We start from the raw sequence: 134634 nt of genomic DNA, 5'->3' as shown, positions 1-134634 counted from the left end.
TGTCTTTGATCTGTTGAGAAGGTTCTGTTCTACTTCTAGTCTCCTGATAGCTTTTACCATGCACAGCTGTAGAATTTAGTCCAATACTTTTTCTCCAACTAGTGACAGGATCATATGGCTTTTTCCTTTCCTCTGTTAAAATGATGACTTTTAGGGGTGGATCTTCCAATGCTGAACCAACACTGTCATCCCTATAACAAAACCACTTTCTACATCCTGCCAGATCTGACTTCTAAGAGTTTGTTTTGTTAAACAAATTTCTATCTATGTTCATACTTTTTTCTTCTATTATCTTTATCCAGTTTTAGGATTAGCACAATGTTGATTTCCTAAAATGAATGGAGAAGTGTTGCCTCGTTTTTTCTGCTTTAATTGTTTGATATAATTTATCAGTTAAAATGTATATGAGCCTGCTGTTGTCGTATAGGTAGGTTTTCAAGCTAGGAATATACTTTCTTTAATAGGTGCTATTTAAATTTTATATTTCCTCCAGAGTCAGTTGCATTAATTTGTCTTCCAAGGTACTTCTGAGAAGTTGTCAAATTTATTCCAAAAAAGATTTTTGTAATATGCTTTCTATATCCTTTTAAGTTCTGTAAAATCTGTGGTAATGTCTCCTAGATATTGATATTGTAATTTAAAAAATGTATAATTGATATTGTGTAATAGGAAGAAAGGACTAAAGGAGCAGGGGAAATGGGAGGGGTAGGGGAAAGGAAAAAGGGGAAAAGAAAAAAATATGAGAAAAGGAAAAAAATGGAAACAAAATCTTTGCAAATAGGGAAGGGTGGAAGGGGTGAAGGGAGGGCAGGGTAATGGGGAAAAAAATAAGAAACAAGATACTCATGTAATGGTACAAGATCCCAATGATGAATGTAACTGTATTTTATACCTAAAATGTACCAATAAACTTAATGGGAAAAAACCCAACTTCTTCTTCCCCTTCTCAGGAAGGAAAAGCTTTCATGGATATCAATATATTTAAATGAAGAGAGTGTGGGAAAGGGAATTGGAGCCATCTGTAGCGACATCATCTTGGTGCTAGATGAGGGTCAACTCGACCCTAAAAAGGACTCTCCTAGTCTTCCCCATTCATCTGGGTGCAACACTGCACAGCTTTAGTTTAAGCCAAGAAAAAGTTACGTCAAGGTGCTGAAGAATCTAGCAGGAAGTTCTGAGTTGGCTCCAATACCTCCTTACTCCCATCTCAAGTTCTTTCTTTTCAACAAACAAGGATGCAGGGCAAGTTTCTCTTTATCAATTCTTTATGGCAAAGAGGGAGCATTTATTCTGTGATCCACTTAAACTCCTTTTTCTTAAACCCCCAAATTTTCTGTTTTTAGTACTAATATTTCCACATAGCATAGTTTGTATAATGGGTGATACTTGCATATTTACACTATTTTTATATAAAGACCCATTAAACTGTATTCTTAGAAAAATGATTTCAACTTATTTTGGATTGAGGAGAGTTAAAACAATCTGCCAAAATTTACAGATATACACTTGGGTCTTGAAACTGTATTTAGAGTTTTCATTTCCACATGCTTCTACACTGAGCCCATAAGGCAGAAATGTCACATAGATAACTGCAAAGAGAGAAAGCTGTAAGAGAAAAGATGCAGGACCTAAAGTACATTGTACCAGATTGCCACTACCATGTAGCTGTTGTGCAGAGAACGGGAATATGCAAAAATAATAATTTATTGGGATGCAGAAAGAATAATAGTAGAAATTTATTTTTATTGTTTTATTAAAAATAAACTACATTATACTGCTAAGTGGATTATTATTAGTAGTGCATGGATATAAACCATGAGTAAATATATTTCAAGGAAAAGTATATATTATAATATATATTTTAATTTTTAAGTGGTAGGGATCCATGATAAAACAACCTAAAACCCACTGTTCTACATGGGAGACTGCAATACTGATTATGCCCAAAGCAGGCTGTAAGCATTGTAGGCTGTGAAGAGTCATTCCCACAACTGGCTTATTTTGAGAAATGAGTCCAGCTGAAGCCTATGTGCTAAGGTCAGAGTAACTCTCACCCAAATTCCATTCCCACAACTAAAACCTTATTACTAGAAGGACAATGTTCTATTTACAACCATGTATTTTGTCTGTTCTGTTCCTAATTTGAGAATGCTTTGTCTTTTCCTTTATGAGACTTGTCTCCATTAGTTTCCATAGAAACTGCATGATTGCACATCCTCATCCATAGTTCGTCTTTACCTGAATTGATGACAAATAAAAATCAGTGGTTTGGACAGACCAGTACATTTTGCTAAAGCAGCCTTGGCCATCCTAGCACCCTGATTTCTGTCTCTTTTAGTTCTGTCTTTTAGTTTTTTTCCCCTCAGGCTTGTGTCATACACTAAACATGAGAATGGAGCCTACTGAAGAGGTTTCTGCTAACATTACAGGGGTTCCCAGCAGTTCTAGAAGACTGTTCCAGCAATAACAATATTCTTTCTCATAAGCTTTCTATGTTAATACTAACATGGCCCTTGGTTTAGGAAAGTTTCTTGATGAAATGTTGTGATTTAGAAAGGGGAATGAATTCCTCAAACTAGCCTAATGGGGGAGTTGGAAGTAGCCAGTATGTGGATATTGCCTTTGGTAGCTTCAGAAGAGACTCAGACTCAGAGAAAAGAAGAACTAGAGAAGTGTTGAGGAGGAAGAAAGGGTACCTGAAACATTTTTAAAGACATAACCTCAGGATTTGACACCTGTAAGGCCAGAATGATCAATGACATGTGGGATGTCAAATATTTATTTGATGTCATATATTTGATTTATGCATGGATAAGTTTTTTGGCTCATAGAAAAACTGAGCAGAAAGTTTTAGGTTTACAGGAAGATTGAGCAGAGTGTTCCCGTGCACCTACTATCCCTACTTATTTACGACCTTCCCTCTGTCAACATCTCACACTGAAGCGGTACATTTATTACAATCAGTGAACCTATGTAGACACATTATTATAATTAGCCAGAGTCCACAGTTTACATAGGGTTCGCTATTGGTATTTACATTATCTACAAGTTTTAAGAAATGCATTGTGACATATATTCACCATGAAGGCTTCATACGATACAGTTTCAATGCTCTAAAAATCCTCTCACTCCACCTATTCATTCTTTTTTCCCTCTAACTGTGGGCAACTGCTGATCTCTTATACTGGCTATATATTTTGGCCTTTTCAGAACATCATATAGTTGAAATCATAGAGTATGCAGCATTTTTCAAATTGGCCTTTTTCACTTAGTAAAATGCATTTAAATTTATGTCATGTCTTTTTATGGCTTGACACCATTTACTTTTTATATAGAATAATATTTCACTGCCTGGATATATGATAGTTTATCTATTTTCCTATGGAAGAACATCTGGATTGCTTCCAAGGCTGGGCAGTTTTGATTAGATCTACTGTAAACATCCACACACAGGTTTTTGTTATTAACTGAGATGGGTAAATTTCAAGAAGGAGTTGCTGGATCATATGATTACACTATGTTTTATTTTGTAAGAATCCATCAAACTATCTTCCAAAGTATCCTTTTGCATTTTCATTGGTAATGAATGGGCTTCCTGTTATCAGGGCTCTGGGTTTAGCCATCCTAATAGGTGTGCGGTGATAGCTCAATTATTTTTAAATTGGTATTTCCCCGATAATATATGCTGAGATACATCTTTACACATCTTATTTGCCATATAAAAATAAATATATGAATAAATAAGTATATTTATATATTTACAAGTGAATTAATATTAAATATATTTTAGTGAGGTGTCTGTTAATGTCATTGCTCTATTTTTAAATTGAATTGTTTTCTCATTGTTGAGTGTTAAACATTCTTTGTATATTTCAGATAATGATCCTTTAGGAGATCTATATCTTGTATAAATATTTTCCCCAAGTCTTTACTTGTCTTTTGATTCTCTCACAGGTATCCTTCACAATACAGAAAAATGTGATTTTAATGAAATCTAGCTTATCCATTATTTTATCACTCATTCCTTTCCTATTGTGTTTTAAAAGTAATCACAAAAGCAAAGGTCCTCTAAGTTTTCTTTTGGGGTTTATAGCTAGGGGCTTTATAGGGTTTTGGTTGTTTTTGGCTTTTTGGTACTGGGGATCGAACTCAGCACCTTGCGCTTGTGAGGCAGGTGGTGGAGCCACTGGACTAAATCCTCAGCCCAGGGGCTTTATAGTTTTATGTTTCACACTAAGCTTGTAATCTATTTTGAGTTAGTGTTTGTGAAGATTATCTGATATGAATCTAGAGTTAGCAATTTAATGTATTTTGTATGTGGATGTCCACTTGTTCCACAATCATTTGTTGAGGATATCTTCAAATTCAAAGATTATTTCCTCAACTATGCTTTGTCACTTCAAACTATGTTTTTTCTACCTAGTATGTTTTGTAATTTTGTCTTGGTAGCTGCACATGATGCACTAAATAAAAGAAGCTGCTATAAATCGACCTTTAGGAACTGAATGGTAAGGTAGGGGTTAGGGGGAGTGTTCTCTTATCCTATATTTAGGACCCAGTCTCTCAGGGACCTGTGCCCTGGACTGTGAACTTCACAATGCTCCCTAGTGGGTTTTCCTCCACCCCTGGGTGGAACAGGATGGGGAAAACTTACTCAAGCTCACTGCAACTAGAGCAGGCAGAAGTTGAGTATCTTTTTCAAGTTAGTAAGACTCTGAAATCCCAGCACACTGGGCTCTGGTTAAATAATTTCTCTTGAAGACAAATTTTGGTAAGAAGAATAGAATGCTCCAATGTATTTCTAAATGGTTTCCCCAAGGCAATGTGTTTTTGTTTTTTTTTTTTTGTCTGATACTATACTGTGAGAAGTTTTCCCAGCTCCTGGAGGCAAAACTCAGGGAAGTATGGGAACAACCTAGACCTGAGGACACCTGGAGTTTTTACTCTTGGACTTGTCCACATTGATCCTCCACTGATTTGTCTACCACTGTTCATACTTTTCTCTGGTTTCCTGCGGGGATTTCCTGTGGAGGCTTCTGAAAGCTTCTGCTTGAGTAAGTTGTGATTCCCCATACCTACCTGCCTGTGTGCCTCCCTCATTGGATGGGCAGTGGTTTGCTCTGCGATCTCACTTCTCACACAGAACTAAGAAGAGTTGTTAATTTTTTTTCCATTTTGCTCAGCTTTGTATTTGTTGTTAGAACAGAGTGGCAGCTTCTGAGCTCCTTACCTGTGGAACCAGAAACCAGAGGTCTTCACACATTTTATTTTGATCTATTTTCTGTTCTGTACGATGCTGTGTTTGCCTCTTTATTAACATTAAAACTTTGGCATAGCATTTTGTATAGCGACCTTGGTGTTTCCTGTAGTTTTAAAAAAGTGATGTTTATTTCCATACAAATAGATTCTTCTGTTTTCAGACCACACAGAGAGGAGCACAAAACAAATCTCACACAACACATTTGATAGACAAGGTGCATTAAGCACAGAGTGAGTAAGTTCCAGTTTCTTTGTAGGCCAACAATTAAAGTCTAGTTGCTTAATGCAGATGGAAGAGGGCCTCTGTGGATATGGAGACCAATTGAAGTTTGAGACAGATGTTAGAAACCAACATGAGGACCAACATGAGGAGACCCTCAAAGACAAGTAAGGTCCCTCCACCCTCTCCACTGCTGCCCATCTTAACACACAGGGCTTCTGAGTAGCCTGCCTTGGCCTGAGTTATCAGTGTGTCTGTCTACATTGTGTATCTGTGTTTGGGAGTCCAGTGGTTGAGGCCAATGACATTATCTGTTTTGCTAAGGTGTGATATAATATTTTTACAAGGAGGAGAGTTACACTCTGTATTCTTATCACAGGAATGTATATGTCATTCACACAGCAAATTATGTAGGTGTCTGGAATCATTTTAAAGTTACATAACTCTTGGGTCACTGGTACTTTGGCTGCCTGAATACAATAGAAGAAAGTTGAATGGATAAATGACAGGAGACATACACAGATATGAGAATTCTGCTGAATCTGGAGTTTCAAGTATAAGATCCTCAGGAAATTATACATTTTGGAGAATTTAGGGGAATGTCTGAGGAAGTCCAGAATTACCTCATGCTGTACCTAGAAAAATGGTTAGAACCATTTTATTTGGTTATGAAATAAAAGCATGACACTAGAAAGCCAGGACACTTGGGTCTCATCCTGTTACGCATTAAACAGGAGATGGCAACAATGATATTAACAGAAATGATATTGCCCCAAATGGAAAATACTGGTTTGAAATGTATGAATTTCCTTTCTTATCTTGGCTTCTCTTTTTTATCACAGCTGGAATACATCATAGAGATTCTATCTCCTGTATCTGGACCTCCATGTACCTTCTTAAAGATTTTCCCTCAGTAGTTTTTGATTTTTGCCGAAGGATTTCTCACTGCCAATTTCTCTTTCTGCTTTTATTCTCCTTACCCTCCCTACCCAAGTCCCAGCTTTGGAAAGAGTAGCATGTCAGCAGCTATACTTAAGGTCAGATACGGGGCAGCCACCACTGAAAGAATCTAGTGAGGAAATGCTGTGGATACAGACAAGATTCTGTGTAAGAGTCTCTACTATAAAGAATAGCTGGCATTCTGTTTGCTGATAACTTATCAGTAGAGGGCAAATCAGGTTAAAAACAGGAAATATTTTATTAATTATCAGCTCTTCAATAAATGCAGACTTCCTTGGCTCATTTAACTTCTTGTTTTATCAAGGCCTCTGTTCCCTTTCCCATGTACTATCTGTAATTTCATTCCTTTTGTATGAATCTTTTCTGTATTTCTCTTTGAATTTTTTCAATTCCAAAACTTTTAGCAAATAATAAAACTAAAAGCCAGTGATCATCAAGATAATATAGAAACACATATCAGACAATACCATCGGATACTTTGTAAACATATTAATAGAGATCCTTTATCACTGCACTTGTCAAACTGTCTTATAATTGTTACATGTAATTCTTACATATTCCAATCCCAATGCCACAAGATACTTGAGAATAAGGAATGCCTTATCTGATTGTATGTATTTAACTTTGTCTAGAAAGCACAACACTTTTTTAATGATTTTCCTTATTATTATTTTTTTAATTTTCCTCATTATTGACATACAATACCCAACACCAACAAATATAAGGAGGAGAGGTTTGTTTTGGCTCACAATTGTAGAGGTTTCAGTCCATCGTCGCTTGACCCCCAATGCAGGATAACAAAGCAGAAGGGCATGGCAGAGAAGTGGCTCTGAGCACAGAGAGTGTGGGAAGCCAAGAAAGAGTAAAGGGAAGAACAGGTTTCAGAGGCAGATCAGTCCTCCAATCTTCCTAGAGAAGGGTGTGGTGAGAAATAAAGAAAGACAAAGAGACATACCTTCAAAGTACTTGGGGAGCTGGGAGGTCGATGCAGGACTGGGCAAAGACCAAGCACAACATTTTTTTAAGCTGGCACAAGATGAAACCTAATACTGTGGTTTAATTTTGTGAAATCTGGAATTTTCTCCTCAAATATCAGTTATCTGTCATGAGCCCTCTACTTTGATGGAAGCTGCTCATAGGAGAATAGCCAGGGGCAGATGAGGCTCTCCTTCTGGAAGATGAAAATAAAAATCAGTATTATTGAATTGGAGAGGAGAATTGAACTCAGACATTATCCATATTGAAGACATAACTTTTGATCTACAGATCCTAATTCTTTTCCCCCCAACCCTTAATTTTGTCACTTGGATGTAAATAAATATTTTTAATAAAATTCTGTGCACTAAAGTCGCTATCAGAATCTTCCTTTGCAAGGCATTATGAGGAGAATCAACTATTTACCAACTTTATTAACAATCTGGAGTTGTTAGTACTTCAGGCTTAGAAAGGGGACATAAGCCAGATTAACACTCTCCACTACTGTACGTGAATCAGAAAACAGACAGGTCACACAAACAGTATCATTGAAGGATAAGAGGCCAGTGGTAAAGCTGTGCGTAGTGAAGAGAAACCATAAACACAAGGGAAATACTCTAGGACTGCAAAGAGCAGCACTGTTACCATCCCCAGGGCTAAAATGGCAAAGGGAGGGACAGGTTACAGAAGTTGGGAAAAGAGGAGAAATTGGAGAGGCTGCTTTGAAAGAAGGTGTAACCTTACACTGAAAAGCACAGCCATTCCCAGCAGTACTGCAGAAAATAAACCAGTGGGAGAAATACCATACTCTGGATCTCTTCCATCCCTTTCATCTTTAGGTGTTGTGAAGGACTTACAAGCATTAAACCCGGAAGCCAGGGAGTCAGATGAAAAGCAGTTCCTCCAGGTCAGCTTTTCTGGGGCAAGAAGGAGAGACAGAGAGAGAAAGGTGTTGACATATTCCCCTGTTTAAAAAGTTGCTCACTGAAATAATTTCTTCTAAGATAAAAACAAAAAGATAAGACAAAACCTCTCAGTTTTCTGTAATAAGAAAATGGAAGGCAATAAATTATATAAGCTGGCCCAACTCAAAGGTTAAGCATTTGAAAAAAATCTCTTAAGAAATGAAGACTATATTGAAAACTTCATTTAAAAGAAAATTAAAATTTCTAAAAACATACCCAAGGATATGGAGATCGGGACTGATAAAGGCAAACTTAATTAGATAAACATAAACAGAGAATGAGCAAGAAAATGGTAGTGTGCAGCACAGAATAAAAGATCCATCTTCAACACCCCACTGTCACAAATAGATAGATCAACTAGACAAAAAATAAGTAACAAAATACTAGAACTCAATGGAACTCTTGAACAAATGAACTTAACAGATGTTTATAGAGTTGTCCAACCCACAAAATCAGAATACACATTCTTCTCAGCTGCACATGGGTCATTCTCAAAAATAGACCACATACCCACACATAGAACATGTTTAAGTAAGTGCAAAGGAATTGAAGTTATCCCCTGTATATTATCAGACCATAGTGAGATGAAATTGGAGATCCATAGCAAAAGAAACTCAAAAAATTTCATAAACACATGGAAATTGAACAACACACTTCTGAATAACCAATGGGTCACAGAGGAAATTAAAGAAGAAATCAGACAGTTCCTTCAATTAAATGACAATGACAATACAACATATTGGAATCTATGGGACACAATGAAAACAGTCTTATGAGGGAAATTCATAGCAGTGAATATGCATATTAGGAAAACAGAGCAAGCCCCATTAAACAACCTGAAGCTGAACCTCAAGCTTCTAGAAAAAGAAGAGCAGGACAACCCCAGAGCTCATAGAAGGGAGGAAATTATAAAGATCAGAGGAGAAATCAATGCAATGGAGACTAAGAGATCGATACAAAAAATCAATGAAGCCAAGAGTTGGCTCCTCAAAGAATCAACAAAATTGACAAACCCTTAGCCAACCTTATCAGAAAAAGGAAAGAAAAGGCCCAAATCCATGCAATTAGGAATGAAAAGGGTAAAATTACAACAGACCTAGCAGAAATCTAGAGGATCATCAATACCTACTTCCAAAACCTATACGCCAATAAGATGGAAAACACAGAAGAAATGGACAGATTCCTAGATATATATGAATTGCCAAAGTTGAATGAAGAAGACCTAAAAATTCTAAACAACCCAATATCAACCAATGAAATTGAAAATGTAATTAAAAACTTATCAACTAAGAAAAGCCCTGGTCCTGATGGCTTCACTGCTGAATTCTACAAGACATTTAGAGAGGAACTGCTGCCACTAATGTTTAAACTCTTCAATGAAATTTAAAGGGAAGCAATACTCTCAAATTCATTTCTGGCAGCAAGCATCACCTTGATCCCCAAAACAGAGAAAGACTCAACTGAAAAGGAGAACTATAGGTCCATCTCACTAATGAACATAGATGCAAAAATCCTTAATAAGATACTGGCAAATAGAATGCAGAAGATCATCAAGAAGATCATACACCCTGATCAAGTGGGATTCATCCCAGGGATGCAGGGATGGTTCAACATATGTAAATCAATCACTATATCAATAGAGCCAAGGACAAAAACCATATGATTATCTCCATAGATGCAGAAAAAGCATTTGACAAAATCCAACATGCATCTATGATAAAAACCCTACAAAAAATGGGACTAGATGGTCTCTACCTCAAACTGATAAGAGCCATCTGTGAAAAACCAACAGCCAATATCATACTAAATGTTCAAAAACTGAATAATCAGGAAAAAGACAAGGAAGTCCACTATCACCACTCTTGTTCAATATAGTTCTGGAAACATTAGCTATGGCAATTAGACAAGAGAAAGAAATAAAAGGAATAAAGATAGGAAATGAAGAAGTCAAATTGTCATTATTTGCAGATGACATGATACTCTATATAGAAGACCCCAAGAATTCCACCAAAAGTCTTCTAGACTTAATAACCAAATTCAGTCAAGTAGCTGGTTACAAGGTCAACACACAAAAATCAATAGCTTTCCTCTACACGAATGACAGACTCATTGAAAGAGAAATATGGCAAATAATTCCTTTTCACAATAGCATCCAAAAAACTGAAATACCTAGGAATCAACGTAATGAAAGAAATCAAAGACCTCTTCTCTGAAAACTATGGCACTCTGAAAAGAGAGATTGAAGATGATATCAGAAAATGGACAGACATGCCCTGCTCCTGGGTAGGAAGGATTAATATAGTGAAAATGGCCATACTTCCAAAACTGCTATATAGATTTAATGCAATTCCAATTGAGATCCCAGCAGCATACTTCATGGACCTTGAGAAAACAATCCAAAAATTCATTGGGAACAAGCAGAGACCCAGAATAGCAAAAGCAATTCTAGGTAACAGAGACATGGCAGCGGGTATCACAATCCCCAACCTGCAACTCTGCTACAAAGCTACTGTGATAAAAACAGCATGGTACTGGCAAAGAAACAGACCTGAGGACCAGTGGAACAGATTAGAAGATGCAGAAACAATGCCAGACACACTCAGCCATCTCATCTTCAATAAAGGAGCCAAACACCCTCCCTGGAGGAAAGATAGCCTCTTTAATAAACGGTGCTGGAAAAATTGGGCTTCAACTTGCCAAAGATTAAAACTAGACCTATATCTCTCGCCATGCACTAAACTAAAATCAAAATGGATTAAAGATCTAAATATTAAAATAGAACCTCTGAACCAATTGGAACAGAGGATAGGTAGAACCCTTAAAGACATAGGTGTAGGAAAAGATTTTATGAACAAAACCTCAGTTGCCCATGAACTAGCACAAACAATCAACAAGTGGGATCTCTTCTTATTAAAAGGCTTCTGCACAGCAAGAGAAACCACCAGCAGTGTGAAGAGACAACCCACAATGTGGGAAAAAATCTTCACCTGCTCTTCCTCAGACAAAGGTCTACTATCTAGAATCTATAAAGAACTGAAAAAGATCAGACCTCCCAAATTTAAAGACCCAATCCAAAAATGGGCATCTGAAATGAACAGACATTTCTCAGACAAAGAAGTAGAAATAGCAAATAAATACATGAAAAAATGTTCAACATCACTGGTCATTCAAGAGATGCAAATGAAAACAATGCTGAGATTCCACCTTACTCCAGAAAGAATGGCTGCTATCATGAAATCAACCAATAACAAATGCTGGCTGGAGGGGCTGTGGGGAAAGAGGAACCCTGCTCCACTGCTGGTGGGAGTGTAGACTGGTGCAACCACTATGGAAATCAGTATGGAGATACCCCAAAGAACTAGGACTCGAAGTCCCATTTGACCCCACTATTCCACTTCTGGGGATCTTCTCCAAGGAATTAAAAGAATCATACCACAGTGATATATGTGCGCCCATGTTCATAGCAGCAGAATTTGTGATAGCTAAAACTTGGAAACAGCCCAAATGCCCATCAACTGGAGACTGGATAAAGAAAATGTGGGGTTTTTATAAAATGGAGTACTACTTAGCCATAAAAAATGAGAAATTAGAGACATTTATAGCTAAGTGGATGCACATTGAGGCCATACTCTTAGGTGAAATAAATAGGACACACATGTATAAATACCGAATAGTTTCTCTGGTGTGAGAAACTGAAAGTGTAAATAAGGACTAAAATGTATAATAGGTCATGTGAAATAGGAAGAAAAGGGGCAAAGGGGAAGGAAGTGGGAGGGGTAGGGGAAAGGAAAGAAGGGAATGGAATTAATATGAGAAAATGGAAAAATAGGAACAGAATCTTTGTAAATAGGGAGGAATGGAGTGTTTGAAGGGAGGGCTGGGCAAGGGTGAAAAATAAAAACCAAGAGAGATTACATAAAGGTGCAAATTTCCAATGATGAATGTCATTATATTGTATACCTAAAATGTACCAATGATTAGAATGAATAATCGATAATGCAAAATAGGAAGAAAAGGTCCAAAGGGGTAGGGGTAGTGGGCGGGACAGGGGAAAGGAAAGAAGGGAAAGGAAAAATGCTGAGAAATGGAAAAAATGGAAATAAAGTCTTTGTAAATAGGGAAGGGTGGAGGCGGTGAAGGGAGGGCTAGGAATGGGGAAAAAATAAGAACCAAGATGCATCATGTAAAGGTACAATTCCCAATGAGAAATGTAATTGTGTTGTATACATACAATGTACCAATAAAAGAATTTAACAGAAAAAAAAAAAGATCCATCTTGCGTACTGATATCCTCTAAGAATTTGTTACTTAAGGTTCACTGTGAGATTGTAGCTAATGAAATTATATTGTGTATTAGATCTTTGTTAAATCAGTAGATTTTTAACTATTTTGTCACCAAAAATAAGTAACTGGGTGACATGATAGATAAGTTCATCTGTTTCACTGTAGTAATCACTTTCCTATCTTATAACATCAGGTTGTAAACTTCATATACACAAAATAAAATTTATTTTAAGAAAACAATGAAGATAACAAAAACATAATTTTAGGTTGAGAATTCTTTTACCTTTGTGCTTTAATGATGTTGCTCCATTATTCTTTCCCTAGCATTCTCTTTTTTTCCCTCCCCCCCTTCCTTCCTCCTTTTTATCCTTTTTTTCATCCTTTTTTTCCACCACAGGAATCAAACCCAAGGCCTCATGCATGCTAGGCACACTCTCTACCAACACTTTGCTTCTGATAAGTCTCTTGGTATCCTTATCTTTGTTCTCTGTACAAAATATTTCTTTCTCTGGATACTTTCAAAATTGTACCTTTATCTCTGCTTTCAAGGAATTTGATTATAATGTGGTTTAGTGTGGTTTTGTTCATATTTTTTGTGTTTGGAATCCATTGAGCCTCTGGGATCTGCATGTTTATACTTGTCATCATGTTCAGAAAAATTAGGTCACTCTTTCTGCCCCAAAAAGTTCTGATTCCTGCCCCCACTTTGAGGTTTCCTATTACATGTGTCCTAGCACCTCTGGCATAGTGGTAAGCATAGCTGCCTTCCTATTACATGTATCCTAGGCTAGTTGAAGATTTTCCACAAGTCAATTATATGCTTTGCTTTGCTTTGCTTTTTAAAAATTGTAGTGAAATATAAACAACATAAAATATTCCATTCAAATGACTTTATTAAGTATACATTTCCGTGGCATTCATTATATTCACAATGAGGTGCAACCAAAGCCATTATCTATTTGAAAAAATTTTCATCATTCCAGTCAGAAACTGAAACCATTAAATAATAACTCCCAATCTTCCTTCTCTCCATAGCCCCTGATATCATTTAATTTATTTTCTATCTCCATGCATCTGCTTATTCTAGATATTTCTTTTGAGTAATATAATAATGTTTTTGTGTCTGGCTCATTTTACTTAGCAAACTGTTCCTAAGATTTCTCCATGTTTTGGCATGCATTAGAACATCATTCATTTTCAGAGCTGAATATTGCATCGTGTAGACATACCATATATTGGTTAGCCAACCAACTGTTGATGGACCTGAGTTATTTCCATCTTTGGACTATTGTGAATTATGCTACAATGAAAATTTGAATCCAAATGCCTGGTTGAGTCCCCGCTTTCTTTTTTTTTAAATTCTATAACTCACAAATAGAATTTAGATATATCTATCATTTAGAAAATGTTGTTTTAAAATAGTCTCCATTAGGCATTTTTTTGAAGAATATACCTAGGAACCAACCTGGACCACATAGTAATCCTCTTTAGTCTTTTTCTCCCTCAGTGCTAAGGACTGAACTGTGACCTTCACACTGAGCTGCATCCCCAGCCTGTTTTTATAGTTTATTTTTAGACAGGATCTTGCTGAGTTACTAAGTTGTCCAGACTGGGATCAAACTTGCAATCCTGCCTCAACCTTCCAGAGTGCTGGGATTATAGTTATATGTTTCCATGCTTGGCTCTGTTTAGCTTTTTGAGAAACTTCCAAACTGTTGTTTATAGAGGCTGTGCTACTCTGCTTTCTTGTCAGCAATGTTAGGGGAGTAAAATTTCTCCACATATTTATCAACACTTGGTATCATCTATGCATAGTTGTTGTTTTTAATGGCCATCCTAGTAAATGTGAAGTGGTTTCTCATTCTGGTCTGTTTGTATTTCCTAAATGATTAGCGAAGCCTAATATATTTTTATGTGCTTATTGTTCACTTACATATTTTCTTTGGGAAAAATGTCTGTTCATATATTTTGTTTTGAAAATGTACTTTGATGTCTAAAAGTTTTTAATGTTTATGAAATCCAATCCATTTACTTCTTTTGATGCTCATGCTTATGTTTTCATATTTGAGAATCTATTGTAAAATCCACAGTCATAAAGATTTACTGCTATGTTTTTGTCTAAGAATTTTGTTTTTACCTCTTGCATTTAAACCTTTGATCCACTTTGAGTTACTCCTTGTATGTAGTAGGAGGTAAGTATCTAATTTCATTCTTTTGCATGTGAAAATCCAGTTGCACCAGCACTATTTGTTGAAGAAACTGTTCTTTTCTTCACTGAAAGGATTTAAACCCTTTGCAAAAAAAAAAAAAAAAATCGATCATAGATATATGGATTTGTTTCTAGACTCAATTGTATTGCATTGGTCTAAATGTCTTTCCTTATGCTAGTACTACACCATTTTGGTTGCTGTAATAACTTTCAAAATCCAGAAGTGTGAGTCTTCCAACTTTTTTTTTTCATAGTTTATTTAGCTATATGGAACCCCTTACAATTCATATGAATGTAAGGACAGGCTTTTGCCTTTCTGCAGAAGGGACTTAGGATTTTGATAGGGATTGTGATCAATCCATAGATTTCTTTGGGTAATAAAGACATCTCAACAATATTACTTTTCTTACATATGAATATAGGATGTCTTTTCATTTATTTATGGCATCTTTAATTTCTTGAAGCAATATTTTACAGTGTTTAGTGCACACACTTTTCACCTTCTTGGCTAAATTTATTCCTAGATTTATTTACTTACATATTTAACATGTATTTTAATGCAACTATAAATGGGATTACCTTTTAAATTTCATTTTCAATTAAATTGCATGTGTATAGAAATATAACTGACTTTTTAATGTTGATGTTATAAACTCCAACTTTGCTGAATCAATCAATCTTAAAACTTGTCTGTGGATAATTATTTTATATAGATACATACAGATATAGATGTATAATTATATCTTCAGATGAAGATAGTTTTACTTCTCCTTTCCAAATTTGGATGTGTTTTATTTCTTTTTCTTGTTTGTTTGTTCTGACTAGCACTTCCAGTACCACGTTCAATTGCAGTGTGAATTATGGTATGTTTTTCTCCTTCTTAATTTATGCTCAAAGCTTTCACTCTTTTACTACTGAACATGATGTTAGCTCTTGTGTTTCATAAATGTCCTTTATCACATTGAAGAAGTTCTGTTCATTCTTTTAAAGTACTTTTTTAATTATGAAAGGATATTTGCTTTTATCAAATATCTTTCTGTGCCATTTGAGTTGGCCATATAGTTTTATTTCCCTTCATTCTGTTAGTGTGGTGTATTACATTGATTAATTGTCTTATATTGAACCACATTGGCATTCCTGAGATAAATCTCACTTGGTCATGGTCAGTAATCCTTTTACTATATTATTTGATTTGGTTTGCTAGCATTTTGTTGAAGATTTTTGCATTAATGTGCATAGGAGCTATTCTCCATAAATACAATTTCTTGTAGTTTGTCTGGTTTGGTATTGGGGAAGCAGAGAACTCAAAATGAAGTTGAAGTGCTTCCTCCTTTTTTTATTCTGGAAGAGTTTGAGAATGATTGACATTAATTCTTCTTTAAATGTTTGGTAAAATTCACTGAAACTATCTTGTCCTGAGCTCTTTTTTCCAAGGGTTTTGATTACTAATTCCATGTCTTCTTGCTACAATTCTGTTAAGATTTTTTCTTTCACTATGATTCACATAAAGTAATTTATGCCTATGGATTTGAGCTTTTTATTGGGGTTATTCAATTACTGGTAAATCCCTAGTCATGGTATTCTCTTATAATCTTCTGTATTTCTGTAAGGTCAGTAATGATTTTCTCAAGTCTCTTCCTGATTTTAGTGCTTTGTGCCTTCCCTCTTAATTTCATTGTCAGTATCACTAAAGGCTTGTCTGTTTCAAAAAATCTTCATTTTTTTATTTATGTTCACTGAAGTGTTTATTATTTCTTTCCTTCTAGTGTTGAGTTTAGCTTGCTCTTCATATATAGTTTTTCAAGGTTTAAATTTGGGCTGTTGATAATAGATCTTTCCCTTTTTAAGAGTACTTAGGGCTATGAATTTCCTTTGGAGCCCTGTCTTTGCTGAATTGACATACTTTCCAGTTTTTAAAAGTTAATTTGTCTTTGTCATTAATTTGGCATGGTTTTCTTTGTTATGTCCTCGACTTTACTAATCATTATTATTGCAGTGTCTAATCTGTGAATACTCCCGTCCTATTTTTTCTGTCTCAGAGTACTCATTTCAAGACCTTCAATGTGATCTTTTTCTGTATCTCTGATATCGCTTCCTTACCCTTTGAATAATATGGGAATTTATGATTTCCATTTTAATATTCATCTTGGCCGGAATCACAGGAATTTAATGGATAACAGCATCCCTTAGGTATTCATGACATTCTTTCTTATCCTGAAGACTGAGCAATTTGTCTTAGATGATGTAATGATATTTGTTTTACTTAGTACTCAATCAATAAATCATTAGTTCCCATGTCTTTGCCTTTCTCCCAGCATTCTTTCTTTCCCATCCCATTCTATTCTTACTTGATGGTAATAGAAATTTTTGTGAAAAAATGCTTTTAAGATAGAAGTTTCAGATAGAATGCAATTTCACCTAGAGATATTAATGAAAATATTGTAAAATACTATCTTTGGATAACAATAAATAATAATTATTAAGTGTTATCATATGCTAGAGATTTATCTAGATCTTTTACATAGTGTAAACCATCAAATATTTACAGAAGTTAGTAAATAAGTTTTATTATAATCCCTAGCAAAGACAATGGAGTTCTGGGAGGATAGGAAACTTTTCCACAGTTCAAAGACCACTATTACTCAATATTGCTTCTTGAGGTTACATAGAAAATGTGCCTGGGCCAGGGATGTAGATTAGCTAGAAAGAGCTCCAAAGTAATGAACTTTGCTTACAAATTACTAAACAGGTAAGATAAATATCAATCTAACTCTAATCATGGAAAGGACTTTTGCCCAATTATGGTTTCTTCTCTAAGGAATCATAATATCAGAGTATCTGTTCATCATAATAATCCAGATTTAACTGCCAGTTGTGGAAATGAGTTTTTTCCTTCTATCTCATCTTACAAGTCCTGAACTAAAAAAAAAAAAATTCTGAACTCATGATATCCCCACCATATTTGATCTGCCTAATTTCTGCTCATTCATGTTGTTCATGACAAAAATTATTCAATTACATCCATTAAAGATAGAGAGGAAGATCCTGTTTAAGGGCAGGACTGTCGCTATAGGTAGAGGTATTATGGAGACCTGCAGTGAGAGAAGACTGGGTCCAACTTCAACTCCAACAATGACACATGGGGGGTTTTTTCCAAGGAGAGAAAAGGATGAAAAATTACTCTGAATAAACATCAAGGGCAAGGGTAATGCTCTGATTGGACTGATGCAACAGAATTCTTGCTAAAGGCATGCCAGGATAAAACATTCAGAGTACACAGATGACAAGGATGGAAGCTTCTGACTAGATGGACTTAACTGGACTCTTGCTCAAATTGGATTTTAGGAGGACAGAGGGAGAAGAAGCCCAAGGTTAATCCTGGTGGAGCAGAGGGCCCAGAGGAGTCCAACTGAAGGCTGGCCTAATGAGAATCTTTATCATTATTAAAAGCATCGTTTACTCACTGAACCCAGACACTTGGAGCTTTCTCGGTTTTTCCCCTCTTGATTCACCCCTTCAGAGAGACATTCCTCAAGTCCCCTTGATATTAACTCCCAAATATATCATAAGTCTGTCCCTTTTGCCCCTTACCCAGAATCTGTGCTGTATCTTAAGTCCTTTGCCCAGCCTCCTGGATTGCTGCAGGTTTCGATCTCTGTACCTATTGTGTCACTTCCCCAATTCCATTTACTTCAATTGACACAGATGTCACAGTGCCTCTCCTAGAACTGCTACTTTTTATGTCATCCATCTGTCATAAAACTTCCCACTTTAAATTTTGATAAGTGTTACACTGTTTTCTTATAAAGCAAAAATTTATTATCATACAAACTTGCCTTTCCAGACTCTTCACGATTTCACATGGGTCCTTTATTCATCATGCTCACAATTCCCGGAATATGTCAGCTCTTCTGTTCCTCTATGACTTTGCACATATTACTTTCTCCATCTTTAGGTTCTTCTCTCCTGGTCTTCCTTTATCTCCAACCACCTCACTCTGTGCTGGATGCTCATCTTTACCTTATCATCTTCTAGTCTTAACTACAGTCCTTTATGGAGAGGGAAGGAATTAATTAATTACCCCTATTTATCTGTTGCAAAAGCTCTTGGGCCAGAATTCTATGACATTCTCTTCCCATGCACAGATAGATTTATGGACCGCATCCTTAATCAGCTCCTTGTTATCCTACCTATGCCTCCATCATAATGCCTTTCATATTGCTTGCTGTGACACAGGACCAAACAGAGAGATTATATTAGTCGCTTTTCCATCAGTGGGACATAATACCCAGCACCCACAACTTAGAGGAGAGGTTTATTTTGGCTCACTGTATCAGAGGGTTGAGTCCATGTACAGATGGCTGGCTCTAAGGCAGAAAGGGCAAAAGGGGTAGAAGGATCTGGTGGAGGAAAGCTGCTCAACTCATAGCTGGCAGGAAGCAAAGAGAGACGCAAGGAGCCTGGAACAAGAGTACACCCTCTCAGGTCCTTCCCCACTGACTACCTCCAACCAGGCTCCACTTCCTAAACAGCAGATTCAGCTATGAATTTATCAGTGGATTAATCCACCAATGATTATAGCTCCTATATAATTCAATCACTTTCCGAAAGCCTCACTTCTGAACCCGTGAGTCTTCCGGGGAACAGTTTAGATGTAAACCAAAACAGAGATCAAGCAGAGAAGGAATTAAATGGCATTTTCTTCTGTATCTTCAGGGACTAAAATAATGCCTGCTACTCCACAAATATTCAACTATATGCAAATGACTGAAAAAATAGGTTGACCAATTTATTAACATTTCCTCATATGGACATGCTAGAAGAATCACTTTCTCCCATCTGAGTCTGTTCCCTTCACCCTCTCTCACTCATCTCTCATTTCTTCTATCCCTGCTCTTCTGACTATTAAATCAACATTCAAATACAGAAAGGCCAAACTTCTTCCATGTTTTTAAAAAACAACAGACAAGCCCTCCACCACCCTCATCCCTTTGCAACCATCCCTCCCCTTCCAGCAATCCTTCACTCAGAGTGTCTAGGAGGAGTTCTCGATTCTCTGGGTTGGCTTCCTGTCTTACCTCTTTTCAGGGACTCTCCAGGACGCCTGCACTGAAGTCACTCTAATTATATGGTCAACTCTGACATGTTTGGTGCTCGGTCCACATGAGTAACATTTAATTTGCTCATACCATGTTTCTCTTGACTCTTTATAGCACGTGGCCATTATCCTAACATTGCTTCATTTTTTGATCTCTGACATATCGCTTTTTCTTAGAGTTTCTTTTGATTTTTTTTGTTTTGTTTTGTTTTTCTTTCTTGAGCTTCACTTTCTCCATTTGTTAATGTTCTAGTCCTCTGCCCTGGATCCTCACATTCTCAAACCACATATTTTCCATAGCCATATTCTCTACTGCTGTGTTCCTATAGGCTGACTAGATGCAAATTTATCTCTAGTTCACATATATTTCCTGGATATCTCAATTTTATATCCAGGAGTCTCTTATCTATAACTTTCCTGGATATATAAAACTAATCTATGAAGTTACAGGAAGAAAAACTTAGATCTTTCTAAATTTTGTTAGATTATCCAAAGCATGAGAAATACATGATTCTTTACTAATGTTCACTGTATACCTCTACATAATGACCTCAATGGCTTCTTTGTTCTCACATTTCCAGGTCACAGGTGATGTATGTTGTCTCTAGCTCCTCAATACCACATTGATACAAAAGTGCGATGAAGCCAAAGTCCATGGGTCCCGTATCTGGAACTGGTCAAACAGGCTCATTCCGGGGAGTGTAGCTACCCACTGGCCTTGACCCCTGTATCCTTCTTCATCCTTGGCTCTACAAAAGCCAGGAGGTGCAAATCCTAAATCCAATTATTCCAGAATGATGCTAACAGAGAGGTGCGTCCCCTCTACAGCAACTCACAGACTCATAGTTGCAGAGTTTAACTTATTTTCTTTAATGCATGCCACAGTATTGGCCCAGAGTCATTCATTATATAATTCAAGACTGTTTGGGAAAGAAGCTTGCCATCAATTCAGTCCAGTTGAGAGGAACCTATGCTATGTGTATGTCTCATCACATCTAAGCTGTTAATTTAATTTAAAAACCCAGGATCTTAACATAGAATCTTTGGAATGTTTTGTATGAGATGAAGAGTGACTGTTTCCATTTTTTGTTGCAATAATTGGATATCTGGGACTGGAAAAGTTACAAAGTATGGAGGTTTATTTGATTCTGGAGGCTGGGAGATCCAGGAGCGTGATTCTAGCATGTGGTGGGGAGATTCCTGCTGCATCATAAGGTGGCTGAGGGGATTCCATGGTGACACTATGAAAGTGTACTAGTTTGGGCTTCTCTTCCTCTTCTTATAAAGTCACTAATGCCATTAGGAGGGGTCTCGTCCTCATTAATTATATTTCTAATTATCTAATTATCTTTCATAGGCCCCAACTCCACAAACCATTATCACACATTTTTAGAGATTAAGTTTCAATATGAGTTCAGAAGGGGAAAATCACCCAGACCATAGCAGAAAACAACTGCAAAAATATTTTGTTTCACATAGAGTTTTATTATTTATCTCAAGGTTTATTTTTATTTTTCAAAAAAAGAATAATTTTAAATTAGAGGACATATGATTGCCAGTATTTTGCTATCTAAGAGATATGTTTGAAAAAATAATCATCATTTTCTGTCCCTTCAAAATTGGAGTGCTGTTTTAAAACACTGCAAAAATTACTGCTTTTTGAAACAACTCGTAGCAAGGAGAGAGACTTGTGTGAAAAATGATATTTAGAAATGTTTCCATAACTACTATGACTTTAATAGAGAAAATAAGCATCACATACACAATGCTTGAATGTTCCCAGAGTTGATGTGTTGGGATGTGAATTCCCAAAACAATGGCGTAGACAGGTGGGGCTTTTAAGAGGTGATGACGTGGACGCTGGTCCAGTGTGAGTGAGCTATCACAGGAATGGGCTCCTTACAGAAGGATATGTTCAACTCCCCCACCCCAATATTCTTGTGCAGACAGGTGAGCTTGTACCCTCTCCTTAGCTTTCTACCATGTGATATCACCACAAGGCTCCAGCATATGGCAGCACCTTAATATTAAACTTGGCCTCCAGAACTGTGGGAAGTAGATTTACTTTCTGATAAATTACCCAGTTTGTAGGGATTTTTTTATTGCAATATAATACAGGCTATAAAACATATAAACTATCTCAAACTCACACACTTAAATAAATACTGTTGTAGTTTATATCTGAAATGTTCCCCAAAGCCTCCTGCACTTCCAGATGGGGCTTTTGGAAGTGATGGGATGATGGGTGTGGGATAACTGGATTAGACCATTGATTGGATTAGCATAATCCAGGATGTGGCTGGATGGATTTCCTGAAAACAAAAGACCCACTCTGGGTGTGAGTGGCCCAATCGATAGGCTTGTAGCCTGAATGGAATGAAAAGGGAAAGGGAGGCTCACTGCTCTGCATTTTTCTCATGCCCTGCCATGATCTGTTTCTTCTTTGCCATGTCCCTCTGCCATGCCACCCTGCCTTGGAGTGAGCTGATTATGGACTAAAACATCTACAAACTATGAGCTAAAATAAACATTTCCTTCTTTAACTGGTGAGTGTCACATATTTTATCCCAGCAATGAGGAAGTAAGTAGGATATATTAGAATTATAAATTTTCTTATTTTGTTTACGAATTTCCCCAAAAGTTTTATTTTTTTAATGTCATTTGTTAAATGTAAACTTTTTTCATTAATTTGATAGGAAAACCAACTGAGATTTTTGGGGATGTGAAACATTACAGACTAACAGTAACAAAATATTTGCATAATTTCTTGATAATATCCAGTGACTTGTGTATTATGTTACAGTAAGTTCAGTGAATCAGGAAATTCTTTTGTTTTAATTTCTTGGGAGGAAGTAGTTTGAGGACTGAAATAAATTTAAAACTTAGAACCAGATGTTTGAATCACCCTATCACAGAACATTAAACAAATATTTCAAAAATAATACAACCAATCATATGTCTCACTAAAAGTTGAGTATATATTACATAGTAACTCAAAAATTCTGAACCAATAGATAAATAACATAAAATAGTTAAAGTATATTATTCATTTAATCAGGTCATAACTTAGTTCAACATTTCTGGTTTTGATTAAGCTTTATTATGTAGAGAAATTATGGATCTTTTGGAAAATGGAAGGAGTTGAAGAGATTAGGGAAAGGGTAGTGGAAAGGGAAGTAAAAAGAATTTAGACATGTTCTGTACGTGTACTAGCTCACCATGATGAATGTAATCGTTACGTACTGCAAACACTACTAAAATAAAAATTTTAAAAAGGAATTACCAGTAATGGGTGACTACATGTATATAATTTATTAATGCATGGAACATTTAACTTGACGTGTAAGCTTATATCATTTTACTGATGCACAAGTAGCGCTCTTGTTATTGCACTGTACATTGTTATGCTTCATAGATACTGCCTTTTTTAACAAATTAAAGGTCTGTGGCAAACCTGAGCCTGTCCAAACATACAGTGAGTGTTTAAATTAAAGATATATATAGAGATATATATATAATAATAGAAGGTACAGTGCCATGAATCCCCCTTAAAATCCTCCCCCTCATTTTAAACACACTTGTCCCATCATTCTTGCCACTTTCTGAAGCTGTTCTGGAGTCCTCTTTCACAAGTCTTTAGTTGTTCTGTCTTGGCTGCCTCAATGTCCTGAATCCAGTAAAAATTTTTTCTCTCATGGTCATTCTAGCTTTGGGGAAGAACCAGAAGCCTCATGGTGTGAGATCTGGTGAATAAGGTGGATGAGGACACATAATAATGTTTTCATTTGACAGAAGTTGCCATAAATGTTTTAAAGTGATTCATGACATCAAGGCAGCCACATGAAAAGACACCCATGAAAGAGGACTTCCCAAACTGCTTCAGAAAGTGGCAAGAATGATGGGATAAGTGTATTTGAAGCTAAGGAGCATATTTTGAGCGAGATTTATGGCAATGTATCTTTTACTACATTTTTATTTAAACATTCACCATATCTTTTGATTGCTTCTCCTAGGTCTATTATTTACATTTTTCTTAAAGCTCAGATAATCAATATCATTTCTTAGCAATAACGTATTTTTAAATTAAGGTACATACATTGATTTTTTTTAAGACCTAATACTATTGCACATCTACTATAGTGTAAACATAACTTTTGTAGGCATTGGAAACCAAAAATATTTCTGTAACTGCTTTAGTCCAGTGGCCTGGCAGCCCCCAGGAGGCCCTCAGTATCTCTAAGTTATGCTGAGAAAATGTGTCACGTGCTTCCCAAGCCTCTTGTAGTACCATATGCTTTTTGCTGCCTCCCCTGGGCATCTCCTGACAGTCCATCATTCTCACATGGGGTGTCCAATGCTCAACCTTGGCTTCCAGGTTTTTAATCTTCTTTTCCTCCAATCCATTCTGCAGTCCCTAGATGAAGAGGTAATTCTAAGAGTCATAAATGATCAGGTCATTTTCCTCTGTGGAATTCTTCAGTTTTCCCTTGCTGTCCAGATATCTTTCAACCCCATCATAGGAGCTCCAGGCAACTGCAGACCTAGCCCTGCTACCCAGTCATGCCCTCACCACCGTTGGTGTCCCACACACTTCATTAACCATCACTTGCTCAAGATCCTCTCATGCACCTCTATCCCCCAAGCACCTGCTGTCACTGTGTGTCCCAGGGCTCCTCTTTCTGGACAATCAAAGGTAGAGCCACTGAAATTAAGGAACCCCAGGGAGCAAAGGGAGTTAAGTACCCAGGATTTGAGTGATATTTTGTGGGTGATACACTATTCCTGAGCTGGCTATGTCTTCATTTTTCTTTACCCCGAGAAAACAAACCACTATACTTTTAAACTATTGTTATTTGAGTTCCCATGCAGCTGAGTAAAATTTTATATGCAACTAAGTGAAATCATTGCAGATATAATGTGCTCAGATTTTTACATATCCACATACAAAAATGTGTGAGGGCATACTACACAGCAATATATTGATTTTTTTTCCTCATTTGGATTTGTGATTTTGAACAAGAATTTACCTTTATGCATGCATTAGTTGGAACAGACTGGAAGATACAGTATTGAGGTAACAAATAAGATGCTAAATATCAATGACATATCATAGGTTTATTTGCCCCTCACAGTAAAGCCAAGGCAGCTGCCATCCAGCCATTGACTCAAGAACCCACGCTCCTCTGTCTTGTGATTCAAGGGAGAAAAGAAGAGAGAGAGTGTGGAGGGAACATGTCAACATCAAAATGTCCCCAGCCTAGAAGCTAAACATGTCACAGCCAGCATCAGCATGTGACCTAGTATCATTACTTCCCAAGGGACCATGAAAGCCACACTTGGAAGAGCAATAGTCATCTGTCACATTTGACAAAAATAGGAAGCGAAAGTTCAAAAACTTAAGTACTCTTTGGAAAGGTTCTGCATTGTCCTGCTGTCTGTTGTCCAACTAAAGGCAGGAGAAAGAAGAGAAGGAGAGGTGTGTGTCTTTCTCAGGCGATGCAGGGATAAGATGGGTACTGACCTATGTCAGTGAGCAAAGGAAAGAGCATAGTTTCAAGCTTCACAAAAAATGTGGAAGTCACTGACATCTTTTTTTCTTTTTATATTATAAATCTGGGGAAAGCTAAGTTCCAAATTCGCTTTAACTTTCAGATACATTTTCCACATTGAAGCTCTATTCTGTGTTCTGTATTCTTACCATTTCTGGGCCAGAGTTTCCACATCTGAAAGATCAGAATTCTTTTCCAGCTCTAAGAGCAATGAATGTGTATGGCTTTGACAAGATTAATCATTGTGCATTCCAAAAATGCACTCTGGATTGTATGCAGTGACTAATTCATCTCCACCAGACCTATATGTCCCCAATGCTTAGGCGACTATGGTTCTGGGAAACCGAGGAATTCATTGAGCCTAATGTCCTCTTGTGAGCGCTCAACAGAAGTCACCTTTGGCTACCTAAAGTGAATGGGATTTTTTAGAAATTGTGAGTGACAAAGTGAACCTATGTGTAGCTATTCCTGCCTACAGGAGTTTATAGTCTAGTGAAGGAAGAGGAGACAAGAGCAGCTTAAATGATTAGGAAGAAACAATTCTAAGTAAACCAGTGTGTACACCAGTGTAACTACATGTTGAATTGGGCAGTTCAATTACCTAACTTGAGAATAAGAGAAAAGATGCAGAACACTATGCTCACATGAAATCAGAAATAAGATAGAATCTCTATAGTAATAAGGTTCCAAGATTTCTATGTACCTGATCTATGTATGTCTATTCCTAAAGCACAGAAACTGGACGTAACAGAACCAGAGTCATGGGCTTTGATACTTTTAAAATATGGGTGTTACAAAGTTTTCTAGTGAATTTAAATGAATATTTGGGTTTAATTTGCTCACCAAGTACCAGATGAAAAGGATTGCAACAATTAAGAGTATTCTGAGAAAGCACAAATATAATTGTTAAAAGAATCTCATGTTGTGAGGCATGGCGGCCTGTAATTCCTGAACTCTGGGAAGCTGAGGTAGGAGAAACAAGTTTCAGCCCAGCCTGGGCAATTGTTGTGACTTAGGGAGACATATATAAAATAACAAGTAAATAAAGGGTTAAAGATTAGCTCAGTCAAATGTCCTAGTAACACAAAACAACAAAACAAAACAAAAACAGGTCAGTCATATAAGTAAGATATTTTTCAGGTTAAAGATTGCAGGATTTAGAAATAATGCATGAGACACTACCTTCTGCTTATCACTGTTTCCACTTTGGAGTTTTCACCATTATATCTCAGGAAGAACAATATCTTTCCTGCACTCCTCATAGAAACATGTTATAAATATCATTCTTCTCCATAAAATTAAATTCACACCAAATGGATATCTTCAGGGCCAAAATAGGAAAATTTGGCAGGATCTTACAGAGCCTTTTCCAGCCAGACTTCCCTTCCGGGGACTTCCTATGTGGCACCCACTTCCTTAGCAGAAGGTGGGGCCTTTGCAGCCCTCCTGCACCTCAGACTCTCTTGAGCTGAGTCAGGCTGCTCTCCCACTGAATACCCCTTTGCTGCTCACGTGGAGATAGGGCTATTTTTACTCACTGCTTCCCCTGGCAGCTCCTGATATTGGCACTGCAATCACTTTGCCCCTGGAGGAGCTCACTGCTGCTGCTATGGCCATTCCCTATACCACCCCAGGACAAAGTCTGGGCTGTCTTTCTCAGCCTTGTCTCCTTGGTTAGGGAATGTTCATCCTAAATCTACAAGCTCTTCTAGACCCAAGAATACGAGGTATGAACAAGAAATACTGCATGGTGTGTGTTTAAATTCTTAAAAATTACAATACAAGATACGTTGCTACTAATCCCCTTCAAAATCCTGCCCCCTTTCTTCTGACACACTTACCCCATTCTTCTCCCCGCTTTCTGAAGGTGTTCTAGAAGGCCTCTTTCATGAACGTGTTTAGTCGCACAGTCCTGGCTCCCCCATGTCCTGAATTGATTCAAAACGTTTCCTTTTCCTGGTCATTTTGACTTTGGGAAAAAGCCAGAAGTCACACAGTGCCAGATCTGGTGAAATAAGGTGGATGAGGACACAGTATCATGTTTTTATTTGACAGATTTTGCTGTAGACAGTTCATCAATGGAGTGTGACTGAAAAGCACAGTAAATATTTAAAGAAAATATAGAAATACAGAATTTTGCTTTCCTTCGTGAACTCTGCATCAGGTGATGAACAGGACCTCGCCATCTTCCCCACACGAATGTGCCCATCTTCCCCAGAATCATGGAACAAATTAAGTTCATGAACCGAGGCACCACTGTAATTTATTACAGTAAAAGACACATTGCTCTCTGTGTCCCTCCAAGTACTCCTCCTTGTTTCAAACACACTTAGCCAGTCATTCTTGGTAGCTTATCTTTTTCCATGGAAGTGTTCTGTTCTACATTTTTAAACATTCACAGCAGATCCCAATCATTCTTTGTATAAAACTAAAGGCCTCCATTTAATGCAGGCACCTTAGAACCCCAGGGACTGTCAGACTCCCTTCCTGCCTTGTCCCTACCACCTTGAAGGCCCTTCCTCTCGGGTCACTTCCCTACTCTGGCCCACAGCTACCTCTCCTCCAAGAATCTTTCATCATGAGCCCACAATCTGATTCCTCCAGGAGTTCCAGTTTGGGATCCTGGCTCAAATCAAATTCCACATTCACTTCTGGTGAGTTAAAATTCTGATCCATAAGAGGATTTTTCTTTTTGATTACTGTGCTATTACAGATGAGAATGGAATTGGAAAGACATCCTGGGAAGAAGGAAAGCTGGTTATGCTATAAAGACGCCCACGGAATCACAGCAGATTTGTCTGAAAACACAAAATACTCCCTGGAATGCTTGGGGCACAGAGTGAAGGTCAGAGAAGAGAAGAGGTGTCTGCCTGCAGGTCTCACCTGGGACAGGCTGTCCTGTTCCTCGGTTTGGGGACAGCACCATCTGGCTCATGTTGGAACCTGGACTCTCTGCCTCCCAGGCCTGGGGAGCTCCTGTAGTGCTGCTTCTGGGGCTCTTCAAGGCAGGGCAGGCATTTGATGGGAGCAAGATCAGGATGGATTAGAGAGGTTGGCTCCTCAGCCTCCCTGGTGGCCTGACCATGGCCACCTTTCTGGCTGCACTGTCAGGCTACCTGGGAGCCCTTCTCTGTCTGGACTGAGATCCCCTAAAACTGAGAAGGGCTGAACTAGGGCAGCTTGGGGAGGTGTAAGTCCCAGAGCATCATGTACTTCTCAGACAGGGTTGCCATTTTAGTACTGTCAGTTTAGTGGATATGTGTGTGTGTGTATCTGAATGAACCCAGGACACTGCACTGAGCAACATCCTTAGGGTTATTTTATATTTTGCAACAGCGTCTTGCTAAGATTCTAAGTTGCTCAGGCTGGGCTTGAACTTGCCATCTTTCTGCCTCAAGCCTCCCAGAGTACTGGACTCACCTCCTCCGGCTTCTTCTTTTTATCCCTCATGCTCCAGGTTTGGATCTAACGGGTAGGCAGAGGAGGGTTTCAGATCCTCGGGGCAGAATATGCTCAGAAATGGTCAGGTTTTCTACCTTGCTGCTTCTCTGAGGCTGTCAAAGGAGTGCACACTGCCACCTGCTGAACATCTGGAGGAGTGTCACATAAATGTGTTTAATTATAAAACTCAAATAGTATGAGACAATAAACAGTCATGGACCAATTTTCTAAATATGCGCAAATGAAAAATTCATATAAGGGCTTCAAGAAGAATATATCAAAGTGGAGAGGCTGGGGTTGATATTTCACTGAAGAAATAACAATAGCAAGAGGGAAAGCTCTCAAAGCTCTTAAGAATTTCAGCATTGTAGGAATTAGGAATTATTTTCGTGGTGCTGGAGACTGAACCCACTGAGCTATATCATCAGACCCTTCATTTATTTATTTAGAAATAAGGTCTTGCTAAGTTGAGCTTTTGTTGCTTACCTCCTGCCTCAGCCTCCCAGAGTGCCTTACTGTACTCTGTAAGGGACTTTTTAAAATGTAGACTCCAGTTACTTCCATGAAATTCTTGTTAGGAAATTTACTTTCAGTTATCATACTAGTTGGGGCATCTTACATCTTAAAATTCTATAGTTATCTCAGAAGGAAACAAAGTCAGGAGAGAAGTAAATCCATGGGTCAACATCATATAACACCCTTCCTAGTCACTGTTCGCCATTTTATTACCAGTTTCACAAACATGCTACCGCAAGCCCCCTTGCTGGGAGGAATCCAAAGCTGCGACAGGTATATAGGACTTCTCGCAGGTCAGGGTAAGGGAAAAGGCAAAGCCGAGGGTCAAGCCCACAAAGTAGGCTCAGAAGTCTGTGACCTTTCTTTTCAAAGACAGGGAGAAAGTATCTTTGGATGACCACAGAGTTACCTACTAAAGAAAATACAGCCTAGTGCCACAGCGTTTCTGAAAACCTGCCCAAGGGCTTAGAGAAAACCCAAAAACGTAATATGTACTTAGAAAAAAGGTGAGATGTAGGGCCGGGGACTTAGCTCAGTGGTGCCATCACCTGCCTCAAAAGTGCAAGGTCCCGAGTTTGATCCCCAGTGCCGAAAAAAAAAGTGAGATATCATGTTCAAGCAGGAAGAAAAAGCAAGCAGCTAAGATGATAGTTAATCTTTATTTTCTGTATTGTTTAAGAGTATTTAAGAAAGAACCCAAGGCCATCAAAGAAAATTTCTGTAAGAATATCAAGGAAAATGGATTTTAAAATATATATTGCTTTTTGTATGTCAGCTTTACATATCTATCTGTGTGCTTTTTGTAAAATAAATATAATAGCACAAAATATGGAAAATACAAAGTATGCAAATAAAATACAGATTACAAATAATTGCCACGACTCAAGGATGAACACTATATTTTTAATGCATATGTCATATTAATATTCATTAAAATTAATATAATATTTTCAATACTAACATCCTTTAATATAATCCCATTCTTTTCTAGGTCACTTATTTCATATTCAGTTTTAATCCTACTAAGTAATGTTGCTCACGCGTCATTAATTATTTCTTTAGACTTAATATATTTTTATACTACAAGTAGCATTTGACAATTTCCAGCATTAGTATCCAAATACTGCAGATATAACTAATGTCTCATTTGATCCATAAATTAGCCTGGGCACCACCTCAGATAAAACCACTGTTACCTCCTATGTCTGTATTTTGTGGCTTTCATACAGATTTAAACATATCTTTACATTTCATATTACGTTTTAGAGGTGTTTGGCACATGGGATGCACTTTACAACTGAGTGAAAAAACACCCTCCCCCACACTGGGGATTGAATTTAAAACCTTGCACTTGTGAGGCAGGTGTGGCACCACTGAGCTAAATCCCCAGCCCTAAGTATGTATATTTTTAGAGAACTATAAGATTTGGGAACATATAGGTAAATTTCCTCTTAAATTAAATCATATTACTCATAAAACACTACCACCCACTTTTTTCATTCAAAAATATAACTTGATGGTATTTCCATCCCGTACCTACAGATCTTTTCGCAGCATGCAGTAACACATAGACATTGACATAGTATTCACTAACTGTTAGTTATTTTTCTCTCCATGCTGAGACAAAATACCCGACACCCAGAGTTAGAAGGGAAGGTGTGTATTTAGCTCACAGTTTGTTGGGGTTTCAGTCTATCATTGGCTGGCTCCAAGGCAGAGTGGATAGCAGACAGGCATCATAGAGGAGAAACAACATGGGGTGCACAAGGTAGCAAAAGCAGCAAGGGGTCTTAACAGTGTCTTTCTGCTCCTTTTCTCTTATTCAGACTACTGGGACTAGGGCAGTGCCAAACCAATCACTCACATGTAGCCGTTTAGTAATCACATGCCCTTAATCCTAGCATCATACATTCCAGATTTAGCTACCTTCAAAAACGACTGCATGAGGCTTTGGGGGCGACATCTGGACACAAACCACAACAATAACATAAATATACTATGTTTTATGTAATTGTATCTCTACTGTTGATATTGGGTTGGTTTTCATGGTTTTACTTTGATAAACAATGCTGGAATAAATGGTCCTATACATCCTTCTTCGAGCATACAGGTAAGAGTGACTTTTAGGTGAAGATCAAGAAATGGTGTTGTTCTTTGAATTTATTCTCACAACAGCTGTGTATTAAAATCCCCTTACCATACTTGAGATGCTACTGAACTCCTTCATTTTTACAGATTTGATTACTGACAGTATTTCCTGTTGCTTTAATCAGAATGTCTATGATTTCTAGTAACTGCAAGTACATATTAATATTTTATCACATATTTTACATTTCTATTTCTCTAAAATTCTTTTGTGTACTTTGTCTATTGTGCTGTTGATTATTTATATTCTAAATATTAGTGTTTGTCTGATAACTAGTGATAAACATTTTTCTGTAGTCTCTCACTTGCCAACAAAAATAATAAATGCTCAAAACTTGTCACTTCCTTGGGACTTTATTACATTTTACTGTTTTCCATGCTTTTGAGGTTATTTGCATTATCATACATTTAGGTGAAATGTATGACGTGGTAAGGGACATCCTTTTGTTCAGTGACGTAACGCTGGAACTTGAAATTTATTCTCTTGAGAGTACTCAACACCATAAAAATCTGGAAATCCTATAAACAAACCTTGGTTTGTTGTTTTATTATTATCACAGATTAAAATTAAAAATATGTCATGTCTGTTGTTGTTCCATTCTAAATAACACTCACCAACTGAGAAATATTCTTTGGGATTTGTAAACTATTATTTGATTCAGCAAGAAGTTGTCCATGTCTTTAACCAACAAGTGAAATTAAAACACATGCCTTCATCATTAACAGATATGAAAATATTAACCTGTATTCACATTGGAACTACACATACTCATGATAATACTGGCAATTTATTTGCTGACTCAGATCATAAACAAGCATTTATTCATATAGTACATCTGGCAAGTTTTGAATAAACCGTAACCATAAACCATACTGTGGATATAGGGTTTGGGATCAATCAATGAAAATATTCTATAAAAATCAATTGGCTGTATAGAATTTACAGTGAAGTATGTTGTATATTTTATGATTGTTTGCCATTTTTGTGTGATGCTCCATTGATATCAATTAAATGTGTGATCCTTTACTATATCCATTTTTTTCAGGAGAGCTGGTTGTCATTTACCAGCAGTCCAGTGATTCTGAGTCTACGGCTCTCGTAAGCTAGTTCTTCCACTCTTCCACACACTTGGCTTCCTTGTTTAGTAAGAATTGTGATCTTCAATAAATATAGCAAGAAATGTAGTAGTGGATAGAAAATAAATATTACAATTGCCTTACAAATCAGTGCCTGAACTGGAGAAAAACGGTGACTGTCTTGGTGTATTTCTAGTTTCTGAATTGCTGACCCAGGAGGTTAGACAGGAGTGTTCGAAGCTGCCTCCTGATTCATTTCAGGCCAGCAGGTCTGCTTAGATTCAGAGACTGATCGGAATTATTTCCCAGTCCACACCAATTGATCTTCCCATTCCCAGTAGGTTGCAGTAGTAATAGGTTCTTTCAGTTTGAAAATTTTAATATTATGAGTTTTCATTATTCTCAGTGTCCTTATTTTTGTATTTAGTGGGAGAGAAGAAAATATATGTTCAGAATTATTACCCAGGTGAATTTTTAAATTGTATTTAGAATCTGGCACTTTTATCTAAAGAAATTAGGAAAATTGAACAAAAAGTTGCACAATACTGTCAAACAAAAATTTTTTTTTCTTGTATTTCTAAACTAAGTGGTGAATTTAAACTCCTTAAAAAATTTATTTTCCTTAAAATGTAACTAATTATCTGGAAAAGATTGGTGAATCTAAACAGAACATTTATCCCCAATAAAGAGTTCATAGGCTCACCAAGAATATCTGCTATTTCCAAATGCACTAATTTGCTAACTAACTTTTGAGTGTTTAGGTACAAATGGTGGAAGTAGGTGCCAAAGAGAAGAACTTTAAGAGAAATACAGTAAATAATTCTGCAATCCAGTTCCTATTCTCTGGGCCTCCACACCTGTCATGGTTACTTTTCTCATTCCTGGGACAAAATACCCAACACTCACAAGTTAAGGATAAATGGTTTATTTTATCTCACAGTTTGTAGAGGTTTCAGTCCATAGTCAGGTCTCTCCAAGGTAGGGTAGCATAGCAGAGGGGCAAGGCAGAGGAGAAACAGTCCACGGCAGGGCAAGCAGTGACCTGGCCTTCTTTCTGTCCTTGTATATTCCATCCATACTACAAGCCTACTGATTGGTGCTACCCACACCTAAGGTGGGGATTTTATTATCCAGACCCAGAACTTTGCTAAATCAATTTAGTTATCACACACCCTTAATCCTAGTATCACACATCCAAATCTAGCATCACACATCAATGATCCTCAAAAGCCCCAGGTATGCCTGCATGAGGCTTTGGAGGGACATCTAGATACAAGGCATAACAACACCTATTAAGAGTGCTTGGGCACACATAGACAAAACAATTAAGTGCCAACAAATTTATTCCTCAAGAGTAAAGTTGAGTACAATACACAGTGCTGTATGAGGTCAGAACAAGGACAGTTCATCAAGGGAAAGATCATCTTTAATGAATCTGGAGAGATAATGTTGAATATATGCAAGGAGTAAAACAATAAGATTCCGCTAGGATTAATATTCTCAGAGGCCATTTGGCACATATCCTCTCTTATAATAAAATATAAACACAGTTTCTTATAGTTGACATTTTCAGAATGCGTTTGTCCTTGAAGTCAATTCCAGTAAGATTCAAATCAAAATCTCATGAGGCTTATGTTTCAAAGTCTTTTGCTATTATAGAAAAATGATGTTAAAAAATAACTTCACATATTGCCTTCTGTATTTGTCATTGTTAAGTGTGTTATTTAGTTTTCTGTCACTATAACAAAAAGAGAAAAGGTTTAACTTGTTCATAGTCTTGAAAGTTCCAGCCCAACACTGGGAGGGCCCATTGCTTGGGCCTTTTGCTAGTGACACCAATGGTATGGCAGGGATCACACAGCAAAGCAAACTTCTCACTTCATGGCCATGAAGCAAAAGAGAAAAATGAAGGGATACCTCCAACCCAAAGGCATGTCTCCCAAAGACTTAAAAGCCTCCCCCTAGACCACACCTCCTAAAGACTCCACCCCTTCCTAATAGCACCAACCCAGAAACCAAACATTCAACATAGGCATCTTTGAGGACATTCACCATCCAACTGATATTTGTTCTTATTTAAGAATAAATGGGAATTTCTTTTTGTTGCAATGATGCTTCCACTTAAAAACCAAAAATACATGAAAATTTTGTCTGAAATATTTGCATGCACATTTGTGGCACTTGCTAAACTCTTCTTGTAGGCACCTATGCAATTGCATCTTTTTAGGGTAACAAGAAACGTTTTGTTTTGGCTTTGTTTTTTGGTACTGGGGATCAAACTCAGGACCTTGTGCTTCCGAGGCAGATGGCAGCACCACTGAGCTAAATCCCCAGCCCAAGAAACATTTTATTAAAGAAAATTTGGACCTGGCTTGGGCTGGTGTATGCCTGTAACTCCAGTTCTTGGGAAGCTGAAGCAGGTGGATCACAAGTTCCAGCCCTGCCTGGGAAAATTAGCAAGATCCTCTCTCAAAATAAAAAATAAAACAGGCCTGGGGATGTGACTCAGTGCAAAGACCCTGGGTTCATTTTCCAGTAACGCACGTGCGCGCACACACACACACACACACACACACACAACAAGCACACCCGAATAAAAATAAAGTAAAATAAAATAAAGAATATTTCTGCCCAAATCTTACACACAGGTTGAGATTTAGGAACCAACCACAGGAGATTTAGGAAACAACAACACAACAAACTTTGTTAACAAGATCCTCATCCCTAGGGGATGAGCAGTGTATATAAGGATGTTTGAATACGGGCCTTATCCCATCTAGACAAGGCATTTATTACCCGTTTGTTTTGCCACATCTTGCTTTAAAGAGTCTTCTTTGCTTTCTATAGTTGCAGTTTTACCAGGGTCAATTTGTCGGCAAACTGACTCTTGGTTATTTTTTGGTTCAACACAATAGTTGCTATGCAAAGAAAAGTTCCTAAACACATAATCTTACATCACCTATGTTGTCAATACAAGCCCACAGGACAACTGAGGTTCCCCAGAGGTTTACCAGATGGCTTTCTGGTGGAGACAATAAACAAAATTGGCCTGAAACACTAAAGCTTGTGACAGGGGCTCCAGAAGTTAGCTAATTCACAGTGAGCCTGATAGCAAGAAATCACTGTGTATATTGGGAAGATGCCAAGCAAGCAATGCAGTACTTTCTGGAGGTGCATTCCCAGCTGCTCAGTCAGGACACATGTAGTCCAGCATATTGGGTGTAATAGCTATATTTTTCTTCCTCCAGCAAAAGATAAAATGTTCATGAGAAAGATGCAGCCTTAGTAAACTCAAAGAGCATCTTACTGAAAACAAGCAGTTAGACTGGAGGTTTTTCACCTGACCTCTACTTGGATATTATTAGAGAATTCTACCCCAGTAAAAGTGAGCAAAGCCCAGTTCCCAGGCCAAGTCAGCCACTCACCCTAGCTGTGAAAAAACGGGACAGGTCTCACTGCAGAAGGGTGAAGAGACAGTAACACAACATGGCATAGTGCGTTTGGCCTCTAGAGAAGGCAAAGGTAAATTTAAAAGTACAATTCTGAAAGTTTATCTACAGTAGGAAATTAAGGAAATCTTAAGGTATGTTTGATTTATAAGCATAATTAATAACCCTAAAGTCATAGGGGAGGAATGGCAGAGATAGAAAGACAGTGGGTTAATTTCTGGCCAACATGGAGGACAAATGTTCTGTCTATGTCCAACATGGAAGTATCGAATAAAAGAGCTTAAATACCTCTTTGTTTAAAAAGTTTTAAATTTAGATCAAATCTGAAAGAAGTTGTCAGATATCAAGGTCCTAGGGGTTAGCAGGACTGAAACAGAAAGGAGCATGACTCCAGTATCTAAGAGGAGAATAACGCTTAAAAGATGGCCTGGATTATAATATCCACATCTCCATATGTCCACATACTACAGATCGAAAGTTGAGGGTTCAGTTTCCATCTCACAGCTGGTGGGAATGAGCTGTGTGTCACTAGAGATAAAGACACAGTGGCCGGTTTCTGAAATGGGATTAGCATCCCCCACACACTTACTTACATGTACTAGCTTAGGGAAGAGAATCTCGACATCCACGTGGAGTTCTCTGTGGATAAAAAGACAACAAGTGAAAGAAAAAAAATTTGCTTCTTACTCTGCTCACCAAACTACTACTGATAGCCAAAATGTGTGATTTCCTCCTGCACACATACACACACACACACACACACACACACACACACACACACACACACCCCATCTGGTTCTCCTCCTCTCCAGACTCCAATTGGGCATCCCACAGTTCAGTTGTGACACTAACTATTTGGAGCTAGTACAGACCCCACAGGAAAAGGCCGCAGTCCCAATGGACTACCCCCTACTGCAGATGCTAAATTCAACTAGGAGGTTCCCAGGTTATCCACACTTCTGTCCAACTTAGCTTTAAATTGGGGGTCCAAACAATCCCCTTCTCTGCTTTAATAATCTGCTACAGTAGCTCACAGAACTCAGGGAAATATTTACATATGAGTGGTAGTTTGGTATAAAGGACATGATAAAGGGCGCAGATGAACAGCCATATGAAGAGCTTCGAATGCAGGCGTCTCTTCCCTGTGGAGTTGGGTGTGCCACCTTGCTGATATGGTGATGTCTTCAACAAATTAGAAGCTCTGCAGACTTCATATTTTAAGGATACTATGGATCCTTCATCGTGTAGCCAGTTTGATTTTTAAAATAAATGTCTAATTCCTCTTCCTTCCATGTGTAAGGAGGAGAGGCTGAAAGTTCTAAGCTCCTAATCATGGCTAGATGACCAGTTCCCATCCTGCAGCTGTGAGTGCACTCAGTTGCTTCATTAGAACCAAAGGCTCTTCTACTATCCAGGAAATTTCAAAGGATTTACCAGCTCCGTGTCCAGAGCTCACATAGGAGAATAAAAGATGTTCTTAACATACTTATCACTTAGGAAATTACAAGGGTTTCAGGAGCTCTATGCCAGGACCTGGGAGGAGACCAAATCTACTTCTTATAAGGCAGTGCAACAGTGATAAATGCAGGGCCCAGGATTGTGCCATCCATGGACACGTTTGGATTTTCCAAGTGTCCATATAAAACAGGAGAGCTAAGCTAAGAAAGTAACATACAACTGGTCTGGCACCTTGGTTATCCATGAGACCAGGAAGAGATACAGAAAGTAGATGTTTCCACAGACCTGATGCAGAACTTCTCATTCACACAAGATCCACCACACATTAGCTCCAGTCCAAACCAGAGAAGGGTCACCATGAGGGAAAGGATGCCCTGGTGGTCAACCAAGGGGTGGGTGTGTAGCCCCAGAACTTTGATCAAGTCAAAAGCCACAATAAGGTGAAGCAAAGGATGGGATTCACAGGGCAAGAATAGGAGAGGTTTGGGTTTTTGATGTTGTTATTGTTCTGTTTTAAAGTTACTGTTTAAGAAACAGGAAGCAGAATGGTGACTGTTAGGACCCTAGGGTTGGGGAAAGTGGAAGCTGCTGTCTCATGGGTGCAGAATTCCAGTTTGGGGAGCTGAACATGTTTGGAGTTTGGTTGCACAACTGTGTGAATATACTTAACCCTCATGAGCCCTCAGAAAAGGTTAGAGATCTTCAGTTATTATCTTTCAATCACAATGAATGCTTTAAAGGTTACTTTAAAAACATTCTTGGTATAAATTCTACAAATGGCATAATGGGTGAAGCTGAAAAAGGCACCCCTGTCAAGAGCCCAAAAGTGGGACTTTGTAGAAGGAGGGTGCCAGGTTGGAGGAGCCATGACAATCAAAAGCAGAGGGACATAGGGCCCACTGTGGACCAGGAAAAGGGACACTGGTGAGAACCAGAGGCAGCTTTGTGCAAGGTCTGCTGCAGAGCAGTTGAGCGCGGACCAGAGGGATGCACCCGGTTCCTGGGATCACAGAGTTCTGGTTAGCAGTGAGCTCACCGAAGTTGAGCGGAGGCTGGGTGGGAACGCGTCGCGCCATTTTGGCGCCATATTTGTAAGTGCAGCATTCTAAACAGTTAAAGAAAAAAAAAAGGAGGAGGTACGGGAGTCCACCGTCTAGGAGAGAGGAGAGCGGAGGGGGATGGGAGGACGATCCACCACCAAGGTCCTTGTAGAAGGCAAAGGTCGGGGAGAGGCCGGCAAGGGCTGGAATGAATTAGAGCTCCCTTGTTGTGTTTTGAGATCGCGCGCGCGTGTGTGTGTGTGTGTGTGTGTGTGTATTGGGGATTGAACCCAGAGCCTTCGTGGCACTGAGCTACATCCCCAGCCCTTTTACAAAGCATATTTTTATTTTGAGATCGCAACTTGCTAAGAAGTTAAGTTGCCCAGGCTGCGTTCAGACTTGGGATCCTCTCGTCTCAGCCTCCCACAGCGCCAGGGTTCCAGGCCAGCGCCGCCACATCCCACCTGAATACCCTATTCTTTGCTGCAATGCATGGCCATAGGAAGGTCTCAACGCCTACGTAGTAGACAGACAGTCGACCTGAACATGCGAAGCCAGGGGAGCTGGTGGGGAAACCGAGGTAGGGGTGGGAAGAGGAGCCTGGAGGAGGAGGTGGAAACACTGGGATGTCCCTTCCTTGGAGCCGCGGCGCAGAAGAGCTGTTCCCGCGGGCTGGGACGGGGGCCTGGGCCTCGCGACACCGCGGGGAGGGTGCCCCGGCTCGCGGTGGAAACGTTGGTGGCCTGGATCCTCCCCTCCGGAGGCCTGTGTCCCTCTCGTCCTCCTTAGCGCCGCCAGCGTGGGGCCACAGCGCGGCTGGTGCTGGTGTTCTTCAGCTTTCCCCAGGTGAGCGCAGGCGCCGTTTCCTTCAAGTACCCAACACCTTTATTGAGGTGTCGTCTCCTGGGGTCTTTTCTTGTTTTAACCCAGTGCTTCCTGTCACACCAAAGGTCCCTGCCTGCCTTGAAGAAGGAGTCTTGGCCCCACGCTGGAAAGTTTATGCTGTCCTCCAGAGAGCACGAGTGATGTCATTCTGAAAATTAAGCATCGTTGTAGGCAGGTCTGGACGATTAGTCTGGATGCAAATGAACGTGTAGAAAGCTCTCCATTCCTCTTCAGAAAAAAGACACAAGATTGTTTAAGCAACCAGAGCTTCTGACTGCTTCCCTTCTTTGGGCTTGTTAGGAGGGTAAGATGGGGCAACAGCTCTGAGAACCCCATGGAGCCCAGCAGGAACAGGGCTGTCTGTGAACTGAGTTCCCTCCCCCCACCCCGGCCGCCCCCGTCTCCCTCCCCATCTCTCTCTCTCTCCCCTGTGGCTTCTGATATTTGGAACAGCACATTAGGAGGCTGTCTGCATAGAGAAAGACAACATGATTCAAATTTCCTTGAAGTGATTTGCATTTTTCTTCTTTTTTCCTGTGAGAGCAGAGAAATGGCAAGCAAAAAGCGAGGTGAAGTACAGTTACAGGTGGGTAGGACACCTTATCAGTGCAGCACCTGGTACCCTAGCAGCTGAAGACCTTTCACAGAACCTTGTGTCTTAGTTATTTTTCTCGTTGGTGGGATAAAATATTCAGCACTCAAAGTTAAAGGAGGAAAGGTTTATTTTCGCTCACACTTTGTAGAGGTTTCAGTTCATAACTGGCTGGCTCCAACTCATGGCAGCATGGCACAGGGACATGTCAGAGGAGAAACAGTCCATAGCAGGACAGGCAGGAAGGAAGTAGCAACCAGCAGCAGCAAGCTGTCCTTCTTTTCCCCTTATAGTCTATCCATCCAAGCTATAAACCTATTGGTTGGTGCCACCCACACCCAGGATGGGGCTTCCATTACTCATACCCAGAACTGTGCTACACCCATTTAGTTATCACACAGCCTTAATCCCAGTGTCCCACTATACAGATCCAGACAAATCTGAGAAGCCCCACCTATGAGCACATGAGGCTTTGGAGGGACATCTATATACAAGGCATAACAGCTTGGTTTTTGCAGACAGTCATCAACAGTCAAAGCCTGTGGGAAGAAATGCTGCAGAACAAAGGATTAACAGGTACCGGGGTCCCATGGTCCCAGGTCACTTCAGAGCCACCCCCTCCCCAGCCTCCAACCTGAAATCCTGCTCTCTTGGCCTTGATCTTGGCCTCTGCCCAAGCTGGGGCTACACTGGCATCTAGGTTCTGTGCTTCTGTTTTTTCATGAGTTCTGTTACCACATAGTGATTGATGTTTACCAAGCCTGGTGTGGACCCTGCACAGCCATGCAGCCTTTGTTCAGAAAACTGAAAAATGAAACAAATGAAGAAAAAATTCTGCATTTTGTTGTTGTAAGGATTTCATTTTCATTGAACTACTGATTCTTTGTTACAGTGTTGAAATGTCCACTAATACTTTTAAGTATTGTCTTAATTCAAGCAACCTGTTAATTCTTCAGCATTGACTGCCCACTTGGCAATTTTACTTTGTATTTAGTTCTACAAGGTCTGAGAATGAATGTGATTCTTATCTGAGTCCTACAATGTTGGGGTTACTCACTCTGATTGCAAAACTTACAAAATAATGAAAATGGATCCACATCTCTTCATCTGTTTGTTGTCACCTGACCATATGCTTGGTGTGTGCCCATTGGAGTAAGACTTGCAAAAGCAGTTTTGGGGATCTCACAGAATATACCCTGGTCATTTATCAATTACCAAATTTTATAGTGAAAATGATTTTCCCTTCCTTATTGATTACCCAAATGTGATAAGAGATTAAAGTGTTGTAGGCAGACTCAATTGACTTAACTACATTGATTATTCAAGGCATCCACAACAAATTATTAGCTGGTTAGATCTTTGTTATCCAGTATGGTGGCTGCCAGGCATGAACAGCTATGCAGTACCCGGAGTGTAGCTAGATCAACAAAGGAACTAACTTCTTCATTTTGAGTAGTTTAAATTTAAAATAGTCAATTATGGTAAAGCTTTTAATGCTTGGGATAATGTGAATCTACTTTCTGATAAAATATTTTTATGCTGTACTGGGAACCTTGTGTTGCCAGGCAGGCGAAGCACCACTGAGTTATATCCCCAGCCCAATAAAAAAGTTAAAGATCAATTATTGACTATGAATTATTAATTATAAAGGCCAATAAAGAAGATATGCTCTAAGTATAAAATATAAACCACATTTTAAGATTTAATGTGGAAAAAGAATGTGAAATATACCATTAATTTTTTACATTGTTACATGTTCAAGTGATAACGTTTTGGATGCATTGGGTTAAGGAAAATATATTATTACATTATTTTTACCTGTTTCCTTTGTGTTTTTCCATGTGGCTACTAGTGAATTTAAAAGTATATGGCAAAAAAAAGTATATGACTCAATTGGCTCAATTGTTTCTATTTGACTGAAGCATATCCAAACCAGCTAAGACCTAAGATGCAGAAGCACATAATGGATTTACGCTATCTTGACTTATCTCTAAAATACATAGTCCATAAAGCTGACATGCAACCTCAATCCTTGTGTATTGTGGGCACAGGTCTCCCAAGGCCCCTCAAAGCTAATCTTCTCTTGTGTTTGAGTCTCCACTCCCTCTTGCAGACGTGTTCTTTATGGGACTTTGTTTCCTTACTTTAAGGTAACAATATACATTTTAAAGCCTAGAATCTCTCCTTTACCATTTTTCTGTTTAAGAAGATGTATTAGTCAGCTTTCTTGTCACTGTGACAAAATACCTAACATCCAAAACTAAAAGAGGAGAGATTTATTTTGGCTCACAGTTCCAGTCCATGATCAGTTGGCTCCAAGGCAGAAAGGGCAGGTAGAAGGGTCTGGGGAAGGAAAGCTGTCACCCCATGGCAACCAGGAAGCAGAGAGAGAAGGAGGAGCCAGGACAAGAGTACTCCCTTTTGGGTCAGTCCCCAGTGACCGCCTCCAACCAGGCCCCGCCTCCTATAGCACATTCAGCTGTGAACATCGTATAGTTGGAAGAATGCAGAATGTGATCTGCTTGGATTGATTCCTTTCACTCGATAACATCCATTTAATCTTCCTCCACATCTTTACATGGCCAAATATTATTGCTTTTAGTGCTGTATATATCTCAATTTTTTTGTCTATTTACCATCTGAAGAACATCTTGGTTGCTTCCAAGTTTAAAATAAAGCTATAAACATCTGTTCGCAGATTTTTGTGTGGACGTAAGTTTTCAGCCTAATTTGGGTAAATACCAAGGAGAGTGATTGCTGGATCATATTGTAAAACTACGTTTCCTTTTGTAAGAAACTGAAACTGTCTTCCAAAGTGCCTATACCATTTTATTCTCCTATCAGCAGTGAATGGAGGAACCACTTGTTCTATATCCTGGACAGTATTTGGTGTAAACTGGGTTCTGGATTTGGGGCATTCTAACAAGTCTGTAGCATTTCCTTGATGACATGTGATGTTGGGCCTCTTTCCAGACATTTATTTTCCATCTGTATATATATTTTTGGTTAGGTGTCTGTTAATGTTTTGGGTCCATTTTAAAATTGAACTTTGTTTTGGGGTTTTTTTAATTGTTGACTTTTAAACTTTGTTGTATGTTTTGAATACCACTTCCATGTCAAATACATCTTCTGGAAATATTTTCAGCCAGTCTGTGTCTTGTTTTATTTTTTCAAAGTTTTTTGGAAGGCACGATTCTGTAACAAGCTGCTTTACCCTGAAGAATCAGCCCCATCTGACCTAGACATGATTGCAGGTTTGATTCCTGGCAAGGAGGAGAAGGTGGATCGTCACATGCGGTCAACAAGGGCTTGGTATAAGAAGTGAAAAGACAACAGCGGAAGTGTCTAACAGCTGGCAACAGAATCACAGAAAATCAGAGATCAGAAAATTTCTGTGGTAGTCTAACATTCCCATGCCTTTGGCATGTCATAATTTTTTTGTGTTGTGTTGAATTCTTGTGCAACCTGGTGGTTGGAGTTAGGCAAGTTTGTTTGAAAGGGGCAAGAGTCCAAGCTTACACACCAGGGGTTGAGGGAAGCTGCAGTGTCCAACAGGAAGTAGGGGTCTGTCTTGGTTATGGTGGAGGATCAACATGATTGGCTTTGGAGCTGTCTAGGGGATTGGTGGCCCTCACTTCTGAGTATGTCTGGGTGGGTCATAATAGCCTGTGGCCTATATCTGGTCCCTTGCTCACCCTTTCCTTTCTGGGACTGTCCCCCTGCTCTGCTTCCTGGTCACCATGAACTAAGCATCTTTTCTCCATCACTCCTTTCCACCCTGGTGCTCCTACCTTGGAGCCAGATCACCATAGGCTAAATCCCCTAAGAATGTGAGCCAAATTAAATCTCTTGTCTGTTAGGTTGTAGGTGTCGAGAACTGTGTGCCAGTGACAGAAAAGTTGACCTATACAGGAACAGTGGGAAGAGACTGGCAACAAGCAGACCCCTGCTCACCTGTTAGCATACCTGGACACTCACCTGTTAGTCTACCTGGGAAGGAACTTGGACATAGAAAAGCCAAATGAGAGAGATCTTTAGACAAGCAGCAAGTGAATTCATACTGTGCTGGCAGAGCTCTGGAGTCATCGAATTTCTGATATTTATAGTCTAAGTAGGAACAAAGCAGAGTACTTATGAATGTGAAGGCCAAGGAGTGTGTTGGAATCAAACCATAGAGTTTGCCAGGCTCCCGTTACAGCAGCTCCAGAAGGGAAGCCCTGGTTATAGTAGAGACACTGTGTGGTGATACAGGTGGCTCTCTCTGTCTCTCCTTCTCAAAAAATATATACATACTATATTTTGAATACTGGGGATTGAATCCAGTGTCTTCACACTGAGCTACATCTCAAGCCCTTCTTTATATTTTTATTTCGAGACAAGGTCTTGGCAAGCTGTGTAGTTAGGCTCAAACTTCAGAGGGGGATCTTTCTGCTCCAATCTCCCAGAAAGCTGGCATTACAGGCATGTGACACCAAGCCTGTCTAAACAGGTGTTTTAACAAGCTATGTCCACCCAGAATCACCTGGGTGAGACAGAATTCCTTAGGCTCTTCCACGGGAATTATTTCCATTTATATATCTGTTTGTGTGAGTCAGCTTTCCATAGCTGAGAAAAATGTACTAAAGCTAGGAAAGGTTTATTTTCCTCTCCTGGTTTGAAAGGCTTCCACGCACGGTCAGTGGCCTGTGATGAGGCAGAAACATCATGGCAGAGAGGCGGTGGAGGAAAGCTGCTCACCTCATGGCAGCTGGGAAGCAGAGAGCGTGAGAGAACAGAGGGTAAGGGGCAGGGGACCAGATATAGTTCCCAAGGACATGCTCCCTCCCATCCACTCCCTTCAACTCTGCCTCAACTCCTCTTTCCATCGTCTGTCAGTAATACTATCATCATAATCTTATCAACAGATAATTCACCTCTGAATTTAGTGTTCTTCTCATAATCCACTTAAAACACCCATCAACTGGTAACCCAGCATTCAACGCAACAAGTTTTTTTGTTCTTGTAACAACCATAGTACTACCGAACCGGGAATGGAAGTTTTCCAAAATAGACCCTATTCAAAGCACTAGTATGTGTTGAATTTAACAACAAAACCCTACACAGTGTCTCTGAATAGTTTATATTCTGTGTGGTTGCACTCTGCAATAGTTCATTTGCATAGATTAATGCTGTTTTTATAAAATGATCTACCTGAAATAGACGTAAAAAAAAAAAATCCAAACCAAAAACGTTGGAACCTCTGCTGTGAGCAACAGTGCAGAGATGCCCTCTGGTGGACATCTTGTTTTCTGCAGTTAGCCAAGGAAAAGAGACCCTTTCGGAAAAGGTAAAGTCCAAAATTAAAACTTGAGGAGTTGATTCATTACTAAAATCACCCCGAGTTGAATAGTCAGTATAAATGCTTTTGCTATGTCCTTTTCCAAAAGATAATATGAAAAATTATAGAATATTTCCATAGTGGCCTCTTGGAAGCTAGGGTGATGGATTCTAGGACCTCTGCAGTTACAAAATCCAAGGGGTGCTTAAATTCTTTATATAAGATGATGTAACCTTTGCAATCTCTAGATTACAGAGATACTCTAGATCAGTTAGGGTGAACCTTTTAGAGACTGAGCACTCAAACTGTAACCCCAAACCCACTTATTTATCACAATGTGCCAACCCTGCAATTAAACCTGAATACTGAGAGTTTTAGTTTAGAAAAAAAACCCTGTTATCCAATGCTGGGGTGCTGGGGTGACTTGACTTGTGTGTGGACAGCAGGGGCTCTGTGTGCCCCCCATGGCACATGTACCACAGGTTCACCACCACTGCTCTAGATAACAGACATCTATAATACCTAATAAAATGTAAATGCAATGTAAACAGTTGTTATATTGTATCATTTAAGAGTAGTGACAGGACAAATGTTTGTACACATGCAGAACAGATGCACTCTTTTTTCTAATATTTTTTATCCATGGTTGGTTGAATCCATGGATGAAGACCTCTATGGAGGGTTGATACCTGATGATCTCTAGGCTTCATCATTCCAATGTTTTTATTATAATAAAGTATTAATAATAAAATGACTCGATATAATAATAACCATGGTAAATAACGTTTGATTATATACATCATTACATAGGTGTGTATAAAGTGTATACACTGCCAGCTCTGAGTGTCTTTAAGAGGCATGATCTGAAATATGGTGGGTGCAGCTGCCCAGTGCCATCCAACAGAAAGGCAGGCTCAGAAGGATATGACTCTGTGTCTCATCCACCTCATGCATTGGGTCTGGCACTGTGTGACTGCTGGCTCTTGCCCAAAGTCAAAATGATCATGAAAAGGAAACATGAGTCATTCAGGATATGGAGACAGCCACAAAAGGGCAACTAAAGAGTCTCCAAAAAACCATCTTCTTCCCCTTTCATCCATTTTGTCATATCTGTCATCCATTTTGATCCTGAGAGGGAGCAAGGGGAGGAAGGGAAAAGGAAAAAAAAGAATACAAGGGAAATATGGAAACAAAGCTCTTGTAAATAAGGAGGGGAAGAAGAGTTGAAGGGAGGGGAGGGAAATAGGGGGAGAAAAGAAGAATCAATGTATATTATGTACAGGTACAAATTCCCTATGATGAACGTGATCATTATGCATATCACGTGTATGAATGAAATTAACTTAAAAATAAAAATAGGATCAACTGCAAAAAAAGAAAGAGGACTTCTAGAACTTCTTCAGAAAGTGGCAAGAATGATGGGATAAGTGTGCTCAAAGCAAGGGGCACAATTTTGAGGCGGATTAGTAGCAATGTGTCTTTCACTGTGATAATTTTTTTTTAAATTTAGACACATACCTTATCTTTTTATCATACTGTGGATTCTGAGGAAGAGCTGAGGTACGAAGGCCCATCGGAAGCATGTTTTACCTGTGCACAGGACTCTCCTAACAGGAGGAGGCAGGTGCACACCCACATAAAGAGTACAGGATTGAAAGGGAGAGTGAGTGCCCCTGGGAGTGGGTAGTCAAGTATGGGGTGGCAGGAAAAATGCTTTGCAGCAGGAGAGAGTCAGATGGACACTTTGGAAGAAGCATCCTTGAGCTGAGTTGGAAAATGAAGGGCAGAACCAAGCAATGAAGAAGGAAAAGACAAAGAGATGACTTAGGCTGGGTACCATAATGGAAACAGAGAGAGGGAGAGTTGACATCAGAGGAGGGGAGGCAAGGCTTGATTTGCCACTTTGTGCAATTTGATCCTTAATACAATGGTAATATACCCAGAAAATGTTGTAGTAAACATAAAATTGTATTATCTCTGCATTCGTTAACATAGTGTATTAAAGGACTTTCACATAGTTTCCTTATCATTATATAAAACATTTACTTTTTTCAGGCAGAAGCTGACAATATTGTGACTTTGCAATCATTTAGAGACAAATGTGAACCTGTTTTTCTCTTTAGTGTTGTAAGTATAGCACTTGTCTCAATTATATTGTAGATTCCCTTTTGCAGTTAAAGAGCAAGTAGCACTATAAGATTGTCATGGAGCTTTTGCTGGTGATAGCAATTGTACATTGCTGTATCTGATTGTCTATTAATATAATTCATAATATGACATTTAGGAGCTTGTAATGGGTTGAAGAGCTTAAACTATAAACACTGAGCTAATCAGAGAAAAGTAAAATAACATGGTGTTTACCTATACTAAGGAAATCATCAGAGATTTGTACAAAGAAGTATTTACAGGAAAGAAAAATGGAAATTTCTCAAGCAGGAGAAAAATGGCTATAAATATTCATATATACCCACACAAGAAAATAACTGTATGATCATTATTTTGGGATACATATTAAGTTTACCTCTACAAATGTAAAGGAAGAAGACACAAAGTTTAGTCACCCAAATTTTCTAGCAATTTTTTATGTATGTTGGAAGGATGCATACATTTTTCTTCATGGCACATCTTTTTATTTTCTACTCTATGACAAACACACAACTTTAATGATCAGAAAACCATCATAAGCTATTTTCTAAAAGCCGAGCTGTACTGTCTCACTGTGTGATGTTTACAACTCACTTAGGCAGTTAGGAGATCTTTGACCATGTTTACTTTTTCTTTCCTCCCTCCACTTACCACTGCCTCCCTTAGCAGATTTTCTCTGCAGCCCAGGAGTGATGACATTTTTTTCAGATGAAGTTTCTCAGGCCAGGAGTAGAGTTACTTTTTCTCCTACTTCCTCTTACTTCTTTCCTAATTCCTGTTGCCTTGCTTATTAGAAATCTGTTTTATTTGGCAACATTTCCTCCTCCTCCTTCTCCTCCTCTTTCCTGTTGCTTGATGGCCTTCAAAACATTTCTACTGATGACTGAAGGCTTTGGCACATGCTCCAAGACTTGTTCTCAAACCCAAGGCCCACCATCATCTTAGGGACGTCAGTATTCACATCTGCAGTCTACCTAATCTCCTGGCCTTCCCGGTTTTTGACCTCCTCATTGAGAATGACCCTTTTCTTCCAGTGTATCTCATTCAATCACTCCTGTATTCACACCTCTGGCATTTTTACCGCCCGACGTTGCACTTCCATGACCATTAAATTAAGAATCTCATTATTTGATCACAAAAGCACTCTAAAGCTTATTGCTTGGTCATTCACATATTCCCACAGTGGCCCTTTGAAGCTTTCTTGGCTCATGACAGATTTCTTCTAGCAAGTTTCAGCAAGAATGGCTTCTTTTCAAGGGAAATGTTGAAAAATTCCTTTTACTGGGAAGTGATAATTAGAGTTTCTGCTTCCATTTAAACCTTTCTCGACTTCATCCTTCTCACTGGCCTTTGAATATGATTAAATCATTTAAATTTTTAAAAATTTCATTCTGATATCATGCCCCTCTCCCGCTACTTCTCCATTTCTCTTATTTGCCTTACAGCTAAGTTGCTCAAAAGTTTCTATATTTATTTTTATTGCATTTCTTCCTATTCCATCTATGCCTCAGCACATTCAATCTGGCTTCTGTGTGATTATTCAACCAAAATGGCTATTGCTAATATATTCATTACAAGCCTGTTGCTAAATGGGCATTTTTAGGTCTTCACCGTTGCGTACCTCTCAGATGTGTTTCAGTTGTGACCATGCCCTCTTTCTTAACCTTGAGGGGCTTGGCTCTCCTTTCACCTTCCTGGATGCTTCTTCCCCTCATCTCTTTTGCCCTCATCCTTTTTCATTTAGCTATTATATACCAATACTGACCTAAGAAAATGCCCTCTATGCACCCTCACAATTGTCAACAACTCGAGATTTCATCCTCAGATAACTTCTATTTCCAACTCCACACTTGTGTACCCAGCTTGACACCTGTCGGTTTTTGCAAAAATCCTATCTCGCTACAAACTCATCCAGCACCAGGTCCTCCTCCCCCCAAAATGTGATCCTCTTCTAGTGATTCCTCATTTGGAAAATAGCATGGTGATTCACGATTTATACAGTCTTCGAGTGAGATATAGAAGAAACATCTCATTGACATCTTTTTCCATCACATTCAATCCAAGCCACTATATGGACCTGCCAATTCCACCCCCCAAGGCACACGTACCTGCTTCCTGCCATTTGCTCCACCTCTACATAGACTGAGAGATCATTGCCTGCCATCTCACCTCTAGAGTAGCTCCTAACTTTTCCACAAGCATTATCTCCTTAACCTCTTCCTTCCCAACTTTTTCTCCACACAGCAGGAGAAAAGATCTTTACAAGCAACGATTCTAACCATGGCTGAAGCCTCTGTTTAACAGTCCTCTGCACACAAGGTGTAGGCTTCATCCACACATGGGACCACAGGCTCTGCAGCATCTGATGCCTTCTGGTGTTGGGTCTCATCACCTACTAGTTCTCTCTCACTTTCTCGGCTGGCGTCCACATTGCCCTGCCTCCCTCCAGCCTCATATCTTACATCTGCTATGCCTTGTGCCTAGAACACTCTTCCTTCTCCTTTTTGCCTCATTATCTCTTGGCCTTCTTTCCTATTTTAAGCAAAGAATCACTTCCTGATACTGAGAAGAATCACTTCCTGATACTGAGAAGTGCCATTCTGGCAGGTGCGCTGAGTGATTTGCACCTGTTATAGTGATATCTAATTGGGATTGCTATACATTTGTTTGGCCTCTCTTTTTTTACAGTTGAGTTAGGTACCAGAGCCCTGATTCCATAGGATGGTGTCTGGTCCCTTCAGAGTAAGCAGATGCTTAGGAAGCATGAAGTGAAAGGCAGCCAAAATGGGAGTGGCCTCAGGAGGACAGTGTTGGAAACACTGGAAACAGTGGAACATCTGGACACATTGCATGTCTCTGCTCTTGTATGTCAATGATCTGCTGCAGTGTCCTGCTGGGGGACACAGCCATGGCTTTGGCTACAGGAAGACAGTCAACCTGGAAGTAAAACTCAAGGAACTGGGTTTACTAAATCTAAAGGTCATTTCAGGTCATTATTGACTTACTTTAAAATGACTCATAACTATAGCTAAAAGAGGATTGATGAGGAAGAGGGTCAGGGAGGGGCAAATTTGTCCAGATTATCCTTTCTTGACTTGTTCTGAAAATAACTGTTTCATGTTTTCTTTTCCTTTATACACAGAATGGCAAAATTATTGCGAAGATTCAGGGTGCAAATGCACCACTAGTTAATAAAAAAGTTATTACCTTGATCAATGAAGAGAAGAAGATTGCAGCAGGCGAAATGGTTCGCCCTCAGGTAATACTGTGGATATGATGACTATCTTAATTTTTTAAATGCATTACCTTTTTTGTTGTTCTGCTAACATATTTTCCTAACTTCATGTGTTAGTCAGCTTTCCGTAACTGTGGCCAAATACCTGAGAAAATCAATTTGTAAGGAGGAAAAGTATAGTTTGGCTCATGGGTTCAGAGATTGCAGTATGTGATCATTTTGTGTCTTAGTAATTTTCTCATCATGGGACAAAATACTCAACACCCACAACTTCAGGGAGGGGAGGTGTATGTTGGCTCTTATTTTCAGTCCATGGATGGTTGGCTTCAAGGCACGAAGAGGATGGTAAATGGCCTGGTGCAAGAAAGCTGCTTACATCATGGTATCCAAGAAGAGGAAAGAGCAGGGAGGAGGTGGAGAGGGAGATGTATCTTCCAGGTCACACCTCCAGTGACCCACCTCCAACCAGACCTCATCTCTGAACAGCATGTTAGCTATAGCACCATCATGATCCAGTTGTCTTCCAAAACCCCCACCTCTAAACACATGAGACTTTGGGCAGACATTCTAGATCTAAACCATAATGCTTGGCCCCATTGCTTTGGGGCTGTGGTGAGGCAGGGCATCATGTCAGGGAACTCATGCTGGAACTCATGGAGGCTGGAAAGCAAAAAAGAGAGAGGACAGGAAGAGAACAGTGTCCCACAATCCCCTTCAAGGGCACTCCCCCAATGACCTAACTTCCTCCCACTAAGCTCAGCCTCTTAAAGGTTCTATCACCTGTCATTAGTGCCACAAACTGGGAACCAAACCCTTAATACATGGGTCTTGGGGGACACTTATCTAAACCATAGCACTTTATGACTACCTAGATAACTAAAGGTATAAAGGTACTTTTCAAATTTACCTTCAATACTTTGGGTTATAAATATTTACTGAAAACAAACTTTCTAACCCCCTTTTTTATCATGTTATTAAGACAACTGTATTTTACTTGCATTTCTCTTTCACAGTACCCTGATATTCTGCTCATAGAGTTAGAAAAGACTAGGAAAAAACCTGAAAGTAAGTACATTTACTTTATAGTAATGGCAAGGGTTTTCTGTTTATGTGTGTTCATTATAGCATCACTAGTAGCAGCACAAAGCTAGTAGTGACAGCAGTGTTAATCAATAAGGGACACTGGGATAAATGATGATTGATGCATTGCAGGGTTGAGGTATTAAAAGGCACCCTCATTTTCTCTCCTTGCCTCATAGTTTTGGTCTCTAAGCAAAGACTTTCAAAGGTTAACCAAGGTAGCCAGCTGTGGTGGCACAAGCCTGTAATCCCAGCACTCTGGGAGCCTGAAGGAAGAAAATCACAAGTTTTTTTTAATTTAATGATTTAGTGAGTTTATGTCTCAAAAATAAAAAAAGTAGGCTAATAAGAACCAAGATACATCATGTACAGGTACAAGCACCCAATGATAAATGTAAATGTATTGTATACCTAAAATGTACCAATAAAAGAATTTAAGCAAAAAAGGGACTAAGGATATAGCTCAGTGTGAAGGTCTTGGTTTCAATCCCAAGTGCTTTAAAAAGAAAATTAAACAGGTTTATGGATTCCTATGTCCTGCAACTAATTTAGACAGCACTTTCCTAGTTTATCCTTTCAAATATTTGTGAAAAATGATTTCTTCTGATGACAATGCTCTTGGTTTACTTTGCAGTTAACAGTTCCATACCTTCATGTGATTGTGTGTGTGTGTGTGTGTGTGTGTGTGTGTGTGTGTGTGTGTTCATTCTCTGGAGGGAGCAAAGGCAGACAGACATGCTCAGTGAATTTTTGTACTAAAAATTTATCATAAGAATGTAGATAAATTTGCAGGTGGAAATTCTATCCATTCGTAATCTTGCATAGTGCATGCTTGAAGCTTCACTCGCGAAGGTACTGAGCTGGATGGATCATGTGGTGATTCACATGCATGTGAATGACATTAAATCTACCAGCACCTACTTTTGCAATGTTTTTTGCCTCTTGATGAAAATCTCTTGTGACTGTTTCCCCTGCATGCAAATATATATCCTGTCCTTTTATTCTAAGTAGAAACACTGTAGTACTTGAAAGGCCATAATTAGATGTCATGCTATCAAGGATCAGAAATTCACTGAACATCAGGAATTTACACTTAAAATTGTCAGATCCTTCAGGACCTCACCTTTGTCCCAATAAAATAAGATTATTTTTTCCCTAGGGGAAAGGTATAGTATTGCTATTATCAAGCCAGATGCTGTGCTTAAAAGGAAAGCTCAAGAGATTAAAGAAAAAGTAAGTAGTATTTATCAACAATAACTTAATTTCAAAGTAACAACACCTTGACTGTCAAGTTGGAGCCAAGCTTATAACTCAAAATAAAACAGAATACAATGAACAACTGGCACTCAGTACTGTGATAGCCAACCCGACTCCATCTTGTGCCTCAAGTCCATTTTGTACCTGTGTTTGATCAAAGCACCCAAAACCCCCACATCCTCCTTGGCAGTAAACTTGCTGCAGTTGCAGGATGTTTTGTAGCTCATCTAGTGTGTGTGAAACTTCCTTGTACCGCTCACTAATGAGGCATAGTTCTGCTTCTGTAAGATTCCCCTTGGTCTTCCCTGAGCAACTGAAAGCATGATTTAAAAGGAGAAATCAAGCCATTTCCCATTGCCGAGGGAACTTTCTGGGCGCTAGCCCCCTTGACCGCTGGCTATAATAAATGGGCTCAAATCTGGTGCAGAGTGTGGTGCATTCAATTGTTCTAACTCACTTGTCCATAACAGCACTTGTAACGGCTTGGAGCATTCTACACACTTACAAAGTGTCTATCTCCTCATGCATCCTCCTTTTAAAAAACCCTACTCTACCAGTTAAAGATGTAAATTATAAATTATAATTCTTATATTGTAATATGTTCTTTTTGTTTAGCTATTAGTAAGGCCATCTTGTTATAAACTCACATTAACTTGCTTTATTCTCTGTATGATGTTACACATATATGATCCTTTTCAACACCTGAAAGCTGAAGGAAGCATTTGATGTCTTGCTTTAGAGCCCAAATAAATCCTATTATATATAGAATAGATATATTTCATATGGATATATTTTCATATACATGAAAACCATATTTTAATTTAGAAGTTAGCAAATTTTTCCAGTAAAAGGTCAAATAATGACTATTTTGGGTTTTGTTTGCATAAGGTCTCAGGCAGCAGCAATAAATAATATGCAAGTGAATGAGTGTGGTTATTTCCATAAACTTTATTTATAAGAACAGAGAGTGGCCCAGATTTTGACTGTAGCCTGTACTACTGACCCCTTGAGAGATGACTCTGTGTTGAAACAACAAAATTATGTTGAAATTTGAAGGCATACTATCTGAGCAGTGGAAGAGGTCACATAAGGAGCTATGTCAAGAGGGATAGATATCTCTTGTTCTTCTTTTGTTTTTTCTATTAACTAGTTTTTGTTTGATATGGTCAGGATCATTCATTTTATACAGTTTGTATCACTTTGATAAATAATTTTGAAGCTAAAGGAAGTTAGCAAGAACAGTACAAAGAACGCTTTCCCCTAAACCATTTGAGAGTAATTTATCAATAGGGTGGCCCCTGGTCCCCCACTACTTGAGTATGTCTTTCTAAAACAAGGGTTTTCTCCCACATAATCACAATACAACATCAAATCAGGAAAGGAATATCAATGCTCTCCATCATACATTCATTCTTTAGCTGTAACAGCCCCGGTATCGAGTAAACCACAATAGGCAGATACGTCACAGGTTGTAGGATTTGTAGGATCATTTGTTCCAATTTTAAGTTGGTTTAGTTAAAGTCACTTGCTAAGGTTTATGCTCCAGATTCTGGTGTGTGTCGGGGGTGGTGGTAGATGGGTATCAAACTGTATCCTATTTCCTCCCACATGGCTTACTCAAATATTTCAAAAGTAATATTGGGTACCAGTACTTTATTGTTCTGTACTAGAGTTTGTTTTCATAGCCATAATGGTGAAAGTTTTCAACATTTTAGCATCTTTTAATTGAAGCAGTATTAGGGATCATCAGTTCATGTTAATATGCTTTTTTTTTTTTGTAGTGGGGATCACACTCAGGACCTTGTGCTTGCGAGGCAGGCGCCAGAACCTCTGAGCTAAATCCCCAGCCCTCATGTTAATATCTTTTTGTCCTGGCATGATAAGCAGCATTTCAGTATGGAATATTGTATTTGGTAAACACTTCACCTTCCTGGAATATAGTAAAAGCTTCTAGGACAGGGAAAAATCAGGAACTCAAAAAATCCAAGTAGCTCAATCAGTAAATAAGCAAATAAAATGAACAGACACATCTCAAAAGAAGACATAGAAATGGCCAATAATTATACAAAAATATTCAATATCTTTATTTGTGAAATGCTAATCAAAACTACTTTTAGATTCCATCACACTAGTCAGAATGGCTATCATCAAGAATATAAAACACAATGCCAGCAAGGACACAGGGAAAAAGGAAAACTTTTACACTGTTGGTGGGAATGTAAATTATTAGTCACTATGGAAATACTTTAAAAACTTTACATAGAGCTACCATTTGATCTAGCTATACTACTACTTGTTATATACCTGAAAGAATTGAAGTCACCGTACTACAGAGATGCCTGCATACCCATGTTTATTGTGGACATATTTCCATTAACTAAAACAGACTATGTGTTGGTAAATTCACAAAGAAAATGTGGTCTATATACATAATGGCATGTTATTAGCCATAAGGAAGAATGAATTCAGAGTGAGGATGTAGCTCAATGATAGAATGCTTGCCTACAGTGTGGACGGTCTTGGGTTTAATCCCTACTGCCATAAAAAACAAATCATGTCTTTAAAGGAAAGTGTATGGGACTGGTTATCATCATGTTAAGTGAAATAAGCCAAGTTCAGAAAGAGAAATGTTGTGTTTTTTTTCTCATATGTGGAATCTAGGGGTGGGAAAAGAAAGAAAACACAAAAGTCAAAGGAAGACTATTAGAGAAGAGAAAGGGAATTGGGGAGAGGAAGCACAAGAAGGCATTAATAGGGGATGGAAATGGTTAAAATGTATGCACATATGAATATGCCAACATGAAATCCATTATTCTGTATAACTAATGTAAGCATTTAAAAAATCCTAAGTTATCTGTTAGGCATAGGAAATGAGCATCCTTAACTTTATTTTATGTGTGATCCGTGACATATCTGGTTCTAACCTAACTGCAGATCACCATGGCAGGATTCGTCATAGAAGCAGAGGAAAAGACCATGTTCACTGAAAAACAAGTGAGGGATTTCTACAGTCAGATAGCAGACCAGGTAACAAGATTTTTTTAAAAAGGGAGAAAGGTGTAGCTCAGTGGTAGAGCGCTTGCCTTGTATGCTTGAGGCTCTGGGTCCAATTCCCAACACTGCAAAGAAAAACAGAAAAATGGGTTTTAAAAATGCCAGTCCTTGTTCAAATGTACTCAAATAGGGTAATTTCTATAAGTAGTTCTCCATTACGGAAAAGCAAATGAGTAAGTCTGGCCAAGCAAAAAATCTTCAGGTGTCTCTGTTGAGGTCCATAATGAAGCAGCAAGTTTTGTTCTTCCTGGAGGATGGAAAGCACACCAGGAATCTTGGAGGCAAAGTGTAGAACAAGCTTTATTCTTAGTACAGGTGGGTCAGCCTGGGTTCACACAGCAAGAGGTTGACACCCCCCCACTTTGGGGTTGAGCAGGGCAGGTTATACTCTCCAGAGGGGGCAGGCTTGTAGGAATTACAAAGAGTACGAGTCACATGGGCTCAGCAAATTCATTGGTTATTAGGCATTACAGACGGCAAGCTCAGCGCATAGAGTTATATACCTCATTTACATTTGGTGGGGAGGTAGAAGTAACAAAACTATTTGAGAACAAAGAAAATTTCTGAGATTCTTGAGAGAATGTACCAGGCTAGGCAAGCCCAGACACGTTGAGGGAATGGGGAAAACTTCTCTGTCAGTAAGTCTGGCTTTAACTGCAGAGAGGCACATTCCCATTCAATATCTTGGCACCAAAGATGGCCCCGCAGAGAAGTCTCTGGTAGAAATACTGGCATCCAGGAAAAACTGACTGGTCCAATTACTTCAATGGAGTGAAGGCCTCCTTTGCCATGTCCTCAGGAAGTGAATATCCAGTCCTTTCCTATACATTTTTATCCTGGGCTAAAGGGTCTTTTATCATCAGCTCCACAGGAAAGCCCTAATGCATTCTTTACCTAAAAGCCTTTCTCTCAGTCTGTACTTGTTTACATTCTCTACTGCCCAGAGGAATAGGATAAAGGCAGTGCTGGGTAGTATTACAAAGCAGCATTTGTTTGAGGGGTCAGAAGAGCTATCCTCTAGAAATTCAAATTTCAACATGGTAGGTTCTAGATACACGTGGCCATTTGAATTTGAATTCATTAAAATTAAAAAGCATTAAACATTCAGGGTCTTAGTCACATCAGTCACCCCTCAAATGCTCAATAGCCACTGTATTGGACAACACAGAAAAACAAGTTGTTCATCGCAAGCAGTTCTCCTGGACAATGCTTTGTAGGACTTGCTGTACCATTTAAACCATCTCTCCTGGCTCCAGCTTCCACAGGTATAAAAAGAAAAGGATTGTCCAGCTGCATCAGCTATACATAGAAACTTCTGAGAAAATCCAGCTCATTAACTCCACCCCAAAACTACTGAGCCAGTAACTCTGGGAATGAGTTATACAATGTTGTGTTTAACAAGCCCTCCCAATGACTTGTAAATATTCTAAAATTTAAAAGATTAGTTCTTGCTGCCTGTGAACTTCCCTCCTTCAAAAATGTCTTTGTAAATAAAGATTTATATGGATAACATTCCCTTGCCCGTGGATCATGAAGGGGAAGATGTCACTGGTCTTGTGTAGTGCCTGCCATGTTATTCCACCTACTTCAGGAGCCTTAAATAAACAGTTTATCATTTTGTTTTGTAGCCTGACTTTGAAGAGTTCCTGTCTTTTATGACAACTGGTCTAAGCAATGTGCTAATTATAGCTCAGGAAAAAGAACAGGATCAAGTGGAAGAAAATGAGACAGAACTCAAAGAAACATCTGAACCTCCAACTGAGAGTGAAGTCAAGAAGTGGGACAGGTAATTAAGAGCAGAAATTTATCATTTAGAATGCGCCATTAGGTAATAGAGTGTGACATCAAATATCTCAGAACAACAGAAGTTTTTTATGTTGTAGTGACAAGTATTTCTTCCTCTCAACCTGAATTATTGTCAACTGGATAGAGTGGAGACATTAGTAGATCACACTTCCAGGTGTGATCTTGGGGAATATATTTTGTCCCTAGACTCTTCCTCTCTGACTCATCCACTCCTCTCTGCTCCTGGATGCCATGAGTTAGGCACCTTTCCTCTGCTATGCCCTTCATGATGTTTATGCCATGGGTCTAGCTACCATGGACTCGAACCACGAGCCCAAATGCATCCCTCTTCTTTTAAGTTTCATCCCTCTTCTTTTATGTTGCAAGTGTTAGTTACTTTGTCCCAGCAATGACAAAACTGACCAGTACACCAGGATTGCCTCAAAAGTTTATGCTAACAGCATTAGAAAAAGAAGAATTCTCCCTGCATGCCCTTCTAAACCTTGGGCAGACCAGTCTGGATTCATGACCTGCAGCTTGAAAAGTATATCGAAATCACACATGATCCCCCAAACCTCTGACCATCTCCCACATTCCCTTTCTGCCTTCTCAGTGCCCTAAAATCATCAAACATGCTCTTTTTCGTAAGGCACTTGGTGGTTATAAATTGCTGGCAGCAAAATGGCTGTACATTTTTGCTGATGAATTTGTAAACATTTGGAAATGGACATAAGTAATTTGCAGAATGCTGTTACATGAGGCTATTTGTACCTTTTAGACCTCTGAAGACTCAGAGAATCCAGAGCTTAATGCACCAGTTGTCAGAGCTGCTCCTGAAAAAAAGTTGGATGAGCAGGAACAGGCTTGGTGGCTGAGGAACAGACTCAGGTGGCTGAGTCTTGGGACTTTGTGGAGGTGTGAATCCACTGCTTGCCTCCCATCTCTTCTGCATTTGTTGCCTGGGGGGCCCTGCAACTTTCCTCATTGCCTTATTAATGAATAGTGAAGGTTGTCCAAGAGTAACCACCTCTTCTGTTCCTAGCATTGTCGTATCTTTTAGGTTGTGGGAGATTCTAATCCCATTCACTTCAAATTTTAAACCAAAGGAAAGGAGTGCTTTACTGCTGACAAAAGGCTTTGCAAGCAGTAGTAGTTTTTTTCTGGGTTTGAGGGGAAATGATGAATGAGCAGAAGGAAAGTTTGGGTGGGGAGTGCTGGGTTTAAAAAAATATCAGATTTTGTACCATAGTTTTTGAGCCACTTCAAAATAAAAAGTGTTCTGTGAAACACCTATGTTGCAATTGGTATAAGAGAAGTCAGAACTCTATTGGTGCTATTGCCCAGGCAGCAATAAGTCTCTATCACATTGAACTTTGAAGAGCAGTTGTGTCCAGTTGCTCAACACCCACCTACAACATTGTGGTGGGTTAACTAATGGCCAATTTTGAGTCAGCATGGTTCTGGTCATGGAAGACCCACCTGAGGATTGTTGCCAATAGCAAAGCTTAAAGGAGAACCTGAGGGGAAGATCACATACTGCTGATTTTCGTGAAGAAGCTGCTTTTCTGTGGTTTTTCTTCAGAGGAGGCTTGACTGCTGTCTTCCTTTAGGAGAGCTTCATTCCATGTCTTCATCTTGGACGTCATCTCCTGGCTTTGAGTGCAGAGCTCTCAGCCTTCTGGCACAGACCCTTCACCCTGCCAACACAGACTTTCTAGCTTCCAGCACTGGCCCTTGGCCCTTTCTAGGGGTTTAGATCCTTGACAGAGACTTGCACGGGACATTGCCATGGGCTCCAAGGCCTTGACAGGCTCCTTTGGGTCTCTAGTGTGCAGACAGACTTTTCACAGTCTTCTACACCCGACTGTAGTAAACACTGACTAATACAAACATGGACAGTGTAGGCATTCTCACTGGTGGGGAGGTGTGGGTGGAATGAGACCCGTTCACCTTGTTTGGCATGGCCTGTAATATTTTCTTTCTAAACTTAGGGACCCCCTGTGGCCTTTGCTTGTGTTTGTCCTGAGTACTGGCCCCAGGCAGGCAGTGTGGAATGGTGTGGAGCAGGCTTGGTTGGTAATTGTTGTTGTTCCCACAGTGCTTCTGCAAGCAGGGCCTTCTAGACCACCCTTAGCTCAAAGACAGAATTCAAAGAAAAAACTAGAAACCAAAAAATAATATATTTTAACTTGGGTTTTATTTATCTTTTCATAAAGTCAAACACTGAGGGTGTCTTGTCACTGATTTTTGGACTACTTCAATAAAAAGCTGGATTAAATATCTTATTTTGGGTGTGAGAGAAATATGGCTTATTTTTCCATGAAATTCAAATTTTATTTGTTTTATTAAACTCCAAGTAATTTTTGAACATACTGACAATTAATTGTTGGCATATTTATTAAAGTTTAGTTTCTAATAACCAAATTATATTTTGGATTTTCACAGTTTGCAAAAGTATCTGGAACAACAACATATATCTCAGTTTTGCGATGTTGAAGATGATGAAGCTAATGTAACAAAGTTCACTGATGTCTTCTTCCCTGATTTTAAAATAGCCAAGGGCAAGAAATTGCAAAGGACACTGGCATTACTGAGACCAGATCTCCTTGAAAAGCAAGGTAGGAAATGTAGTATAAATGCTCAAATAGTTTATAGATAGGATTAGAATGTTCATTTACTAACTTCATTTACTTTATTCATTTTTACTAACTTCTCCTTAACACATGTAATAAACTGGTAATAATGAATAAAGCATTTTTGGAGTTAAAGAGTTTATGAAGCGTTTTCTAATCTGTGACTTGTTAGAGTCAATTTTACTATGGCAGGAATTATAATTTAGGAGAGATTGGAAGCTTTCATGTCTGAAATGCTTCAATTAAGAGCTCAGGTCCACCATAATTAGGAGCATCACTCGAATAAGATATTTCATAGAGCCTATGTTTTTGTCTGTAAAATTCAGAGGATCGAAAGGAGAAAGCATAAACCAACTGCCTGGGACTTTGTTAGTTATTTTTAAACTCATCCCACATTCACAGGGCACAGCGAATACTGAAGAGTAAGAACTGAATTATACATTGACTCTTTTCTTAAATTGATCATTTTACTTTTTTTATACCTGGTACTGTATATGGAAGCACAATTGAAATTTGCGTATTGACTTTTTACTCATCATGTTGCTGAACTCAGTTCTGGGAGCTGTGACATAATTTCCTTGGGAATTTCTAGATAGACCAGGATTTCTTAACTTTCCATCTCCTTACCTTTGGGACCAGGTCATTCTTTGGTGGGATGGGAGCCCTGTCAGGTGCTCTGTAAAATATGCTTAGCAGCATCCTCGGCATCCACTTGCCCCCCAGTTGTGGGGCATTCTTCCCACATCTGTTGTGACCAAACCAAAAGTGCCTCCTAACTCTGTCAAGTTTATCTTGAGGGGCCAAATTTCTTTGGCTGAGCACCATTGGTGTAGACAGTAACACCACCTGCAAGGGAGAAGCATTGCTCCTCTCCCAACTATATGGCTTTTATTTCCTTTGTTATTTTATAACTTGATAGGATAAGAAGTTTGGTCAACCTTAAGTTAAAACCTAAGAGTCTATTTTTATAAACTTTTACATTTCATAAGGAAAAGAAATACATTACACCCTTATGATCATATTATAATACATATATATATATATATATATCTCCAATAACCTAGCAGTTTAAAACCAACTGTCATGTGATTGTTTCTATTTAGATGATGTTTTAAAAGTTATTAAAGATGAAGACTTTGAAATACTGATGGAAAGACAAATAGTATTATCAGAAGAAGAAGCAAAAATGCTGTGTAAGGAGTATGAAAAGGAAAACTATTTTGAGGCCCTTATAGAAAAGATGACCAGGTAAAGCAGAGTTCTGATTTACAAAGCATGATGGGATTTATTCTTGTAATCATTTAATCTGTCTCTTACCCTGCTTTTTATTCACTTTGGCAACCTCTAAATTCCACAAACAGATTCTGAGTCTATTTCTCTGTCTCCTGGCCCTGTCCTGATTATCTGCGCAACTCTGTCTCCTCTACTCATCCTGGAATGTTACTGGAGCAATAGAAAGACATGAAAGTAGATGGAAGACTGATGTTAGATAAAAGGAAGGGAATAAAGTGGGGATGGATGGGACCAAATTATATCATATGTACCGAAACCCAATATTTTGTCAAATTAATACATACTGATAATAAAAGGGAAAATTGGAAAAAGATTAAATAATTGATGTAAATTATCTTGATCTAGATGCAAAGAAAAATTAGAAGTAAATTATTTATAATAATAATTATTATTACTATTGTTATTTTGCAGTACTTGAGATTGAATCCAGAGCCTTTGCACTGAGCTACATCCCTAGCCCTTTTCTTAATCTTTATTTTGTGACAGTGTCTCACTAAGTCACTAAATTGCCCTGGTTGGGCTCAAACTTGTGATCCTCCTGATTCAGCCTCTCAGAGTGCTGGGATTGTAGGCATTTGGCACCATGCTCATATTTTATATTATTTTAATAAAGTTTAAAGATTCCATGACTTCACTACTAACCAAGAAGTGAAATCAACAAATTGCTGCTCTTCAAATAAAAATATGGAACACTAATAACAAGAGAGATCCCAGAGAAGTTGATGGCATCTAGTTGGGTTGAACTCCAGAAGTCCAGGTTGCACCACATGAAATCAATGCAGAGGACTGACTGACTCTGGGCGGTCAGATTTGATCCACTTGACTTTTGGTCAGGGCTTCCGTGATCTCACGGATCAGTAGTCCTGGGAGAGGAGTGGGATGTTGGAAATTGGTCAGGTTTCTACAAGAGTGACTGAAATAGCAGCTGAGGCAGAAATCCAGGAAGGGCACCTAAACCAGAAGGAGCACAGGAACCTGGAAGGAATCACTGGACAAGAGTCAAAGCCTCTGTCTTTCTTCTCTTCCCTTCTTTGCCGCCAACCTCTTAGAAAAATGCACAAAGGAAATTAACGTTAGGACCTCAAAAGGATTACTTTGGCAGGTTTTCAGTCTATTTAACTGTATTTATATTATTTATATCTCATTAGCTACTAAGCCATATTCTTAGTAACTGTTTTTGTTTTCTACCAGGAGTCCATCTCTCGCCCTTGTTTTATTGAGAGAGAATTGTGTGCAACACTGGAAAGAGTTACTGGGACCAAGGACTGTTGAGAAAGTCAGTGAATATCATGCAGAGAGGTAGGATTTATATCCTCAACCCCAAGCTTTTTTCATGAGATCCACTTTAATTTCTTTTTAAGTATAGAAACAAGAACCATAACTCTACTCCAAGACAGCTTCTAGGAAAATGACTTTTCCTGGGGAAGTAGCAGACTATGACAGAGTTCCCATCCAATGCCAGCTTGAGTATGGACAGTATTTTGTGAGAGAACTCTGGGCCTGTAGTTGAGAATTAAGAAGTGTATGCTAAGCCAAAAAGGCCTCTCTTGGGAGAAATACCCACCCCACCTGCTATTTAGGAGAAATTTCTTTGAGAAAGTCTGTGATGGAAGCTTCAGGCCCTTCAACTGATTGTAAGAGTTTCAAGACAATGAAGACTAACTGAATATGTCCTCTGCAATTTGATGGAAAATCTACTGAGTTAGTTTACCAATGAATCTGAAAAATCAGCTAGACTTTGTTATCAATTCAACATCTGACATAGTCCCGGCACAGCTGAAAAATGTTTCAGTATTTTTTATTTTATCTGTCAGGGTTGGTAACATCTGGAGGATAGAAAAAGTATCTCTTCCCTCTCAATACTTGGCATGTAGCTGAAGGAAACAAACAGAATTGTGATTCACCTAAACCCCTCCCCTTCCTCTTTTTTTCAGTACTGGGGATTAAACCCAGGGCTTTCACTACATCTCAACCCTTTTACATTTTTTTTTTTTTGAGACAGGGTCTGGCTAAGTTGCTCAGGGTGGGCTTGAACTTGTGATCCTTCTGCCTCAGCCTCCCATAGGACTACTGATTTCAAAGTAAGATTCGATTCAGGAGAAGAAAGGACTTTCTTTATTGTGTGCAAGAATAAAGATACTCCATAAGGGATAGCAAACTTAACTTACATATTGGCACGATAAATAACAGTACATAGGAAGAAGCACTCACATGGAAGTTGAAGGGCTTTCTTTTGGGCAGGAGGTACTTGAGTCTAACTTGTCCTACAAGGACACATTTTACCCTTTATTCAGTCCTACTCACTTATATATTTGCTCCTTGTTGGAAAATTACTCTAAAGGATAATATGGACTGGACACTCTGCAAGAGTATCCATAGAATCTCTTCATAAAATGTAGCATAGAATGTTTATTAGTCAGCTTTCCAAGTGCTGAACACAATACTCAACATCTACAACTTAAAGGAGGAGAGGTTTAATTTGCCTTATGATATAAAGGGATTCAGTCCATGGTCAGCTGGCTCCAAGACAGAAACATCATAGTGGAAGGGTGTGGCAGAGTAAAACTGCTTAGTTCATAATGGTCAAGGAGTAGAGCAGGGAACAAAACCAGACAGGAAGGGGCCAGGGATCAGATCTAGATCCCAAGGTCATGCCTCCATGATCCACCCAGATACACCCTGATGTGTGCTTCACAGATCAACTAGGTAGATCCCAAAGCCAATCAAATTGATACTTTTCCCTAAGCATCACAGCATGGCACTAGAGAGAAGAATTCCTATCAAAACAAGGTCTGTGCCTGTAGGCAAACTGTTCTAGACACATGGTGGAGGCTGTGCACTGGGACAGAGCTATGTTCTCCTTATGAAGATACTCTGTGGCTGCTCCTCTCTACCCCAATGTTAGAGGGAGAGTTCCGCAAGTCCTTGACCATCATTTTTGTTTGGTCTCCTTGTTTCCAGTTTGATTGTCTCTACCCAGCTCTTACAGGTTACTTTTAAAAGTAATTCTTTTGACAGAAGCCCCTCCAAAGATAAGTGTAGGAATAAGCAAGGGCTGAAGGTTAAACTGGAAATTTTAATGGGTCACTGAAACCAGAGGCAAGAAGGTCTTGAAAACCAAGATTCCAATGACATAAAAGAGGATTCACATCATTCTGAGCAGCAAGGGATACTCAGCATAGTCGAATTTTAGGGGGTTGGCTGATCAGACTGTGTTATTTAAAGTGCACAACATGAAGTGAGCCGAGATTATCTCTTCTACTGAAATATGCATTGCTAGATGGAGAGATAGTTAAAATGACAACAGATGAAACTCCCAGGAACATCAGTTGATTTATGAGATTCATAATCTTTTATAAGGAAGGAAACAGAGCAGAGTAAATTGCCCCAACATGGATGGTCCATTACAGTCAGCTGCCTCTTTCCACAAAACTACCTGAGTGCTGCTATTTTATTGCTGTACCTCCTCTCCTGATGGTTGCATTGTAGTTCTCCTAGATTCTATGTTTATAACTTGTCATCTTTAGTATAAAGTCAAATATGATCTTATGTTTGATAATATTTAAGCCATTTCTCACTTATCTTGAAATAACTCATGGATTGCAGCCTACCCTTAACCTCAAAGTTTGTCATGATACATCTCTTATTATTTTTGTATTGCTCTAGTATATGGTCTTTGGAAACAAACTCCGTGTTTGTACTTATAGCGTTCTGTTTTTAGAGTGATATTTCCATTTACAAAATATAGTAATTCTTGATTGTTATTTCATGCTTTGAAATTTACCACACAGGGAAAAAATGATGAAATACTGACCATGACATACATTTCCTTCACATTAGAGTTAGAGACAAGTTCTGTTTAGAAATAACTCCAAGAACAGTTTTTATATTTCATTTTTACATTGAAAACTGGCCAAATTTGCTTCAGTCTTAAAGAGGCTTTGTACTTTATGTAAATTGAATGAATGCTGGTAGCCAGCTGCACTTCTTTCCCTGAACATTAATGGTGAAAACAAGGGAAGAAATACTAGGAGCTCAATATGTACCATGTGTTTCAAATGCTTCATCTGATTGCACCCTCAAAAATCACCTTGTACATCACCTTGTTCTCTCTTTGAGAGAACTAACACACAAAGAAATTTAATCATTGGCCAGTCAAACATATCTAACAAGTAATGCGACCAGACTCCAACAATCTGGGCTTTTCCATTGGACACAATACCCCTTCTTCCTTTCACGGTTATTCATCAATATCTATCATCATGATGATCTAAATGATCACATCTTTTCTTCCCAATGACTGGCCTCCTTGGAAGGAAGTAGCATGCCCTTACTTCCTTTTGCACACTAAGAAGATCAAGAATGAGTTACTGCTGTATGGTAATTGTTGAACAACTTATATAAATATTGTTATATTGCCTTAGACTGTTATGCTGTGTATAATAGTTTTTGAATTTAACCACTTTTTCCAAGTTTATGTGCACAGTTTGCAATGGGAAATTTGCCTATCAACCAATTGTATGGAAGTGATTCAATGGAGGCTGCTGAAAGGGACATAGAGTGTTTCTTTCCTCCTGAGAACACTTTGGCATTGATTAAGCCTCATGTGACACGTGAACAAAGAGGTAAATATTTTAAAATAAGAGCTGACACATACATTTTTCTTCCAAACTTAGTGAGATTTTTTTAAACTAGAGAAAAGTTAAAAAGCATAACATAATGAATACTCATATCCTTTCATCTAGATTCAACAATTAACTTTGTTGTATTTACATGTGTTTATATATTACTTTTCTGTACATTGGACCAAATACCCAACACTGGCAACTTAAAGGTGGAGACATTTACTTTGGCTCATGGTTTCAGTCCATGATCAGTTGGCACCAAGGCAGAAAGAGTGAGGTAGAAGGGTCTGGCGGAGGAAAGCTGCTCACCTTATGGCAGCCAGGAAGCAGAGAGAGAAGGAGGAGCCAGAACAAGGATACACCCTTCTGGGTCACACCCCAGTGATCACTTCCAGCCAGGCCTCACTTCCTGACAGCACATTCAGCCACAAACTCATCAGTGAGCCATTCCACAATCTAATTCTTTCTAAACACATGAGACTTTTGGAGGACATTTTAGATCTAAACCATAGATCTCTCTCTCTCTCTGTCTCATCTCTCTCTCTCTCTCTCTCTCTCAGAAGGTTCTGGATCTTTAGCACCCAAAAATGTTTTTATAGAAGTCCATTTCAAAGTTGATAGAAATAATGTTTTCTCTCCATAGATATATTCATATGGAAAAGCATAATAATGATATTTCTAATGTTGAGCCATCTATTTATTTCTGTATAAACTATAAATTCCACATAGCCCTATGTTTTTATTTGCTTCTATTTCATTTGGGATTTTTTTCTTTTTTTGCATTGAGACTAAAAAGTTAGATTCGTTTGTATTTGTGTGAAGTCTGAGCAAGTTTAGATTACAATGGAATAATTCCTAGAAACATATTGAAATCTTTACAGGGCTCTGAAAGTTTAAGCAGCACAGGGATTGATATTTGAAGGTTTGGTGGAATTTTCCTGTGAAAATATCTAGGCCTATTGCTTTTCTGTGTATTTTATGGAAACTGATCTACTTAAACTTTTTCTCTTGCTTAGAGTTAATTTCTTTTTTTCTTTTTTTATTATTTTTCATTTTTTATTAGTACATGTTTGTAGTACATAATGATTACATTTATCGTGGAGAATTTGTACATAACACATTTTAATTCATTTTTTGTCCCTTTCTCCTTCTCCTACTCCTTCCAATTCTCCTTCCCCTCCCCACAAGCAAAAGCTCTATTTCTACTTTTCAAATCTTTTTTGTATCCCTTTTCCCTTCCCCCCTCCCCTCTACTTCCATCTCTTGTTCACCTTTCCATTTGAAAAAATGTCCTCTTGTGTGTCTGATTTATTTCACTTAACATTATGGTCTCTAGGTGCATCCATTTACCTAAAAATGCCTCAAATTTATCCTTCTTTATGGCACAGTAGTATTCCATTGAATATACATACCACATTTTAAAATCCATTCAACTGTTGATGGCCATATAGATTGTTTCCAAGATCCTCAGACAAAGCACTAGTATCTAGAATATATAAAGGGCTCAAAAACATTAGACTCTCCAAAATTGAAAGACCCAACCCCAAAAAAGGGCATCCAAAATGTACGGGCACTTCTTAGATAAAGAAGTACAAATGGCCAATAAATACATGAAAATATGTTCAACATCACTGGCCATTCCAAAGTTAATTTCTGAAATCACACTTTCCTAAGGAATTACCTAATTCTACCTACATTAAATCTGCAAAAATAATTTCTTATTTTATTTCCCCTGTTTCAAAGGTTAGTCTTACCATTTCTTACTTTGTTGTCTTTTGAACAACAAGAATTGATTTATTTGAGTTATATTTTATTCCATTTTCTAACATTGCTTTTGGTTTTACCTTTATTATTTTCTTTTCTCTATTTCCTAGTAGGCTTTTTATGTTATAGCTTTCTGAGTTATTATGTAAATTTATAAAACTATATATGTTCTTTTCATATTTGTTTTAATTATTATCACTAGATTTAATGCACAGTATTTACATTGTCATCTTTTAGAAATTTTGCAATTTTAGTTTGTCTTTCCCTGGGGCCTTAGAGTGACTCAGTAGATCAATTTACTTTTTAAATCAGTAATTTTCAAATCAAATTATTCTACTGGATGGTAAATTCTATTTTTATGAATATCTTTACTGCATTGTGATTAGAATGTCTTTTTTATTATTTTTATTGAAATTATTATGGCTTTAGTGAACTACCATATGATAAATGTTTGTGAAGATTCCATGTGTGTAAGAAGGGACATTATTTATTAGCATCACACAAATTTTGAATATATGACATACCTTGGTATTTATTAGATTTATACTTGATTCTCTTCTTTTATTTTTTGCCACCTTGATTTTGTCTTGAACTGTTGGTAAGGAGCTAGTCCCCTATTTTTTGTATGTTGCTGACAATTTCCCCTGTAGTTCTGATTTAAAATGGTGGTTCCTGGGTTATTTGATACAGATATTCATAATTAAAATTCATGGTGGATTTGGGTTTTAAGCATTATATGGGGCCCTTCTTTGTCTCATATAATACTTTAGAGTTCTATGTTGCCTAATATCATACTACATAAACCACTTTCTTGTTATTTGCATTGCCTGTTGCCTTTTTGTATATTTATCTATTTTTAGCCTTCTGCATCACTCTGTTTTTGTGTATCACTTGTATAAAGAATACTAGTTAGTTTTACTTATGATTCTTTCTGAAAATATTTTAAAACATGATATCAACTCATTTACACTTATTGAAATAACGTATCTTATTTTAATTCTGTATTATTTGATATTATACACATTTATGTATTTTTATTTAGTATTGTTTTTCATATTAGATTCTTTACAATTTATTTTGTGCTTGTGAAGTTCATTTGTTCTAGAAGTTAATTTTATAGAAATATCTGCACCATATTTCCTTATTTAAGCTTCTATGATTTGTTGTTTCATCTTTAAATGTTATACTAATACCTCTGTAACAGTTATTGAAATTAACATATTTCTTCTTTCACTCCCTAGTGTATCTCTGTTAAAAGTTGTGATAAACCTACTTTTTTTAGAACCCATGTTATTTATTTTCTGGATATAAAATTCTTGGCTCACATTTTTTCTTGCATTTCTTGAAAATATAACACTATTCTGGTTTTGTATTTTGCTATCAAGTCTGATGTCATACTGTTGTGTTTTTTTTCCTATTTAAAAGACATGGTGTTTTGACAAAAGTTCAGCACAATTTAAGAAAAAAAATCTATCAAGACTGAGAGTTTTACTAAAATATGTCTGAGATTTGGCCAATTTTGATTTATTTTTCCAGATATATATTAACTTCTTTCAATGTCTATATTTATATTATTCCAGGATGGTTTTCTTGGCTTGTAGCTTTACATGTCTGTTCTGTTCTACTGTTCTAGTTTTCAACTTTAGGAAGTTCATTGGAAATACCAGGAAACTCTGCACTAATTCAGTGTGGTTCAAAGTATTCTCTTCTTTTGGTATGATGAAGTCAAAATTTTAAAATAAATATATAATTATATTTCTATGCACAAGAATATATATTTATCCTTGCTTACCTTGTGCATCCATTACTTTCTTTATTATCAACTTCTCTTTATTGGGGTTTCCCTCTAGTCTAATTTTATTCCTGTTTTCTATATGCTTTAATATATTTCAAATCATATCCTTCATTAGGCACTTTTTAATTTAGTTTTTATTTCTGAGATGATTTTATCTTTTTCTTTAATTTCTTTCTTGATTAGACAAGTTTTATTTTACATCTACTTATTGCTTGTCTATTTCTACTTCTGTGTTTGACGTTCTGATTCATGATATGTCTAGGTACCATATGCTTAATTCACACTGGTGTTGTGTTATGCTTTCTTTTGGCTTGTCATCTTTCTGCTTGCTTAATTCACTCTCACTCTTGTTTTCCTCCCTTTTCTTTCTTCTTCCTGCTTTGATGAGAGAAGGAAATATGTTTAAGCAGAAAATTAATTTTACTTCTTAATGGAGTTTGGTGAAGATTTAGGATGCAAGGTAAGGTATATAATTAAGTATATTGGATTTGTGATAAGTAGAAGTATATTAGATTTGTCTACATACTTCAGATGACTCAGTAGAGGCTTATGAGAGTTAAGATCCTCATTAAGTTTCTCAGTTCAGAATGTTCTTTTGTTGTTGTGAAGTCATTTCTATAATAAGTAGGGCCTTAGCAGATGGTAGATCCATATACTATTTCTACAGAGCTCTTTGTTTACCCCTGACATTAACCTCAGCCACTTGCTTCCTTTCTGCTCATCCCCTTACACTACAGCCTTTTTCTTTCCCAATATGCATTCTTTTTCTGGGAACTGATTCCTTCCAAAGTCTGGGTTAGTCCCCAGATGCCTTGCCCATCATGGCTTCCCATGCCACATGCTTTGTCCTCCTTACTGAAAAGGAAAGGGTCTTCCTAGAGGACGAGTAGTCCAGCTGAGAACGCTTCCACTGTGCCTTGCTGCCTTAGGGCAAAACCCAGATTCTTCAGAAGATAGAGCTCTTTATCCCCCCTTCTCCATCTCCAATGCCAACTTCATCTTCAGCAGGTTCTCACACCATGTCTTTCTCTCTTCTCTTTGAACTTGGTGTTTGTCAGTCACTCTGCCCACCAGGCTTTTCTCCTACCTCTCTGCCTGGTGATCACACTTTATTTTTTCCATACTCAACACAAAAGTCAACATCTCTAAAGAGAAATCCCTGCTGCCCACCCAGGGTTGTTTCCTGTGATTCTAGGAGCTTACACATGCTTCTTTATGTATCGACCAGCTTCTCATGATCCATTTATAGGCTTGGCTCTTGGACCAGCTGATTAATATCTGAGGAAGAGTTTCTACTCTCTTCATGTCCGTTTCCACAGCACCTCTGTTAGGGTGCATCCTGGCCACCTCCTTTCTAGCAGGAAAAGTTCAGGCTTCTCCGGATGTCTGCTGTCTGTGGTCACAGTTATGTCTGGCTGCCAGCATAGCACTTCTGAGTCCCTTTGGGAATGAATTAGAGCCTTTTATTTTGTTTTATTTTTACCAGAAAGCTTCAAGTTTCTCCATTTGCTCACTTTTGTCTCCAGAATACTGTTTGCAATATTTAGGATGTTGTTGAGATTTTGTTTTTAATTTGAATGTTATCAATATTATTAATACATATTTGTGATGTATAATGATGAATGCATTCATCATGGGGACTTGGTACATATACATATTGCACTTTAGTCCTTTTTACTTTCCCTTCCCTTCCCCTCCCTCCTCCTCTCTCCATCCCTAGATAGTGTGCCCATTTGCAAAAGTCTATCTCCCTGTATCCTACCATCTTTCTTTTATTTCACTATTTGAGACTCAAATTGACTCCCAATTTCGACCAGACTTTAATTCTCTCGGTATTGCCCTGCTCTTCAGAGAGAAGAATTCAGATTGACTCTTCCTTTAGATATAGATCAAGGAAAAAAGTCTTTGGCATTTGTACTGTGGAGGGGAAAATATGTCTTCATTCTTAGCCTGCTAGAAGCGCTCTTCCCTCTGATAGTGCCCAAAGTGCTCCTGTGGTTTCTGGAAAGGTAGATCTTAGACTGGAACTTAGACTGACATCTTCAAGATCTGAGTGTCAGTTTGGTGCTGTTAAAGTTTAATTTAGCTTAGCACAGTTTGGGGTTTTTTCTTAAACTACAAAATGTAAATGTAACTATTACTTTCAATGTCCTTGAGCATAAGCAAAGGAGAAGCATTCTGTAAGGTTACCGCATCTCTGTCTTCCCCAGCAGAGATCCTGAAGCTCATCAAGGAGGAGGGGTTTGAGCTGACTCAGATGAAGGACATGCTCCTCACTCCTGAGCAAGTGGGGAAGATTTATTTCCAAATAACAAAGAAAGACTTCTACAAAGACATCGTAGAAGTATTGTCTGAGTAAGTTCCTGATATGCACTTGTATACATTACCAAAGTACATCAATTTAGAAACTCTGAGAAATAGATATTACTTAAAAACTTTCCATCTAATCACATTTATGAAAAGACATTCTGTTAATGTGTGGTGTTTGTTTACTTTCTCTCCTTATCTTCTTCTCTTTCCCCTCCTTCTCTCCTTCTTCCTTTCCTCCCTCCCTTGCTTCTTTCCTTTCTTCTTCTGCCCCATTAGATCTTTACATTAGACACAGAGGCATCTGAATTCAAAGCCTCATTTTGCTGATATTCTGTATCAGTACCTCAGTTTCCTGATCTCTCAAATGGGAATGAAATAGGACCTACCTCACGTTTGGTGGTGAGGCTAAGCAACTGATACAATGACAGCACTTGGGATAGTGTGTGTGGCATATCTCAAGTGTTCAATTAATGTTAGCTGTCATATCTTTATACATCTTTTTTTCTTTTACATATGTAACATCTTGTCAAACTCTTAACATGCATAATAAATGTACAAAGTATGATCAAAATACACAGTGAATATTTTAAATTTTAAAATTTATCACAGTAAAAGACACTATAACACACCTGAAAATCCTCTCCCTCACTTTAAATACACCTATCCCATCATTCTTGCCACTTTCTGAAGCAATTCTGGAAGACTTCTGTTGTGAATGTCTTTAGTTGCTCTGTTGTGGTTACCTCAATATCCTAAACTGATTTAAAACATTTACCTTTCATGATCATTTTGACTTTGGTGAAGAGCCAGAAGATGCACAGTGCCAGATCTGGTAAATAAAGTAGATGAAGACATACTGTAATGTATTTACAAACCTGGGTCTTCATTGGATGGCACTGAGTAGCAGTGTTCACCATATTTTTTATTGTACCTGTTGAAGACACTCATGAAAGAGAACAACCAGGGCTGTTTCACAAGGTAGCAAGAATGATGCGGTGTGTTAGAATCAAAGTGGAGTATTGTGAGAAAGGCTAATGGCAATGTGTGTTTTACTATAATCACTTTTTAAAGTTTAAACCTTCGCCATATATTTCTATCACACCTTATGTATAGTTACATGAATGGTATATATTATGTTGGAACTTCTTTCTTCCGCATTACAGATCTGTGCCTGGCAGCATGTATCTTTATAAGCACTGCAGACAAATGGACAGCTAATATCTATTGATGTTTACTTAATTCCAAGTCTCCTGCTGACTTATTTACACTTTATCTCATCTGACCCTCATAACAACTCCAAGAAGTAGATTTGTCTAGAATTTCCACTTTGGCTATGTAAGACAGAGGCTCAGGGAAATTGTCCAAGGTCACAAAGCTAGTGTTTGGTAGGACTCTGAACCCAGAGAAGCTATGCTCTTGACTGCTGCTTGCCAGAGCTTACTTTTCCATGAAGGTCATAATTACTTGAAAACACCTTTATCTATTTACTTTGACTTTTAAAAAATGCCATGTGTTAAGAAACCTCTTTAAATAAAATATCTTTCCTTTATAGACCCTGGCCATTTGTCAGTGAGTCAGGAAAGGTAGTATTATAGATTTCAAACAAAAGATCACCCAACACATAAGTAGTAATTAGATACAAATAATACACAGAATCTCAAGGACTTTGAGTGACTGCACCTTGATGGCTTGGAAAACAAAACTAACTTTCCAGTCTTTTGAAGGCTTCATCCCCTGGGACCCAGACACTGATTGGACTTAGGCTATTCACTAAGGGTACTGTGTAGAGCAGAGGAGAAAGAATCAGGCCAGGGAAGAGGGAGAATTCCAGGGGCAGTGAAGGCCTGACAGCTGCTGCTGACCCTGCTGGATAGGTCCATGTGGCTGCACTGTGATAGGCTGAGATGTCCAGGCCTTTGCATTCTAACACTGGCCATCCCTGGAATAGTCCACCTGGAAATGAGGGTGGCCCACGTAAGGTGGCTTCCCTTCCTAAGGGCAATCCTTGAAGAGGCTAGATGGCACAGAGTCACCATGAAACCATAAGGCCTGGTTCCATGTCAATATCTATGTGACCCTCAAAGTAGCAAAAATAATGCTTCCATTGACAAATATTCTCTAGAATTAACCAACAGCACTTAGCACAAAAACCTGTTAGGAGAAAGAAAGTGGCAAACAAATAGCACAAAATACCAGGGGTTAGGACAAAGGATAAAGAGGAGCTCATGGGACCAGCCTGTGACATTTTATCACCATGTATGCAATCTGAGCCACTGCAAATAGCTCAAGTCTTCTCAAAGCGTTGTTGTTTGCAGGGGTCAGTCTTTGGTCATGGTTCTGACCAAGTGGAATGCTATTGTAAGCTGGAGACGGTTGATGGGCCCAGTAGACCCAGAAGAAGCAAAACTCCTGTCCCCAGACTCCATCAGAGCCCGATTTGGAATAAACATCTTGAAAAACGCTGTCCACGGATCAACTAATCATTATTCAGCAACAGTGAATAGCAATGCATTATTTGAAGAGGATGCAGGGGAAGAGTAAGGTATGTACCACGAGGAATCCACCATTTTCATTAGTGTTTTCTTTGATTGTTACATGGATTGAGCCTAGGCCAAGCCTGTCCTGAAAAGATAAAAACCTTTCCCATATTTATGAATCAAACTTTATTTCCTACCAGATACACCATGCTGTTTTATAGCAGCCTCAGAGCCAAGCCTTATAATGCCAGTGGCCTGGAGGTCCCAGTTGCCTGGAGCTAGGAAAAGGAAGCTGCAGCCCAGCTGCAGAGATAGGGAAAGTGGGGTGCACGAGATGCCCTGAGTTTGCAAACCTAGGCCTCAAGCTGTTAGTGTCATCTGCCCTGTTGATCACCTCTTGCTGTGTGGCCTCATTCCTAGGAGGCTACGGACTAGTTCCTGTCTGTGGTCTGGGAGTTGGGGACCCTTCATTTAGGCTATAATTTATCCAGCTATTTAAAAATGAATCAAAGTATTATATATACAAAGTCAGTTCTAGCAAGGTACAGGTTTGTCTATGGGTGTGACTCAATTTTAGACCAAAATGTGATCACACAACCCTTCAAAATTTAAGTTGGTAAAATATGTGTCGTATAGCTGGCTTGAACTGTGGGTTCTTGATTAATACAAAACTGGCAGGATGAAGATTGTTACCTCCAGAAGAAAGCAAATCTAGTGGGATGACAAGTGAAGAATGATTGGCAAAAGAGGAGGCTCTCCGTGGAGCTACATCTTGTTTGTAGCTCCTGTTAGCAATGATTCTTCTAATACCTATATATTCCTCCTTTTTTTGTGGCAGAAGGAGCATTATTATTTACTTATACAGGAGATTTGCAAGTAGTATATAATTCAGTGCTGAACTGATGGGTGTATGTTTGTGAGTAGGAGCTGGAAAAGGTAAAGTATGGAATAGCCTTGGGTAAGATTTTCAAAATCAGAGGAAAGAAAGTGAATTCAGTTTGTAAACTGTCATCTTTGTCTAGACAGTCATCTATGTCTATACCTTAGTGCTAGAGATGTGCCTAAAGAGGCTTTGCTGGGTTCTGTCTTACTGTGTGCACTCCTCTGTATCATGTGGCTCTGAGAGATGGTATTGGTGGGTCTGTTTGAGACACTGAAGACTCATTTGTGGAGATCTTGCTAGATGCAGGGTATGGTTGTGGGATGGGTTTGCATAGCCCTTGTTCTAAAACACCTTATAACTAAGAGCAGGAGATAGAGAATGAACATGCGTTCTAGGGTTAGGGTAACTAGCGTGACTGCTCTGCGTAGAGGCATGGAGGGCATGGGAGGAGGAATGAGATACAAACTATTCAGGCAGGAGGCATGGTGATAATCTGCTGAGATAGCATAGAAAACAGTGGGTAGGGTTTGGATGGGAGGAGAAAATGAGTCTTAGTGGACGCATTACCTCAGGAAGACTTGATAATTGACTATGATTGACCAGTAACTACCCCACCAAAGAAGTAGGACAATAAAGCTTACTGTCTTGAGTAACTGAGAAAATAATAAACCATCCCCAGATGGAGAATTTAGGAGAGAGAAGCAGATTAGGAGGTAATACCACGTGTTTTGTTTTGATTGTGCTGGGAAGAGGATATTGGAATTGGAAATCACTCAGTCTCCTAGATCTTTGGACCAAGAAGGCCCCACTAGAGTAACGTCACCAAAATGCTGGGGCAGGCAGCTGCACGTGCACATCCTTCCACAAAAATATTGAAGAAATAGCCAGAAACTGTCCAACATTTTTTTCCAGAAATTTGGAAACAAGGGAATGCTCAAACAATACAAAATCAACTTAAAATGGCATGATGGTGTGGTGACATTTTTATTTGACCTTGTCTCACCATTTTGCCAGTGACAGTCTGAAAGGTGGCAGCCGGCATCTCCCTAATCTCTGGTTCCAAAGAGAATAAGAGATCTTACAAGTTCTTGTGTCTGCGCTAGCCTTTCTGCAGTCTCTGCCTGAACAGGGCATTCATGACTATTTCACTCGATCAGGAAACCACTCAGGTGAGAAAGCAGTGGGCAGTGCTTGCTGACACTTTTAAGTCACTGAAAAATCTTTGGGGCCAAAGATTATGGCTGGGACATGTGATAGATGACCTGAAATCAGGGGAGAAAAACAGAGAGGAGAGGGAGAGAAGAGAGGAGGAGAGGGGAGGGGAGGGGAGAGATTGATTCTTTGGGAAATTGGGGTATTTAAAACCACTAGTGCACCATGTTCATAGCAGCACAGTTTGTAACAGCTAAAACTTGGAAGTAGCCCAAATGCCCACCAACTGGAGACTGGATCAAGAAAATGTGTTTAAAAAAAAAAAAATGAAATGGAGTACTACTCCACCATAAAAAATGAGAAATTAGAGACATTTATTGCTAAATGGATGCACATTGAGGCGATACTCTTAAGTGAAATAAATAGGACACACGTGTAAATACCGAATAGTTTCTCTAGTGTGAGAAACTGAAAGTGTAAATAAGGACTAAAAGGTATAATAGATAATGTGAAATAGGAAGAAAAGGGGCAAAGGGGAAGGGGAAGTGGGAGGGGTAGGGGAAAGGAAAGAAGGGAGTGGAATTAATATGAGAAAGTGGAAAAATGGAAACAAAGCCTTTGTAAATAGGGAGGGATGGAGGGGTTGAAGGGAAGGCAGGGGAAGGGGGAAAAATAAGAACCAAGAGAGATTATGTAAAGGTGCAAATTTTCAATGATGAATGTCATTATATTGTATACCTAAAATGTACCAATAAAATTAAATTTAAAAAAAACCCACTAGTGGACACTAGTGAGGAATTTAGAAAGTAATGCACATGCCCATAACAAAATGTATGCTTTGAAAAGATCCTAGGTTTTCACCACTTGCTGATCTGTGGACTCAGTACAAACAGGAAAACAAAGAATTAGAACTGTCAGTGCCTGACCAAGCATTAAATAAGTGTTCCAACACACAATCTGCAAAACACTAGGGAAGGTATTTTGTTGTTACTTTTTGACCTGGCTTTTAAAGAACTGTGTAAAAAAAAAAAAGCTTACTGAAAACAAAATTAAATCTTTATCAATCAAGAAGAGCAGGGCCAGGGATTTAGCTCAGTGGTTTCACTGCCTGCCTCTCAAGCACAAGGTCTGGAGTTGGATCCTTGGTACCAAAAAAAAGGTACCTTGGAGAAGATGGAAATTTGACTTTGAAACTAAGTTATAATTCAAACTAGGTTGCTATAAATTTAAGAATATTATTATGATTCTCAAGGTAACCATTAAGAAATAACTACAACAATTATTTAAAATTTACAAAAACAGAAAAGAGACTCCAAATGTTGCACTACCAAAACAAACAAACAAAAAACTAAATACAAAATTAGGCAGTAAGAGAATAATTGAGGAAGAAAAGTACATAGTAGGACATACAAAAAACAAAAGCAGTAAGTCCTTCTTACTCACCAATTACTTTAAATATAAATGGAGTAGAGAGAGCAGAGATTGGCAAAGTGGATCAAAACACACAATCCATCTCCATGCTGCTACAAAAAACCTTTAGAGGCAAAGACAGAGAAGCTAAAAGTATAAAGTAGATATGTATATTTCATACAAATAGTAACCAAGAGATGCTGAGTGTTTATATTATTATCATAAAGATATATTTTAAGTCAAAAAACTTACAAGAGCCATAAAGGACATTAAATATTGGAATAAGATTTAATCCATCTATACAGCAATTATAAATGTGTATGCACAGAAAAACAAAAAATAGTACTGCAATAACAATTTAAGTCTTTAATACTCCTCTTTAAATAATGTATACAACAAGCCAGAATGCTAGCAAATAAATGGAGAAAATGAACAACGTTATAGACGAACTTGAGCTCACAAACTTATGGTCCACTCCACCCTTCTAAGATAGAACACACATTCTTCTCAATGACCCATGGCACTTTCTCTAAAATAGACTATTTTATACCACAAAAATTGTCTTAATAAATTTTTAAAATATTTAAATTACATGAAGCATCTTTTCCAAATATTATGGAATTGAGCTCAAAATCAATAACACAAGAACACTGGAAAGCTCACAAACTTCTGTAAATTAAGCAATATACTATTAGAACCAATAGGTTGAAGAAGAAATCACATAGACACACGCGTGCATACACACACACACATGCAATTAGAAAATTCCTGAGACAAATGAAAGGGAAAGCAAAGATGGGATGTAGTGTTAAGAAAGGAATTTAGAACTGTAATTGCATTAAAAAGGAAAAATCTCAAATTAATAATCTGAAATTACATTGTAAAAAACTACCAAAATAAAAGAGCAAACTGGACCAAGATTTAGTAGAAACAAGAGAAATAAAGATTGGAATGGATATCAATGAAGTAGAAAACAGAAAAATATCAATGGATCCAAAATAGGGTCCTTTGCAAAGATCAACAAACTTACAATACCTTTAGCCACATCAACCGTCCCCAAACTTTCTGGCACCATGGACTGGTTTCTTGAAAGCCAGTTTTTCCAAAGAATGGATGGGGAAAAGGTGGTTTTTAGGTGATTCAAAAGAGCTCTTAACCCAGATCCCTTGCTTTCCTCAGTTCACAGTGGGGATCTCCCTTCTATGGTGATCTAATTCCCTGCTGATCTGACAGGAGGCAAAGCTCAGGGGAAGACTCCAGTGTTGGGGAGGGGCTGTAAGTAAGGATGAAGCTGTTTGCTCCTCCACTGCTCACCTCTTGCCGTGCGGCCCAGTTCCTCACAGGCCATGGTTGGGGATGCCTGAGCTGCACTGACTGAAAGAAAAAACAAGAACATGCAAGTCACTGGAACCAGAATTGAAAAAAAGAGACATTACCACTCACAGTACAGAAATGAAAGCAATTACAAGAGAATACTGTGAACAATATTATGTCAACCAAGTGGAAAATTGAGATGAAATATGCAAACTTCTAGGAAGCCATAAACTACCAAAACTGACTCATGAAAAAATAGAAGATCTATTAAGGTCAATAACAACTAAGGAAATTAATCTCTTCTTGGCCTTTTGGCTAAGATCAAGTGTAGTACAAATGAGGAAATTAAATTAGTAATGAAAAACCTCCTAACAAAGAAAAAGACCAAATGTCTTCATTGGCGAATACTATTAAACATTTCACTGAGAAATGCTGTCAATTGTCAAGCTTTCCAAGAGAAAAATCAAAGAGTGAAAAACAATCCCTAACTCAACCATGAGGCGTCATTACTCTAATACTAAAGCCAGACAAAGGAAACTATAAGAAGTCTCTAGAAAACATACCTTCTGAACACTGATGCCCCAATGTTCAACAAAATACCAGAAAACTGAATTCAACAGTATGTGCAAAGGATTATGCACCACGAACAAGTGATATTTATGCCAGGAATGCAAGGGTGTTAAAATGTGCTAATCAATCAATGCAATGCAGCACATTAATAGAATGGAGAAAAATACATCACTCAAGTAATGCAGAAAACAGCATTCAGCAAAATCCAACACACTTCTATGACAGAGAACATTCAGTAAATTAGAAACAGAGGTTCTTCAATGTGAGAGATGCCATGTTTGAAATCCTGCAGCCAACAGTCTGTTAAGTGGTGGAAGACTGAAAACTTTTTTCTAAGATCAAAAACACACTGAGATCCCTGCCTTTACCGATTCTACTTAACATAATATTGGAAGTTCTAACCATGGAAATTAGACAACTAGATAAATAAAACATATGGATTAGAGAGGAAAAGTTAAAATCTCTATTAGCATATGACATGGTCTTATGTAAAGAAAACCCTGGAAAAACACACACACACACATATGCATTTGTTAAGAGCTAAATCAGCAAAAGTTCAAGATACACAAGCAGCACATAAAAGTCACTTGTGCTTCTGTGTAGTAGCAATGAAATATCTGCAAAAAGAAATTAGGAAAATAATTCCACATGCCACAGCATCAAAAAGTAACATATTTAGGAATAAGTTTAACCAACGAGGCACAAAATGTGTACACTCAAAATACAAAATAATTCTGGCAGAAACATAAATAGGACATAAATAAATGAGATATATTCATGGATTGGGAAACCTAGTATTTTTTAAGATAACAATACTACCCAAGCACTCTACAGATTCAAAGTGATCCTTAACAAAAGCTTCATAATGTTTTGGGGGTTTTTTTTCTGTAGAAATGGAAAAAAATCTATCCTAAAATTTATATAAACTGTTCAGGGACTTAGAAGAGCCCAGAGAGTCTTGAAAAGGACAAAGTCAGAATATTCCCACTTCCTGATTTCAGAACTTAATACCAAGTTAATTGTCAAAACAGCATGATAGTGGCTTGACATATAATCAACAGGGCAGAACTGAGAGCACACAAATAAACCTTCACATCCACCATCATGTGATACTCAACAAGTGTGCGATATAGTAAGAAGAAAATAGTCTTTTCAATAAACAATGCTAGTGAGACTAGATATCCACTTTTAAAATAATAAAGTTAGCCCCCATACCATACTCATCATGGATAAAAAAATGTAAGTTTAAGAGGCAAAATTATAAAACTCTTAGAAGAAAACATAAGGGAAAATCTGCAGGATGCTGCATCAAATATCAGTTTCTTACCTACAATAACAAAGAAAAAGGCAACAAATGAAAAAGTAGATAAATTGAATTTCAATGAAATTAAAAACTTTGTGTATCAAAAGACACTCTCGAAGAGTAAAAAAGACAACATACAATGGGAAAAAATATTTGCAAATAATATAACTGATAATAGTTTAATATAAAAACATTTAAGGAGCCAGGGATTTAGCTCAGTTTATTTGCCGCCTGCTGCGCAAGCGCAAGGACCCGAGTTCGATCCCCGGTACCAAAAAAAAAAAAAAATTTAAGGAATTCGGCTATTCAACACCAACAGCAAAACAACCCAGTTAAAGAGTTGAGTAGGCATTTCCACAAAGAAGAAATACAAATGGCCAAGAAGGACATGAAAATATCCTCGACACTATTAGGAAAAGACAAATCAAAACAGAAATGAGCTGTCACTTCAACTGTAACTAGGATATCTATAATAAAAGTGGGAAACAATCAAGGTTTGATGAGGATGTGGATAAATGGGCGCCCTTGGACACTGTGGGTGGAACTGTACAAGGGCACAGCTGGTGTGGAAAATAGCAGTTCCCCCCAAATTTAAATACACAATTATTATTTGACCTAGCAATTCTACTCATAGATATGTACCCAACAGGACTGAAGATAGAACTCAAAGCATGTGCTAATACATCAGTGTTCATTGGAAAATGATTCACAATAGCAAAAGGCAAACAAAGTCCAAAGGTCTATCAATACAAGAATGCACAAACAACTTCTGGTATATCCATTCAGTGGACTATTACCTATCTCTATAAAGAAATGAAGTACAGATACATACTACAACATGGATTAACCTTGAGTACAGTTTATTAAATGAAATACGTGACACACAAAAGGACAAATATTGGATGATGCTAGTCACATGAGGTACCTTAGAAGGGGAAACCATACTGACACAAAGTAAATTACATAGATTATGCATGACTTTCTAGAGAGGAGTGAAAGGGGAAGAGGAGTTGGAAATTTCTGCTTAATCTGAACAGCATTTCTGTTTGAGGTGATGAAAAGCTTGGGAAAGACCATGGTGATAGTTGCAAACACTGTGAATGTAATTAATACCATTTACTTGTACACTTAAGTTGCTACAATGTATACATAGATATATATGTATGTGTGTATCCTTGATGAAAAAAATAATAAAAAGTCCCCAAAACAACTCCTCAAATTATGGAAAGTTAGGTTTGTTTTATGACATATTTAAAGGAAAAGGAATGTAATACTGACATCAAAGTCCTTAAAAAGTAAATCTTTAATAAAGCTCTTGAAGAGATAGCAAATCAAAAAAATATTTGTTCAAACAAAGTAATAGCAACATAACAATACATCCCTAGAACTCTTCCCTGGGCATGTTTGCCCCCAAGGCCCACCGGGAACCCTGAGCTGGAGCTACATCCCACCTCAACCTCTCTATGCATCCAGTGAAGACCCACACAGTCAGTCCTGTTGTCCTCTGTTCCTTCCGGTTCACTTCCTTACCTTTGGCTTAACCAGCAGTTGTGAATTCTTCAACAGCTTGGATAAAATGCTGTGCTTTCTCACAAGTTCTTTGTGAGTTTCGAACTTGTTGAATGGAGGAGTGTACAGGTGAGGCAAAAGGCCCAGCACCTTTCACAAGTCAGGGATTTGTGTTTGCACCTTGTACATGCAAACTCTAGACTGCTGTAGACTTAGCACAGAGTGGTGCCATTTCGTTTATTGTGTTCTTTTCCTAGAACATTGAGAAGATAACAAGAAAGTCCCTTCAACATATAATCATGTGGCACAGCCTCTGGGGGGAAGAATAAGACATTCTTTGGAGGAAAGCTAATTTCAAGATGAAAAAGTGGACGATGAAGCACAATAAGAATAAAAACCATAAGCCACAGACAAATATCGATGATTATTTGTACCCTGTCTTTGAGAAAGGATTTAACGTGACTTCTATAAATGCACAGCACAAGTTACAGGAAAGTAATCCAGGAGAAACAATACAGGGAGAGGGAGAAAAGTCTATCACCTGGAATTATAGGCAAAATGCACATTGAAAGGCCCTGATGTATGTTTGACTCTAAATTTTCCAGCAGAAAACTCTGACACGGAGAGATTTATGTAGTTTGCCATCTCACAACACTATATCACAGGCCAGTGGTGGCAAACCTGTGGCATGAATCCTCCCTGTTGGCATGGGAGCTGAGTTGCCCCAGCATCACCCTAGCAGCCAAGTATCGGTTTAATTGCAGTGTTGGCACCTAATGGGTTTTGAATTGCAGTTTGGGCACTCGGCCTCTGAAACTTTCATCATTGCTGGTGTAGGCCGTGTCCCTGATGGTAAGATGACAAAAGTATCTCTTGTGTAAGGAGACGGTGATAAGCCCACATTTTCATTGTTTCGATCCCCCCTCCAGATATAATTTAAATGTTGTTTCCTGTAGTAAAGCCCTCTTCAGCTTGTGTCCGGGGTCTTGTGCGATATCCAGCATGCTAGCTATGACATCCTCCTGTCCACTGCATTCCGAAGAACACAGTAGGGCTTGGCAGTGAATGTGAGAGATGTTGTGCGATTAGCATTCCCTTCTAAACCCTCAACCCTTATACTGATAACATTTAGAAACAGCCTGGGATGGTGCCACACACCTGCAATCCCAGCACTTTAAGAGGCTGAGGCAGGAGGATCTCACGTTGGAGCTCAGCCTGCGCAACGAAGGGACTTAGCAAGACCCTGTCCCCAAAAAAGGGCTGGTAATGTAGCTTGGTGAAAAGGCCCTAGGTTCAATCCCCAATACTGCAAATATATATATTCAAACTTTGAACATCTAGGGTTAGTAGTAAGAAATTACCCCAAACGCGGTGGGTTTCAACAGTGTTTGGGATGTTTAAGAAGCACACCTGTCAACATTGTTAAATTATATAATGTCTGATTACATACAAATTATCAGGATGCTGCTCAATCTTTCTACAAAATGTATTTTTTTAAAAAGTAAATTGGTCATTGACTTTGTATTATGCAGAGAAAATGAATATAGTAGAATCTTCACCTTCTGTTCTTCCTGCAGCATTCCCATTACTCCAGATTGAGAACCATTTTCTGCTGCTTTGCAGTCGGATTGCATCTGGTGGCTCCTTATACGGTGGTGTTCTGTGACACCTGGGGTCACTGCCTCAGTGATGGTTCAGAACTTTGAAAGCATTAAAACTCCCTTAAAAGCAATATCATATTTGACCAGCAGGTGGCAGACTCCACTCAGTGTTGTATAATTTACGGCTGCAGCTGTACAAAGATTTTATATGCGAAATATAGAGAAAGGCAATTTGGATTCAGGCAAATAACCAGAAATCTAATAATCCAAAGAGACATAAGAGGCATTTACCATTGCATCCCAAGAGGCAATTCACCTTTACCTTGTAGTAGGCTGGGTCCTGGGCAGACTGAATTTAGGGGATGGGACACAGAAGTGTGAGGCAGGTATATGCGGCTGGGGATGGCAGGATTTGAAATGATCTTCTTGCTCCTTGGGAAGACAGGTGAAAAAGTCTAGCAGATTCTCAGAGCCCCAGCTGAGTGAGCTGGCCTCGAGTTGCAGCTGGAGTTAGGCAGAAAGGCCACAATTCTGAGTCCTCGTAGTTGAGGCAGGTGAGGGCTGCAGGACAGGTGGGAAGAGCCTGGAGCAATGGGCTGGCATTTGTTGACATGATGAGGTGCACATGGTGGTGGGGATGTGGGTACCAATACAGGACAGGCTAAGAAAGTGGGCAGTGGGACACCTGGGCGGGAAGCAGTTCTGTCCCAACAGCTAGATGGGGCTGAGGAGGCCTGCGGCTTTATGGATTCTGCGCCCAGAATGGTGCCCACCCCCTTGTAATGGCACAGTCCCGCACCCTGACCCTGAAGCCATATCTCTAATGGCCCAGTGTCAGCCAGCTTTTAGTCGCTGTAATAAAATACCTGAGAAAATTCACTTAAAAAGAGAAAAGTTTTATTTTATCTCAGGGTTTCAGAGGGTTCGATCTGTGGTTGGTTGGACCCATTGCTTTTGGACCTGTGGTGGGTCAGAACATCATGGTGGGTTCTGAAGCAGCTCACCTCACAGTGGCATGGAAGCAAAGAAGCAGAAGAGGAGGCACGGGGGTCCTGATATCCTTTTTGAAGATACATTCCCAGGGACCTAACTTCATCCCAGAAGGCCCCAACAGCACCACGGATTGGGGCCAAGCCTTGGATGCGGGCCATTGGGGAACATTTAAGATCCAAGCAACAGCAGTCCTTTCCAACCCCTGCCAATGTAGGACTCCTGAAGCATCCTTGATTGGAGCCCAGTGCTCCTGTCCACCGTAGGCAGACAGTCTGGACAGATTTTGCAAAGTGTGCCGTCCTTTACTTTATGGCCTATAGGCTGGACTTTCTTGGTGACTTTTCTGCTCACAAAGTGGATCTCCTCACACTATTGCTTGCCTGAACCGTGTCTGAACTTGCTCGCTGCTTGGAAGCTACTCTGGATGACTTCCAAAGCCTGATATTTTATGCTTTCGGTAAAGGAAGAAAGTTGACTCAGCAATTGTACATGTGATTTTCAGCTGCTGAATTACTTCAGTGACGTAATGAATATGTGAAATTCCCAGAAGACTAAAAGTGTTAACAAATTATAAAATTATATCAGTTTGGTATGGTTTTTCAGATTTTCCCTTGGTATCATGTATCATGATGCAATTTTATACACAATACCTTTTTTTGTTGTTTACCTCAAGTTCTTTATACTGCATTATATTATTCAAATTCTCTGTCAAGCTAAATTTAATTGCTAATGTAATATGTTCTTTTCCTTTTTCAAAGTTTGCCATTTAAGTGACCTAAAGTGACCCTTCTAAAGAATGTATTAAACTTATGTTTTTGCTCTTAGAACCCATAAAGGCAAAAAATACATCATGAGCTTTGTTACTGCCAAATACTTCCCAAAGTATTTCCTTACATTCTAATAGGAGTGTCTTTCAAGTAGAGAAGCAAATAAATACTGTACGATTTAGAGTTGCGATAGACAATTTCTCTCTTCAATAAATTTAAAATAGTAAAAAACATAAAGATAGGTGAATATATAAAAGTCTTTAAGGTTTAGGAATTCACATAGTGGATCGATGTCACAGAAATCAACAGACATTTTGTTAACATCACCACTTTATAGACTGTGCCGGAAATATAATGGTAAAATTTTAGTATTTTTATGATTGTCAGACCACGATAGTCATGAGAAGTTGAACCACCAAACCCAGGGGCTGTAACTGACAAGGGTTCCAGCTGCTGCACTCTGAAGTCTATTGCTACTTTTTTAAAGTAGTCATAGTACCGGGTTGCTCCTATTCAGCAACAGCACAACAGAGCCCATAGGCAGAGCTGTCCCTGAGCGAGAGAGGTCACTTTGGTTTAATGGTTGACTTTGGCTGAAGCCTCCCCAGTAGTTTTGTGAGACTCCCCCTTGGATGGTTGCTGCAATCTGTAATGTTCCCAGACAGTCTCTTCTTCCCCGTCTGTCACCTTCATTCTATCACATGCATCACTGTGTGCATCTCTCTTGGCCTACCCAGTTCTTCTTCCCCCTCAAAAGCTTTCCTCTAAGAGAATCCTTGCACATTTAATTCTGTTTCGGCACCTGCTTCTGTAGGACCCAGGCTAACGCACATACCATCAATGAAATAATTTTCAAATTTGCATGTCTATGTGGCTTTAAACAATAGGACCTTCCACATTGCTCTCCAATAACACTTTAGTGACATCTTATAATTATAAAAGTATCACGTTTCTTAAATAACATATGCACAGTATTCAAAACCTTTGTGGTCAATCAATGTGGGGAGTCTTGGAATGTGCTTTCTAGGATTGCATCTGGTCATCACTAACATATTGTTAACATATTAGTGAAGGTGTGGATGATGGAAGAATCAAATATAGCAAAACCATACTACTAGGTTGTATGTTACGAGCAGGCCTGATACCACCCCGGTGAGTGGTCAGAGGTTAGGATTAACCATGGTAGCCATGGGTCTGAGGGCTCATTGAGTATTGTCCTGTAGGCCAAGACTAACTAGGAACGTGAAGACATAAACTTGAATTAAGGCTATGGCAAACTCAGGAACAGTGAATAAGACAAAGATGGCAAAAAGAAGACTGGTTCAAGGTTACTGGGACAAAACCCTTTGTGCTTTGCATGCTTTTATGTCTTATTTTTTCTTTTTCTGGTCTTGAGATTTTGATGACAGTGGAAAATGATGTGTATCACAAAATCTGTCCTACCCTGTCATGCCTTAGGAAACACATTTGAAAGTCCATTCACACAAATAATTAGAAAAATCAACTGTTACATTCATGCCATAGGATGGTAACAAGTAAACATGCTGTCAGATTTTTTTTATATGGAAAGATTTTTTTATGTACCAGGAATTGAACTCAGGACCTCATGCTTGCCAGGCAGGCGGTGTGCCACTGAGCTACGTCCCTGGCTATGTGGAAAGATTTTAATGCTGCATTATCAAAGCCATTCACCAAAACAGGGAAGAGGTCAGGAAAGAGTCACGCCACAATGCTAAGCGTGACATATGAAACAACTTTGATATATTGGGTGTCTTTATTTCATCTTTTTTTTTTTTTCTGTCTGTTTCTTGGGTAAGGAAAAGTGGGGGTATTTCATTGCTATCCTGGAATCAGACATCTCCTTTGGGGTCCTGATATTAAAATAGAAAACCTACCCTACATATTCCATTGATAAGAATATGGCCTGGTTCCTTATCAGTTAAGTGACACAATTACCAATTAACTAAACAATAATGTAATAGATCTTTCAGAGTAAAGTGCTTCTCAAAAATATTTCCCCTTTAGGAAATGTGGTCAGTGTTAGCATACACCAGACTATAATCAAAAGCTGCTCTGAGGTGACCAGTGAGTATTCCCTTCAAACTCCCAGATTTATGTTGCAAAATCATTAGTGCATGATCGCCTGGTAAATTAAAATTTAGTAACTCTGGGGTCAAGCGCTGTCTCACTCTGTGTGGGGGGCATCAGACAAGTCCTCAGGCAGCCTTGCTCCAGTGAAGCAGAGAGTGACTTCTGAGGTCTCCTTCACTCCTCATGTCACCATTCCAAGTAATCACTTTTGCCTTTTGCATTGGTGACAGCAGCAGGTGGAGACTCCTAGCCACAATATCCCTTTCTTTTTTACTCAGGAACTGGTTGCCCCAAACAGTAGCACCCCGGAGCTGGTACAAGTGAGTTTATTGTGAGGATGCAACAGAAAATCTATGGATGTTGCAGCACACAGACCAAAAGTGTGGGTAGACCAGAAAGTGTGGTTTAGAACTGGAAAGTAAGAACTAAACCTGATAATGTAAGTTTTCATTGTACCTTGAGAGGGGATTTGTGAAGAGAGAAATCTACTAGTTTCTTGATACCCTCTGATTCTTCAGATTCTCTAGTTAACCTGTTAAATTATTATATTTGATTCTTTAGGAAATTAAGGAGATAGCATAGGGCTTTTCCCAGTAGTCAAGAAATCTGTCTGTCTGTCTCTCTGTTTATATCATCTACACATCTAGCTCTATCATCTATCTACCTACCTACTTACCTATCAATCCATCCATTTATCAATAGACTATATCCCCTTTTAGATGTTCAAGCTTTCAATTATGCATCTGCCTGGACTGCTGAAAACATGGATGATGCTATAGTTGGTGGCTTACTCATGAAAGGAAGAAGTTCATCAAAGGGGGCCTCTTGTGCCAAGCTCACATTCATAAAATTATGGAGAAGAGGGGTTTGGGAAGCCAGCACTTTGCCAGTTCAAGCAGTCCACAGCATGATGGACAAGATAGTCAAGAATTTTCTATATTGGGCATACTTCTTGGCCCAGTGATGCTACTTAAACAAAATTATCCCAAGGAACTAATTAAGGATGTGCACGGACACTTTGCTCCCCAGATGTTTGGTATGTTCACTTAAGGGATAACCTAACTGCTCAATAGCATAAAGGTTTGTTGACTGATACACAGAACTCAACACAGCCATTATAAAAGAGGTGCTGTTAGCTTTATTGACATGAGGGCTGATCTCAGCAAAGACCTGGGAGGAGGCAGACTTTTTTGGTACCCGGGTTTGAACTTGGAACCTTGCACTTGCAAGGCTGGTGGGACCACTGAGCTAAATCCCCGGCCCCAGGAGGCAGACTTTTGAACAGACCTTTATTTTTTTTGAATCGCTATGTAAATGTATGGGAAACACCTGAAGAATTATATGCCAGAATGTAACCGTGATGACTTGTGTGTCATGGTGAGTGGGATTAGGTAGTATTTTAATCCCATTCTTTTTGATTCTGTGCATTTATTGAGTGCTTACAGAGAATACATGTTTACTGTACTATTAAAAGAGCAACAAAATTGTGGGTTTGTTTTTTTTTTGTTGTAAGAAACCCAGTTAACCAGTTAACCACAGTTATGACATTTGTCAATAAAGTATTACAAAATGTGTTTTTTCCTGATTAAAAATCCCAAGAACTGCAACTCTCCTTTCCATATATTTATGTTTATCTCCCTCTCACATGTATTTAGGTGAAGAAAATATTTTAAGTGAGAAAACCAAATTTTTGAAGCTCACAAGAGGCCACTCCCACACTGGTCTCTTCTCTCTAGGGCTCACTTCGACTTTTCATAATAACCAGTTGGTGGCCTGGTAAATCTATATCAATCAATCAAACACATAAAGGTACCTAATTTAGTTAAGATTTTATGTAACAATATATCATTGCAGTAAAATATTCAATGCTTAGATTTGTAAAGTCATTCTCAAATCCTTATTACATTCAGTTTTGTTCCTTAAAATACTTATATATAAGTGTTTTCCTCCTTTTCCACAGAGAGTAATTCAATTTCTGTGTTTTTTTCTTTGTTTGTTGTTTTTTTGGGGGGAGGGGGTATCAGGGATCGAACTTGGGTCCTTGTGCTTGCGCAGCAGGCGACGAAACCACTGAGCTAAATCCCTGGCCCTATGTAGTTCCATTTCTATCCCTCTCCCCCATGGAAGTGCTAGTTGCTAAGAAGGTAAGATAGGCTGCCTGTGGCTTTGCATGGCTTTTCCAAGGGTCTTTGAGTTTGGATGCTATGCAGAACACCTAACAGGCTTTCCTTAAGGGCCAAGGAGTTTTGGCTTTTATACAACAGGACTACACGCTGAGCATTTTATTGACACCCTCACTTAGGTGGATCCAGGGGGTTCCTTTAGCCTTGGCATCCTGAGGTAGCAGCCCCAGCTGAAGCTTTCAGAAGGTGCTGGGCACGCATAGCAGATTTTTCGTTGGTTCTTTTCCTCACTTTCCCCTTTGGCTTCCCATCGCGAGTCACTTTTAAGTCCCAATGACTACAAAGGTGAAATCAAATCCTCTCTTTAATTATCTTATATGAATGGAGCATGTTAACTTACCCTCCCCCCCAGGAGCAGAGATAATGGCAGATCTCAGGGGGACATAACTCTTAAGCTTTCAGATAGTTCTGCTACCTCCATACAATGTGGGCAGACAAGTGGCCTCTGTCCGCTCTCCCAGGCACAGGGCTGGTGTGTGGTGGCTGTCATAGCAGGCTGAGAACCGGCCTGGGAGTCCCAGCCTATCATGGCCCCAAAGTCATTGCTGTAAGTGCCTGGATTTGCAGAGAGAAAACTCTCCAGTCTAGCAATCACAGCACTGGGGTGTCCTGAGCAGTTAGACGAGTCTCACAACTCTTTTGTGGGTCTAAAACGCTGAGGGCTGACCCACGAATTTGCACCTACATAATACGGATCAAATAAACTCACCATTTCTGGCTCTTCACAGAAGACACTGATACAGCATTGCAACTGTGGGATCAGAACATCTCCACCATGGCATGGTAACCAGAAAACAAGAATCAGAGCACTGTCTCTCTGCCTCTCCTTTTTATTTATTTGTCATTATTATTTTAGTTTTTAGAATTTGTAGCCAAAAACAGAGCTGAAAGTCTTCTTGTAAACATGCATTACAATTTTCCACATCCTGCTTCTCTAGATTTTTCAAAAAGATCCCCATTCATCTCCCAAATCCTCCTGCAGATAATAAACACAAAGATCTCTGCAACATTCATTTCACTTGCTTTCTTCAGAAGCATTATAGTGTCAGTCACATTGTAAAGTATCACTAATGTTCTATCAGAAGTCAAACAGAAATAAAATATTTTGTCAAAAAAATTAAAGTGTTTCTTTTCAAATATGGCATTAATTTTACTATGCGCATATTAGGTCAAACAGTAAGAATAAAAACCTCTTTCCTCTACATGGAGGTCAAAAGAGTGTGCACCACTCCGTACACAAAAAAGCTTTCGACAAGCTTTAATTATTACACCTGCCATGCCAGAGTGCCAACTACCCATATGGCTTGGAGTGGCTTAAAAGGAAAAATGAAAGCAAATCATTAAAGAAAATGCTGCAAGATGCATCTATGAACAGGACTGCAAGAGTCCTTAAGGCAAGGGGCGTGTGGCCTTACATCAGCTGTCCCAGGCAATGCCCAGCCTTGTGCAGTAAGGAAGTCTCCATTTCTGAAAGCAGTTAGCTCACGCTTTTTTGGAGTTTGTCTTCTTTTGTGCGCTTCTAGCTTTAATGTTCTTCTTATGGTTGGCGGGTTTGGGAGCAGGTGGCTTTCCCTTTGGCTTGGGGGGATTACTATGACTGGTGCGTCCAGCTGTTCGCTTCTTTTCCTGAATTGTTCTCTGCTGTTCCCGCAGCCTCTCTTCCCACTGCTGGGAGGCAATTTGTAAACATGACTGTCAGAAACATCTCGCCCTTCTGCACTTTCAGGTAACATCTGACATGATCCATGCAATTTTAAATATCAGTGCATTTTTTTTGGTACTGTAATATCACAACAACTCCACAATAACTACCCCCATGCTGAGCACTTACCATGTACCTGGGTGATCTGGAAAGCATTCAATAGATGATTAAGTCTCCACATATGTTCATTTATTTGAAACTCACAAAAGCAATTACAGATGTCACAACCAGTAAACAAGCACAGAGAGGTTATTTGAAGAAGGCTACATAGCTGGTAAATGTCTGAGCAGGATTCAAATTCGCCACTGTCTCCAGAGCCAAAGGTCCTCTCCCCTATATTTTTACCACTTTTATACAACATTCCTACCCTGCAAAGCCTTTGAAAAAGGCTTTGATAAGGCTGAAAGAAACTTGCCCAAACTCACCAGCAAGTCAGATGATTCTTATCATACTCACGCACTCACATCCAATGGAAAATGGAAACCCGCCTACATCTAGTACAAAAGGGATTCCCAACCTTGTTGACACTAGGGTCTGGTTTCATGGAAGACCATTTTTCCCACGTGGGTGGGGTGGTGGTGATGGGGGGTGGTCCCTGGCTGATTCAAAGGATTCAACAACCTAGACCATTCACATACACAGTTCACAGTAAGGTTCGTGCTCCCATGAGAATCTAATGCTTTGGCTCAGGGAGTAGGCAGTGGCTGCAAATGCAGATGAAGCTTCACTTGCTTACCTGCCACTCAACTCCTGCCGTGTGGCCTAGTCCTTAACAGGCCAAGGACAGGTACTGGTGCATGGCTGGGAGTCAGAGACTCCTGCAGTGCAGTATCTTCCCCTTATCCACTGGGGATATGTTCCAGGATCCCCAGCATGTGGTGGAAACCATAGATAGTACTGAACTCTCTGTATACTATGTGTTTTTCTGTACACACATGATAAAGTTTAATAGACTATCATAAAAATTAACAACAATAAAATAATCATAACAATGTACTATAATAAAATTTATGTGAACACAGTCTCTCCCTCTCAAAATACCTTATTGGATTGCACTGTGTTTTTGGACCACAATTAACCCCAGGTAACAAACCTGGTGGGCACAAAACTGTGGATAAGGGGGCCAGGGATTTAGCTCAGTGGTTCTGCCACCTGCCTCAAAAGTGCAAGGTCCTGAGTTCGATCTCTGGTACCAAAAAAACCCCCAAACAAACAAAGCTGTGGATAAGGGGGATTAGTGTGAGCTACTAAAGTGTCAACTACCCAGGCTGTTGGAAAATCAATCATTCTGGATAATCAAATTTCCCTGAGAACAAAAGATGTATCCTTTATATCGCTCATGTATGACACAACTGAAAGCGAGACCATTTGGATCGACACTATTTATGCTGGGACACGTGTGCTTCTTCTTTGTTAGGGTCTGTTTTACTAAGCAAAACGTTTGAGCAGTACCATGGGCCAGGCAGAGTTCTAGGCACCAGAAATGCAATAAAAAGGAAAACATTGTTCCTCCCCTCCTAGGGGACATTCTAGTCTATTAGAAAATAATAAATGTATTACTGTATGCTGCTATTATGTAGTGACTTTTTTTCAAATTCTTGCTGAAGTATACAGGAATATTTTCTGCCAAAGTGAATGATCCAGAGAGCTGGGATTCTTGAAGCTTTCTTTTCCTCAGCAATCACAGGTCCTTCTGGTCAACCTGCCTTTCATGGATGCTTTTCATCTACTTTACACTTGGAAACCAGATAACCAATTCTGCTAGAACTTTCTGTCTAGCAACACTACTCATTTTCTTGACCACCTTTTGAGCTTTTCACCATGTGTTTCTACCTCAGAATTAGCAGAAGAGTATTTAGTTCTGTTACGCAGACATGCTCTGAGTAAAGAATGCCACGGTAAAAATGCATTCTCTGTAAGCCAATTACTATTATATACTCTTGCCTTATCCAAGAATTCTTACTCATATGAACTACAGAACACAGGCAGGAGCAGTTCCTTTTGTGAGTCCCAAAACAATAAATTCTCCTGAGTATGTTTAACCTTCTTTTCAGGAGAGGGAGTGCTTTAAAAATTTCAAACCAATTACCTGATATCTTTAGTTCTGGTATGATTTCTTATATTGGAAAAAAAACATTCTAACTCCTCTAATTGAATGATCAATATCTCTATGATGTTCTCATAAAAATTATTTGGCCAAAGAAAAAAGAATTATTTGGCCAGAAAAGTTACTTTTTGCATATAATGCTTGACAGAAGTCTGTTATTATTTTAAATATGGGGAAAGATTCTGCTATGTATAGTGATAGTATGAATTTTACAACTAGGTATCTGGACTCTTATAAATACAGTATATACTGGCTTTAGTCCAGTAGATTCTGCTAAAGTATTTTACTACTTATTAAAACAATTAATGGTAATAAATAAACAAATAATTTTTAAATTTGGAAATCACTAGTATATTAGAATTGAATACAACTGAATCAACTCTGAATTCAAATGATAAATTTCTGATAAAATTCCTAGTAACAATAGGTATACTTCTTTTTTTTTTTTTTTTGGTATTGGGAATCAAACTCGGGACCTTGCACTTGCAAGGCAGGCAGTGGAACCATTGAGCTAAATCCCCGGCCCAATAGCTATATTTCTTAACTACTTATTCAAAAGACAAAGATTGTTGCTACCGCTGGCTTCCACAGGAACTTGCAGTTGAGACAATGTGAAAAATTCCATAGAATTTCCTTAATGCATTTATTTCCATATTCACAGTGTTGCCAATTATACTTACTATGGATCTTTTACTAAGTTGATCCCTCCATTTTTCTACTAAGCAATTTTCAAGAAGCATCATCCTGAAAAAGGGTAATTTATCTTAGAAAGTAGCTTTTGATTGCAAAAGTAAAAAGCTTAAAATACAGAAAATTATAAAAACATTATTCAATAACCTTTATCTTCATCATCCACATATCTTAAATTTATATACTGTTGGTATTTGCTTACATTCTCCTGTGTCCATGTGTATATATATGGACACACACACACACATATATATTTAGATCACATTGCATATTTAGATTATACTGTTCACATTCAATGATATAATGATAACAGCTCAAAAATTAAACAATATAATATTATAGCTATGAATATCCACTTAATTATTCACTGCTACTGAACCCTCACTTCCATTTATCTATCACTGCCAGTGCTATGTTTAATATCTTTGCATATAGTAGTGACCACTGACCTATTATTTCCTTGGGACAAATTTCTAAAAGTACAATAATTAGGTCAAAGGATATTTTTTAAAGATTTTCAGTATACAGTGCCAACTTCTTTTCAAAATAGCTGTTCTCTCATACAATCTGCGAATATTATCAGGTAAAAAGAGTCTTTTTGTTTGGTTTTTGGAATAAAGAAAGGACTTTTTAATTGTTCACTATTTGCATTCTTTTCTGGAACTACATGGATTTATGCATACATATTTCTACATTCTAATACTGATTTTCTATAAACTCTTTATAGAGTATGACCAATTCTTTGTTACACCACCTCAAGAATTTTTTCAACCTTTACTAGCCTAGTTGTATTTATGACTTTTATGTACATAATATTATATGGTTAAATATGTATGTTGACATAGCCCTTCTAATTTCTTATATTAGTTTTATGTTTACAAACTATTTTGCCTTTTGAATATCACATATTTAGTCACTTAATTTTATGCTCCTTAAGTTTTAAAACATTTGCCAATTTAATCTACTTGAAATTTATTTTATAGCTCAGTGTAAAGTGAAAAAGCACACTATTTTTCCAAATAAGTATATGTGGAACATGAACTAACACATTCATTTTCTATCAATTTGGTATATTTCTTTTATAATAAAACATCCTATTGCCATCTGTTTCAATAAGTTTTGCTCTGTTATATTTGTTTACTCTGCACCACTTGTTTTTAATAAATGTTAAAACAACATTATGTTTTAGCCACTGTGTGAGTCTCATGATGTATATCTCTTCTAATTTTGGCCAAATCTCCTTTGCATGTCCTTACCAGCTAATTTTCCCAAATAATCATCAGTATCTTTTGTGAACACACAGACCCAGTCATCCAAAAATATTTGTACTAGGGTGGATTTATAATCCACTCATCTGTCCATACAGAATCGAATGGCTAGCAACCTACTCTCCCCACTGCACTGAGCACTGTAGGAGATAGGAACAGCATGTAAGAGAACAGCCCAAAAACATTAATTGCCTCTGAAGAGAGACAACATATAAGTAGGATGGCTTAGAAGTCAAGAATACAAGGTGGCCTATGAGGAGGGATATAAGTATTAATGACATATACAAGAAATTGTCCAACTGAGGTCAATTTTAAAAGATATTTTTGTTTTCTTTTTGGAGGAATGGAGTCTTGGCTCTCAGCAAAAAGAAACAGCTAAGCACACATGGCAGAAATTGAAAGAATGACTTGTTAGATACAAATGCATGATTTTCCTGGGTAGCATATTGTAGTAAGTGATAGCGTCCATCCTGGAACCCGGGCTGATGAGTTTGGCTTCATTACAAAGATGCACGGGTGCTATGAAAAAATGCAGGAAAGGGATATGGAGACAAAATCTCCCAGCTTCAGAGGTGTGTGTGTCTGTGAAACATACTCATTGCTTTATACTTTGCCTGGTGATGACTTGACAGACAGACACTCTGAGATTTAGAAGTCACCTTGCTTTGTGTATGTGTGTGTGTGTGCACAAGTGAGTGTGTGTAGCATGTGTGCAATGTATTAGGAAAACATGTGGAACTGTAGCCTCAGACGGCTACCTAGCTCACCAGTAAATTATTAAACAGACCTTTAAAAATTTAGTATCGTTCACAATAACTTTGATTGAATGATTTGAAAAGAACTGTTCTTACTCAAAACAGTTTAACATTTCCTATACATTCTTGAAATCAGTGAATTCTGAAACTGATTTTAAAAGATTCTATGAAAATGCTCCTATTTTTTCCTTTTTCCTTTGTTCTATAAGAAATTGATAATTGGGATATTTAATATCCTATTAAAATGACTTATTCAGAAAGAATGGCCAGGGCCATTCTGTTCTGCGTAGGTGTGTTCCTGTGTGTGTGTGTGTGTGTGTGTGTGTGTGTGTGTGTTAACTACAGCTCCTAAGTGAGCTCCACGTTGTGGATGCCCCGTATGGGTCCCTGCACACCTCCCTGCTAACCTCGAGCGCCACTCGTAACACATGATGAGGACATCCTGATGGGGCAGGATGTGAGGACACTGGCAGGAAGAATTCGTGATGAGTGGGACTTGTGTCCGAGGGATGGGCGATGAGGACTTGAAGATCTCCTTGACATCCACCACGGTTGTGACTTCATTGCAGCCACTCCGCTGCACGGCTTTTATTTTGGCATGAATAACTACAATAAGAAATCCATGTAAGTACTGCTGAAGCCTTTGGGGGGAAATTAAGACAGGTATATTGGAGCCAAATCCTGAGCTTCTCTTAAAGAATCACTCCTGTAATTATGGTCACGTCCCACCAGTCCCAATGCAGGCAAAAAGCCCACACAGTCATAGGCTAAATGCAAAACATTCCATATTGTCAACATTGTCTAAGAAGTTCTGAATCACACTACAGGACGGAAAAGCTCTGCCTTGAGGTTAGCAAAAGTTTCAGAGAAACATTTATTTATTTCTGCGTTCCCTTGTGATGATTTGGAGTGAGTATCACCTATTCTCAAATTCTGTGGTCACTATAAAGTTTGCATTCCCTCAACCACTCCTCTGATGCTTGACCTTATTCTGCTTACCTGAAAAAGTTATTAGCATCATAACATCTTTGAACTGCAAGGGATCTCTGAGGATTGCTGTTCCCAATCCTTTAATTCCCAGACTGACAGAGGAAGGCCTGGGGTGAACTGTTATTACAGATGGCTGCTCAAGTCACTGTCTTTGATCAGGTTTTAAATTCTGACTTCTTTCCTTCCTTGCTATTATTCCTGCCTCCTGTGGACTTGTAATTAGCCTAATATGGGACCATCTTGAATCCCATCCTGAAGCTGCCTTTTGGAGGAGCCAAAAGCACTTGAATAGAAAAATGTTTCATCTGGGCCGGGGATTTAGCTCGGTGGTTCTGCCACCTGGCTCGCGAGAGCAAGGTCCTGAGTTCAATCTCTGGTATCAAAAAAAAAAAAAAAGTAGAAAAATGTTTCATCTTCAAGGTTGCCACAAAACCACGACACCCCATAGACCAGCTTGGCAGAGGAGCTCTGATAACACCTAGGGCTGTTTCCGGGTAGATGAGGGACTATGTAAACCTGATTAAGATCCACATAGGTCAGGTTTCAAGAAAAAAACCTACTGCAAAAGAAAATGTACTTATTTTGCTTTTCAATCACGTACTTATTTTGCTTTGTGGGATTCTCCAAACTGACCGTTTCAGTACAGGCTATTTTTTCAGATTTCTGTACTATTGTGATCTTCCTACTATCATGTGTGATATATAATCTAAATTTCCTTACTGATAAAAATTGCATTTTGACATATGAAAGCTAAGCTAGCAAATACACTGAACACATTCCCCCAAAACAGTTTTCTGTTATTTGAGCAGAAATAATTGAAACAATGCCAAAAATATAAAATAGCCCAAGTAGAATAAAAAAATTTAAAGAACGTATTTTTAGTTAAATGTACCTTCAAAGGATGATAGTAGAATTAAAATTAATTAAAACATTTAAAATATGGTTAACTTTTTTCTTCAAAGAAAGTGCTGAACAGTTCTATCAAATAAGAGGGCATTTATTTTGATACTGCAGCCATAGGTTTTGTAATTAATATAATTTCTTTAAGATGTTAAATATTTGTAGCTATTTACAGTAAAAGATACACAGGCTGATCTTAATTCTCTGGGCCATAAATCATCAAGGCCACAGACCTCCAGCCACAGGAAGAGGTTAAAGGAAGAATAAGGGAGCCAGGATGTAGCTCAGTGGCACTGCACCTGCCTGGCAAGCACAAGGTCCTAAGTTCGATCCCCAGTACCAGAAAAAAGAAGAAGAAGAAGAAAGGAGATTTGCTCTTTACTAACAGCAGTTCTAAGATAACTGGAGCAAGAACTTCAAATCTGCTCCATGTAACTGCTGTCACCTGGGTCATTTACTTCATTTTTACTCGATTTACTCAGAAAAGCAAGATCTCTTATAATTGTTATTGTTCTGTCCAGAGGCTATATACTCAGTTAGGAAAAGCAGCAGCCTCATTTACTCTGTGTCCAGTCCCCAACGTGAACAGCTGGGCGCGATGACTCACCATAGCTGTAGTTCTTGCTCAGGTACGTTGCCAAAGTTGGCTTCACTTTCTTACACTTGCACCGATCTAAAAAATGCCAAGGGTTAAAAAAAAGTTGCCAAGGAGCACAGAAGTCACTGTAGGGGGAGTAGGAGAGGGAAGGACGGAGGCGGAACTGACCAGGGCTGAGACGTTTGCAGTCGACATCCAGGGGCATTTCGTGAACCATCATATCTGGGGTGACGTCCAGCCACTTGGCGTCTGAAACACACACACGGCCACATGGGTCGGTCAGCGAGTGGGGCTTTCGCCCAACTTCAATAAGGAACCATCTGACATGGCACTAAAGAACAGTACTAAAGAGTAAAGACAGAATTGATGGTCAAGTACTTCTTCCAGAAGAACATCCCGGCTAAGAAAAGAAGTCCGAAAGGTGACACTTTATCTCCCCAAGCACAAAGTGATGCCACTGTAAACCCATCTAACCCACCTGGATGAACGGCATCTCTCTCTCCCAAAGCTATGATTTTCCCAAAACATTGATTTTCTACCTGATAGTTTAAATTTTGTTTTGTTTTACTTGGATTTTTGACACAGGGCCTTGCTATGTAGTTCAGGCTGGCCTTGAACTCACTTGGTAGCTCAGGCTGGCCTCAAATTCATGGCAATCCTCCTGCCTCACCCTCCTGAATGCTGGGATTACAGAGGTCCACTACCATGCCCAGTTGTTCATGTGATAGTTTAATCAAAACAAACAGAACATTTCTAAATCCCTGCCTCACATTTTGCAGGCAAAAAAAGTTCACAGCTGCATAACTGACACCAAGCACTACTGGATGGTGGCATATGCCTGTAACCTCAGCACTCTGGTAGGCTGAAGCAGGAGGATCACAAGTTCCAGCCCAGTCTGGGCAACTTAGTGACTTAGTGAGACCTTGTCTCAAAAAAAAAAAAAAGGGGTGTGTGTGTGTATGAGAGAGAGAGTGTGTGTGTGTGTGTGCATGCGTGTGCACGCATGTTGGAGGTAAGGATGCAGCTCAGTGCAAAGGCCCTGGGTTCAATCTCCAGTGCTGAAAAATAACTTAAACAATAAATATATGTTTTTAAACTTTGAATTAGAGAAGAATTTCAATTTGCCTCTCCACTTCACTGCTCCTTGTTCATGGATAGCGCTTGCCTAGAGATCGCGCATAGTCAACACATCATCTCTAATTGGGAACAACCTGGCTCAGGGCAGCCTGGATAAAAGAATGCAGACCTAGCCTAAGGTTTCATTTCAAGAAGTGAATTTGGTCCTGTTCCTTACAACAAAAGCAGCAAACTTCACAAAGAGAAAGGAGGGAGGTAAAGAAGCCGAGACTGAGCTTAGCTAACATGTCCTTGGCCACAGGACATGCCTTGGCTCCTGGTCAGTAACTAGGAGAAGGAGGTCACCATTTCCCAGGGTTGCTGCATCCACAAACCTCCCTCCGGGTGGGGTAGAGAAGGAAAAACCGTGACTGCTCTTTCAGACCTTTCAAACAGGAGCAGCTACATGATTAATCCCTGCCTGGTGGGATTGACTTAAGAGTTAAACGAGTCAACTCATGTAACAGGCCTAACACTACACACACACACACACACACACACACACACACACAAACACAGAGTTGTATCTGCTATTACTATTTCTGTTATAATTGTAAATAAAAGCATTGCCAATGGCTCTCTTGTAACCAAGATTGATTGACTGACTGTGGTACTGAGGATGGAATCCAGGGCCTTTGCACTGAGCTACATCTCCATCTCTGTATTAAATTTAAAGACAAGGTCTCACTAATTTTCTACATTGCCCAGGCTGAGCACTATCTTGCCCTTCTCCTGTCTCAGCTTCCTGTCTCAGCTGGGAGTGAGCCCTTTTTCTTCCTTTCTTGGGGCATCCTGCTCTTCCCTTACCTCGCAAAAGTCCCTCCCAGTGCTCCTCCCCACCCCTCCCACTCCTCCAGGCCTGGGAAGTGAACCAAGTCCAAGGGGCTCGCAGGTGGCAGCCCCAGCCCTTGGCAGTACCTCCTGCTGCCCTGCCCTCCTTGCCTCACCGTCCGGGAGGTCGGTGACGATGGCCTCAGGCGAGATGCACACGCCGCGGTCGTAGACGGGCAGCTCGTCACAGGCTAGGCTCTCTGGCCAGCTGTGGTTGTAGAGGTTCATGAGCGGCTCGCAGCCGTCGCGCGCGCGCTGGCACACGGACTTGCAGGGCTTGATGGGGTCGTGCAGGAACTCGAGCGCGCAGATGGGCGCGTACATGGCGCAGAGGAAGAAGCGCAGCACGGCGCTGCAGTTGGCGTCCACCAGCTCCTCGTACTGCTCGATGGCCAGCACGGCGTTCTCCTGCGTGCTGTGGTGCAGATGGTTGGGCATCCGCGTGAGGTTCCAGGGCATCGCGCGGCACATGGGGATGCGCACCGCTTCGCAGGGCGCGCCGCGCACGCCTGGCGCCAGGCGCAACCAGAGGAGCAGCGCGGCGAGGACGGAGGGGACCATGGCGCTGCTGTCGCGCTCCGCGCCCCGCTGGGCCTCGGCAGCCGAGCCTCCCGGGAGGTGCAGGAGGAGCAGGAGCAAGTACTCGGGGTCTCCGGAGAAGTACTCGGGGTCTCCGGAGAAGTCCCCGGTCCACCTCCGCCGAGCTCCGCCGTCGGGTGCACGGGCACCAGCGCTCGGCCTCGCCTCGGGGGCGCGCACCGCCCGGGCAGCTCGGAGCGCAGCCGGCCCGGCCATGGCGCGACCTATTTATCCCTGGCTCCCCTGACGTGGGCCGCGCACTCCCGGGCCGCTCGGCTCCCCTCTGCCCCACCCCCGACCCCTCCGTGCAGAAGCGCTGACATCATCGCCTCCCGGCTTTGCATGGTCGCGAAGTCCTTCCTTTTTCTTAGGATCGAGAGAAAAAGACAATCTGGCTAGTCCTTCTGGACGCCGGATACGGGAGGGTGCAGGAGAGAAATGCAAGAGAAAGAAAGGCTCCCTTTGCTCCCTCGGGCTCGGATTCTCCCCCAGCGTGTTGGGGGGTGGGGGGTGGGAAGCACAGCGGCTCTCGACTTCGGAGGCCTGTTTGTTTTGTCCAGTAGGGGGCGTGAGACGAGCCGAGCAGGGACACAGTCGGGCGGGGGGGGGAGGCAGACAACTTTATATAAACCACCCCACGCGCCCTGGTTCTGTCCCGCTTGTTTTTGTTTTGTTGTGGTGGTGGTGGCAGTGGCAGGGGCAGTGAACATTCGCTCTGGCTCAGATTTTTGCAGAATCGCACTTGGGTTGTGTCTGCACCAGGAGCTTAACAGGAAGGCTCAGAACCACGAAAGCATACTCTAGCTTGAGAAAGGTCTAGCAGCAGTCTTCATATGAAGTGATCTTCATCCTCACACCCTAATTTTTTAGGCTGGGAGATCGAACCCAGGGACATTTACCACTGAGCTACACCCCAGACCCTATTTGTTTTTTTATTTTAGAGACAGTGGCTCACTAAGTTGTCTAGGATGACTGTAAACTTGGCGGTCCTCCTGCCTCGGCCTCTCAAGCAACTGGAAATAAGAATGTTGATCTCTGATGTACTTGGAAGTGATCATTTGAATAGGAAGCTGTGTACTGTGGAAAGAGGGTAGTTTGTTTCTTTTCTCTTCTATCTTACTTGCATTAGGAAGAGTTAAGACCAACTGCTGGACCCATCCACTCCCCACAGAAAAGGGAAGCTTCATTGTTGCCAGCATACATCAGTTTGTGAGCAGTAAGACTTCTGGTGTATATTTGGTTGGGGCATTAGCAATGGGAAACATTACTATTCTCCGAATAGCAATCTTTAAAACCATAGTTCAGTTTGAAATCTAAATTTGAGGCTGACATTTTTTTTTCCTCTCCAAAGCTCAGGCCCACAAAGTTAGTTTAGTTTGACCTTGACCAAGACTGAGGACTAAGATAGCTGAGAAAATAAGTATTACTGACATTTATTGGGCCTCTACAATGGCCCAACCATGGAGCTAAGCACTTCAAATGCTTTTTTTTTTTTTTTTTAAGGAACATGAGTTAAACTGGTTAAGCTAAAAGGATAAATGAGACAAACACATTTCAGGATTCACCAGTGGAGTCCTGATCTCTCTGGGGACAGCCCAGGTCCATGGAGAAAAATATTCTGGTTTCCTAAAGCCACAAAGATACCAAACTGGGTGAGGAAACCATCAGGCAAGCAAAGTGGTTGCAGGTGAAAAATCAGGACATTTTCAGCAGGGAAATCCTAGGAGTCAAAATCCTTTTTGTGACAGAGACTTTCAGCATGGGTTCCTACCGGGGAGAAAGCAAAGGGTGGACCTCCCTACCCTTTTTCTATGAGTTGTTTTGAAGAGGGCAAACTTAGAGGGAGCTCAGACTTTAGCAACCAGTTTGGATTTCTACCTTTGTTTATGCCAGTCCTGAGGCCCCAGGCTTCAGGGGCCTCTCTGATGTTCCCTGATTGCATGTCCTTTACACACGGGTGATGGGGAGTCAGAGTCCTTCTTTGGAAAGCTCTTCGCTTACCCTATTGGGGCATGGTGTTATCATATTTCCCTAAAATAAGACCCAGCTGGAAAATAATCAGCCTTGGAAACTAGAGATCAGAAATGCCAGGGCCGGGGATTTAGCTCAGTGGTTCCACTGGCTGCCTTGCAAGCACAAGGTCCTGAGTTCGATCCTCAGTACCAAAAAAAAAAAAGAGAAGTGCCAGCTCTAATCAGCCTATCCTTGCCTTATCTATCTTACAGAGTAGCCACCAAGCAAGAGAACAGCGATGGCAAGTAAGGCAAGGACAGGCTGACTGGGGCTGGCAGTTTTGATCTCAAATCTTCAAGGCTGATTATTTTCCAGCTAGGTCTTATTTTGGAGAAAAGAGGGCATGTCTCTGGTCTCTCTGCAGAGCTGGAAACAGCAGGCTGCAGACCCATCAAGGGATTTTGCCATCTGCCCTTCCTCTTCCTGCCTCCCCTGGGGCCTATGAGTCCTGGACACCGGACTCAGGGACTCAGTCCATTACTGCAAGCTGAGCAAGCTCCCTCCTTCTGGGGCCTTCTCTCCAGCAAACCCCTTCAGGCTCCTAAGTGCCTGCTTCTCTGCCCACCCTTGAAAAGCCTGGGTTTCATCCTCAGCTCTTTTTATTCTTAACACATGCTACTCCAGGTTTTTTCAGTTTTGACCTGGAGGGCTGGGGAATTCATTGCCCAGTGTCCCCCGGAGAGTGGAGAGCCACTGCTCTAAGAGCTGGTGTTCTACTCTGGGGCTTCAAGTCCTACCTATGTGGGCATAGTTTCTAAAGTCCAGAGCCCTGCTGCTTTCTGGAAGTGTTTGTCCACCTGTCTCCTGGGTGTCTCCTCCTGACTGTCCCACTGGGATCTAAAGTCAGCTGCTCCTAGCTGGCATTGATCTCCTTTCCCCACTAGCACTGAATCCCAGTGACCCAAGCTAGAAATCCTTACCCCTGTGATGACTGACTGATTGATGGAAGGTTACTGAGGACTGAGCCCAGAGCTTTCACACTGAGCTATGTCTCCTGCCATTTTAATTTTTTATTTTGAGACAGGGTTTCCCTAATTTGTCCAGGCTGTGTTTAAACTTGCAATTCTCCCAAAGTGCTGGAGTGAGAGGCATGCACATACATCTGAGTCCCTCTGAAACTAAATCCTTCTCTATTAAGATTCTCAACCTTATTTTTCCCTCTCCTTCTTCTGACCAGTGTCTTAGCTCAGCCTGGATCTCTTGCCTGGATTATGACACTTTCATGCAAGGTCTTCTGCCTTCTCTCTGGCCCTACCCATTCACCAGGCTGACAGCTCAGTGCCTTCTTAGCTAAGTACATACTTGATGCCCCTCTCTGGCTCTGAATCTATCCATGGGTCTCTGAATCCATCCATGGGTCTCATCATCCTCAGTATTAATAACAAAAATCCTTAAAATGGATTTTAAGGTCCTGAGTGATCTGGCTCCAGGGTAGTCTTCTGCTTTGTGCCTGAACCCACCACTATGTCCTTCATTCAGAAATGTCCTCACCTGACTCCTTCATCCTCCACATCAAGTGCTTGTAAAGAAGCGATGAACTTGGAAACTGAGGTCTTTTTGAAGTTGCCATCTTTTAAAAAATTACATGTTACAGAGCTGAACATCACTTAAATATAAATACAATTAACTTTTGTTTGGGGCCTACTGGGGATGGAACCCGGGATCTTCACACTGAACTACATCCCCAGCCCTTTTTATTTTTTATTTTGAGATAGGGTCTTCATATATTGCTAAATTCCCCGGGCTGCGTTTGAATTCTTGATGCTGATCTTCCTGCCTCACCTCTTGGAGGGGTGCAGTTACAGGAGTGCACCCCAGCCTGGCCAAAGAACACTTCAAGGTCCAGAGCCCCCCCCCCCCCCCAGACCTTGCCGGTTGGTGGGGAAGGGGAGCAGTGTTGCTGCTCTGAGACCTTAAGACAAAGTCCCTGAATCCCAGGCCTGTTGCAAGTGCCATCATGAGTAAGAATCATTTCTTCCTGAAGGGACCAGTCTCTCTTGTTTAATTTGGAGAAAGTTTGCAGTTTTTCCAAGTGGCAAGTTACATGTAATGCAGCCTTCCTCGTCGTGACCTTGAAATCGCCCCCATTCCGTGAGTGGAGAAACAATTCCCTCTCGGTGCCTTCCCGCTCCGCTCCCTGCCCCCTTAAATCGCGGTGCCCTCCAGGATGTCGGTGGCACAGCCGCCACTGCGTTTCCCATTGGCAGCAGTGAGCCGAGGAAGCAGCGGCTGCAGGAGGAGGAGACCGAGGCAGGAGCAGCTGCTCTCGGATCGGATCTCCGCAGCCCTAGCTCCTCGCGTCGCGATCTCAGCAGCCTGAGAGGCCCAGCTCGGGCCCGGTCTCGGCACAGGGCTTCCCGCCGCCCGCACTGCGATGCCAGGGCGCGCCCCACCCTGCGAGGCCCAGTGCAGCCTGGCCGCCTGGCTCTGGGTCTGCGCGCTGGGCGGGCTGTGCGCGCTGGGCACCGCAGGGTCCCCCGGGACGCCGCGCCCCTGCCAGGCCCCGCAGCAGTGGGAGGGACGCCAGGTCCTGTTCCTGCAGAGCAGTGGACACAACAGCCGGGCGCTGCTGTCCTATGACGGCCCCAACCAGCGCGTGCGGGTGCTGGACGAGAAGAAGGCGCTTATCCCTTGCAAAAGGTACGTGGGGACCCCAGAGCTAGCGCGGGAGGGGCCCTGGGGACAGCGTGGTGGGGGGCTGGGCCTGCAGTGCCAAGAAAGGAGGGGTTAGGTGAAGCAGGGCCCGGCAAGCGCAGGACCGAGCTGCTGGGAGACCATCCCCCCTCCCCCACCAAGTTCAAGTTCACCTGGCGGCTGCTGAGTCAGGCCAGTCGCTCTGGAGCACTCTGCCTGCCTTGGGCCTGTCTGAGGCGCTAGTTCATTCCTTCCTGCAGCCATCTGGAGGGACACAGTCAGAACAGATATATTTTTAACAACATTACATTTAAAAGGAATATTTTATAAAGAAATATCTACATTTTAAGGGAATGTATGGGGAACTGAGTTTTTAAAAGAGTCAGTCACCTCGTCCTGTTACAACTATTAACATTTTGGTTTACAGTCCCTTAAGTTTTTTTTAAAGCTGGTTTTACATACTGTCAGAAATCATATACTATTATCCATATATTTTTATTACTTAAACTCTTCTTTTACATGGTATTTGCCATTTCGTTAATTGACCCCATTTGTTTTTAATGACTGTATAAAATTCCACAGAGAGTGATACTACAATGCATACATGGATATATTTTTACCATGGTCAGACCATTCTCATTTCCCCTTCCGTTATGACAGAGGACATCTTTTCCAAGCTATCCTCTTGGTCCCGGCCCCTTTAAGACCTGATTTCTAATTTGGGATCACCACCTGTCTCCAGGCCCTCCTTCTACTACCACTAGGTCCCAGCAGGTTCACGCTGGCTGGCCTCTGTGTGGTCCCTGCCCCTGGAGGAGGTGGGTGTGAATGCCCCTGGTAAAAGGCCCCAGGGGGCAGGAAGTGCATTATTTTCTAGAACAAAACAAACCCATTGAGAAACCCATTTTGTCTAAAAGCATTTGGTGAAGGCTTAGGCATCTTGAGAAAAGTACGGCAAGACTAGAAGCTTCCAAGTAATAGATTCAGGGTGTAAGGTACTGCTTGTGTGAAATGTATGTAGTAGCAGCCCTTCTGTGTTCCCAGGTTCTGCATCTGCGGATCCAACTAGCCTCTGAATGGGACATGTACTGACGTTTTTCCTTGTCATTATCTCCTAATACAGTAGAACATCTATTTGCATAGCATTTACATGGCATTAAGGATTAGATGCAATCAGACTTGCTTTAAACCACATAGGAGGATGGATGTAGTTCATATGCAAGTACTGTGCCATTCTATATAAGGGGCTTGAGCATCCAGAGATTTGGGTAAAGATGCTCGTGGGTTCTGGAACCCTTTTCCTTGGATACCTAGGCACAACTGTACATGTCCCCTGTGAGGCCCGGGACAGCAGACTTTATGGTAGATGAATGAATACAAAGCCTCTGGAGACCTCATGTGAATGTCTTGGGTTGGGTCTTCTTAAAGGACATAAACATGATAACAACTAACAGTTGAATGCCTATGATATAAGATATGATGCTAACTTCATAGATATGTTTTAGTTTAAATCTCTCAACAGCCTAACAGTTGGTTTTATAACCTCCATTTTACAAAGGTCCAGGAAGACTAAAAAATTTCCCGCTATTACACAGCTGAGACTGAGATGTGAAGAAGCTGAGTGGATTGTTTGTTTGTTTTTCTGGTACTAGGAATTGAATCCATGGCCTTTGCACACTGGGTTATATCCCAGCCCTTTAGTTTTTTTTTTTTGGGGGGGGGCAGGATCTTGTTAAATTTTTCAGGCTGGGATTGAATTTAAATCCTCCTGCCTCAGCCTCCCAGAGTGCTGGGATTTCAGGCCCGTGTCTCCTGGCCTGGCTGCATTCTGACACTTATGATATACCAGGCTCACATTGCCTCATTCAGCAAGACTTCATTATGTATCAGCAGAGTGAGTCCTGGCTTTCTGGGAGGTGGTTGTGTAGGAGTGGAGTCACACAAATGAAAATCCTTGTATAGTACAATGGCTTGTGATCTGGGGCATGGTGAAAACATCCGGAATAAGCACCTAAGCCAGACTTCCTGGGGGCACCTGTACAAGCAAGTGTGGAAGAAAGACTGGCACACAGTGTCATGGGTGTGCTCTAGACCTGGTGTGTCGTCATATGGGGACTCACAGGGCTGAGTTTTACTCCTAGGCCTGCAGGTCAATCACTATTAGGGCTGAGGCCTAGGGCATGATACCCTAACAGTAGCAGTGGTGAGATTATGTAAAGATCACTTGAGAATTGAGAATGCAGCCTTGAAATGTGGGTGTAAAACAGAGCCATGCAGAGCAAGGACAGAAGCAGAGAATTTTATAAAGATTCAGGGGACAGATGGGTAGTGGCAGTGAGGACAGGGAGACATGGATGAATGGATGCATTGGGGAGGTTTTACTGAAGGATGTAAAAATGATCCAGTGTTGGCAGGGGAAGGAAGGGAGAGGGAAGAGTCAGGAGGCCTCCGTTTTTGGCCCTTGAAGTTGACTGTATCCATGTAGAGTGAATGATTAATCCTTGAGAGAGGAGCTGGGTTTCTGTACTTCCTGTTCTGCAAGGTGAAGTGAAGGCTGGCACCATAGTGGTGTGTTGGTGAGCAGTCCTGGTGAAGGGGCTGGAATGGCCCAGTGCTCACTCCTGCCGGGACAGAGTGTGGGCAGGAGAGTGATAAAGTCTCATCCCCTCAGACATAGTATTTTTTACAATTTAAGAAATTTGACTTGAAAGCCAGGGAAGCCTAGGTCTGAACCCAATTTCTGAATGTGGGTCTTTGGGTAACTTTCCTCTTTTACAAAATGGGAATACTTAGAGTAACTAATTTGTTAGATTACTGTGGGCATTAAATGATGGCCCAGCATCTGATAGTGCATTGAAGACACTTAGCCTGTGACCATAGTCTGTTCCCTCTCTACTAGCAATACCACCACCGCTACCATCATCATCCTCATGAATTTCCCTTGTTCCAGAGACTTTCCACCAGCCCCATGGACTCAGAAACTCTATCCAGCACTACACACGGGATATTCCTCTGGGAACAGCCTCGGGGCATGCGGACTCGAGTGCTGTGTTGTATTTCAGTGAGTTTTACAGCTAGCAAGGCTACCAGGATTTTCAAATCCATAAGAGGAGGTCCTCCTCTCCTGTAGTCAAAATGGTGTGGGGAACCAGATAATAATCAGGTAGTTGTGAGCAAAGAGTTGGAGCAAATACATTCAACGAACACTCAATGATTGCTCATTCTGGGCGCTGTTGACTTCTCAGTGGTGAAGAAGATAAAGCCAGCCCAGAGTGGTTTTTAGTGGTAACCAGTTGAGGATGAAGTGATGCTCTCATCTTCACAATTGAGTTTCGTTGTCGTTGGTTCTGTTATTCACACTGTGTTGGCCCAGAATCCTTCCCCTCTTAACAGAGCATGGTGGGTACTGCCCCAGTCTGTACTAGCAGCTCTCCTTCTTCCATGAATCTGTGATTGATTAATGTGGTCTTTGATGTGTAGGTTACACCTTCAGTGAGGTCATGCCCCAGACTTGTTGGCCTGCATGCTTTTGTGTCTCCTAGTGATGATTCCTCATTTCTTTACCCTCCTTTGTTAAGTGCATGTTTCATGGTTTAGCTTTCAGAACCCAATCTTATTCCTCTTCTTTCCAAGGTCTTGGCAAGGTTCTATCTTACAGTCTCATTGCTAGCTCTAAGTCAGATGTAGAAAATAATGTTTGGTGCATAAATGCATCTTGAACTCTAAATGTAGATTTGTTGAAACAAACTCAAAACATTTTTTGGGGGGGGTATCAGAAGTCTGGCCAAGAAACCAGATGTTATTTGAGAGAAAATATGGATAGGTTGTCTCTTTGTATTTATTAGTAAGTTGAAAAGTAAGTTTTAGAATTGGATCAACTTCTTAAGAGATTTTCATTCCGAATCCAGATAGTTACGGAAAATCCCACTGATAGTTACTGTGGGATGACTAGGATTTTCCGAGCTCTCTTTCCTCTGAGATGATGGAAAAGATTAAATGACTTTACAAGCTTCAGATAAGACCAGCGTGAACAGAGAATGGGAAATATTAGTAACTGATATTATTTTGCTTTCTGATTCCAGCTGTCCTTCCCGACTCCTTGATTCAATTCACAAGAATTATTCTTGGAAGGAAAAGTGAGATTATTTTCATATTTCAGTCAATATGTTCAACGTTATGGGAGAAAGAGTGTGGATACTGAATGAGGTCCATGAGACCATGAGTAACTTATTGCTGCTTACAAAATGGTGGCCTGGGTATGGGGATTCACGAAGCTATGAGTGTGGAGTGAGTGGAGAGGCATTAAATGAATATCATGGGGTCATATCATATATGACTATTCAGTTACCAAACTTACATGTTCTCTTGGGTATATGATATATGGGGTGGCAAGAGAATTTTCATTCAAGTTCTGATGGATTCGTGTCTGTCTCAATTTTCCCAGAGCGTTTTATTTCCTGGAGAACTGAATAGCATTTATTTTCTCTATCTTTATAGGAAACCACATGTCTGTACTGGAGAGAGTATGGACGCCCATGGTAGAAGTCATGCAATGCCAATGTGGCTTCTAATCCTGGCTGTACCACTGTAATGTCCTTCACTTCTTGTAACCTCAGAGTTTTTCATCTTTTTCATTTAGTTTTCATGGAACCTACAGGGTTGACACAAATAATTTTTAAGCTTCTTTCTTAAAAGCTAGGTAGAGTTCAAAATAACACATATGATGAAAATCCCAATTGTGCTTCTCTTTTACCAGGCTAATTGACTGTTTCAAGACAATGAACTTGGGGACAGTTTTTTTTTAAACTTTTTCTCAACTTGTTCCTTTGTGCAGATAAATTCAGGATTCTCTTTCTTCGTTCTTGTTGTCACTTATTGTGCTGATGGGTAAAGAGAAAGCAGAGGTGACCTTGCATTCCTTTGGCCCTAAACTCAGAGTTCTGTTCTCTCCCCCAAGCCTCCCTTGTTCTAAGAACAGAATGAGATAGCTTAACGGAAGGTTGTCCAAGTATCTGCTGCTGAAGATTAGCTGAGAGGATGTTATCACATCATCATGCTAGGCAACTTCAATGATCTTATGTGTTGGGGATAAAGATAAGGATTCATTTTCAAACACATAATTTTATCTTATATTCAAACTATCTCAAACTTATAGAAAAATTATAATTATAAAGCAAAGAGCTTTTTAAAAATATCTATGAATCATTTGAGAGTGAGTTGCCAGTCTGATAGACTCACAGTCCCCAAATACCTTCAGTATGTTTCCTACAAACAAGGTTATTCTCCTACATAACTTCACTACAGTAAAAACCTGGAAGTTAACACAGATTCATTTCTCAACATCTAAAACCCAGATGTCATTCAGTTTTTGCTAGTTGTCCTCTGTGTATTTATAGCAATAGCACACGGGTTGGGTTCAAGCGTTGCGTTTATATGCTGTGTCTCTACTGGAAGTGTTGCTAAGGTCTTACCTGCACCTTGGTACTTTTTAGGATCACAGGTCTGTGTTTGCCTCAGCATCTTTCCATCTGGATTTTCTTATACTTCCTTGTAGTTAGATTCAGGTTCTTTACCTGTGCAGGAATATCTCACAGACAGTACTCTTTTATTGCATCCTGATGTTTACTTTAATCACATGTTCACTCTGCAGTGATATTTTTTCTTTCATAAGTATTAAATATCTCTTAGGGAAATATTTGTAAGCCATAAGCATATCTCATTCTTCATCAAACTTTCAAATTATTCACTTATCTCAATATGGATTGTGGGTCTCCTGTTATTACATTTGCTCTCACTGTTGATTTTTCTGTCTGGATTTGGCTACTGGGAGCATTTCCCAGTTGGCTTCTATGTTCTTATGTTCTTTAATCTCTCTCTCTCTCTCTCTCTCTCTCTCTCCCCTCCCTCCCTCACTTCCTCTCTCCCCCTCCTGCTCAGTCTCTCTATCCCTTCCTCTCTCCCTCCTTCTCGCTCTCATCCCCCACCCCTTCTTTGTTCTGGGGATTGAACCCAAGTCTTTCATGCTGAGCTGTATCCACAGCCCTTTCTTATTTTTTTAATTTGAGACAGGCTCTTGCTAATTTTCTTAAGTTGTCCAAACTGGGCTTGAACTTACTCCTTCCACCTCAGCCTCCCAGGGTTCTGAGATCACAGGTGTTTGCCACCAGGCCTGGCTAAATGTCTCTTCTTGTACTTTGAGTATTTCCTTGTCTTTTTGGCTAAGATGATCCAAGATCACACATTTCCCCTGATCCCACCGTGAAATAAGCCATTTCTTGACAAGACCTAGTTTCTTCTACTGAAGAATATTTGGAAGTCAAACTCTGTGTTCCAGTTGAACTCATTACTATTAGGTGGCACTGCACCCAGGCCCTTGGAGGAAAAGACAAGTGACACACACACAATCACACACATATGCATGCATACACACACATACGCACACACACACACACATACATACGCACCAGTACACCATATCAAGTCTGAATTATCTGTCAGCTTGCAGTTTAATCCATTGAGGTATTTAACTGCTACCTCTAGCCAGGCATGGTGCTGCAAACCTATAATCACAGCACTCAGGAAGCTGGGACAGGAGGATCACAAGTTCAAGGCCATCATAATGATACCTCCAGTCCTAATCCAACACCACATGGGTTATTCTAGTTTTCACTCTCAAATTTTTGCCTCTCCCTTCTCGGACTGTGAGAAAACTGGTTCCTGCTTTCCACTGTGGTACTAGGTCATGCATTGTTAGAATGTCTCTCCCTGGGTGAATGTCCTCCTCACTTTGGCTCTGCACTCTAGGCCAGGGCATTGTCAGATCATATTTTTATATATGTTTGTCCGCCTTTGGATTCTCAGAATATCATCATTCTGAATCCTCACAGGATATCTGTGTGTCCAGAAGAGGTAGATTAGTACAAATCATTCAATATATGTATTTGATCATGAACACTATTTTGCATGGATTGGGCTTTTATTTGTAGAAGTTGTGGCTGAGAATTTCGGCAGATGATTTCTCCTCCTCTAGTTGATCTCTGATGTCTGGAGCTAGTGTTTTCTTCTATTAGCTCAGGAATTCTGACTTCTCCTGACCTCTTGATCTTCAACGAATAAACCATGCAGATTTGCAATACTGAGTCTTTCTCCAAGCAAGAGATTTTCTTGGAAGAACATAGTTTGTTTTAGGGGTTTAAATCTAGGTCTGTGGACCTGAGTTTCAGAATGGGGAGGGAGAAGTGGGCAAGGAGAAAGCCAAGGAGGAAAAAGAAGTGTCAAGAAAGATAAACCCTGCAGAATGAAGAATCTGGAAGAAGATGAGACTGACATAAATAGAAGCCAGAGGTGGCTGCCATAGAAGAAAAGAAGAAACATCTTTTCTTCTCTACCATAACCTTGAGCTGCTTCTTCCTGATTCTGACCTTAAAGAAGGTGGTCAGGGGCAAAGTGCCCAAAGATCGGAAAATGTTCCACCAATTAGTGGTTTGTTTTTTCCTGGAAAAATGTGATATTCTTATATTCCCCAATTCCAGTAAAAATCTTCTGTTTCCCCCTTTATAATTTCTTTTATTTCACCCATCCTTAATGGGGAAAACAGTGTCTCTTGAAGATTACTAGCTGAAACCTCATTCACCCCTTCTCATGCAATCTCCCCAAATCTCATGCAGTCTCCAGTATCTCTCCTCTCAGAATGCTTGAAGCCCCTCCAACCAAACTTCCAGCTCCACAGGTCCACCCTGGATGCCGTGGACAAGAGGGATAAGCTCTGAATTGCTAATTAGTTATCTTTTATGAATTCCCATTTTACTACTGGGCATCTCCTCTTCCATAAATCACTTTCTCCTCTGGCTTTTGACACCGTGCTTTTTCTCCTTCCTCCTACTTCATTCCTTCATTCTTCTCCTTGTCTGCCTCCTTTGCTCTTCTTTCCTGACTGCCAATGGCAGAATGCCCCCAGTGCTCCAGCTTTCCATCACTTTACTTATTGTCTTTGTGACTACATGTAAGTCCTGCTTTTAAATGCTTCCTCTCCTGCAGGACTCTCACATGAATAGCTCTTGTCCAAAGATATCCCCTGAATTCACCTGCACAGATCCAAATGCTTAGTTGACTCCTTCACTTGGAATCTGGTAGCCATTTTGAATTCAGAACATCCAAAATGAGCTTTTCCTCTACAGGTAAACAAATAAAAGCCCAAACTAAATTTACTCCCCCCATGGCTTCTTTATCTCAGGTAATAGCAACTCCAGCTGCTCAGCATAAAACCCTTGTTGTAATCCTTGAAGTCTGTCTTCTATTTGCCAAAGGGACTCCATGAGCAAGTCTGATTGTTTGTAACTTTGATGGCTACCCAGAATCTGACCACACATCCATTACTCTTTTGGTTCAAATGTCATCATTTCTGGTCTGTTTGTTGTTGTTGCTTGTTTGTATTTGTGGTGCTGGAGATTGAATCCAGGGCCTTGCACGTGGTAAGTAAGCTGTCTGCCAATGAGATGCTGCCCTCGCCCCTTGCCTAGATGTTTGTAATAGCCTCCTATATGCACTTCTACTTCTACCTTGGCCTCTCTTAACCTGTTCTGAGCATTGTAACCCAAGCAAATCTGCTGACAAATGTCATGTCTTGTCACTTATCTGTGCACAACTCTCCATGCTTTCCATCTGCCCTAGAAGGTGCATCCTTACTGTGAGAGCACATGTCCTCACAAGAGCCCAGGGACTCCTAGGGTCCATACCTGATCTCCCTGACCCCACTTCCTGCTTGCAACTTCAGCATGTTGACCCCTTTGACACCTGCATTTTTGGTTCCCTCTGCACAGAAAGCTTTTCCCTGAAAAGCTGCATAGCTTTCTCTGAAATTTCACTAGCTCCTCTGCCAACCATTTACTATTTAATACTTTTAAAGTTTGTTTCCTCACTTCCCCTGCCTCCTCTCACCCAAAGTGAGCTCCACAAGGTCAGGGCTTTTTGTGTGGCTGTTGCTTACCTTTGGGAACCTGAGCATCGGGCCTGGCTAAGCTGTCTTGAATCAGTGACAATGAGAATGGTGGTAGTAGGGGTTCATTATAGAAGGGCATCTGAAAGAGACAGGAAAAGAGGAAAAAGTAAAAGTTACCCATAATTTCCCAGCCAAGAAGATGACTGTTAACATCTTCTGAACATTCTGGAGATTTTATAATACCTACACTATGCACCCTGTGCGATACCTCTTCATAATCAGTGGTGCAAGTTTATGCATCCTGGCTGGTCTACGTCTGTCTTCTTGGAACTGCTAACTTCTCCTCATTTCAGCCCAGCACCTCCACAGAGGGAGGATCTGGGACCATCCCACACACCTTTCCCCTGGGACCACTCTCCCTTACATCTTGTGCTACTCCTTCAGGACACTGTCACCACCTGACATTATCTTGTCAACCAACTCTTCAGGTCTCTGTGGTCTCTCTCTTCCTTGAAGCGAGAAGAGGACTTTATTGGTCTTGTTTACCATAAAATCACCCAGTGGCAAAAAGTTCTGGGCATATAATAAGTCTTAGTAAATATGTGTACACATTATACATATATTATAGGATCAATATATGACTTTTCCATTACCAGCATTTTATATGCTCCTGGTGGAAAATTTAGATCACAGAAAAGAAAAATAAAGAAAAGGGCACTCATAATCCTATCCAGGGCTAACTATACTGATACATTTCTAGATTTTTTTCTCTACTCTTGTTTTTTTTGGGTACCGGGGTTTGAACTTGAGACCTTGCACTTGTGAGGCAGGTGGCTGCACCACTGAGCTAAATCCCCAGCCCTTTTCTCTACTCTTGTATATGCTCTTTTAAAATTAAAATAGAAACACACTAGGCAATTTTTTAATTTAACAAAACATTGTTCATATTTTTGTGCCTCTAGATAGTCATCAACTTAATTATTTTTAAAGACTACGTGGTGTTCAAACCAATGACAGAATATAATTTCTTTAAGCAATCTTTTACTATGGATCCATAATTTTCCTTCCCTCTCTATTTGCACTAATATAAAAACAATAAAATATATGGGCTTTTGTTTGTGTGCAATATATATATATAAATATATATACCAATTTTTATTCTATTTTGGATAAGTTCCTAGATAAGAAAATAACAGGAAAGGATTTGCACATTTTTGAGTGTTTGACAATTCTAATTAAACTGCTTCCAGGAAGATACCTGTAGCCAGAGCTGGAAGTTCTCCCACAAAAATATGAGTGTTCATGTTTCCCTAGCTTACACCTATAAGGAGTCTAATTATTTATGGTGATTTCTAATGTGATAAAGAAAGAAATGATGGGTTGGAATGGCATGCCTGAAGTGATGTCACACTTCTGCGGTGTACTTCTTGCAATAATGTGAAGGCCTCCCATATTTCAGTGATGATTTTCACAGGCTGCTTGCTAACAAAGATGCTCTCTTATGTTTAGCAAATAGCTCTCTGATCCTATTTTATAAAGAACAAATTCAACTCAGGATGGATGAAACTATACAAGCCTAGTGACTTGGACTAATAGAATGCCTAACATTCACCCATCTTTGCATTCCTGAAATAAATTATTATTTGTCACTATGTATTATTCTTTGTAATCCATAGCCCAAATTAACTTGATCTGTAATATTTAGTTTTATACTTTTCTGTATTTTTGTTTGTTTGGTTGGTTTGCTTTTTGAGGCAAGTTCTTACTGTGTAGTTCAGGCTGGCCTTGAACTTGATATGTAGTCCAGGCTGGCTTTGGACTTGCTATCCTCCTGCCTCAGCCTCCCAAGTGCTGGAATCATAGATTTGTACCACCGTGCCCCACTTATCAGATATTTTAATAGCTCCACAAAAGAAAGCTGCATTGTTTTTCCTCATCATTATATATTTTTAAACAAACTCACTGATTTATGTAAGGCCTTTATGCTTTATTTTTCATTCATACGATACATTATAAATCTCCTTAATAAAGAACAATTTTTGACATCAAATTTCATGTCTACCTCTACTTTAAAAGTTATTAGAGAGCCAGGGATTTAGCTCAGTGGTTTTGCTACCTGCCGCACAAGCGCAAGGACTGGAGTTCGATCCCCGGTACCGAAAAAAAAAAAAGTTATTAGAGCAAGGTTGTAGTGGAACCCCACCGGAAGTGCAGACCCTGCCCTCTGGAGAAGGGATTCTCCACTTCCTTTCATACACAAGCTCTCAAGCTGGTCTCTCATCAAACGGTGCCCTCAGTGTCCTCTTGCTCTTCCATCTCCATTTGGAGATTTTCCACCAATATAAGCACTGGAGGTTTCCCATAGCATGATTCTCTTGGAAGCAATGCCTCTTTGAATGAACAGATCATCCAAAGAGGTATCAGACTCCGCTCAAGGTGCCAAGCTTACACTCAGGCTGCCGAGGAAAGAAGAAATTCTCAGCATGCATGGCCCAAAAGAAGAATGCAGCTGTCTATGGACAAAAAAATCCTGTGGTGTCTTGGATGAGCCCAGCCCCTTCTCAGGAGGCTGCTTTTGTTGTGGCTCAAGTGAGGTCTCCTGGGAGAGTTCCAGAGTGGGATCTGCTGATGAGTAAGAGCCAAAAGCTTGCTCCATAAAAGCCACCAAAGTAACCTCCTAAGCACTGCCAGATGCTTTGAGAATCTCAAAAGTTTCCAGTGAAGATGCCGACTGATGGGAAGGTGGTGGCACAGGGCCAAGGGCCATGTCAGTTTCTTGGTCTGATGTAGCATTGTTAGCTACAGGTTAAACAGAACTTATGCAGACTCATTGATGAGGCGTCCAGCAGCAGTCATGGCCAATGCAAGGACCACTGAGGGTGTTTGAAAATACCTGCAGCAGGATGAAGGTGTAGCTCAGTGGTATCATCCTTTCCTGGCAGGTAGGGACCCCTCAGTTGGCTAACCAGCACCAAAACAAAAGAGAAAAATAAAATGAAATGAAGAAAATATTCGCAGGGAATACTGTGGTGAGCCAGCCCATCTGCACTGACTCCACAGCTTCTAAAGCATTCTCTTTCAGCCCCTTAGTGAGATCTCTTTTGGATCTTAAGCCCTTTATTTGTAGTCTTTCCTTCTTCCACCATCCTGAACCAAACCTCTAAAAGGTCAACTTCACTTGATAAAACATAGAGGAATTTTTATAGTGTGTGTATTTGCATGCACTTCTAAGGAAGTTTACTACCTACCTTCTGTTAAAGAAGGAACATAAACTATTTTACTCTTTTTATTGTTCAATAAAATTTCTTTCATACCAATTTTACTATTTGAATGAGTCCTTTATTTTGATTCATGTTTCAGTCAGCTAAGGAATTTATTCAATTACTTTTCTTCAGATAGAATACTATGGTTGTAAACTTTCAGATATTTCTAGTGTCTGAGAACATATTATTATTTTATATAATGATAGTTTTGGGTTGGTATACAATTCATTGGGTAAAATCAATCCTTCTCTTTTTTTGCTTAAATCATTATTATGACATGGAGAGATCTAGAAGAGAAGTCTGATATCAAACTAACTTTGGTTTAGTTTTAATATTTTTTTCTGCCCCAAGTTTTTCTACATTGGTTCTATTATTTTATTAATGTCTCCAGGTTATGTCTAGCTCTAAAGAAATTTCTTCTATTCTTTCTTTTTTTTTCTTTTCCCTTTATTTTCTCCCTCCTTCTCTTCCTTCCTTCTTTCCTTTTTTTTTTTTTTTTTTTTTTGCAGTGCTGAGGATGTACCCTTGTACATGCTAGGCAAGTGCTCTACTCCTGAGCTATAGCCCCACTTCCCATCTACTATTTCTGCAATTCTTACACTGTCTCTCCTCTCATTGTTCCTTGTAGAGTCTCCTTCTACTTCCTTGTTTTGGTTCTCTTATATCTGTCCTTCAAGTCTCTTGTCTTTTTATTACTTAATAGTTTTTTCCCCTAAAATTTAGAATAACACCTCTTAAGTCACTGTATTTGGTTGGTTTTATATAACCTTCGCTGCATTTTTTATTTGATGATCATGTTCTTCTCTAAAAATCTACCCTTGTGGACACACACACACATGCCTGAGCATTGTTCTTTTTACCATAAATGTAAACATAGTCCTAAAACATAAACATAGACATAGTCAATCCCAAATCCCAGTGAAAGTTAAACAATAAGATTTATTGATTAGCATTTAGTGTTAGCAGGAGGTTGAGCTGATATTTCAGATGGAAGGAACTGACATATCTCTGCTCCAGGCAAGGAGCTGACTCTGCACTCCTGGCTTCCCATCCTTGGAACCACCTGTAATGAAGTCTAGAAACCACCAAGCAATATAGTAACATGGGCATCTCAGTACTAATGAGGCTCCTCCATTTCACGATGTGAAGTAAAAGTCAGCTTGAACTATTGTCTCATGAAAAGTTTTTTTTTAAAGTTACTTTCATCAGATGAATGAATGTATGCTTACACGTTGCCAATATCTATCTAGATATATTTGTGGAAACAAAGCTCTTCCATCTCCTGAGTGCTATTTTCCTCTTTTGAAGTAGATTCCAAGTGGTAGAGACCCATCACCTTATACCTTCTTAAATTGCATACATAATTATTCTTTGATTTTACTTTTCCTTGGGCTGCATTCTCAAGCAATTTAACTTTGCTTTTGTTACATGTGATTGGCATTGATGTGTACAATGAGTTTGTGTCTAACACCATAATTTTGAAAGTGTTTTTCTCTTCTGTGTGTCATAATTACTGTAGGGTGTGACTTGAATGCAGTGTATGGCAGAATAACAAGTGGCTGCAGCTCAGTTTTTCCTCCTGATCATCAGAGGACCAGCATGAATTACTAATCTATTATATTGCATATTAAACAAATCCAAAATTTGACCAATACCTTCCTTATAAGCCAAAGTCCTTTTGTAATCACAATACAATATTTTTCTCCACTCCCTTTTCTGTAATTTAATATATCTTGGATGGCCAAACAGTTCTACACAGAGGGGAAGAATCCCTCCTTCCCCCTGTGGAGAGAGGGAAGAGACCTTGGGTAAGAGAATTAGAATGGGTACGTTGATTAGACCTTGACTCTAATCCCAGTCTCCTTATTTACTACCAAGTTATGCTGCTGTAGGCCTCAGTTTTCTTATCTGTTAAAAAATAAAAATGCTAATAACATGTCAGCCACATGAACTTTGCCAGTCTGGAAACTGTACATTAGATTTCTTTTGTTCCTGACTAGCCCAATTCAGGACCAAAGAACAATTACTTCTTGGCTATCAAGGCAGAAAGAAGTCAGATTTTCCAACAACCAGGCTAGGCTCCAGTGGTTTGGATTCTAACATTAGCTAAGTGCCTGGGCCTGGCTAATTTTGGAAGGGAAGACCTTCACAGGGTTATTGTAAGGAATCAAATAGTTGGTCTTTACTTATTTCAATACCAATACATCCAGATACAGAATTCTATTATTTACTCCAAAATTCTTGTGATGCATGTTCACTGAACAGTTTCAAACCCCTAGGCTTTTATCTGTTTGCTTCTCCAGTCTTAGAATAGTGTCTTTTAATTACCAAATGACATGTTGACTTGTTGTCACATAGTGCCAAGTTGTTGTCTTTGCTCCAGACATCATGTCATTACCCACTTACATTCAGAGATGGAAAGCAAAGGAAGTACAATGAGACAGGAGAGAGGAGAAATTTCCAGATGACTTCTTTGAGAGAGGAGAAATCTCCAGAGGAGGCCCTCTCCCTGTAGACTTTACTTTATATAACCAAGGCCAGAAATAATTATACCCTAGTTCCAAGGGCAACCAAAGAAATGAGTTGCATGACTTTCTCTGTATATTGAGAGATAGGCAAGGAGGAAAGGATGAAATGCCTGCTAGGTCTTCTGTGAAGTTATCCATCATACCACTCAGGGAAGGTCCCGTCATTTTTCCATTTCACCTGGATAAATTAACCCTTCTTTGTTAGGTAGTAAGTAGATCAAGTTTTATGAGTTCACTATCACATTCTAAAAATAATGCCTTATGATCAAGGGAATTCCAGGAATGCAAGGATAGTTCAGTTTTAGCAAATCCAAAAACATCTATGGAAGTAATCATGTGATCGTGTCCTTAGTGAGCCAGAAAGGCAGTTGAAAAATTTCAACAATCATTACTGATATAAAGGATTCAGTTTGAACTGGTGGGTGCTTTCTTAACATTATAAGGTCTACACAATTTAACACTGGAACCATATGGGTTTTCTCATTAAACTCAGGCCAAGGGAAGGATGTCCGTTTCCTCTTTCGTATAATACAAGTATTTTTCTGAATTTCCTGGCCAGTATAATCAGAGAAGAGAAAATAATTAGAGGCCTGAGATTTAGAAAGAAGAGATTAAAAAAAATCTTTGTGAATGATACATGTTACTGTTTACATTTAAAATGTCTCCCCAAGTCTCAGGTGTTCAGAGGTGAGTTTTGGGAAGGCAATTGCATTGTGAGTATGCTGACCTTATCCACCAATCAATCTCTAGATGTATTCATAGCTGAAAGGGCCACTAGGAGGTGGGGCCTCACTGGAGGAAGTAGGTTACTGGAGCCTATTTTTGCCCCTTCCCCTCTCTCCGGTTCTTCCCTCCTCTCTGTGCTTCCTGGCATCCATGAGGTGATCAGTTTTCTTTTGATATACCCATACACTTTGATGTTTCTGCCCTGCAGTAAGCTGACCATGGACTGAATCCCCTGGAACTATCAACCAAAATAAACACTTTCTCCTTCACATAGTGTATATCAGGCATTTTGTCCCAGCAATAAAAAACTGACCATTACAATGTAGATGCAGTCAACCTTAAAAACACAGAACACCCCAAAATAAATTCCAACATTAAGAGAATCCAGTAAGGTAGTTGTATATAAAAATTAACATGAAAAATCAATAGTATTCATATACACAGTGACTTGTTAGATTTAAATGGGAAGAGAAGATCCTATTAAAATCAGCAACAGCAAGAGAAGCTAAACTACTCTGGGCTAAATTTAAAGAAATTTTGCAAAACTTACACAGGAAAAATAGTAAATACTCCTGAAATAAAGTGACACAAAAATCGACAGTTGTTTGGGGGGAGGGATAAGAGCTTTCAACATAACAAAGATATTAAGTCTTTCAACACTGGTCTATAAATTTAATTCAATCCCAGTAAAAATGCCAGAAGTTGTGTTTTTTGAGCTAAATAAGTTTATTATAAATTTTATATTAAAAATCTTAAATCCTGCATATGTAGGAAAATCTTGGAAATGAAGAAACCATAGTAAACTTGACCAGATAATGAAGCAGTATTCTCCTATTCTCTCTAAATAGAGCAGTGTGATACTGGTGCATAAAAAGCAATCCATTGGACTGAAATAGAGATTCCTGAAAGAGATCCATGTACATCTGAAAATTAAATATATGATGGGGTGAAATCTCAGATCACTGGGGAAAAGATGAACCTTTTAAATAAAGGAATTGCAACAACTGGAAAAAGATAAAATTGATTCCATACCTCACACCATACATAAAAATAAGCTCCAAATGCTTTAGAGATCCAGTTGTTAATAAGATAAGTACAAGGATACTAGAAAACATGAGTGCATTCTTAAATAGCCTGAGAATAGGACTATTTTTCTAGGAATGACACAATTCAAAGGAATAAAGCAAATTCATTTTGAAAAACTACAATCTTTTGCACTGTAGAAAAAAGAATGTAAGTAGTTAAAAATGACAGAGAAAATGCAGTTTATATCAGACACAAGAAACTAATTAACAAGTTGTAGAAAAGTTGGAAGAAAAAACCAAAATCCTCATATATGAGAAAAATGAAGCAGTTCATAGATAAAATAAAGTCCAATGTGTTTCAACATAGGAAAATTTACTCAATCAACCATGATGAGTGAGGATGAATTAGAACAAATCTGCTCTTTGGAGGTGGGAAGAGACCTTGCCTTAAGCAGGTAGGGACTCCTCAAATTGGGCACTTTGTAACATTTCTCAAGCTCCATGCTAGATGTCTGCAGTCTACTGTAAAGATACTATACATATAAAACATTCTAGAAAAAAACTCTAAACCTTTTGAAAATGAGACTTCATTTATCAAATGGGCACAAATCCAAGAATGGCAACCTGCTATACTGGTGGTATCATAAAGAAACAGGCATTCTCCCATATTGCTGGTGGGAAAACAAAATAATAAAGCCCAATGGAGAGAAATTTGTTCATATTTAATAGAATCATAAATATTTCTACCTTTTGACCTTGTTTTTTCATTTGATATGGCCTTAACCATACACTTCCGAATAGCACAATACAAGGTTTTGCATTTTTGAATTTTTGTTAGTATCAGAGAAAGGGAAACAACCCAATGTTCATCAGTAGGATTCTGGCTAAATACATGATGATATTTACCAAAAAATTTTATTTTATAGCTATAAAGAAGAGAGATATTCTCTGTGAATAGAGAGTAGAAAAGTAAGGTACACAAAAATATATATAATGTGTGCCCTTTTATGTAAAAAAAAAAAAAGAAAGAAAGAAAAAAGGGGAAGAAATAAGAATCCACACATCTAACTATACATGCCTATGGTGTCAGCACTCTGGGACACTAAGGCAAGAGGGTCTCAAGTTCAAGCCTAGACCAGGAAACTTAGTGAGACCCTGCTTCAAATAAATAAATATAAATAAATAAGGGCTAGGGATTTAGTTCCATGCAAAGGCACTAAGTTCAATCCTATGTACCACAGGAAAAATAAGAAAAGAGTCCATATACATATTTGTTGATTATTTTTTTTCTTTTTTGGTACCAGGGGTCAAACTCAGGACCTTGTGCTTGTGAGGCAAACACAGCACCACTGAGCTAAATCCCTGGCCCTTGCCGATTTTTTTTTTTTTTTTTTTTTGCCAAAACTCATGCAAGAAAAACAAAATGGAAGCTGATGAAAAGTGTTATCCATAAGTTGCGTGAAGACTTAGGGAGACAGATGGGAAAGGGAGGGAGACTTCCTCCGATACGCCTTTTTAAATCATTTGAGTTTTGAAACATGAAAAGTTTTACATATTCAAATAAGAAAATTAAATCCAAGAGGGAAAGTATAAAGTTCCTAACTTGAGAACAAACTGTAACCAATCAGCCTAACCACCCATCCATCTGCAGACAAAACCACACAAGGACAGGCTTGTTCCACATGAACTCTTAGCACAGCACTAACTGTAAGTCCAAGAGAGTTATATTCTCAGGACAAAAAGATCTGCCATGAAATCTTAAACTTCACTCAGCAATTAATAGTTTTGATTGTGGTATAAAGCAAACGTGTACATTCGTTAATGTTTTGGAAACCATGATTTTTATTTTAAAAGAAAAAAATCTGTAAATAGAAAAAACTGATGAGGCAAACCTATGATGAATTTTAACTACTTAGATGTGATATGAGCATTGTGACAAAAGTCTGCTTTAGGAAAGATTTAGAAAATAGACAAAGCAAATAGAGCAAAATGCAAACAGTTTTTGAGTATAGTTAGTAAATACAGGGGTGATTATTATACTAATCTTCCAACTCTTCTGCATATTTAAAATATTTCATAACAACAAACTAGACAAAAATTATCCCATAATCGTGGTTTTGTGGAAACCAGGTCTCTGGTTTTCACTTAGAAGGATATCAAGGGCAAATTTTCATCTTTAAAATGCAGATCAGAAAACAAAATAAATGAGATTCACTCATGTTTGTTATATGTGTTTAGTACACATATAAACATCAACATCATATTTGTATCACCATAATGATCGCAGCATTACTCATAGTAACCAGAACATAGGAACAATCTGAGTAGCCATTACAGTAAGAATGATTAAACAAAATATAGTGTGTACATACACTGGCATGTTAGCCTTGAAATAGAAGGAGATTCTGGACACACTCGAAAGACATTAGATTAAGTGAAATTAACCAGTCAACAGAAGGTATGTACAGCATAATTTCACTCATGATTCCAGATGAGGCTCCTAGAGTTATCAAACTCAGACAGAAAGTAGAATAGTAGTTACCAGGGCAGGAGGAAGAAGGAAATGGACACTTATTCTTTAATGAGTATACAGTTTCAAGGTTTCTAGAGTTCTGAAGATTTGTTACACAGTATGAATACACTTAATGCTACTGAAGTGTACACCTAAAATGGTTATAATAAATTTTATAAGCATTTTACAAGTAAAATTGCAATTAAAATCAATATGTGCATAAAGATATATCTAGAAAATATATATCTAGTCACACGCACAGACTTGTTCTTTGTTTGTTTGTTTTTACAGTACTGGGGATTGAATCCAAGGCCTTTGCTCTGAGCTACATCCTCAGTCCTTTGTATTTTTTATTTTGAGACAGAGTTTCCTAGTCACTAAGCTGCCTAGGCTGGGGTCAAACTTGTGATCCTCCTGCCTCAGCCTCCCAGAAAGCTGTGGGATTATAAGTGGGCACAACCATTCAAGAGTTTCTGGGCCACTTTAACTTCCCTTTTCATTTCTGTATTGCTTGAGTTTATTTTACACATAGAACCTTCATCAGTTTTACAAAAACCTGTTTTTACAAGAAATAAAATTTCCGCAGATTTTCAGAGCTTGGAAGATGTGAGGATAGGAGAGCCTGATGTTTAGGAAAATGGATTTTCAAGAAATTATCAGTGCAGCCTGAGAAGTTTATTAAAAGCAAAGAAAATCTGTTGTCCCAGATGGTGAGTGGTTGGTCACCTCGGAGAGCTGGACCATCTGACCCCAGGCCTGACCCTGTGACCTTGCTCACAGCTGAGCCTAGCAGCAGGAAGTGGTGCCCCGGCGGAGACTCTCACCACCCCTGCCAGGGACCCTTGCTGTCTTTGGTGTCTGGCTGTCAAGGAAACAGTTTTCCTACTGGTATAGACACCGGACTGTCTGCCTGCCTGTCCTCCATGCCCACCCCAGCACCTGCCTTGCCTGACTGTACCCCAAGGGTACAGTTTATGACTCATCCTCCCAACCCGCTCCACATCAGAGCCAGGCTCCAATCCTGTCAGCCCTCTGGGTGTAATGGCTGTGACCTGCCCCACATCCCCACAGGGAGGACTCATTTCCACCTGGGCCCACTGCTGCCTTTGACCTTCTGTCCCCTCCAGTCCAGTTGCCACCCTGTGTCCTATTTGTGATGGAGAAACTTAGATCTTAGCTATTAACCCATTCACACAAACATATGAGCCACTACAGCATTTTTTAAATCTCCCCTAAAATTTATCATGAAACAACATTAGCGTGACCATATGGGACTTTGAAAAAAATGAATTACACAATTCTACTTGTTTGGCATAAAATGATACCTTTCAGTTTTATTTAAGCAACACAATCAAATTAACCTTACTATTGATGGTATCCTCTTTTAAAAACAATTAAATTTCAGAATCAGAAGATTACACAGCCCTCCATAACAATCCCCCATGTGTGAACATGAGGCTTAACCAGGGTTTACATTTTGTGATGATGGTTTGGGGTCTGCAGTTCTCAGGTTAAACTTAACTTTACTTCTGTGCATGGGCACAGCTGGCCCCAGGGGAATCATGATGGTGGCAGAGTGTCTTTCCTGTTGCCCCTTCCCTTTCACAGGTGACTGACCACAGGTTGGTGGCCCTGCTCCTACGGGGGGGTTGGTTCTCCCAGAACAGCTGCCAGGCAGTTTGCTATACTTCAGATCATGAATGTCCCCTAAAAGCCCATGGGTTGTAGCTGATGGTGCTCCTGGAAGGTGATGGCACCTTCAGGAGGTGGAGCCTGATGGGAGGAAGTGAGGTCATTGGGGGTGTGGCCTTGAAGGCGATATTGGACTCTGGCCTCTTCTTGTCTCTCTTTGTTTCCTGCCTGCCATGAGGTGAGCAGCTTTCTACTGTGGTGTTCCTCCTTGCCACTGCCCCAAAGCAATGGGTCAAGTGATAATGGACTGAAACCCCCAAAACCATGAGCCAAAATACACCTTTCCTTCTTATAAGTTGTTTATCACAGTAATGGAAAGCAAAAATACAGCTCTTACATGAGGCTGTTCTTAGAGACCTGGCATCAACTCTATTCAAAATGCATAATGGTCATAAGTACCATGAAAAGTTTCAAGCCAAGAAAGGAGGTTTATGAAAACAAAAGCAGCTTATTATAATTCTGCAGAGGCCACTCCAAGCACCTCAAGAGATAAATGCATCCAAGAAATGAACAGCCATTGGAAGCCCAGCTTGCCAGTGGTTCCCTTCTTTACTCCTATGCAGATCATGTGGTAGGAAATAGCCACTCACGGCTTGAGGGTTTACATGTGACATCTACAGATAATAAGAAGATTGACTTGTGGGCCTCCCATGAGGCTCCCACAGGTCAGGGGACAGTCTGATTGTAAAGCTTGAATCACATGTCCACTTCTGGTCCAGTAGCTGTGGTGAGGATGACCAGGTCACGTATGACCAGTGTGGCTGCCAGGGTGTTACTTCTGCCATCCTGTGGATTTGAGACATGAGGACAGCTGCCTCAGGAAGACCTTACCCCTTCTCCTGCACATGGCTGCGTATCCTTCAGAACATGGTCATTGCTTTGAGAAGCACATGGCTAGAGTATCACCAGAAGCTAAGAATATCTGTCCAGCCTAGGGCCCAAGGACTGGGGGAGGCATGGGATGGTGATGTTAATGGTGAGGGGAAGAGGAAATGCACCTCTCTGCCCCTGGGGGTATAGTATAGGTGTTTTGGGGGTGGCCCACATGTCATCGAGAGTATCTCAGAATGGAATGTGTGCATGGACACAGATTCCCTCATTTGGGAATGGACTGTGTTCTAAAAGTTGATATTAACAGTTCTGTGTTCCTGCGATGAATGTTTAGGCTCTGATGTGTCAGCGACTTAACTGGCTGTGAGGAAACAGTGGCTATCCAACACTAGGCTCCTGTGGAGTTTGCATGCATGTTACAAGAGATTAACCCCATTGTTGAGCAATTACCCACAAAATACACATTTCCATTTCTTTCTACGTTGACGCTCACCTTTAAAGATTATCGTCATTACTGTTGCTGTGTTCTTGTAAGTCACTTTTCTTTCCTGGCCTAAGCAGTATATATCTGAGTGTATGAAATGAAATTATCTTCATATCTCTGCACTAGCTCATGGAAACTCAAACATAACACTAGTAGTGGTATTTTTTGACCACACAGATAGTTATGGTCTATAATATTTTTTTCTGAAAAAAGCAAGTTTTAAGCTCCAACTTGGAACAACAAGCACACATCCTCCAGGAGTGCTCCTTAATGGAATGAGTCACAAAGCACATGTCCTTTGTTGGCATCTTTTGTTCTGTTTCTGGGGTCTGGGGATGGACAGGGTCCTTGCCTGCTGGCGGGGGGGGGGCTGTCTCACTGAACTATGTCCCCTCTCCATTCTGGTCCATCTTCATTTGTTTGTGAAAAGCTCTTCTCTCTCATATCTTGTTGGGAATTTTACTTTTTGAGATGAGGTTGCCACACCCACTCTGCTCAGCTAGCACAGTGGCCTGAGTTTTGGATTGACACTGAAATGTGTGCCAATGCGGTGGGATCCAGCAGCCTCAGACTCATTCTCTCTCTCTCTCTCTCTCTCTCTCTCTCTCTGTGTGTGTGTGTGTGTGTGTGTGTGTGTGTGTGTGTGTGTGTGCGCAGAAGGTCAGGAGAGCTGGCTGAGAGCTTGTAGGCACAGTTAGCTTAGGGAAGCCAGTGGCTCTAGGGGCTCCTCAAACTTGATCCTTGTTGTCTTGGCCTCCTTGGGAATGTGAAAAGTGCCTGTGCTCTGGATAGCTATGTGCCACAAAGTTCATTTCTCAGCAACGAGAGGCCCTTAAGGCAGTAAGGTGGCAGGTCCAGCCTGTCCTCACCAGGTTTTTGCTTTACATCCAGTGTAGCCCTGTAATTTCTTGTCTTAGTGCTGCAACAAAAACTCACCCAAACTGGGAGTCAAATCCTTCCATGCACTTTGTGGCTCAAGGAAAGGTCACAAACCAGCTTCGAATTCAGGGCCCTGTTTTCCCTGTGTTTTTTGTATCCAAAGTCCAGCATCTGCCATATGGTAAGAATCTATTATTGGTAAGAATTTGCCCAGTGAATATTCATTTTTTACCTTTGAAATTTAGTAATTTCCTATTCAGTTTGTTTGGCTCAAATATTGTTTGTAAATAAGTAAATTATTGCATAGTAAGCAAATCTTTTTCAATTATAAAAATCTTTTCTCTCAAAGGCTTTTGGACTTTACACTGGTAGAAAAATAATGATTGAAACATAAAAGTCCCTAATTATTTTCTTTTAATGTCTCTTCCAGATTATTTGAATATATTTTGCTCTATAAGGATGGAGTGATGTTCCAGATTGAACAAGCCACCAAGCAGTGCTCCAAGTTCCCCCTGACAACAGCCTGGGACCCTCTTGACATTCCGGACAACTCCACCTTTGAAGACCAGTACTCAATTGGAGGCCCTCAGGAGCAAATCACTGTCCAGGAGTGGTCCAACAGGAAGTCGGCGAGAACCTGTAAGGATCCAGAGGGCTCGAGTGTTGCACCTTGGCATGCAGGATGGGGGATGAGTTAAGTCTCTTAAGGAAGGAAGTTGATAGGGAAATTAAGCCCATTTAAATGCCCACACATATCTTGCTAATTATGTGATGTTGGGATCTTGGCAGCAGCCTTCCGTTCCCCGTGCACTTTTCTCCCCATTTGGCCCTTTTGGACTTAGCCTTGGGTTTGACTTTTTATGACCACCTTGTGGTTTGTTACATGGTAAGGCATTTTTCCAAGGTACATATCTGAATTGGGTGCTGCCTTTTCCTCCTCCCACATCTCTTCCGAAATTGCAGTGGCCAGATCCTCTCTATTATTCTGAGTGTTGAACTGACCTGCTTTTATGTGAAGCTCTTCCCTGTAATTCCGAGATTGTTTTAAATGCACAGGCACTCATGTCATGGGAAATGATATAGCATTTTTTTTTTCAAAAAACCATAAAATCACCATATGGTCCACAACTCTAGCTCTGGATATATATCTAAAAGAATTGATGGCAGGGATTCAAACAGATATTTTAACACCCATGTTCATAGTAGTATTATTCCCAACAGACAAAAGCTTGAAATAACCCAAATGTTCATCAGTAGATAAATGGATAAACAAAATGTGGTCTATACACACTGTAAAATATTATTCAGCCTTAAAACGGAAGCAAATTCTGGCATGTGCTACAATATGAATAAATCTTGAAGATATTATATTAAGAGAAATAACACAGTCACAAAGTGTTGCTATAAAGTCACAACACATGTTGTCTGACTCCACTTCCATGAAGAACCCAGTATAAACAGGAGACAGTAGCATGGTAGTTTACAGGTACTAGGAGGAGAGAGAAATGGGAAATTATTGTTTAATAGCCAGAATTTTCAGTTTTGGAAAATGAAAAAGTTCTTGAGAGGGACAACGGTGATGGTTGTACCACAATCTGAAAGTGGGTCATATTTCCAAACTGTACACTTAAAAAATGTCAAAATGGTACATTTTCTGTTGTGTCCATTTTACCACAATAGGAAAAAACTTACAGGTGCTTTGTCTGTCGCCATTAACACGTCACTCCGCTTTCTCTTGTAGATGAAACCTGGATTGGTGTCTATACAGCCAAGGATTGTTATCCTGTCCAGGAAACCTTCATCCAAAATTACAGTGTAGTCCTGTCCATGCGGTTTTTCGATGTACAGCTGGGCATTAAAGACCCGTCTGTGTTCACTCCTCCGAGCACGTGCCACACGGCCCAGGCTGAGAGTATGAGCGAGGACTGTGCTTGGTGATCTGCAGACAGCAGGAACCTCAGCTGGGAGCGGATCTGAGAGTCTTCACTGCACATGAAGATAATGTAGGGTGATAAACCCTGATGACAGTTTGTTCATATCTTTGACTGTGGCTACTTGGCTACATTCACAGAAGGAAACTGGGTGGATTTTCTGCATGTCAGTGCCAGGCTGTCCAAAGGCGTGGGGGGTCAGCATGAGTGTGTCTTGGCAGGGGTGAGTATTTCATTACTGATGCTGTTAAGAATTGATGGCAAAAGTACAAAGAATGGCCCCTGTTTTGCTGCGCCAGTGTGGCAGTTGTCCCCACTGACCCCCATCCCTGCCTCCACTTGTCCCCTCTCTCCCTTTGGCTGCTAACAAAATGATCCCTTAAAATGCCTTCTATACTGACGAGCTTTATGGTATGACCTGATGGATATAAATATTTTGGAAGGAAATGAAAGGCCTTAATGCAAAGTAATAATTTCTCAAAAGGGGAAAGGAAAGGGGAGAAAAAAATTATAAACAAAAGTTGGCACAATCTTACTGCCTATACCTAGAGGAGCGTGGGCCATATATGTGCTTGCTCTTTGCAGGGTATCATTTACTGTGCTGAATCTACAGAGACAGTGGGCAGAGGGTGTTCTAAAATAGCACAGAAACAGGTTTCAGGCGACTATCACCTCCCAAATCCAGGGTTAGAATTCCCTTGCACCTCGCACTCTAACTTCCTCAGGTGTTAAATGCACTAGGCTTTCCTCACCTTAGCCTTCCTGGGACTCTATTTCACAACCTCTGTGTCTATCTGACTTCTGCTCATCTTTCCTAGGTTGGCTCGCACATAACCTTCTCTGAGAGCCACGCCTAAGCCCAGATGAGTTGCGTTTGCAGCTTGACAAGCGTGCTTTTCTTGTGACACTTATTATGCTCTGGGCCAATTTCTTGCCTCCTGGACGCCATTCTCTGCTGTCCTGGTTAAGAGTCCCCTGAGTACGGGTACTGTGTCCTGTTTTCTTTTATATCCCCAGCACCAAGCAAGTGCCTGGTACACAGTGAGTGCCCTCAACATTTGTAGAGTGGCAAATACTGCCCTCTGGCCCTCAGTTTCCTCTTGGGTTAAGTGGGGTTGAATTTGCTGATCATTAGGGAGATTTCCAGCAATGCGATTTATTCTAGATTCTCCCAATACTGTGTTTAATCTGCCAACTATCTGTAACTATCAGGAGAAATGTACGATACCTGTATTATGCTGAAAACAATCTGTATTACTCACAGTTTATCTATATAAGTAAATAAATTTAATTGCATCTCCAAGCATTCTTTGATCTATTTGCTTTTGTAACAAGTATGAATGACCTTGATTATAGGAGTGGAAACTCTTCTCTAAGGAATCAATAAAGTGCTTCACATAATCCAAACCAAATTGTTATCCTTTCCTGGAAGCCTGCTCTGTCAATTACCTTTCCTGATGTCCATTTTCCAGCTGCTTCAGAATCATTCATGACTCACTTTTCTCCTTCCAACTCCACCACCAGTTGGTACTCTGAGTACTATCAACATAGTTCTTTTTATTATTATTAATTTTATTGGTACATTTTAGGTATACAATTTAATGACATTCATCGGTGGAGATTTGTACCTTTACATAACATATCTTGGTTCTTATTTTTCCCCCTTCCCCTGCCCTCCCTTCCACCCCTCTACCCCTCCCTATTTACAAAGACTTTGTTTCTATTTTTTCATTTTGTCATATTAATTTCATTCCCCTCTTTCCTTTCCCCTTTCCCCTTTGCCCTTTTTTCTTCCTATTTCACATTATCTATTATACATTTTGATCCTTATTTACACTTTCAGTTTTTTGTCCATATCCTCAGCTACCACCAGGTCTGGGGATATTGCCACCCTCCATCCTTGCCATGGTCTTTTCTTCTAGAAACTGTCCCATCTCCTGCATTCATTCATTGGTAATCATAACCACTGGTGAGCACCTTTTCTCTCTGCTCTCCGTGAGAATTGCTGGACTCACAGAGGAGGGCTAACAGAGCTAAGGCAGGCATCTGGACTGCATAGACTCAGAGGACCATGACAGCTAAGTTCTGGGTGGGTCCAGCCTGGAGAGCCTTCATAGAAGTGCTGTTTCTACTTACTATCCCCAGCTTCACAATGGCCCCCTCCTCTCTGTCTTACTTTTTTTGTTGCTGAGACAAAATACCTGACACCCACAAGTTAAAGAAGGAAAGATTTATTTTAGCTTATAAGTTGTAGAAATTTCAGCTGGCCCCTAAGCCAGGACAGCATGGCATGGAGGCATGGCAGAGAAGAAACAGTCCGTGGAGTACAGGCAGGAAGCAATGAAGCAGTGAGCCTGCCTTCCTTCTGTCCCTTCATATTCCATGCAGGGAATTCCAAGGCTATTGGTTGGTGCCACCGACACCCAGGGCGGGCCTTCCCAGTATCCACACTCAGAACTGTGCTAAACCAATTAGTGGACTAATTTACTTTCCACACCCTTAATTCAGCTTCACACACTCGAGATGCAGCCAGCTCCAAAAAGCCCCACCTGTGAGCATGTGAGGCTTTAGGGGGCATCTGAATACAGCCATAACACTCAAAACTGCACACTTCCCCTTACCCTTGCAGTTCTCTCTTTGTTTATCCCAGGCCAAATCTCCATTCAGAACAGAAGGGAAGAAAACCTCGTTTATTCAGGAACATACAGTGTGTTCCCTTCTCTTGTTCAGCTGGCCCCTTCTACGAGTTAAGCCATGTCGCAGAAATGAATACAAAGCCCAGAAGGATTTTACATCTGGCGGGGAGCTCAACAGGGATGTGATGGTGACCTGCCCCTGTGCTTCTCCACTGTGTAAAAATAAAGGGAGTCCCCTTAGCATGAAGGGCCAGTTTTGTTTTGATCAGGCCTGTAACTCCCCAACATTGGTACTGGGCTTTCTTTGAAAAATAATGGCTGGGTGACCTCTGGGTGGC

At 39.8% G+C, this 134634-nt stretch overlaps 3 protein-coding genes and 1 pseudogene across 14 annotated transcripts; 3 read left to right on the top strand and 1 right to left on the bottom strand.

The window, feature by feature from the left end:
- The first annotated feature begins 39337 nt into the window (after nt 1-39337).
- Nucleotides 39338-84483, top strand: Nme8 (NME/NM23 family member 8). Of its 12 annotated transcripts, none has more exons than XM_021254567.2 (19): nt 39338-39491; nt 39596-39834; nt 40077-40116; nt 40551-40698; nt 40865-40971; nt 46950-47102; nt 47495-47566; nt 50727-50843; nt 51833-51884; nt 53059-53132; nt 56091-56183; nt 57839-57996; nt 60441-60613; nt 61732-61876; nt 63113-63220; nt 66395-66546; nt 72319-72460; nt 74731-74957; nt 83291-84483. In XM_021254567.2, the coding sequence occupies exons 3-18, from the start codon at nt 40081-40083 to the stop codon at nt 74954-74956; spliced, it is 1956 nt and encodes a 651-aa protein (XP_021110226.1). In that variant the 5' UTR covers nt 39338-39491; nt 39596-39834; nt 40077-40080; the 3' UTR covers nt 74957; nt 83291-84483. The 12 variants fall into 12 exon arrangements, with proteins under 12 accessions (XP_021110226.1, XP_087052531.1, XP_021110223.1 ...); XM_087196405.1 differs by having other exon boundaries at nt 40072-40116; nt 72316-72460; nt 83291-84469; XM_021254564.2 differs by having other exon boundaries at nt 72316-72460; nt 83291-84468.
- LOC147822678 (U2 spliceosomal RNA) lies at nt 79947-80021 on the top strand (annotated as a pseudogene).
- Nucleotides 84484-91482: 6999 nt separating the features above from the next.
- Sfrp4 (secreted frizzled related protein 4) lies at nt 91483-102741 on the bottom strand. The gene is made up of 6 exons (XM_004840278.4): nt 101742-102741; nt 99847-99927; nt 99688-99753; nt 97598-97796; nt 95158-95221; nt 91483-92336 (listed from the first exon to the last, which is right to left on the bottom strand). Exons 1-6 carry the CDS (start codon nt 102418-102420, stop codon nt 92151-92153), a joined length of 1275 nt encoding a protein of 424 aa, XP_004840335.1. The 5' UTR covers nt 102421-102741; the 3' UTR covers nt 91483-92150.
- A 3529-nt stretch (nt 102742-106270) lies between these two features.
- Epdr1 (ependymin related 1) lies at nt 106271-132966 on the top strand. Its single transcript, XM_004840277.4, has 3 exons — nt 106271-106857; nt 130160-130368; nt 131471-132966. The coding sequence occupies exons 1-3, from the start codon at nt 106592-106594 to the stop codon at nt 131665-131667; spliced, it is 672 nt and encodes a 223-aa protein (XP_004840334.1). The 5' UTR covers nt 106271-106591; the 3' UTR covers nt 131668-132966.
- The last annotated feature ends 1668 nt before the right edge of the window (nt 132967-134634 follow it).

This window comes from Heterocephalus glaber, unplaced genomic scaffold (assembly GCF_053883595.1).
Source record: "Heterocephalus glaber isolate CG9 unplaced genomic scaffold, H.glaber_assembly_v1.0 deba00001610, whole genome shotgun sequence".
Classification (NCBI taxonomy): Eukaryota; Metazoa; Chordata; class Mammalia; order Rodentia; family Bathyergidae; genus Heterocephalus; species Heterocephalus glaber.
Note: the sequence above shows the minus strand (reverse complement) of the source record. Positions and strands in the feature narration are given on the sequence as shown.

Excerpts from the sequence above, each read along its gene's own strand:
- Sfrp4 (XM_004840278.4), bottom strand. The coding sequence starts at position 102,420 with ATGGCCGGGCCGGCTGCGCTCCGAGCTGCCCGGGCGGTGCGCGCCCCC. Across the intron at positions 99,928-101,741 it reads CGTCACCGACCTCCCGGACG|ACGCCAAGTGGCTGGACGTC; the intron begins GTGAGGCAAGGA and ends TGTGTGTTTCAG. Across the intron at positions 92,337-95,157 it reads AACTTAGTAAAAGATCCATA|CAGTGGGAAGAGAGGCTGCG; the intron begins GTAAGTATAATT and ends ATTGCCTCCCAG.
- Nme8 (XM_087196405.1), top strand. The coding sequence starts at position 40,081 with ATGGCAAGCAAAAAGCGAGGTGAAGTACAGTTACAG. Across the intron at positions 40,699-40,864 it reads GCAGAACAAAGGATTAACAG|TGATTGATGTTTACCAAGCC; the intron begins GTACCGGGGTCC and ends GTTACCACATAG. Across the intron at positions 50,844-51,832 it reads GCGAAATGGTTCGCCCTCAG|TACCCTGATATTCTGCTCAT; the intron begins GTAATACTGTGG and ends TCTCTTTCACAG.
- Epdr1 (XM_004840277.4), top strand. The coding sequence starts at position 106,592 with ATGCCAGGGCGCGCCCCACCCTGCGAGGCCCAGTGCAGCCTGGCCGCC. Across the intron at positions 106,858-130,159 it reads GCGCTTATCCCTTGCAAAAG|ATTATTTGAATATATTTTGC; the intron begins GTACGTGGGGAC and ends TGTCTCTTCCAG. Across the intron at positions 130,369-131,470 it reads CAGGAAGTCGGCGAGAACCT|ATGAAACCTGGATTGGTGTC; the intron begins GTAAGGATCCAG and ends TTTCTCTTGTAG.